Raw genomic sequence first — 144,179 nt, forward strand, 5'->3', positions numbered from 1 at the left:
TAATTATTGTTTAATCTTTATGCTTTTGGTTGTTTATATATTAAAACACAGAAAGCAACTTATTGTACGAGGTATGAATACAGGAGGTACTAGCCCTCTTTGATTTTAGGAGTTTATGCTTCATAAATCATGAAGGAAACGATGCCTCTATAGGATTAAACTGTGCAAAGAGAATGAGCTATTTGCCTCACAATGTGAAAGTGAAGACCATCTAAACTGGTGAAACCAATCAAAGTTCACAAACGCCCCCTTTGCATTATATTCATTTCTTTCAAGTCACTACATAGGCAAAAAGAAGATTGCTATCCATGCATGGTCTGTCGCTTGTACTTGAAAATAATATACTATTGCAGATGAACAATCAGATTTTTACCTCTCTATTGATAAACTAACAGCACTATATACATGATACCTAGATATTTCCCAAAGAATAAGTTCAGATAACAATGATGCATAACATCAGCCCCAAAAAATGCTATTACCGTATTGTTGGTAATATGTCTAGTTAAACTAACCTAAGAGGATCTCCACAAGAATAACCGGTAAATCAGAAATATGTACTGTTACAAGCACATATTCCAGAAGATAACCATTTAGCACATGTACAAATCTTATGCACAAGGAACCTGATGAACGAAGCATAACCTATTTCCTTTTTTTCTTTTTTAGCTTATTTTAATCATTACTTCTCTCACTTCTCAAAGGTCATCCTCAGTTTTCCTTACCATTCTAAATACGGCCAGATCTGCTTCCAAAAAATTTCTGATCTTTTATATAACAATACGATACAACAATCAATGAGTATGCGTCCAAACACAAAAGTTTCGCATACAGCTAGTCTTCCAATAATGTGTAAATCACGTAAGAAAGTTTCCTACTTGTGGTATAAGAGTTAAAAAGGTTCACTTGAATGCGTAATATCAAAATGTATTCAACCAACTACAAAAGGATTAAGTTAGACTGGATTCCCTCAAGGTTTGCCAGGTACTCTTTCTTGGACCCAAAAATGCAAACTCAACACCAAACATTCCATTTTTTCTTTCAACATAAGATGAAACAACAATTTATGTGCAAAAACTCAGTGAGTAGAGAGGAAAACAGCAATAAGAATGCAGCAGTTTTTGCTTCTTTCATTTTAGCTTAGATATATTCATGCCAAACAGTTCAAAAAACCAAACATGCTTGATTTATGTAACTTTGGATCAACAACATGTAACCCAAGCATCATTTTCCGAATAGCATCAGATCAAAAGACAAACCCGAATAGCAGGTAGTGAAACAAACCCGAATGGCAGAAATCTAGCCAATCTCAATGACATATATGATATTCAAATCAAATTTTCACAGTCATCAACCAGACTCAAATGCGTGAACTTGGGACAGGGAGAGGAAGAAATAAAACGCAGTTACATGATATGAACATCCACTTCTAACTCAACCACTTTCGGGAAAGCATATCAAAGCCCGGACATGTCACCAAAACAGAATCACCCAACAAACTCTCCACCCATTTTATTTTATTAGCAGCCGTGTAGCTCAGCTGAACCACACTCCAAGCAAACAACAAAAACTGGACACTTGAAGTTAATCAACCCCCAAAAATCCATCGGGAACACAGGCATTCAATCCAAAATTTGGTTATTCGGACAAACAAAAAACCAACCGAATGTTCATCATTTATTTTTTCACACGTAAAAATGCAGACCAGTTATCTTTCAATTAGAAAACTCAGTTGGGCATTTCATCGAACAGGTTAGGGGCATTAGAAACTTCACTACTTCCTTACTCAATTGAAGCTATAATTGGCCCCAAAATTTTCAGCAAACCCAAAATTTCAGTCCAATCAACATCCAGAAAAAGCCATGAACAATTGACATGAAATTTGAAACAAAAAACTAACAGCAAACATGGCATGTTCATCGGCAGACATGCTCCGAAAACTTTCAGAGTTTGTATTCGAATGAAAAAACTGAAATGTAAAGGAGAAGATTAACTTACAGTGATCTCTCACGGTGGAGGTTCGTGGATGACAGTGGCGGATTCCGACGGAATGTGGCGGCTCCGCCTGGTCTTTCTCCCTCTAGTTTTTCCTTCGCTTTCGTTTCTGCTCCAACCGACAACTTCCTCCCTCTCTCACTCCTTACCGCCGCCTCCCTTTCCTTATCCTCTGTTTTTCGGCTTTTTCCTCTGTTTTTCTGCTTCCCCAAACCTCAGACGAAGCTCCCTCTATCTCTGTTTCTTCCTTTCAGCCCCTAGCTCTCCCTTGCTTTCTTTTGGTTTCTTTTCCTATGTTTCATTTTTTCGCTTTCCTGTTCTCTCCTCTAGCCCTTTCTCTCTTTTGTCCGTTTTTCCTTAGCTCTATCCGCCGCCCCCTCCTCTTAGCTTACTCCTCTCTCCTCTGAAACCTTCCCTCTCTGATTTTTTGTTTTTCTATCTTTTCAGCTCGCCTTAGCTTTCCTTTTTCCTCCTTTTTGTTTCCTACCCTTAGCAGCCGTCCACCGCCACTCTCTCTGTTTTCCTCAACCTCCCGAAGCTTTCTTCCCCCTTTTTCTTTTCTGTTTCTTTCTTTCCCTTTGTTTTTCCTCTAGCCTCAGACCAAGCTCCCCTCTCTAATTGTTCTTTTTCCTCTCGCCCGTTGTTCCCTTCAGCTCCCTCTAGTTCCTCCTGTCTTTCTTTTCCTCTTCTCAGCCGAAGGCTTTTTCCCCCATTTTTCTTGCTCTCTCTGTCATCAGACCGCCCCCCAACCTTCATCAGATCTCCCTTGAAGCTCTTTCAATCTCTCGGCTCTCTCTCACTCAAGTCTTAGCCGCCGCCAGGAGTTTTCTTGCTCTCCCCGTTGTTGTTTTTGTTTCCTCCCTTCTTCCCGTGAAATCAATTTTCCAACCAATTTCTTCTGGCTCTCCATCAATCTCTCGAAGCCAGAAAAATGGGTTCCCCTTCTTCCTCTATCCCACGAAGCCCTCTCTGCCTTTTCTTTAGCTTTTTCCATTTTTTTTTCTTTCCCCCAACCGTAGCTCTCTATCCCACGAAGCCAGAAAGTTTGTGTTGCTCAAGTGTTCCGTTGCTTTAACTCAGACCAAGTGTTCCGTTGCTTTTGTTTTCGGAATGTGTTCCGCTGCTTTGGTCTTTGCTTTGCTTTGGATATTGTTTTTGTTGCGCGGCACTTTCACTATGATTTGATCAAAATTTTGACTTCACTCATTTTCCCTCCATTTGATACCAAAAATCATGTTTTTTTCTGGATTTGTAATATGGTTTGAACCATAGATTTTAATGTTATAGTATTATTCTTTATTTTTTAGCAAAAAATAAAAATTTTCATCAACATAGGTGGCAAAATTTGTTAATTTCATATAATTGAAAATATACTTTTATAATTTGCTAATGTTTTATACTAATTTCTTACAATTGCAGCACTAAAGAACATCATGTAATTGAAAATAATTAAACTCAAATTATCTGGTTATAACATAGTTTCAATAAAAATAATCATTTTCCCAACATTTGAGACCAATCATCATGCTTTTTTTTATTTTTAATTTGGTTTGAAGCATAGATTTTATTGCTATAGTATTATTCTTTATTTTTTAGTACAAAAACACAAATTTTCATCAATATAGGTGGCAAAATTTGTTAATTACATATAAGTGAAAATATACTTTATAATTTGCAAATATTTTAGCCCTGCAATTTTTTATAATTGCAGCACTAAAGTACATCATTAATTGAAAATAACGAAAGTCAAATTCTATGGTTATAACAGACTTTCATTAAAAATAATCAAATGCTATTAATAAGACATTATTGTTAAATCAAAATCAAAGAAAATTTAGTGATGACATAATGTTATCACTAATTTATTCAAGATTATAATGACAAGAAAAGTCGTCACTAATTAAATTGCTAGTTTTTAATATTGTCAATTGCTAGTTTTTAATACTTTTGTGAAAATATTGATAATGGTTGAGAAAATTTTGTTACATTACTGCAAGTGATAAATGTACTTTTGGGCCTGTTTGGCACCTTAGTTTTTTACCAAGTTTTTTAGCTACTTGTTTTTTAACAACTTTTGCTACAGGAATCCCAAAAACCTTTTTAAAGTTTTTTACCTACACACTTCAAAAATATATACACAAAAAATTTCTCAAAAACTTTTCTTCCTCCCTCACCCAACCCACCACACCAGACACCGCCTCCACCACCTCTTCCGGCGCCGGTCACCTATTTCGACGCCGCCGGTAACCTCAAAAAAAAATTTTGAATTTTTGAGTCCCTCACCCTCAAAAATTTATTATATATATTATATATTTATAATATTATATATTTATATATTTATTTAAACATATTATAAATATTTTATTTTATTTAAAATATATTTTTATATATTTATATAAATATTATATACCATATAAATTAATATTAATATAAATATGTAATTATACATTTATATAAATATTATATATTATACATTTAATATATATAATACATATTATATATATTACACACTTATGTATATTTATATACAATTATATTATGTATTATGTATAATATAATACATTTATACATAATATTAACACACAATATTAATTATACATTTATACATAATACTAATACATTTATACATTTATATTAATTATATTAATACATTTATACATAATATTATATATTTATATATTTATAATATATTAATTTATATATTTATATAATATTCATTTATAATAATATACAATTATTACATTTGTAAATATATTTATATTATGTATTATATATAATATAATACATTTATATATTTTTATATAACTATATAAATATATTTATTTATAAATGCATAAATATATATAAATATTTAAACAATAAAATTATAAATTATAAACAATATTAATTATACATTTATACATAATATTAATACATTTATACATTTATATTAATTATATGAATACAGTTATACATAATCATCATATATATTTATAAATTATAATTTATACATTTATATAATATTCATTTATAATATATACATTTATATTAATTATATATTTATACATTTATAAATATATGTATATTATGTATTATATATAATATAATACATTTTTATATTTTTATATAAATATATTTATTTATAAATGTATTATAAATGGATAAATGCATATAAATATTTAAACAATAAAAATTATAAATTATAAACAATATTAATTATACATTTATACATAATATTAATACATTTATACATTTATATTAATTATATTAATACATTTATACATAATCATCATATACATTTATAAATTATAATTTATACATTTATATAATATTCATTTATAATTTATTCATTTATATTAATTATACATTTATACATTTATAAATATATGTATATTACGTATTATATATAATATAATACATTTATATTTTTTTATATAAATATATAATTATATTTTTTTCTAAATATTTATAAATGTATTATACATGCATAAATGTTTAAAAATATAAAAATTATAAATTATAAAATACTCAAAAATATGTTTTAAAAATACATCTAAAAATAATCCAAAAAACATCTACAGTAACATTTCAAAAACTTCTACAAAAAAGTTTTTTACCTTACAAAAACTTCTATAAAAGTTTTTCAAAAACTTCTACAGTGCACTACAGTAAAGTTTTAGACAAACTCCCAAAAAACTCAGGTTCCAAACAGGCCCTTTGTTCTTTTTCAAACATTTATTTTAATGTTTAATTTTGTTTAAAACTATTGTACTAGTATAGATTTGCAAGACAAAACTTAAGTTCTCAATAGTTAAAAAATTCATTACAGAGAAAACACAAAGTAGTAGTTGCAAAATGTGTATAAATTACAGATATTTTAATGTGTATAAATTACAGTTTATTTTAACGTTTACTTTTGTTTGAAACTATTTTACTAGTATAGATTTGCAAGACATAGATTTATGGGTAATTTCTTTTTTTTTTTTTTGCTTTCACATATTTAATTTATGTTAAATATAAAACCTACCAGTTTCCCTTTCATAAAAATATTAGTGCAACACTTTTTGAATTTTACTTACAAACATTTATGTATTTAACATAAATTAAATGATTTAGAGTGAAATGCCCATAAAGAGCAGAATATTTGTTCATGTAATGGAGGAAACCCACAAAGAGTTGGTACTTTATGGGCCATTTCTTTTTTTTTTAAAAAAAAATTTAATTTATGTTGAAAAGATAACCTGCCAGTTTTCATTTTATAAGAAATCAGTGTAACACTTTTTGAATTTTACTTACAAATATTTATAAATTTATCTTAAATTATATGTTTGAGAGTAAAATGCCCATAAAAAGTTGGTACTTTGAATAGATAATGCTTATTTGCCTATAAACTACACTCCCTGAAGGCTATTTTGTTAATTACTTTGTAGTACTTTGTTATTCCTTTGCTAATACTACTTGGCATGTAGTACAAAGGATAAATCTGGCATAAATTTCTTATTCCATTGATAAAAAGACCTGCTTGCCTTATAACTATTGTAATGAAAGATATATCTTTAGAGTTCATAACAAATTATTACTTAAATTTGAGAAAATTATAAAATATTTATGCGTAGTTTATCAAGATACCATTCGCAATTTCCTAATAAAAAAATAGGGGCTAAATTGTAAAAGCTAGGGTGCCATAATAGAAATAATAAAATTTGTGTATTACATATGGGGGTTAAATTGCAAAAGTTAGAGTGCCATAGTAGAATTACTGAAATTGGTGAATTACATATGGGGCTAAATTACAAAAGTTAGGGAGTAATAATAGAATTAAAGAAATCGGTGTACTACATATGGGGCTAAATTGTAAAAGCTAAGGTATCATAATGGAATCAATGGAATTTTTTACAACATTTGGGGCTAAATTACAAAAGTTAGGGTGGCACAGTAGAATTAATGAAAGTGACTTAGAAATAAGTACTTTAAACAGTGACGATTAATTCTTGTCACTAAATCCGAATCGGTAGAGTGACAGTGACGATATTAGAAGTTGTCACTATATAGATCATTTTAGTGACAACTTTTTCAAGGTCGTCACTGAAGACTTAGTTGCTTTGAGCAATTATGACAACTCTCCTTGTCGTCACTAAACAACCACATTTTGTGACGACTTTTGTCGTCACTAAAAAATGTTGTCACTAATGACCATATTTCTTGCAGTGTAGTTTGTGACGAAAATAACGGGTCGTCACTAAACATTTAGTTGCTTTGATGCAATTGTGACAACTTTAGGTGTCGCGACTAAAGAAGCTCCTTTTGTGACAACTTATTGTCATCACTACAAAATGTTGTCACTAATAACCTTTTTTTTAGTGATCAGTGACGACAACAAAAACTCGTCCGTAAATAGGCCAAGCAATAGTGATGATGCTCTTAATGTCGTCACTATTGTGTGTTCTAAACACTCCCGCGCTCTTGCTAAATTTTAGCGGGAATTTACTAGTGACGACTTTTCTAAGTCGTCACAAATGAGTTGGCTCCCATTAGAGGTTTGTGACGAGTTAGAAAGTCGTCAATAAAGGATCCACTTTTGTGACAACTTTTTTTCGTTACAGAGAAAAGTTGTCACTGATGACCAATTTTCTTGTAGTGAAAGTAAGGAATAAATCTCCTAAGCTAAGTCTACTTCCTTTTTCTTCTAATTATTTCCTTGTCTTATACGGCCATGTGAAGACTAAAGGAAAGAGCCCCACTTTGACTCCACTTTGCTCTTCATCCGCCCCAATCAAGCTAGGAAATCTCCTTGTGCTCTTGTTGACTTCTACTCGGACTTGGAAACTTCCACGCTCGAATCCCAAACCTTCTGAACTTGAATGTGCCACCACCAAATTAGCTAGAAATTGTCCCTTTTAATCATGTTTTGGTTATTTTCCTACAATTAGTACCATTAACCAAATATAAGTAGTATCTATCAATTAAAATACTATTTGGCTAAAATCAAGGGAAAAATAATTATTAATTTAGCAATAAATCATGACCTATCAATTTCTCCCACACCTAAACCATGCTTGTCCTCAAGCATGAGAACAACAAATCAAACAAATAAAATCAAACAATGGCTATTGTTCAAATCTTCTATTGCCAAGATGCAATTAAAACACATGTCAAGTATTAGTGGCAATTTTCAAGAAATATTTCTCTAACTAGTTTTCAAGATCAAGAACTCTTTCAATTCATGACTAACTAATCTAAGAATATAAAATATTCAACCAGCATCCATAAGCAAATGGTTCGACTAGTAAGCAAAATCTCAACATTAAAATTCATGGATTAGCAGGCTAGCAATTCATTCAAATACTTCCCATTTTTCACTTTTAGCATATATTTTTTCTTTTCTAGAATATCCCCACTTATTTGATTTTTTTTTTCTTCAGGGGGAATGCTTAGTTTTTAGCCATTCAAGCATTTTGACGTGAACTCCGACATTGGCCAAATGAAGGAGCCCGGTTACTCAGCCATCATCGCTTAAAAGCCACATACTCATAGCTATCGTCGCTTTTTGACGCGAAAGTCGACACTTGTGGTGAAGACTCCCGGTTACTAGGCAACGATACTAGCGGAGTATAGCCTAATACTATGCATAAATAAGCACCAAAAATAAAATTAAATACCACACAAACCCGCTTCATTTCTTAAACATGAAGAACTAAGATTAATAGCTGAACCAATTTGCACAAAAAATGCTAGACAAATATTTACAATACTTAGAAAAGTTAACCAAAAAGTGCAAAAGTCACAAAATCTCAAATATTCATCAAAGAGATACCCTTAAACTCAACCATGTCATACTCAACACCTTAAAGTGTAAAATCTTAGCAATAGAAAAATTTGAGACATCTAACCATCGTTTATCAGGAATAATCACAAATAAGCACAAAGAAGGCAAAAATTGGACAAAATTCGACAAAGTCAAACAAAAATTCCAACAAAAATGCCTACACTTGCACTTTTTCAATAAAATGCCAATATACTATCCTCCCCCACACCTAAATCTTGCATTGCCCTCAATGTAAGCAAAGAAAGAGCAAAACAGAGATATTAGGGCAATGACACTTCCCTTAAAACGGAGGAGGGCAGAACTGAACTACGGCTGGAGAGGGAAAGGCGGGCGGAGACCCACGTGATAGAGATGCTGTGCTAAATTCTGGGCCATCCCGCCCATTTGACGCTCCATCCGCTCCATACGAGTGTCCATGTGCTGCATCTGGAGCCGAAGGGCTGCAAGCTGGCTATCGGCGGAGAAAGACGGTGGAGGTGCCGCAGAGGACATTCGGGGTCCTCCCGGTCCAATCGAGGGGGCAGATCCACTCGAGGGGACTGTGGGGAGTGGGGTAGAGGTGGAAGGTTTGCTCTTGCCTTTGTTCTTGGGTTTGGTCATTGGATATCAGTGGACAAGACAAAGGCAAAGTAATGGTGTTCAAAGTATGTCAACAAACAACCAACAAGGCAAATGACCCCCAGTCACAGCTCCCAATCACAAACAAGTGCAGAAACGGATAATAAACTCACCCCGAAAACTAATTAAACCCGTGAACGACAAAATTTTTCCCAAATACTACCAATTCAACCCAAAAATCAATTAATTAGATAAACATAGCAAAATTCCCCCCAAAACTAATTAAATAGGCAACTAGAGTAAAAATTTTTCCCAAATATCACTGGTTGGGCACAACGTTAACCAAATAATCAACAATCAATCCACATATATGTCACAGCACCCAAACAATCACAAATTTTCTGTCCTCAGCTAGCAAATAAAAAATTTGGCCTCAGCTAAGAAATTAAAATCTGGCATCAGCTAATAAAAGCTAGTAATCTGGCCTCAGCTACTTAGTGACAGAAAAATAAAGAAAGAATTCACCGGAGGTTTGAATGGCCGTGGGTGAAATGGAGGGCAGGGGAGGACCTAACACCGCGCGTGCGTCGCAAGCGTCCTGGCAAGCACGCGGAGGTCGCGCGCTGTGGGCGCTGCTGCGGCTGAGTTGCTGCTCGATCTGCCTGGGGATGAACTGGAGCTGGAGATTGAGCGAAAGGGGCAGGCTGCCTGAAAGGGAGGCGCACGGGTGACACACGCACTGGGTAGTACGCTGGCGTGGCTGTCGCAAGCTGCTGGGCTCGCTGGGCTGCGCTGGATTGCGCTGGAGCGCAGGCGTGCCAAGTAGAGCGGTCGCGCGCTGCGTGCGGGCTGGGCGGCGCACAAGGAACTTGCGCAGAGGGCGCGCTGAAGCAGGTGTGTGCTGGCGGAGGATCTGAGCTGGAGGGCGGCGGCGTCGAACAGCAAGGAGTGGCGTGCGGCGTGGTGAGGAGCGGCGGCGGATGAAGCAAAAGAGGGGAAAGAAGAAAAGAAAGAAAAGAAGGAAGAAAGAAAGAGTAGGGCTTTTTTTTTTTTTTTTTTTACTCAAGGAACCTTTGGCTTAGGCGTGGGCACGCCTAACTGCCCCTAGTCTTTTGACCATCCGTTGAAATTTTTTTTATCTTTTAGCATGACCACCTAGCGTGGGCACGCCTAACTTCTACCGAGTGTTCTGACCGTCGCCTTCCAACTCGTTTTTTCCTACGTGACCACTTAGCGTAGGCACGTCTAGCTGCCAATTTCCTGCTACAAAAGCAACAAATCACTAAATGCAACTAACACTTAACAAAAATTCCAAAAAGCATAAGAAAACTAAAATAAAGAGTCTTGGGTTGCCTCCCAAGTAGCGCCTTTCTTTAATGTCTTTGGCTAGACATTGCCATGTTTATTCATGGGGAATAAAATCTTGTGGCTTGTTTCAGTACTTCATCTTCTATGTAATCCTGATAGCCCTCGTAAATAGAGTAGTTCTTGAGCACACGAGCTACAGTCTTCCATGGACTAGTAGATGACGCCAAACAACCAAGTAATGACCTTAAGTCTTCACTCACTCCCCCATCAAGAGCACTTATTGGTTCGAAATATTTTGCCATCATGACTCTTAACTTATTCCTGGCATGAAATTCAAAATCGTCTGGTATAATAAAATCAATCTCACTAACAGGAATTAAAGAATAAGAGTCAGGAAGATATTGATCAAGGAATGGAGGAGATATCACCGCATTTGGAGATTGTTCACTGGATTCATTCACTTGAACCATTTGATGTTGGGGTCTCAATTCTTGTGCTTCAACTTTCTTTTCAACTGCATCTTTAGATTCTTCTTCTTGAGACTCTTGCAGTACCATGTCATTCGTCAGGATAATTGCACTCTCATCTTCCTCATGGTCGATAATAGTTTGTGAGGGCAATTCTTCACTCATTCGAGAAGCCAATGGCGTTATCCTAAATGTCAATTGATCCATTTGATCTGCTAGGTTACGCCTGCTCACTTGCGTCTCCTGATGAAAATCTATTATCTCCTGTTGAAGCTGATGTATCTCCTGTTGAATTTGATGTGTGTTAGTAGCTATTAATTCAACTATTTCTTCAAGAGACATACCTGACATAGATGATGATTCTTGAGACTCATATTGCTGAAAATTTATTGGCCCTGTTGTATAATTATAACTGGAGTTATCCTACCATCCTTGATCATACCCGTTTGGATTAGGGTTATACCACGTTTGAGACCATGGTGAAAAATCTCCATAATTATTGAGTGGGACACTCAGATTATCTTGATATTCGGGGCACATACCGGTCGAATGATCCCTGGCATAACAAATTTCACAGGTTGCAGCAGCCATTCTTTCTCTAATAGAGTTTAATGCCTCTAAATATGCAAACTTAGAAAAAAAAAATCAGTCTCATTGCCTTCCTCGGAAACAAAATCCAGTAAATCACCAAAATATGGAGTGTTAGAAGCCATAAACTATATAATAAAAAAAATAAGAGAAAAATAAATAAATTAAAATAAAAATAAGATGAACTCAAAAAGAAATAAATTAATCTGGCACCAGTCCCCGGCAACGGCGCCAAAAATTGACAGGTGCCCAACCTGTGCAATAATAAATACCTACTCGAGAAAAATACTGATTTTGTATATAGCGGTGAGTAGAGTCGAATCCACAGGGACTGGGGATAATTCGTTTCTTCTAGAGTCCAGAGTATGGGGGTTCTTGGATTAAATGCTAACTAAATAAATTAACTGCAGAAAATAATTGATTAAGAGAAATAATTAAAAGAAACTCTAGCCAGGGGTACACTCCAGAAATGGTTCATGCACTGATCATCGATTCACAGATAATTCCACATTTATTAATAGATTGGTTATAGTTGTCATACACGCGATAAACAACCAACCCTTCCTTAATTTATCGATAGTCAAAGTACGACCGTTAACTATTTCCCTAACCCAAAAACAATCATAGGTACGACCGTAGGATTTAATTTCTAGATTGCATTAAAAATTAGAAAGGCCCAATCCTAACTAACAAACACGCTAAGAGGGTTTGTTTAGATTAGATCGTATGTTTCCCTGACATAAACCCAATTACGCCAGTTGCTACTGGGATAGAGGTAACGAACAATTACGGATTCAATTACCCCTATTTAGCAAAATAGCCTATATGAATAATTAATTATTGCGCACTAATCAATCATACATAAGAGCTATAACAATTAAAAGCAGGAATCATATAAATACCAATAAATGAGAAAGCGATTAAAATAAATTAGATCTCACAGTAATTATTGAACCAAATCTTCAGTTGTCCCCTTGACTAGCAGTAGGAGGTTAGTCCTCCATTAATGGAGAACAACCCCCGCGGAAAAGCTATTTGAAGCTTACAATTGTTGCCTCCCAAATTCGTTCAAGGAAGAAAAGTAAAAATCGGCCCTCAAAGAAAAAGTCCCCTCAATGTTTTTAAAGCTACGGGCAACCTGCTAAAAGTAAGGAATAAATCTCCTAAGCTAAGTCTACTTCCTTTTTCTTCTAATTATTTCCTTGTCTTATACGGCCATGTGAAGACTAAAGGAAAGAGCCCCACTTTGACTCCACTTTGCTCTTCATCCGCCCCAATCAAGCTAGGAAATCTCCTTGTGCTCTTGTTGACTTCTACTCGGACTTGGAAACTTCCACGCTCAAATCCCAAACCTTCTGAACTTGAATGTGCCACCACCAAATTAGCTAGAAATTGTCCCTTTTAATCATGTTTTGGTTATTTTCCTACAATTAGCACCATTAACCAAATATAAGTAGTATCTATCAATTAAAATACTATTTGGCTAAAATCAAGGGAAAAATAATTATTAATTTAGCAATAAATCATGACCTATCAGTGATCTCCCGCCACACTGGACAGTTGCGCGCCATCCATATTGTGACGACTTATTCCGTATTGTCACTGTTGACAGGTGAACTCACGATCAAGTATGACGACATTAAAGGTCGTCACTAAAGTTTTCAATTGTGACAACTTTCTCTCTTGTCATAGAGAATGTTGTCACAAAAGGCCAAATTTCTTGTAGTGTGTGTAGTTACACCAAGAAGGAGACTAGACTAACCCATATACTCATGTATGAATTGGTCAAGAAAAGGAAACTGATGTCAGCTGCCTTTGGATCCTTGTTTCTGAGTTGATTTCATTGTTTATTTTGCTAACAGGTTCTTGTCAGACTATTAGAAGAAACTATTGCAACGTTATTCCTGTGAATCCCGTACCCGGCCTATAAAATGCGAGTTCTACTTGTAATTCCCAACCAAAAAGAAAAAAAAAATCCTAGAATTTCAAACAAAAAAATGGATTTGGCTAGAAATCTTGGTGATCATACTGGTGAACTTTTTCAAGCACAAGCTCACATATGGAACCATATATTCAACTTCATAAATTCTATGTCCGTCAAATGTGCAACTCAATTAGGCATTCCAGACGTTATTCACAAACATGGCCAGCCGATGACCCTTGATCAATTGATCGATGCTCTTCCCATCAAGAATGCAAAAGCCCCTTTCGTTTATCGTCTCATGCAGATTTTGATCCACTCAGGCTTCTTCATTGAAGCAAAGATTCCTGGAAATGAGAATGATAATCAAAAGGGTTATCTGCTCACTTCTGCTTCTGAACTCCTTTTAAAGAGTAACCCTTTCAGCATGACGCCGTTTTTACTAGCCATGCTCGATCCCACCTTGACTGATCCATGGCAAAATCTCAGCCAGTGGTTTCAGAACAGTGATGAAACCCCATTTTATACTTGCCATGGGAGGTCAATTTATGCTTTTGCAAGTTATGAGCCGTGGCTTAATCAATTCTTTAACGAAGCAATGGCTAGTGATACCCGGCTCGTTAGTAGTGTGGTGACCAAAGATTGTAAGCATGTTTTTGAGAGTTTGAATTCATTGGTGGATGTTGGAGGTGGAACTGGAACCTTTGCTAAGGCAATTGCTGATGCTTTCCCTCGCCTGAAATGCGCTGTGCTTGATCTCCCTCATGTTGTTGATGGCTTGGAGAGTAGTAAGAACTTGGCCTATGTTGGAGGTAACATGTTTGAAGCCATTCCTCCTGCGGATGCTGTTTTAATGAAGGTATGAAATCGATGTTGCACGTTTTCTAGTTGACAATTTTCTTTTATAGAAGTTTTATTTAGGTTTTCATCCTAACTGCCTGAGATCATAGGATTAAAATTCACCAATTATGGGAAGTGTCAACTTCAAAAGTAAGATTGAGCAGAAGAAATTGAGGCTATGCTTAATCTAAGAACTGCATCATGAATTGGGAAAGAAAAAAAGAACAAAGTTTTAAACGTCAAATTGATTGCCTGTGTTTGGTACTATAAGAGAATAGTTTTGTTTTTCCTTTTTGACGCAAAAAGCTTTAGATGGGGTGTAGTGTTTCTAACAAAAATTTTCTTTCATTGTGATATAATTTGCAATCAAGCAGTGGATATTGATTGATTGGAGCGATGATGAGTGTGTACAAATACTAAAAAAATGTAAAGAAGCAATTCCTAGCAAGGAAAAAGGAGGCAAAGTGATAATTGTTGACATGTTCTGCAAAAGTCTGCAGAAAGGGGATGATGATCATGAGACGATTGAGACCCAACTGTTCTTTGATATGGAAGTGATGGTTCTACTCAAAGGAAGGCAAAGAAATGAGAAAGATTGGGCGAAACTTTTCACGGAGGCAGGCTTCAGTGACTATAAGATAACTGCAGTATTGGGATTGAGATCTATCATTGAGGTTTATTATTATTAATTAATATGCTTTTTGAAAATGTTGTTTGTGCTAAAGAGCGATGAATCTTTAGTCAGGATGTTCAGAATAAGTTTTATGGCTTTGGAGTGTTTGTTTTACTCATTTATTGGCAATAGACAAATTGCCAAAGTCCAGTCTTGAAGCTGAACGTGGGCGGCTGATCAACTTGGTTCGTGCTTGTATCTTGAACCAGATTTACTCGCGATGTTCACCGGATTTTCTGGCAATTGGGTATTGAATGAGAAGAGAAAAATTACAGCCGCTTGTATAAATAAATGCCATTTCCTCAGTTGAAGGGCACCAAAGCTCAAGTGAAAGACAGGAAATGAACGAGTTCAATTTTTGAGTGAGTGTTTGAGCAGCTATTCTCAAGAGTGAGGCTCAATTATTAGTGTCCAATATAAATTTATTTTGTGTGTTGTTATTAAATATATTTTGAGTGTAATAAAATTGTTCATTTGCCTCCTTTATATAAAGGATTTAATCCATTGATTTGGTATTAAATCCAACACTGGAATGTGTCCAAATCCCAGCCTGGAATACACAGCAAGCACATTATGTATAAATGGTGTGGAGTTGAGGTAGCTAAGGACAATAACTGTTTCCAACATTGTTGAAGTTGAAGTAGATGCATCGCTTCCGCTTTAAATTCAGCCATTACAGCTGAATGTAAGTTGAAGAAAGAACGGATAAACATGAGGGACAAAAACTTTCTAAGTTGTAAAACACTTTCTAAACAAAATGTAAATTACTTATTCAATTTCGAAACAATGACATTGTATCTAATTAATATTCGTGTAGATCCATATATGTTTGTAATTTCAAAGTTATGTGACTTGCTTTTGGCTGCACGTTATCAAAATTTGCCATGTTGAGAAAATCTTTCCCATACATCATATGGGATGGTGGCACCTGACAACCGTCCCAGCCCATTCTCCACAAATACACCTTTCTGGATCTTGCAAATATATTAGTCAACAAAAAGAGTGCGCAGAAGAACTAAATTGAATTGTTATAGCCACTCATGGCACCAGTTACTAATCATCATGCCTATTCATTGGTATGGGCCTTATATGCTCTTTAACTATAAGATTGGATGCCTACCTGTTATACCCAAAGAGGAAAACAAAATCGACAGCGAAAAGATGGACTTGGGTAGAAATGGTGATGCTAATAAGCTACTTCAAGCTCAAGCTCACATATGGAATCACATATTCAACTTCATAAACTCCATTTCCCTCAAATGTGCAATTCAACTCGGCATACCAGACATTAATCACAAGCATGTTAAGCCAATGAGTCTGGATGAACTCACCAATGCTCTTCCAATTGGCAATGGAAAAGCCCCCTTTGTGTATCGTCTGATGAGGATTCTAATCCACTCAGGCTTCTTCATCGAGGCAAAAGTTACCCACTCAGGTTATATGCTCACTACTTCTTCTAAACTTTTATTAAAAGATGAGCCTTTTAGCGTGACACCATGCTTGATCCTACCTTGATGGATCCATGGTACCACCTTAGCCAGTGGTTGCAAAACAACAGTGATGTGAATCCCTTCAAGACTTGTCACGGCAAGGTAGTGTGGGAGCTTGCAGGCCAGGATCTGAGGCTTAATAATTTTTTTAAAGAAGGAATGGCTAGCGATTCTAGGCTAGTTGGCAGTATTCTGATCAGGGATTGCAAGGATGTTCTTTCAATGTTGAATTCTTTGGTGGATGTTGGAGGTGGAACTGGAACTTTGGCTACGGATGATGTTACAATGAAGGTAAGATCACCTTTCCAAGAAGATGCAACAGATCCATATTCACCTTTTTGTTGTTAAAAGGCAGCTTAGTATTGATTCTAAACACATCTATATATGCTGCTGATTCATTACAACCATGTCTTTTTGATGTGGTATTCTTGACTAATTTGAATTCTTTGTGATATGAATGTTAATTTAAACAGTGGATATTGCACGATTGGAATGATGAGGAATGTGTACAAATGCTTAGGAAATGCAAAGAAGCAATTCCTAGCAAGGAAAATGGAGGGAAGGTGATAATCATAGACATGGTACTGAATGACCAGCAAAAGGGAGCTGATGATCATGAGGCAATTGAAAGTCAACTTTTCTTTGATATGCTGATGATGGTGCTTGTCACGGGGAAACAAAGAAATGAGAGAGAGTGGGCAAAACTCTTTTCTGAGGCAGGATTCAATGACTATAAGATAACTCTAGTACTAGGCAGGATTCATTGAGGTTTATTATTAGGAGTAGTGGATAATTTTTTTGGACTATTTTTGTTAGACATATGTAAGAAGTCAACATGTTTATCTTTTCTTCTTTTACGATTGTAATCTTTTGTGGCATTTTCTTTTCATTTTCAATAAATCAATATTTTTTTGGGAGGTGAAAATAGCCATGCGAGAATTTTCTGCAGAGCTATTCTGTCGGGCAGACCTGTAAGTTACATGCTCAACACTTTCCAAGCACAATCTTGAGTATTTATTTCTTTTCATGGCCCGTCGCAGGGAGAGAATTTGAGGAATCATTCGCTAACCCCAAGAGACAGACTACAGGGCAGATAACTTAGCCCAAAAAGGAGACCCAACATGTAGCCCATTGTGCGTAGGGATGCAATTGAGCTTAATCAAGTCGAACACTCCAGTATTTAAATTTATTTGATTATTTTAATGATTTTAAAATTTTGTTTAAGTTTGATTTGTTTATTTGTCTTATCGAACTTGAACGAGTTTGACGGGTTGTCGATACCTGTACAATAATAAAAATAAACTTAATTGTCAATTAAAATAATCAAAACCCGATTCTAAGTACTAGAGTAGGGACTCTAGGTGTGCAATGAGTTACTTGATTCACCCTGTTCTCGAAGAGTTTGCTTAATCCGATATACCCGACGGGATGACTTTTACACAAATAATTATTAATTTGTAAACAGGGCAAGTAGGGTCGTATCCTCAGGGACTGGGGATATTTATCTCTTTTGAAATCCAAAATAACACGAGGGGGTGTTTTTGTATAAAAGATGACAATTAAAACAATTCAACTAAAAATGAAATAGCCAACTAAAAATTAAATGACAATTCACTAAAATCAAAGTAATAATAATTAAAGGTCTAACCAAGAAATAACTTTAGCAATGGTTCACCTAATTGATCATCGATGCAAAGACAATTTCAATTATTTACTAATAAATAGGTTATAACTGCCAAACAAGTGATGACAGTCAACCCCTCCTTGCGATATCGGTGATTAAGGTACGCCTGTTAATCACTGCTCTAATTGAGAAATAACCTTAGGTACGCCCGTAAGATTTAATTTTTCAATTGCCTTACGTATTAGAGAGGCCCTATTCTAAACAAATAACGCACTACCAGGGTTATTTTAGATTAGTCCGCATATTCTTCTGACACAAATTTAATCATGCCAGTTGTCACTATTTCGAGACAATTAAACAATTACGGATTAATATTTCAATTGACAATAAATTATTAAATCAACTTATTATCCGGATCCAAGACAATCAATTAATTAAATAACCATAAGCATTGCAATCAGGGAATATACAAATACCAATAAATAAGAGAAAAAGATAAAATTAAATCGATCTCACAATTTTTAGACGAATTAAAACATCCGTTGTTCCTTAACTAGACAAAGGGGTTTAACTCATTGTTGATGAGAAAAATCCATACAAAACTGAAGCAATAGTCTCTGCCATTGTCTCGGTAATTGGGAGAATTCAATTCGTTTCAAATAATGAAAGGAAACGAAAACTACATAGAATGGTTAAATCTTCTTATTGTTCCTGACAAGCGAGGAGACAAGCTACTAAAAGACGAAGAAGAAAAGTAAAAAGCTAATCTCCAAGTTTGTCCCCCAATTGTCTGCTATATCTTCTATCTAATTTGTACCTTGCGGCTGCCTCTACTCCCAAAAGCCTAGAGTCCTAATCAAACTTTGACTTCCACTTCTTCTTTTTCTCTATTCAGCCGCCCCACACAACACAAAATAAGGAAACTTACTTAGTTATGGCTCAAATAACCAAATAACCAACTAACGGAATAGTTACGGCTCCTATGTTGCACATCCAAACACGAGCAGGTGTCACACGTCTTTTCTGAACTTTCTCGATATGTTAAGGTCTAAGTTGACGTGGCCATGTCGAGTGTGTTTGGATAGTGGGTTATTTGAGATATTTTTACTGTATCACTTTTTATGATGTGATGTATGTGAGATAAAAAGATAATTGGAAAGATAAAAAACTGTATTAAAAATTATAATGGTGATATAAGCAAATATATTTGGGAAAATAACTCACTATCCAAACACATTCAGTATTTGTAGTGTGAAATTTGCACCTATTTACCTAACAGGTGCCGAACCTGTACAATAATAATAAATAAAACCTAACTACCACCTGAAGCAGTCAATAATCAATTCTAGTACTGGAGCAGGGACTCTACGTGTGCAATGGATTACTTGACTCACCCGGTTCCCGAAGAGTTTGCTTAATCCGATATACTTGAATTAATTATTTAACTGAATTCACTAACTAGTAGACAGTGGTAAATAGGGTCGTCTCCTCAGGGACTAGCAAGAAATTTGTTTCTTTTCAAGTCAAGATTAATGGAGGGTTTTGGGATTAAATGCTAACTAAATAAATTAAATGCAAAAAATAATTAATTGACAGAAATAATTGGGAGAATTCTAGCCAAGGATACACTTCAGAAATGGTTCATGCACTGATCATCGATACATAGGTAATTCCATATTTATTAATAGATCAGTTATAGTTGTCATATACGCGATAAACAACCAACCCTTCCTTAATTTATCGATAGCCAAGTTATAACTGTTAACTATTTCCCTAACCCAAAAACAACCCTAGGTACAACTGTAGGATTTAATTTCTAGATTGCATTAATAATTAGAAAAGCCCAATCCTAACTAACAAACACGCTACGAGGGTTTGTTTAAGTTAGATCGTATGTTTCCCTGACATAAACCCAATTACGCCAGTTGCTACTGAGATAGGGATGACGAACAATTACGGATTCAATTACCCTTAACCAGCAAAATAGCCTATATGAATAATTAATTATTACGCACTAATCAATCATTCACACGAGCTATAGCAATTAAAAGTAGGAAACATATAAATACCAATAAATGAAGGAAACAATTAAAAGCGGTTTAGATCTCACAGTAATTGCCGAACCAATTCGTCAGTTGTACCATTGACTAAAAGTAGGAGGTTAGTCCTCCATTAATGGAGAACAACCATGCGAAAAGCAATCTGAAGCTCACAAAATTGTTCCTAGTTTTTCTATCCTTTTCTTCCTCTCAAAAGTTGGCTAAAAAGAAAAGTACAAAGACCTAAGTGCCTGCGAATTTGTTGCTGGCCCCAACTCTTAATCACGCGAGATCCAGCCTTGTTCCCTCTTATTTGCTTTCTTAAAACACATTCAACTTCCTTCCTCACAATCCGTAGTGATTGATTCCAAAGAAATCTCCTACCATAGGAAAACTACTTCCTAAAAGATAGCAAAACAAAGTGCTTAAAAGTCTCCTAAACCAACGCAATTACTAATTAGAAACTTGGCAGATAATATCATCTTCCAGTTATGATGACGACTCCCACTTGAATTAGGATACTGCCTTGCATAGAATCCCGCACACTCCGAACTTGATTGATGTCTTCTCATGCGTCCACACTTACTTGGAGGAAAATCTTCTAAAATCTGCTATTTCTGCACTTTCCTCCTCCAATTGGATAGACATCCCCTAAACATACAATTCAAACAAAATATGTCTATTAATGCAATATCCAATCCAATAAGAAAAGGAAATTATAACAAAATTAATGCTAAATTAGCATTCTATCATTACCACATTTTGCTCCAACTCCCTGCAATAAGTACAAATGCCACAAATGAGTGGAATCTGACAATTAATCTTCATTTAGTTAAGTAATAAGGGAAATTAATTATAAAATAAATGATAAAATTGTAACCTATCAATTCCCCCCACACCTAAACCATGCTTGTTCTCAAGCATGAGAATAGCAAACAAACACCAATATTTGACAATGACTATTGCTCAATCTATCTTATTGTCAAGATACAAAGAAAAATAAATATCAAGTATCATGGTCAAGATCCAATAAACATCACCCCGGTTAGCTTCTAAACCACAAACTCCTCCAATTTAAGGCAAACTAATCTAAAAAAAAGGAATGGTTGCTCAACATTTATCAACAAATGGTTCAATTATTAACCAAAATCTCAACATTAAATCCACAAACCGGCAAGCTGATTTTTATAACACACTAACACAACTTTCACTTTTTTTATCACGTTTTTCTATTTTCTCTTCTTTTTTTCTTTTTTTTCATAGTAATAAAAGACTTAGCCTCTAGCCATTAGAGCCTTTTGACGCGAACTCCAACATTTGCTAGATGGAGGAGCCCAATTACTCAGTTCCGATCGCTATGCAACCACGCATTCATAGCAATTACTATCTTTTGACGCGAGAATCGATACTTTAGGTGAATATCCCCGATTACTCAGTAGTAACAACTAGCGGAGTACGGTCAACTCTTATTTACAACCAGATAACACAATAACTCAAAATATCATAAAGAAAATAGCAGCAGCTAGCCTCCTTTTTCAAACATAGAGAACTAAAGTTAATAACTAGATCAATTCACATGAAAATGCCAACAATCATTCCCAATGCCTAGAAAAGTTAACCAAAAATTAGAAGAGCCACACAATCACCGATATTCACCAAAGAGATGTTCTTGGATTCAACCACATTAATTAGATACACTTTTATTACTGAATATTGGCAATAGCAGAATTAGAGTCAACAATCCAAAATCAAACCTTGGTATTCACATAAGAGCTTATCACTAAAAAGAAAGAAAATAAACGAAAGATAGACAAATAATAAACTAAAAATAAAGGAAAAATATCTAAAAACTAAAAATTACAAATACTAGCATCACATCTATCCAATCCCCCACACTTAAATCCGACATTATCCCCAATGGAGAGTAGAAAGCAAGTAAAGCGAAGAGGATAACGAAACTTCCCTGTCGAATGGCTAAGGGATAGGAGGGAATGGTGGAGTGAAACCGATGTGATGGAAGTACGCGGCCAAATTTTGAGACATCTCAACTCAATTCAACCAACAAATGTAAAACTCTCCACTGTAGACAGGGGCCAAACAATATCTCCGGGAGAGAATGATGGCGGTGAAAAGAAGGAGACACAGGTGGTGGCATGCGGCACGCGACGGCAGCTGCAGAGTGGTTTGGTTGCTGCGGCAAAGAGAGAGGGAGAGAGATGCACGGCGAGGGAGAGGCGGAGGTGTCGGCTTGGGCTTCGGCCGCTGTGGATCTTTGGCGGTGCGCGTTGGAAGATAAGAGAGAGATGGCGGCGTGTGGCAGATGTGGAGCGAGAAAAGAGAGAAAAGGGGAAATGCACGACTTGGCTGGAGGAGGAGTGAGCAATCGTGGTGAAGTGGCCGTGGTGGTGTGCTCGCGAAAGGGCCATGCAAGTGGGTGCGACGGCGTGAGGATGGCGATTGGCGAGAGAGTTGTGGCCAATGCAGAACCAGGGAAGAAGAAGGAAAGAAAAGAGAAAGAAAGAAAAAGAAAGGAGAGGAAGAAAGAAAAAAAAGAAAGAAAAGGAAGAAAAAGAAAGAAATAGTTTTTGATTTTTTTTATAAAGTTAAAAAGTTGTAATTTGAAAATCAGAAGCTATGGTTAAACGGAAAATTTTTCTTTTTCTTTTTTTTTGAATTAATTTTTTTGAATTTTTGAATTTTTAAAATTTTTTGTTTGTATTATCATTAACAAAATTTATTTTTGAAATTCAAAATTAGAGATTAAAAGGAAATCAAAATTTTCCTTGAGGTTTGAGTACTTACATTTCCCGCAAACATGATGCGGGCACGTCAAGAAAGCAAGAACCCTTCTGACGAAAAGCTCTCCAGGTGACTCGACGAGAGCGCGTCATGAGGATGGAAACCCTTCTGATGTAGAGCTCTCCATGTGACTCGACGCGAGCACGTCATGAGGGTAAAAACCCTTTTGACCATCAAGAAGTTACGCCTTGCCACGCGCCCAATTGACACGGGCGCGTCAAATCAGAGAGATACCTATGAATCATTAAAAAACGAAAATTGAACCCAAAAATCTATCAAACTCAAGGAAAACATATTTAAGCTATCAAACAAAACTGAACAAACAACTAAAAGAAATTGGGTTGCCTCCCAATGAGCGCCTTTCTTTAACATCTTTAGCTAGACGTTAAACAACGCTCTTCAATCTGGATGTAATTCAATTTTCCTTGTAATCGGTGGCTCTCCTCCGAGATCCAAATAGCCATTGAATGCAGTCTTCTTTCTTAATTTTCTATTCCTTTTCACCTCATAAATTGCTTTCATCCCCTGATACTTGTTCGTAGTAACTTTGGATTTATCCCTACAAGCAAACTCAGAAAATTCTTGTACAGAATGATTAATAGCATGAATAGCAAACACAGAGTGAGAGTTAATAGGATATTTCATTATATCAAAAATATTAAAGTGGACTATTTCTCCATCAAATTTCATTGTGAGAGTACCGTTACTAATATCAATCTTAGTTTGGGCAGTACTTAAGAATGGCCTTCCTAATATAATGGGTGATGGATTTGGGGCACTTCCATCATCCATGTAAAGCACATAAAAATCAGCAGGAAAAATTAATTCATCTACTTGCACTAAAACATCCTCAACTACCCCATCCGGATAAGCAAATGTATAATCAACCAATTGAATTATTATCTCTATTTCTTTCAAATGTCCTAAATTTAGGGAATCATAGATTGATTTAGGTATCACATTAATAGAAGCCCTTAAATCTAGCATGCCATTTTTTATATTAGAATGTCCAATCTTATAGGGGTAAGTAAACATACCTGGATCTCCGCATTTAGTTGGTAGTTTCTTTTGTAAAATCGCTGAAACGTTCCCACCTACCACAATATGCTCATCCCCTCTCAACTTCTTCTTGTTAACGCACAAGCTTTTCAAGAATTTAGCGTATTTTGGCACTTGCTTGATTGTGTCCAACAAAAGGATATTGATTACCACCTTGCGAAAACCTCTAGAATTTCCTTTTCTTTATCTTGCTTCTTTGGTTTCTCTAACCTGCTCGGAAAAGACGATGAGTTAGTTCCAATTCTAATTATAGAATCAGGAATTACCTTTGGACTCGCATTTCTCATTCCTTCATCCTCAAGCTCTTTTTCAATTCGATCTTCATTTTTATCTTTCGAAATCACAAGTTCAGGTCCCTGAATTTCCTTTCTGCTCCTTAAGGTCATTGCATTTACATTCTTCAAGTTCGATTCAGGTTGAGATGGCAATTTTTCGTAAACTTGGAATTCCAGGCGGTTGATTGCCACTACCATCTGACTCATCTGATTTTGCATTGCTTGCAGCTGGCTCATTTGATTCCTTATGTTCTGCAGGTCAGAATCTGTCTTTTGTTGATCCGCACTTTCTTCTTAGATCATTAGGCACATCTCTGTAGAATGACTCATAGTAGTGCAAATCCCACACACTTTGGCCCGTGATGCATTTCCTACAGCCAGTTGCCTAACAAAAGATGTTAACTCAATCAACTGCTGTTGGATAGAAGATGTCTTTACCTCATTCACCTTGCGTGTTGGGATATCCTCCCTCGTACCAAACTGCTACGAATTCTCAGTCATTCCTTCAATTAACTCCCACGCTTCTCGAGGAGTCTTGTTCACCAGTGCCCCTCCACTTGCAGTATCTATTATACTCATGTCTCTAAAGAGTACCCCTCGTAAAAATATTATATAAGCAATTGCTCACTTATTTGGTGCTGAGGGCACTTGATGCATAACTTCTTGAATCGCTCCCAGTAATCATAAAGCGATTCTCTTGGATGCTACTTGATGCCGCATATTTTCTATCTTAGAGTTGCAGCTCGAGACACAGGAAAATATTTGTCTAAGAATTTTTTCTTCAACTGGTTTCACGTGGTGATGCTATCTGGCAGTAGGTAGTACAGCCAGTCTTTTGCAGAGTCTTTCAAGGAGAAAGGGAATGCCCTCATTTTTATCTACTCTTCTGTGATCCCCGGGGGTTTCATGCTATTGCAAACGACATCAAACTCTTGCAAGTGCTTGTAAGGCTCTTCACCTAGTAAACCATGGAAAGATGGCAAGAAATGAATTAGACCAGATTTTAACTCAAATGGAGTGTTATCATCTAAATTTGGGAAAGTAATGCACAAAGGCTGCTGAGTTAAATCAGGAGCAGCCAACTCTCTTAATATTCGTACATTTGTCATGGTGACTTCCTTTTGGTCCGAATCACTCGAGTGATCACCACGCAAATTTGTCGACTCCGCCTCTGGATTAAGTCCCCGAGATGCAGCACTGGATTGCTCCTCTCTGAGCTGTTTAGTTTCTTTCCTAGTTCGGTGTGCAGTCTTCTCTACTTCAAGGTCGAAAATCAATTCGCCTGTACGAGAAGAACGAGGCATGCACTAGAAAAAATACCTGGAAATTAAAATAAAAATAACACTTAAAAAGAAACAAATAATTAACGTCAGTCCCTTGCAATGGCATCAAAAATTAACAGGTTGTCGATGCCTGTACAATAATAAAAAATAAACCTAATTGCCAATTAAAATAACCAAAACCCGATTCTAAGTACCGGAGCATGGACTCTAAGTGTGCAATGGGTTACTTGATTCACCCTATTCCCAAAGAGTTTACTTGATCCGATATACTCGAATGGGATGACTTTTACACAAATAATTATTAATTTGTAAACAGGGCAAGTAAGGTCTATCCTCAGGGACTGGGGATATTTGTCTCTTTTGAAATCCAAAGTAACATGGGGGGTGTTTTATATAAAGAATGACAATTAAAACAATTCAACTAAAAATTAAATAGCCAACTAAAAATTAAATGACAATTCACTAAAATCAGAGTAATAATAATTAAAGGTCTAGCCAAGAAATAATTTCAGCAATGGTTCATCTAATTGATCATCGATGCAAAGGCAATTTCAATTATTTACTCATAAATAGGTTATAACTGCCAAACAAGCGATGACAGCCAACCCTTCCTTACTGTGTCGGTGATTAAGGTACGCCCGTTAATCACTGCTCTAATTGAGAAATAACCTTAGGTACGCCCATAAGATTTAATTCTCCAATTGCCTTACTATTAGAGAGTCACTATTCTAACCAAATAACGCACACCAGGGTTATTTTAGATTAGCTCGCGTATTTCCATGACACAAACCTAATCATGCTAGTTGTCACTATTTCGAGACAATTAAACAATTACTAATTTAATACCCCAATTGACAATAAATTATTAAATCAACTCATTATCCGGATCCAAGACAATCAATTAATTAAATAATCATAAGCACTGTAATCAGGGAATATGCAAATACCAATAAATAAGTGAAAAAGATAAAATTAAATCGATTTCACAATTTTTAGGTGAACCAAAGCATCTGTTGTTCCTTAACTAGACAAAGGGGTTTAGCTCATTGTTGATGAGAAAAACCCATACAAAACTGAAGCAATAGTCGCTGTCATTGTCTCGGTAATTGGGAGAATTCAATTCACTTCAAATAATGAAAGGAAACGAAAACTGCATAGAATGGTTAAATCTTCTAGTTGTTCCTGACATGCGAGGAGACAAGCTACTAAAAGGCGAAGAAGAAAAGTAAAAAGCTAATCTCCAAGTTTGTCCTTCAATTGTCTGCTATATCTTCTATCTAATTCGTACTTTGCGGCTGCCTCTACTCCCAAGAGTAGGGATGGCAACGGGGCGGGGGATCCCTCCCCCATCCCCTGCACCACTACCTATAAATTCCCCCTACCCCTACCCCATCCCCCGTCCCCCGCTCCCCCCACCCCGTTCCAGCCCCGCCCCGTTTCTCCCGCGGGTGCCCCCGTGGATGTAATAAAAATTTATTATATAATTTTGTTATAGTTAAATTTTAGCAAATAATCAAGTACTAAAATATCAATATATCATCAAATTATTATTCATTGTAATTTTACAATTGAAACTTATAAAAATAATCAAACAAAAATTATTTGAATACAATCCAACATGATGAAATAAATATAACTAAAGTAGTCAAGTTTTCACTTTTATCACATATACAATCACTAATTTATTATTGTGCTTGTACTTTTTTTAATAAAAAAATGTTATTGTATTAAGTGTAATTAAGGATTTAGTAAAAATGTATTAGTAAATTTAGTATAACCAATTAATAATTTGTATTAGTACACATATATAATTATTAGTATAATTAATAATATCAATTATATTATATATACTAATAGACATTATATAATACATATAACTAATAATATCATTATCATAAGTTTGTAACTAATTAAATTATATATTATATATATAGTTATATACATATATATTTTATATATTTATTTTTTTAAAGCGGGTGGCGGGGCGGGGGTACACTCCCCTGTCCCCCGCCCCGTTTCTAAGCGGGGGGTGGGGGTGGGGGGGAAATTCCCCTCGCTTCTACTTCTTCTTTTTCTCTATTCAGCCGCCCCACACAACACAAAATAAGGAAACTTACTTAGTGCCTGTTTGATAACATAAAAAGGTGCTGAAACTGAATTCATTCAGACATTCAGATGTTGTGGGTGTTTGATAAATAAAAATTCACCTGCTGAACTTATTAAGTGGTGCTGAATTTGTATGTATTTTTTTCAACACAAGAATCTTAGTTGAATGCTTAATTTGATAAGAATCAAGAGATTTACTTCAACTACTTTATCTTATCTACCAAATATATCCCTGTTTGTTAATTATATTCAAAATCCTTATCTAATTAAACAACCTAATATTCCCTATTCAAAATCCTTATCTAATTAAACAAAACAACCTGATATTCTCTATTCAAAATTTTTTTTAACAATAGTATTTTTTTTGCAGTAATTTTCATCCACAAACATTTATATTTTGATATATATATTTTTTGTGCAGATAAATATTATTTATGTGATGCAACTTATCCACACACATGTGGCTTTATGACACCATATTGAAATATTAGATATTGGTTGTCTGATTTTCGAAATGCTTCTCGTCCAAGATCAAAAGAAGAACGTTTTAACTAAATACATGCAAGATTGAGAAATGTAATTGAACGTGCTTTTGAAGTATTAAAAGCTCGTTTTCCCATTCTCAAAACGATGAAACCATACCCTTTTCTCACGCAAAGAAACATTGTCATTGTATGCATTGCTCTTCACAATCATTGTCATTTTTATACCTAACAATTTTAAGTTAATTAAATCATAGGTTCTTTCCTTTTTGGATTAAAAGATAGAAGGACAAAATTGTACAATTTAACTTATTAAGCATTAAGTTATGAATATTTATCAAACAGTATAAATAGATTCAGTATTAAGATTCAGACATTCATATATCTCTCTTCAGTGCTTAAAATTCAACAAATTAATTATTTCAGTATTCAGAATTTAGATTCAGTGTTATCAAACGGAGCCTTAGTAAGTTTCCTTCCTCTGCTAAAACTCAAATAACCAACTAACGGAATAGTTACGGCTCCCATGTTGCTCTTCCAAACACGAGTAGGTGTCACATGTCTTTCCTGAACTTTCTCGACATGTTAAGGGCTGAGTTGACGTGGCCATGTCAAGCAGTATTTGTAGTGTGAAATTTGCACCTATTTACCACATTTTGCTCCAACTCCCTGCAATAAGTACAAATGCCACAAATGAGTAGAATCTGACAATTAATCCGCATTTAGTGAAGTAATAAGGGAAATTAATTATAAAATAAATGATAAAATTGCAACCTATTAGAGTTTTTATCGAATTTGAATGCTATCAAATATAAAATGATATTCAAGTTTGGTTTGACTAGTTGTCGAACCAAACTCGAATGAACTCTTAAACTCAATTCAAATATCATATAGATTAGTTCATCTTTCAACCCTAATCATGCCGTTTCAATTTCTGAATTTTCCTCATCAAAACCTTATTCTTTTTTCTTTTTTGATTCTTTTATACAACTTATCAAAATATAACTATGCAGTAATTTCTTTTCACCTTCACACGAGGCAAGAATTTCAAGAGTAAGGTATTATAAATTCTATATGTATGTTCAATTGCCAAAATGAAAAAGCTTTTACACAACTCAATAATGAAATCACAGCACGTCTCACCTTTTTGTTACTTTTTCCTTTCACTTTTTTTTTCAAATAAGCAAAGAAATAGCACATAAACAAAACTATTTACACAACCCAATTAATTCAGAAATTGGAAGGGGGGAAAATCAATAGAGTAGTTGGACAAATACCCAAAATTGTAGGTGCAACCAAATAGGTTGATGTTCAAGATTCTACCGATTGAAAATGTAGAACAGTACTTTCAAAATCGCCACCATTGATGTTCAAAATTGTGTTTTATTTCATGAAAATTACATCCAAAAAAGTATAACACCATTTCTTTCCCAAAATATCTTCCTCAAAATGCAATTCAAACAACCTCTTAATTTTCTTCAAAAGAAAGCTGTTAGACCTCAAGCAAACATCACTCGCGCTAGTATCACCTAACCAGATTTGCAGCTTCCCTTCATCCAATATGAAAACATCACGTGTAGGAGCTCATATCAAAATCAAACTCTTTAACATATATTCGAGGTAAATTTTCACTTTAAAAAGAGACGGGCAATCGTTTCTTATTCTCACTATATTTATATTTTTTGCTTTTAACACCTGGAGACTTGATGATGTACGAGTGGTTTTCTAAATTCACGGGCCAAAGTTGAAGATTTCTAAATTCAGTTTTTATTTCATAGATAGATATACATGACCAGGATTGAAACTCATGGCTTGTTCGTATTATTCCTTGTTGCTAACCGTCAAATGTGCTTACATGTCGGCTATACTCAGTTCCACTTCGCGTAGTGTACATGGAAACTGAAGATGAATAAAATAGGGCGTCACTAACCATTGACTAGTGAAGCTTTGAAAAAAAAAACAGAAATAAAGAAAAAGAGAGCTCTTTCTGTTAATGAATTAATTTCTGAAGACCATACCACACTTTTTTTCCTAAAACCATAGTTATTAAATCCGGTTCGGCCCAATATTGAATCGGTAAAATCGGTGGATAGGCCATGGAACCAAGCCGATTTAGCAATTGGATCGGAGTTGCAGATAATTCGTTTTGAACCATTTGACTCGAACGGTCGAACCTGCGGCCCGTTAAACCTAACGGGTTTTGAAAATTTTTCTAAAATTACCTTTTTACTCAATTTTTTAATTTGACCAGCCATACCAACATTGGCATTGTCGTCCTTTTGATAATTAGATGAGAAAAATTGAAAAGGAATTTAAAAGTTTGAGTTTCTTTCTTTCTTTGATACTTAGATTTATCATTAATATTTGTGTATAATATCAGTATGAATTCATGAACTAAGAAACACGTATGGGTATGACTTGTGTGTATGAACTATGAAATATGAATAGGTTATGATTTCTTAACATTTAAGAATTTCTATACTCATATTATAATTTATATGTTTATTAATTTTATTATATATTTTTTTATTATATAATGTGATCCGACAGTTCAACCAGTGATCCACCAGTTGAACCACTGACCCGCCAACCCAGTCCTCCAGTCAGGATGATGCCCATGTTGATTTTAATAACTATGCCTCAAACCACTTGTTAGTGTCTCCACGTCCCAGATTGCAAAATCTGCATGCCTATTTACCCAACTCGAAAAATTCAAATTTATTGCATTTGGGCCCAAATTAATCAATAATTTATTTTTACCCCAAACGGAAAAACTTATGCTAATATTTGCAACAACATTTTTTCAAGAGAAAAAGCCCTCAAGCACACATAAGAAAACCTATACCATACACAGGAGATACAAATAAAATCAACTTGGAAAACATTCAAAATACAATCCCCAGCCAAAGCTATCTGCCACAAATCAGTATCTTAGCACTTCATTAGGCAAATCCTATCTCATTTTGCGTTCTAACTACTAGATTGTCTTAGTACAGCCGTATAAAGTTGAATCTTTCAAACCACCTGTTAGAATTCTAGATTTTTTCTTTTTGTTTAGAATTCTAGAAGTTGTTTTTCATGTTATCCCTATATAATCTAGTGATCACAACAAAAATTACTTGAGTAATACAATATCATCTTTTGCATACAGCTTATAGGCTTTAGCCTTCTACTATTTTATGTGAGAGGCCACATTAAACAAAATTTCCTTGACGAGTCAAAATTAGAGAATCGACCTTTTGTGAGCCCATTCAAAATGAAAAAGCATCCCGACACTTATTTAAGATTTTCTAATAAAAAATTTCCAGACCACCATTGTAGTGAACAAGGAAGACGATAACATTTTTTTGGATTACCTTTTCTGTAAATGCTTGTAACATGGAAGAGGTCTGCCATCAAGAATACGGCAAAACAATTGCTAGCCGGTCGATCCTCGAAAAGCTAGTCAAGCCCCCATAACCATTTGTTTCAACTTTTATGTCACCATCAATGGTGGCAGCTTCAATTTACTCTCAGTCTTGCTCGTGGTTCATTCGTTTTGAATTTTCTCAGTTACTAACTCATAATTGCAATTGCATCAGAAATTAGATATTTTAATCGAATTGCTTGGGAGTATTTATTTGGTTTGGTGAAGTTTGACACCTCTAGATCTGCCAAACCTATTTAGATACTTTGAAATCGTGGAAACCAATCAAATATAGCCTCATAGGAGGCACAAGAGGAATCTACTGCCATAATTTAGTAGCAGATATGCACTGCTACCCATAATTTACTGGCATATAAATGCAGTCCTGCTTGACCATTTATTGTTTAATTAGGCTACTGAATTAATGCCATTGAATTTGAATAAAAATTGACAGGTTGTCGAAGCTTGTGCAATAATAAAACCTGCTTAAACTAAAAGTAATTTCAGTAGATAGTGGTGAGCAGGGTCGAATCCACAGGGATTGGGAGTAATTGTTTCTTTTCAAATTCACAGTGACAAGGGGGTGTTTTTATGCAGAAGGTGACAATAAAAGAAGTTCAAATAAAATCTAAGAAACTACTAAAAATTAAACAACAAATTACTAAAATCAAATGAATGATAATTAAGGATCTAGCCAAGGAATAACTTCAGCAATGGTTCACCTAGTTGATCATTGAAGCAAAGGCAATTCCAATTATTCATCAATAAATATGTTATAACTACCAAACAAGCGATGGCAGTCAACCCCTCCTTACTGTGTCGGTGATCAAGGTACGCCCGTTAATCACTGCTCTAATTGAAAAATAATTCTAGGTACGCCCATAGAATTTAATTCCCCAATTGCCTTACGTATTAGAGGAGCCCTATTCTAACCAAATAACGCACTACCAGGGTTATTTCAGATTAGCCCGCATATCCCGCTGACACAAACCCAATCATGCCAGTTGTCATTATTTCAAGACAATTAAACAATTACGGATTTAACACCCTAATTGACAATAGATTACCCAATCAACTAATTATCCGGATCCAAGATAATCAATTAATTGAACAATCATAATCACTGTAATCAGAGAATATGCAGCTACCAATAAATAAAAAGAAGAGATAAAATTAAATCGACCTCACAATTTTAGGTGACTCAAAGCATCCGTTGTCCCTTGACTAGACAAGGGAAATTAGTTCATTGTTGCTAAACAAAGCCCACAAGAAATTGTAAGGAGAGCCGCGGCCATTGTCACGGATATTTGGAGAATTCAATTCGCAAGAACTAAAGGGAAAGAAAAGTCAAAGCTGTCCTCTTTGCTCCTGCCATGCGTACCAAGACCCAAAGGAAAAGTCACCAGTAAAGCTATTCCTATTTGCTCCTGACATGCACAGGGAAGTCCTAATCAAAAGCTTCAAAAGGAAAATCGCAAGCTAAGCTCCTCAGCAATCTTCATACGTAAGAAAGAAACTAGCTAACAAGAACTAAGAAGAAAAGTCAACAACTGCGGCTAAGCTACAAGACGGAAAGCTCTCCAATGTGCGGCGGCTCCCCTTCCGGAGAGGAAGAAGAAGACTTCCCCTGCGTTCCTTTTTCTTCTTTTTTATACCGTCTTCCGCCCTCATCAGCAATTACCAAAATGGGTACAAATTTTCCTTTGCCAACTATGCCACTCGGATAAGCTCTGTGACTTGGACTCTTTTTCTGTCAAATTGGCATTTGTTATCATATTTTCATTCTACTCCCTGAAATAAATGCAAAACACTAAAAGTGAGTAGAATTTAACAATTAATTCACCTTGGGTCAGGTAATAGGGGAAATTAATAATAAAATAAATGATAAAATTGCAACCTATCAATTCCCCCCACACCTAAACCATGCTTGTCCTCAAGCATAAGAACAGCAAACAAACACCCATATTTGATAACGGCTATTGCTCTATCTACCATATTGCCAAGATATCAAGAAAAATATATATCAAGCATCAGTGATCAAGATCCAAGAAACATCACTCCGGTTTGCTTAATCCGATATACCTGAATTAATTATTTAACTGAATTCCCTAACTAGTAGACAGTGATAAGCAGGGTCGTCTCCTCAGGGACTAGCAAGATATTTTGTTTCTTTTCAAATCAAGATTAATGGGGGGTTTTGGTATCAAAAGCCAACAAATTAAATGCAGAAAATGATTAATTAGAAGAAATAACTAAGAGAAACTCTAGCCAAGGGTATACTTCAGAAATGGTTCATGCACTGATCATTGATGCAAAAATAATCCCAGCATTTATTAATAGATTGGTTATAGTTGTCATGCACGCGATAAACAACCAACCCTTCCTTAATTTGTCGATAGCTAAGGTACGACCGTTAGCTATTTCTCTAACCCGAAAACAACCCTAGGTACGACCGTAGGATTTAATTTTTAGATTGCATTATTAATTAGAAATACCCAATCCTAACTAACAAACATGCTACGAGGGTTTATTCAAGCCAGATCAAATATTCCCCTGACACAAATTCAATTATGCCAGTTGCTAGTGGGATAGAGATAACGAACAATTACGGATTCAATTACCCCTATATAGCAAAATAGCCTATGTGAATAATTAATTACTGCGCACTAACCAATCATACACAAGGCTATAGCGATTAAAAGCAAGGAATATGTAAATATCAATAAATGAAGAGAACAATTAACAATGGTTTAGATCTCACAGTATTAGTTGAACCAATTCATCAGTTGCCCCCTTGTCTAGAATTAGGGGTTTAGTTCCCCATGATTTGATGACAGGCCGCGCGTGTGGAGTTTGTGAAAGTTTTCAGATCTATTTTTCCCCTGCTTCGGTCGACACCGAGAGGAAACACCAGGAGATTTCTTATTGCTGCCAATTTTCCTCTAAAGCATACGTCGGATAGTCTCCCAATTTTTGGTCAAAATTGAGTAAAGAGAAAACCCACAAAGTCCACAACGGCGGCTGCACTTTGCTTTCTTTCTTTCCTCACAAAAGAGACATACGAGAGATTTTGTTTCAATTGCTTGATTTCATGGGTCAAGGCTAATCAAAATTGACAAGCATCCCAAAGTCAACAAAAGTGGCTATTGCCTGCTGCCTCTCTCTCTACAAAGCTGCGGCTCTCTAATTTCATTTTAGAGCCAAAGAGAAAAAACTCTCTCCTAATCTAAGCCGCGCGAGAGATAAATACAATCCCCCACAATAGCCGAAAAATTGTTACTTGTTTAAAATTGCAGCCAGACTCCCTAGAAATATATTAAAATAAAATCTATTACAATTAGATTTCTTCAGCTTCTCAAACGGGCCCCACGTTCGATGAATCTTCTAAAAGTTGAATTTAAGCACTTTTCAGCAACCATTCCTGCAATTAGCACCAAAGCAAAATATCAGTAGAATCCACCCAATTAACGAAAATATTTAGTCAATTAATTGTGCAATAATGCCCAAAATACCCACTAAAATGCAACCTATCAATCTCCCCCACACCTGAACTATGCTTGCCCTCAAGCATAATTAACTCAGAAGTACAATCAAGATGCTAAGCAAATCACAGCAGTTCATACCAAGAATGGCATTCCAAGATCCCCAATAACCTTATCGAAATCAGAATATACCAAATCAACAATTCTCGCAGTTTAAAATGCACTCATTCACTCCAAAGTGTTTATGAAATGTATATAAGATGGCTCTCAAAACAACACAATAGAATGACACTACCATAAGCTTGCTCATATATCATATCTCCACCACTTACTCATGAATTTAAATGCAGCAATCAAGGGACTTGCAAGGTTGTAATGGGGCTAGGGTGAGAAGGTAGGATAAAAAGGAGTCAAGAGTGTGTAAAAGTATAAAGGAAGTGCTCAGAAATTCATTACACAGATTCTTGCACATTGGGAACTTCAAGGCATCTCAACCATTACACAAGTGAAGCAAATTAGCACTTGCCGCAACCTTCGACTTTTCTCTTCTCCTCCTTTCATTCATCTACTTCCCTTTTGTCTTTTTTTTTTTCCAATAACTCCCAACCAGCACCATAGAAATCAATTTTACTTGTTGATTTCATGCACTTTGTCTTCTTTTCACATTTCCCTTTCTCTCTTTTTTTTTCTTTTTTTCTTTCTCTCTTTTTTTTTCCGATACATAAATGGGTGTAATGCCCCTCGAATAGTACTCCAAAAATCTGTATAATGAAATCAAAACACTTCTTCACACGAGGTTTAAAAAGAAAGTTTAAAGAGGTTTCCCGACTAAGAGCTGTGGTCTCAAGCAAAGAATAGGGGTTAAGGCTCAACTTTGCTCCCTAATAGTAGTAAATAATCCAAAGGCTGGTTTTGAGAAAGTCCTAAAATGGCTCATTCCTAGGTGCCCTATCATTTCAATGCATTAAACTCATTTAAATGTGGTCTTGACATGCATAACCGAGCAAGTTCTAGAATGACAAATCATGTGCACTAACCACTCAAAAAACGAAAAATTAGGCTCAAAAATCGCACGAGTAGTCAAATTTATGCCAAGTTCAGCATATTCATCAATCAATTCGTCATCGAGGAAAATAGAACACCCCATGGCATGAACTTGCTACGTACACTCATATCTCAATTGCATTCATCACAGTTTAAAGAAAGGAACTACTAAGGCAAGGGAAAAATTTAATCAGACAACTAAAAACACAACCAAAGCATAGTTAACCCTCTCCCATACCTAAACCTTACAGTGCCCTCAATGTAAGCAAAGTAAGACCAAATCAGAGGTATTGGGGCAACGACACTTCCCTTAAAACGGAGGAGGGCAGAAATGAATCACGGCTGCGGAGGAAAAGGCGGGCGGAAGCCCACGTGATGGAGATACTGTGCTAAATTCTGAGCCACCCCGCCCATTTGCCGCTCCATCCGATCCATACGAGTGTTCATGTGCTGCATCTGGAACCGGAAGGCCGCTAGCTGGCTATCGACGGAGGAAGATGGCGGAGGTGTCGAAGAGGATGGTCCGGGGGCATCCGTAGACGGACCACCAGCCTCCGTCGCAGTGGATTTGGAAGCTTTGCGCTTCGGAGGAACGGAGATTGGTCCCGGGGGGGCAAACTGGAAAGCGCCATTCACCTGTCGCACAAGACCCATTTTCTCCAAACAAACCAAATCAAGGGGCTCCATAATACAAGCAGGATGTAAGTTATGATTATTCAAATCCAAAACCCCAAGATTTACAGCTAACTGAGTGATAAAGAAGCCTAAGATTAATGGCTTATTTTTCTTACTTAGCACAGTTCGGGGGTGGAGGGCAAACCAGCTACCCAAATTGACCCTAGTCCGAGTGACCATTCACCAAACGAAAAAGAACTCGAGCTTGGTCAGAGTACCTGAGCTATCCTTCCTACCTGAGAAACTATAGGCCATGAATCTATGTAAATAACGATAGGCGGCGCTCTTAAGATAAGAAGTCTTAGACTGACTGGGGTCATAGACTTGTCGGTCAACCGACAAACCGCTCCAATAATCAAGGTAATGAGAGAAAAATGGCTCCGAGTATTCGCACACACTACGCATATATTCCTCACTCTGGGAGTAGGGAATATCAATAAACCCAAGAGCCAAATTAAACTCAGTGATAGATTAGTTGAACTCTCTACCAATTAATCGAAACCTCACTATCCCAGGAGTGGTAACGGAGAATTTATCAGGAATATTAAATTCAAAAGTAGCATAGAATTCCCATGTGAGTTCAGTAAAAGCAGGTAGATTGATAGAAGCATAGCGGGTCCAACCTACATTAGTCAAGTGCTGCGTGACCTCATCCCTCAGGTTTAGCAAATCAAGTGTAGGGCCATGGATGTATTTACAAGGAATTATCTTCCTTGTGCAAGCCGAAGCATACCGCTCCTTGTCGGCAGCCCGGGTGAAGGTCAAATTACCACCAAAATGGGCCGGAGAGGAGATATGAACCTCCCTATTCCGTCCAAGGCGGATACGGGGCCCTCCAGGCCCAGTCGATGGGGCAGGTCCCTCTAAGGGGACCGTAGGCTGAAGGGTGGAAGTGGAAGTGGAAGGCTTGTTCTTGCATTTAGTTTTTGGTTTGGTCATTTGGTCTATTGGATAGGGCAGAGGCAAGGCAAATGTGCACAAAAGAGGTCAACAGGCAGCTGATTCAGTAAAAGGGTGCCAATCACAGCTTCCAATCACAGACAAGTGCACAACCAAACAATAAAATTACCCCAAAAGCTAACTAATCCTGTGAATCAGGAAAATACTTTCCAACGCTACCAAATCACCCCAAAATTCACTTAATTAAACAAACGCAGCAACATTCCCCCAAAAACTAATTAAACAGGCAACCAGGGTAAAAATTCCCCCCAACTGTCACTGATTGAGCACAAAATTTGACAATTAATTAGCAATCGCCCACGGATATAGCGCAGCACCCAAAATCAAGCACAAAATATCTGTCCTCAGCTAGCAACTAAAAAGAATCTGGCCTCAGCTACGAAAAAAAGATTCTGTCCTCAGCTAATAAAATTAAGTAATCTGGTCTCAGCTACTTAATGACAGAAAGATAAAGGAAGAAATCACCGGAGGTTTTGACTGGCAGTGGGTGAAGTAGAGAGCCGGGGTGACAACAGAGGGAAAGGAAAGCGCGTGGCGGGCACGCGCGTTGGAGATGGCGGCTGCTGCTGCGAGTTGCGCCAAGAGGACGCGCACCGGCTTCCCTGCGCGCTGCTACTGCTGGGCCTGGAGCTGGATTCACCTGTCGCGCGCCTGAGCTGCGCTGGGCTTGGTTGCGCCTAGAGCAGGGTGTGCGCTGTACGCGGGAGCTGTTGGGCTGCGCGCGCGCGGTGTGCGCACGGACTGCGCGCAAAAGCTGCGCGCCCGGCTGCTGGAGCTCGCGCGCGCCTGGCGTCAGCGTGCAGCTGCGCGGCTAGAGTGGCAAGCGGGCTGGTGGAGATCGAGCGGCGGCAGCGAGGTGAGGTGCAGTGGCGGCGGGCAGCGAGGAGCGGCGGCGTGCGACGCGGTGTGGAGCGGCACCGGGCAGCAGACAACAAATGAGAAGCGGCGGCCAGGGGAGCAAGGAAGAAGAAGAAAGAAAAGAAAGAAGAAGAAGAAAGAAAAGAAAGAAGAAGGAGAAAGAAAAAGAAAAGAAAGGAGAAGGAGAAAAAGATTAGGGCTCCGGATCTTTGAAAATTTTCCTTTCTTTTTTTTTTCGTTCAAGGGCAATTTGGTCTTTTCAACTTTTTTTTTTTTTTGGTTTTTTAGCCTGACCACCTGGCGTGGGCACGTCTAACTGCCTTAGAGTCCGCAGAATCTCGCCTTCCAACCCTTTTTCTCAGACGTGATCACCTGGCGTGGGCACGCCTAAATGCCAATTTCCTGTCACCAAACACCAAACTATTAATTGCTACCACACCTAACTAAAACTTTAAAAATGCATGAAAACTGAAACAAATAGTCTTGGGTTGCCTCCCAAGTAGCGCCTCTCTTTACTGTCTTTGGCTAGACATGGCCAAAACCCTCAAGCATGATAAAGTGGATCTTGGAGGTGTTTAACTTCTACTTCTTCAACATAGAAATCCCCATAATAAGGTTTGAGACGATGGCTATTCACCACGAACTTTTTCTCCGTTTTTAAACTTTGGATCTCCACTGCACCATAATGAAACACATTAGAGACGACAAATGGACCAATCCAACGGGAACGCAACTTACTGGGAAAAAGTTTAAGCCTCGAGTGATACAAGAGGACTTTTGTCCCCACTACAAAAGATTTTTTTCTGAAAACCTGTTGATCATGAAACATTTTACTCTTTTCTTTATAGATCGTGGCATTCTCATACGCTTCATTTCTTATCTCCTCTAACTCTTGTAGCTGCAATTTCCTTTGGACCCCTGCTTCGTCTAATCCCATGTTACACTGTTTCACTGCCCAAAACGCCTTGTGTTCGAACTCCACGGGAAGATGGCAAGCCTTACCGAAGACAAGTCTATACGGAGATATCCCAATCGGCGTCTTATACGCGGTTCTGTACACCCATAGCGCGTCTTCTAACTTTAAACTCCAATCCTTCCTATCCGGACGCACCATCTTCTCCAAGATCGACTTGATTTCTCTGTTTGACACTTCGGCCTGACCGTTTGCCTGCGGGTGATACGGTGTGGATACCTTATGGAGTACACCGTATTTTCGAAACAAGGCCGTGATAGTCTTATTGCAGAAATGTGTCCCTTTATCACTAACCACAGCTCTTGGCATTCCAAAATGGACAAAGATATTAGATTTTAAGAACTCTACAACCACTCTAGAATCATTAGTACGGGTGGCTTTAGCTTCCACCCATTTAGAGACATAATCTACAGCAAGTAAAATGTATAGGAAACCAAAAGATGAGGGAAAAGGACCCATAAAATCTATCCCCCAAACATCAAAAATTTCAACAAACAACATGGGGGTTTGGAGCATTTGGTCCCTACGAAAAATATTCTCCACCCTTTGACACCTATCACAGGATTTGTAAAATAAATACGAATTTTTAAAAAGGGTGGGCCAGTAAAAGCCACTCTCTAACACTTTGCGAGCTGTTCGCTTGGGCCCAAAATGCCCTCCACATGCAAACGAATGACAGAAATTTAAAATGGAGTGAAATTCACCTGCACTTACACACCTCCTGAGCACTTGATTCGAACATTGTCTCCAAAGGTACGGGTCGTCCCAAATGTAATATTTAGCATCACTCTTCAACTTGTCTCTCTTAGCCTTTGGGCACCCTGCAGGCAGTTGATTAGTCACTAAGAAATTTACTAAATCGGCATACCAGGGTACAGACGAGTTAATAGCAAGTAGTTGTTCCTCTGGAAATGCCTCCCTCAATGGTGACTCCTCCCTATGAGCAAACAAGCGGCTCAAGTGATCAGCGACTAAGTTTTCTGCCCCACTCTTATCTTTAATCTCCAAGTTGAACTCTTGAAGGAGCAGGATCCATCTGATAAGATTTGGTTTAGCATCCTTTTTTGTCATCAAATATCTCAAGGCTGCATGATCAGAAAAAACTATTATTTTCGCACCTAACAAATAAGGCCTAAATTTTTCTAATGCAAAAACCACAGCTAGCAGTTCTTTCTCTGTTGTAGAGTAGTTGAGTTGAGCTCCATTCAACGCCTTTGATGCATAATAGATTGCATGTGCAGCTCTGCCTATCCGTTGCCCCAGCACCGCTCCCATTGCATAATCACTCGCATCACACATTATCTCAAATGGGAGGCTCCAGTCTGGAGGTTGGATAACAGGTGGTGATGTCAATGACTCCCGCAGCCTGTCAAATGCCACCTTGCACTCTTCGGTGAAGTCATATGCTACATCTTTTTGCAACAGTTTGAACAGGGGCGCTCCAATTTTTGAGAAGTCTTTTATGAATCTCCTGTAGAACCCTGCATGATCCAAAAAGGAGCGCACCTCCCGCACACTTGCGGGGTAAGGTAAAACAGAAATAATATCGACTTTTGCCTTGTCTACCTCTATACCTCTGGCCGACACTACATGCCCTAAAACAATGCCATGATCTACCATGAAATGACACTTTTCCTAATTTAACACTAAATTTGTCTCAATGCACCTCTTCAAAATTAAAGCTAGATTATCCAGACATTCATCAAAACTATCTCCATACATACTAAAATCATCCATAAACACCTCAATAATCTTTTCTACATATTCAGAGAATATACTTACCATACACCTCTGAAAAGTTGTTGGGGCATTGCAGAGGCCGAAAGGCATCCTCCGATATGCAAATGTACCGAAGGGGCAGGTGAAGGTAGTTTTCTCCTGATCCTCTGGTGCTATTGCGATCTGAAAATAACCAGAGAAACCATTAAGAAAACAGTAATAGACACGGCCAGCTAACCTTTCTATCATCTGATCAATAAAAAGTAGAGGGAAGTGGTCCTTCTTTGTCACAGAATTCAGACGCCGATAGTCAATGCACTGGCGCCATCCTGTGGGTTTTCTCACCGGGACCATCTCACCCTCTTGGTTCTCTTCAACTGTTACTCCCGCCTTTTTCGGGACTACTTGCATTGGGCTCACCCAGGGACTATCTAAGATGGCGAAAATGATCCCCACTTCTAGGAGTTTAAGTATCTCCTTCTTCACCACTTCCATCATCAGTGGGTTCAATCTCCGTTGCGCCTGCCTCATTGGTTTTGCATCCTCCTCAAGCCGGATCCGATGCATGCATAAAGAGGGACTAATTCCCTTGATATCTGCTACACTCCACCCAATTGCCTCCTTATGATCCCGAAGAAGATGAATTAGTCTGTCTTCTTGTCCTGGTGACAGGTGTGCAGATATGATGACTGGCAGTGTCTCATTGTCCCCGAGGAAAGCATACTTCAAATGCTTTGGGAGAGACTTGAGCTCCGACTCAGGCGCCTGCACAATAGAAGGCAACAATTTTGCCTGAGTTTCTGGTACAAAAACAGAAGTAAACTCATACCTTGGAGAAATTGGTGGGAGCGAATGCAGTGCTCCAACAGTCCGGTATAACTCATCACTCAATTCTACATCAGGAGTTGCTCCCAACTCAAGATGTTTGGCTAATGCCACTGCCAGTGCATCAACCCCATCCAATTCAAATATTTCCTGTACAAGGGGCTCGACAACACTTAAAGCATAAACAGAGTTAGTCTCATCTGGGTACTTCATCGCTTCAAAAATATTAAAATTTACAATTTTCCCATCAAACTCCATCGATAAAGTACCCTCATTTACATCTATTTTTGTCCTAGCCGTACTTAAAAATAGCCTACCTAACAAAATAGGAAACGAATTTAGTGCTCTTTCATCCCCCATGTCTAGGACATAGAAATCTGCAGGAAAAACTAACTCATTGACCTGTACCAAAACATCTTCAACTAACCCTTCTGGGTAAGCATTGGTACGGTCTGCAAGTTGGATTATAATGTCTGTGCCTTTTAACGGGCCAAGATTTAGAGAAGCATAAATTGTTTTAGGCATAACATTAATTAACGCCTCCAAATCCAACATTGCTTTCCTAATTGGAGTACCTCCTATCTTGCAGGGAATGGTGAACATACCTGGGTCTCCACATTTTGGTGGGAGTTTTCTCTGGAGTATAGCTGACACGTTTTCTCCCACCGCCACTCGTTCATCTCCCCTTAGCTTCCTCTTGTGGGTGCACAAGTCCTTAAAAAATTTAGCATACTTCGGTATCTGCTTGATTGCATCCAACAGGGGAATGTTGATCTCCACTTTCCGAAACACATCCAAGAGCTCTTTTTCCTTCTCTACCTTCTTTGTCTTTTCCAACCTGCAAGGAAAAGGGGGTAAGTTAGAGCTAATAGTGAGTGGAGAGGTGGAAGTTACCTTAGGATCCTCACGAACACGTCCTTCCTCCTCAATTTCCTTTTCTATCTCCTCCTCGCTTTTGCTTTTTGAATTTTTCACTTTAGACCCTTCCAGCTCCTTGCCACTCCTCAGCGTCATGGTACTTATATTCTTGGGATTCACCTCGGGTTGCGATGGCAGTTTCCCATAAACGTGGGACTCCAAACGGTTAATAGCGGTTGCCAGTTGGCTTATCCGAGCTTCTTGGTTCTTCTTGTCCGCTTTGATCTCCTGATGAAGCTGAGTAGTAGTTGTGGCCAGGCTTTTGACTAGGTCCTCCAAGGAGCTTCCTGAATTGGAGGATGAGGGTTGAGATTTTGGTTGCCAAGGTTGGTGGAATCCTGGTGGACGATTCGGGAATGAACCTTGTTGCCTGTTCCAATAACTGAGATTGGAATGGTCTCTCCAATCGGGGTTGTATGTGTTGGAATACGGGTCATATTGCCTATGGGACGCGGGCACGCCTCCGGCCATATTTACCTGTTCCGCCCCGTCCTCTTGCAGAATGGGGCACGAATCCGTGCAGTGGTCCATGCTAGTACAGATTCCACACACCATCGCTCGTGGTGTGTCTCTCATGGCCAATTGCCAGACAGCAGACGTCAACTCTGACAGTTGCTACTGGATGGATGACGTCTCTGTCTCATTGATTCTACGGGTAGGATTGCTCTCACGGAAGCCGAACTGCTGAGAGTTTTCTGCCATGGTTTCAATAAGGTCCCACGCTTCCCTGGGTGTCTTGTTCGCCAGGGCTCCTCCACTTGCAGCGTCAATAATACTCCTGTCAGTTGACTGGAGTCCCTCATAGAAGTACTGGATCAACAGTTGTTCACTAATCTGATGTTGTGGGCATCTAGCGCACAACTTGTTGAACCTTTCCAAAAAATCGTACAATGACTCCCCGGAGTACTGCTTGATGCTGCAAATCTCCTTCCTCAAACTTGCAGCTCGGGACGCGGGGAAAAATTTCTCCAGGAATTTCTTTTTCAATTGTGCCCACGTGGTGATACTACCTGTCTGCAGGTAGTATAACCAATCCTTCGCTGCATCCCTGAAAGAGAAGGGGAAGGCTCTCAGTCTTATTCGCTCCTCAGTGACCCCAGGAGGTTTCATGCTAGAGCAAACTACTTCGAATTCCTTGACATGTTTGTGGGATTTTTTGCCAGAGAGACCATGGAACGAAGGCAGGAGCTGAATCAACCCCGATTTCAGCTCGAAAGAGGTATTTTCAGCCAGAGTTGGGAACGTGATGCACAAGGGCTGATGAATCAGGTCTGGGGTAGCCAGCTCCCTTAATGTCTGGGTGTTGGTCATGCTAAATTCGTTTTCTACTGACTCGTTTGCAAAAGATAAGTGCCCCTTCTTTTCGTCTCTTGGTTTCTTGTCTTCGCCTACGCGCTGCCTTCTCAACCTCAGGATCGTATATCAATTCACCTGTGTGAGAGAAACGGGGCATAAACTAGCAAAACTACCAAGAAAAATAAAATAACAAAAACTAAATAAAAAACTGAATTCGAAAAGAAACAAATAATTCCGATGCCAGTCCCCGGCAACGGTGCCAAAAATTGACAGGTGTCGAACCTGTGCAATAATAATAAATAAATCCTAACTACCACCTGAAACAGTCAGTAATCAATTCGAGTACTGGAGCAGGGACTCTAGATATGCAATGGGTTACTTGATTCACCCTGTTCCCGAAGAGTTTGCTTAATCCGATATACCTGAATTAATTATTTAACTGAATTCCCTAACTAGTAGACAGTGATAAGCAGGGTCGTCTCCTCAGGGACTAGCAAGATATTTTGTTTCTTTTCAAATCAAGATTAATGGGGGGTTTTGGTATCAAAAGCCAACTAAACAAATTAAATGCAGAAAATGATTAATTAGAAGAAATAACTAAGAGAAACTCTAGCCAAGGGTATACTTCAGAAATGGTTCATGCACTGATCATTGATGCAAAAATAATCCCAGCATTTATTAATAGATTGGTTATAGTTGTCATGCACGCGATAAACAACCAACCCTTCCTTAATTTGTCGATAGCTAAGGTACGACCGTTAGCTATTTCTCTAACCCGAAAACAACCCTAGGTACGACCGTAGGATTTAATTTTTAGATTGCATTATTAATTAGAAAGGCCCAATCCTAACTAACAAACACGCTACGAGGGTTTATTCAAGCCAGATCAAATATTCCCCTAACACAAATCCAATTATGCCAGTTGCTACTGGCATAGAGATAACGAACAATTACAGATTCAATTACCCCTATATAGCAAAATAGCCTATGTGAATAATTAATTACTGCGCACTAACCAATCATACACAAGGCTATAGAGATTAAAAGCAAGGAATATGTAAATATCAATAAATGAAGAGAACAATTAACAATGGTTTAGATCTCACAGTATTAATTGAACCAATTCATCAGTTGCCCCCTTGTCTAGAATTAGGGGTTTAGTTCCCCATGATTTGATGACAGGCCGCGCGTGTGGAGTTTGTGAAAGTTTTCAGATCTATTTTTCCCCTGCTTCGGTCGACACCGAGAGGAAACACCAGGAGATTTCTTATTGCTGCCAATTTTCCTCTAAAGCATACGTCGGATAGTCTCCCAATTTTTGGTGAAAATTGAGTAAAGAGAAAACCCACAAAGTCCACAACGGCGGCTGCACTTTGCTTTCTTTCTTTCCTCACAAAAGAGACATACGAGAGATTTTGTTTCAATTGCTTGATTTCATGGGTCAAGGCTAATCAAAATTGACAAGCATCCCAAAGTCAACAAAAGTGGCTATTGCCTGCTGCCTCTCTCTCTACAAAGCTGCGGCTCTCTAATCTCATTTTAGAGCCAAAGAGAAAAAACTCTCTCCTAACCTAAGCCGCGCGAGAGATAAATACAATCCCCCACAATAGCCGAAAAATTGTTACTTGTTTAAAATTGCAGCCAGACTCCCTAGAAATATATTAAAATAAAATCTATTACAATTAGGTTTCTTCAGCTTCTCAAACGGGCCCCACGTCCGATGAATCTTCTAAAAGTTGAATTTAAGCACTTTTCAGCAACCATTCCTGCAATTAGCACCAAAGCAAAATATCAGTAGAATCCACCCAATTAACGAAAATATTTAGTCAATTAATTGTGCAATAATGCCCAAAATACCCACTAAAATGCAACCTATCAATCTCCCCCACACCTGAACTATGCTTGCCCTCAAGCATAATTAACTCAGAAGTACAATCAAGATGTTAAGCAAATCACAGCAGTTCATACCAAGAATGGCATTCCAAGATCCCCAATAACCTTATCGAAATCAGAATATACCAAATCAACAATTCTCGCAGTTTAAAGTGCACTCATTCACTCCAAAGTGTTTATGAAATGTATATAAGATGGCTCTCAAAACAACACAATAGAATGACACTACCATAAGCTTGCTCATATATCATATCTCCACCACTTACTCATGAATTTAAATGCAGCAATCAAAGGACTTGCAAGGTTGTAATGGGGCTAGGGTGAGAAGGTAGGATAAAAAGGAGTCAAGAGGGTGTAAAAGTATAAAGGAAGTGCTCAGAAATTCATTACACAGATTCTTGCACATTGGGAACTTCAAGGCATCTCAAACATTACACAAGTGAAGCAAATTAGCACTTGCCGCAACTTTCGACTTTTCTCTTCTCCTCATTTCATTCATCTACTTCCCTTTTGTCTTTTTTTTTTTCCAATAACTCCCAACCAGCACCATAGAAATCAATTTTACTTGTTGATTTCCTGCACTTTGTCTTCTTTTCACATTTCCCTTTCTCTCTTTTTTTTTTCTTTTTTTCTTTCTCTCTTTTTTTTTTCCGATACATAAATGGGTGTAATGCCCCTCGAATAGTACTCCAAAAGTCTGTATAATGAAATCAAAGCACTTTTTCACACAAGGTTCAAAAAGAAAGTCTAAAGAGGTTTTCCGGCTAAGAGCTGGGGTCTCAAGCAAAGAATAGGGGTTAAGGCTTAACTTGGCTCCCTAATGGTAGTAAATAATCCAAAGGCTGGTTTTGAGAAAGTCCTAAAATGGCTCATTCCTAGGTGCCCTATCATTTCAATGCATTAAACTCATTTAAATGTGGTCTTGACATGCATAACCGAGCAAGTTCTAGAATGACAAACCATGTGCACTAACCACTCAAAAAATGAAAAATTAGGCTAAAAAATCGCACGAGTGGTCAAATTTATGCCAAGTTCAGCATATTTATCAATCAATTCGTCATCGAGGAAAATAGAACACCCCATGGCATGAACTTGCTACGTACACTCATATCTCAATTGCATTCATCACAGTTTAAAGAAAGGAACTACTAAGGCAAGGGAAAAATTTAATCAGACAACTAAAAACACAACCAAAGCATAGTTAACCCTAGATTGATAGGTTGCATTTTAGTGGGTATTTTGGGCATTATTGCACAATTAATTGACTAAATATTTTCGTTAATTGGGTGGATTCTACTGATATTTTGCTTTGGTGCTAATTGCAGGAATGGTTGCTGAAAAGTGCTTAAATTCAACTTTTAGAAGATTCATCGGACGTGGGGCCCGTTTGAGAAGCTGAAGAAACCTAATTGTAATAGATTTTATTTTAATATATTTCTAGGGAGTCTGGCTGCAATTTTAAACAAGTAACAATTTTTCGGCTATTGTGGGGGATTGTATTTATCTCTCGCGCGGCTTAGGTTAGGAGAGAGTTTTTTCTCTTTGGCTCTAAAATGAGATTAGAGAGCCGCAGCTTTGTAGAGAGAGAGGCAGCAGGCAATAGCCACTTTTGTTGACTTTGGGATGCTTGTCAATTTTGATTAGCCTTGACCCATGAAATCAAGCAATTGAAACAAAATCTCTCGTATGTCTCTTTTGTGAGGAAAGAAAGAAAGCAAAGTGCAGCCGCCGTTGTGGACTTTGTGGGTTTTCTCTTTACTCAATTTTGACCAAAAATTGGGAGACTATCCGACGTATGCTTTAGAGGAAAATTGGCAGCAATAAGAAATCTCCTGGTGTTTCCTCTCGGTGTCGACCGAAGCAGGGGAAAAATAGATCTGAAAACTTTCACAAACTCCACACGCGCGGCCTGTCATCAAATCATGGGGAACTAAACCCCTAATTCTAGACAAGGGGGCAGCTGATGAATTGGTTCAACTAATACTGTGAGATCTAAACCATTGTTAATTGTTCTCTTCATTTATTGATATTTACATATTCCTTGCTTTTAATCGCTATAGCCTTGTGTATGATTGGTTAGTGCGCAGTAATTAATTATTCACATAGGCTATTTTGCTATATAGGGGTAATTGAATCCGTAATTGTTCGTTATCTCTATCCCAGTAGCAACTGGCATAATTGGATTTGTGTCAGGGGAATATTTGATCTGGCTTGAATAAACCCTCGTAGCGTGTTTGTTAGTTAGGATTGGGCCTTTCTAATTAATAATGCAATCTAAAAATTAAATCCTACGGTCGTACCTAGGGTTGTTTTCGGGTTAGAGAAATAGCTAACGGTCGTACCTTAGCTATCGACAAATTAAGGAAGGGTTGGTTGTTTATCGCGTGCATGACAACTATAACCAATCTATTAATAAATGCTGGGATTATTTTTGCATCAATGATCAGTGCATGAACCATTTCTGAAGTATACCCTTGGCTAGGGTTTCTCTTAGTTATTTCTTCTAATTAATCATTTTCTGCATTTTATTTGTTTAGTTGGCTTTTGATACCAAAACCCCCCCATTAATCTTGATTTGAAAAGAAACAAAATATCTTGCTAGTCCCTGAGGAGACGACCCTGCTTATCACTGTCTACTAGTTAGGGAATTCAGTTAAATAATTAATTCAGGTATATCGGATTAAGCAAACTCCCCGGCAACGGCGCCAAAAATTGACAGGTGCCGAACCTGTGCAATAATAATAAATAAATCCTAACTACCACCTGAAACAGTCAGTAATCAATTCGAGTACTGGAGCAGGGACTATAGGTGTGCAATGGATGCGCCAAAAATTGACAGGTGCCGAACCTGTGCAATAATACTAAATAAATCCTAACTACCACCTGAAACAGTCAGTAATCAATTCGAGTACTGGAGCAGGGACTCTAGGTGTGCAATGGGTTACTTGATTCACCCTGTTCCCGAAGAGTTTGCTTAATCCGATATACCTGAATTAATTATTTAACTGAATTCCCTAACTAGTAGACAGTGATAAGCAGGGTCGTCTCCTCAAGGACTAGCAAGATATTTTGTTTCTTTTCAAATCAAGATTAATGGGGGGTTTTGGTATCAAAAGCCAACTAAACAAATTAAATGCAGAAAATGATTAATTAGAAGAAATAACTAAGAGAAACTCTAGCCAAGGGTATACTTCAGAAATGGTTCATGCACTGATCATTGATGCAAAAATAATCCCAGCATTTATTAATAGATTGGTTATAGTTGTCATGCACGCGATAAACAACCAACCCTTCCTTAATTTGTCGATAGCTAAGGTACGACCGTTAGCTATTTCTCTAACCCGAAAACAACCCTAGGTACGACCGTAGGATTTAATTTTTAGATTGCATTATTAATTAGAAATGCCCAATCCTAACTAACAAACATGCTATGAGGGTTTATTCAAGCCAGATCAAATATTCCCCTGACACAAATCCAATTATGCCAGTTGCTACTGGGATAGAGATAACGAACAATTACGGATTCAATTACCCCTATATGGCAAAATAGCCTATGTGAATAATTAATTACTGCGCACTAACCAATCATACACAAGGCTATAGCGATTAAAAGCAAGGAATATGTAAATATCAATAAATGAAGAGAACAATTAACAATGGTTTAGATCTCACAGTATTAGTTGAACCAATTCATCAGTTGCCCCCTTGTCTAGAATTAGGGGTTTAGTTCCCCATGATTTGATGACAGGCCGCGCGTGTGGAGTTTGTGAAAGTTTTCAGATCTATTTTTCCCCTGCTTCGGTCAACACCGAGAGGAAACACCAGGAGATTTCTTATTGCTGCCAATTTTCCTCTAAAGCATACGTCGGATAGTCTCCCAAATTTTGGTCAAAATTGAGTAAAGAGAAAACCCACAAAGTCCACAACGGCGGCTGCACTTTGCTTTCTTTCTTTCCTCACAAAAGAGACATACAAGAGATTTTGTTTCAATTGCTTGATTTCATGGGTCAAGGCTAATCAAAATTGACAAGCATCCCAAAGTCAACAAAAGTGGCTATTGCCTGCTGCCTCTCTCTCTACAAAGCTGCGGCTCTCTAATCTCATTTTAGAGCCAAAGAGAAAAAACTCTCTCCTAACCTAAGCCGCGCGAGAGATAAATACAATCCCCCACAATAGCCGAAAAATTGTTACTTGTTTAAAATTGCAGCCAGACTCCCTAGAAATATATTAAAATAAAATCTATTACAATTAGGTTTCTTTAGCTTCTCAAACGGGCCCCACGTCCGATGAATCTTCTAAAAGTTGAATTTAAGCACTTTTCAGCAACCATTCCTGCAATTAGCACCAAAGCAAAATATCAGTAGAATCCACCCAATTAACGAAAATATTTAGTCAATTAATTGTGCAATAATACCTAAAATACCCACTAAAATGCAACCTATCACATGTGTTAGAAAATGTCTGCCTGTGTTGAATTTCCAAAATAAAGAACTTTTAAATTAAGAATTGTGTTATCTTGTGGCCATTAAGACTTGTAAATCATACCAAACTCACCGTATAAATATACATCCTAACAATTACTACTATACCTTATTTTTATAAAATTTCTTTATTTAACTTTACATTTCTAAGATATTTACATGTGAACTTCATCTTAACAACAAGTGCTTAATGGACACTTATTAGATAGGACCCTAAATTAAAGACTACTTCATTTACTTTAGCATCATGCCGTGCTCAATTACCCCATATTTTACAGGTTGAAAGTGAGTACTAATTTGATATTGATTAACAATAATGGCGAGTACTAATTTTCGAATCCATCAGAGTTGTCAGTCTCTCATAGCAGGATGAAAACAAGTCTTAACGTTTCAATTAAAAAATCGATCCCTATATTTAGGACAAGATATAAAGTTTCTTAAGCATTGCAATACATCAGATCGTTGTGAAAATTAAGAGAATTTGCTCAAGAATGACGCATCGACGTAAACTTTAACTCAACCATGACTCAAAAGTTGTGACTATTTAAATTTCTTTTTCTTCACCTTCCAAACAAGAAGCACCACCTGCAGCGTGCATTATGTGATTTTCTCAAGTGATAATACGAGTCGACACAAAGAACAATTAATTAACAAGCGCTGATTATACACTTTAATTTAAGCACGTCTCCAGAAACAATGAATTATGTGTAGTCACACCAAGAAGGAGACTGAGTAACCCATATACTCATATATGAATTGGTCAATGATGGGTTACAATTTTATAATTTATTTTATTATTAATTTTTCCTATTACCTGGTCTGATGAGAATTAATTATTAGATTCTATTTATTTTTCGTAATTTGCATTTATTTCAGGGAGTAGAACGAAAATATGATAACAAGCGCCAATTTTACGATCATCGGGAAAGAATTAAAAAAGAAGGCACTCAAGGGCATTTTTGGAACAAAGGAGGTGCAGCCCTTTTTGGTAATTTGGCCGAAGAAAGAAAAAAGGGAAGTCTTCGGTTTTCTTGATAGCAGCGGACGCCGCACAAGAGTAGGAGGAACCAGATATTAGATAGTTTTTCTTTTGACTTTTCTGGAGTAGCTTTTCTTTCTTCAGATAGTAGGACCTCTAGTCTAGTTTAGTTTTGGACTTTTTCTATTTCATCTTCTTGTGGTTTCTCTTATGCGTATGTAAAGACCAAGTGGAAACATTGATTACTACGAATTCCTTCCTGTAGCTTGTCTTTCTTCTTGATTACTACGAATTGAATTTCCCCGATTTCAAGGGACAATGGCCGCGGTTTCCTTTACAATTTCCTGTGGGTTTTGTTCATCAAATATGAACTAAATCCCCTCCTCTAGTCAAGGAACAACGGATGGTTTGGGTCGTCTAAAATTGTGAAATCGATTTAATTTTATCTCTTTCTTTTATTTATTGGTATTCGCATATTCCCTGGTTTCAATGTTTGTGATTATTCAATTAATTGATTGTCTTGGATCCTGATAATTAGTTAACTTGATAATCTATTGTCAATTGGGATGTTAAATCCGTAATTGTTTAATTGTCTCAAAATAGTGACAACTGACATGATTAGATTTGTGTCAGGGAGATACGCGAGCTAACCTAAAATAACCCAGGTAGTGCATTATTTTGTTAGAATAGGGCCCCTCTAATACGTAAGGCAATTGGGGAATTAAATCTTACGGGCGTATCTAAAATTATTTTTCAATTAGAACAGTGATTAACGGACGTACCTTAGTCACCGATACAGTAAGGAGGGGTTGACTGTCATCGCTTGTTTGGGAGTTGTAACCTATTTATTAGTAAATATTTGGAATTGCCTTTGTTTCGATGATCAATTAGGTGAACCATTACTAAAGTTATTTCCTGGCTAGCTCGTTAGTTATCATTCATTTGACTTTAGTAAATTGTTATTTAATTTTTAGTAGTTTCTTGAATTTTATTTGCATTTATTTGATTGTCACCTTCTACGTAAAAACACCCCCTGATTACTGTGAATTTGAAAAGAAACAGTTACACCCAGTCTCTGTGGATTCGATCCTGCTTACCACTACTACAAAAATTAACTTTAGTTGAGCAGGTTTTTATTATTGCACAGGCCCGACACCTGTCAGTCAAGAAAAGGAAACTGATGTCAGCTGCCTTTGGATCCTTTTTTCTGAGTTGATTTCATTGTTTATTTTTCTAACAGGTTCTTGTCAGACTCTTAGAAGAAATTATTGCAACATTATTCCTGTGAATCCCATAATCCGCCTATAAAATGCGAGTTCTACTTGTAATTCCCACCACCAAAAAGCGCTTCAAACAAAAAATGGATTTGGCTAGAAATATTGGTGATCATACTGATGAGCTTTTTCAAGCACAAGCTCACATATGGAACCATATGTTCAACTTCATAAATTCTATGTCCCTCAAATGTGCAATTCAATTAGGCATTCCAGACGTTATTCACAAACATGGCCAGCCGATGACCCTTGATCAATTGATTGATGCTCTTCCCATCAAGAATGCAAAAGCCCCTTTCGTTTATCGTCTCATGCAGATTTTGATCCACTCAGGCTTCTTCATTGAAGCAGAGATTCCTGGAAATGAGAATGATAATCAAAAGGGTTATCTGCTTACTTCTGCTGCTGAACTCCTTTTAAAGAGTAACCCTTTTAGCATGACGCCGCTTTTACTGGTCACGCTCGATCCCACCTTGACTGATCCATGGCACCATCTCAGCCAGTGGTTTCAGAACAGTGATGAAACCCCATTTTATACTTGCCATGGGAGGTCACTTTACGATCTTGCAAGCCATGAGCCACGGCTTAATCAATTCTTTAACGAAGCAATGGCTAGTGATACCCGGCTGGTTAGTAGCGTGGTGACCAAAGATTGTAAGCATGTTTTTGAGGGTTTGAATTCATTGGTAGATGTTGGAGGTGGAACTGGAACCTTTTCTAAGGCAATTGCTGATGCTTTCCCTCACCTGAAATGCACTGTGCTTGATCTTCCTCATGTTGTTGATGGCTTGGAGAGTAGTAAGAACTTGGCCTATGTTGGAGGTAACATGTTTGAAGCCATTCCTCCTGCAGATGCTGTTTTAATGAAGGTATGAAATCGATGTTGCACGTTTTCTAGTTGACAAATTTTTTTATAGTAGTGTTATTTAGATTTTTTTCCTTATTGCCTGAGATCATAAGATTAAAATTCACCAATTATAAGAAGTGTCAACTTCAAAAGTAAGATTGAGTAGTAGAAATTGAGGTTATGCTTAATCTAAGAACTGCATCATGAAGAGGGGACAAAAAAGAACAAAGTTTTAAACGTCAAATTGATTGCGTGTGTTTGGTACTATAAGAGAATAGTTTTGTTTTTGCTTTTTGACGCAAAAAGCTTTAGATGGGGTGCAATGTTTCTAACAAAAATTTTCTTTCATTGTGATATAATTTGCAATCAAGCAGTGGATATTGATTGATTGGAGCGATGATGAGTGTGTGCAAATACTAAAAAAATGTAAAGAAGCAATTCCTAGCAAGGAAAAAGGGGGCAAAGTGATAATTGTTGAAATGTTCTGCAAAAGCCAGCAGAAAGGGTATGATGATCATGAGGCGATTGAGACCCAACTATTGTTTCATATGCTGATGATGGTTCTATTCAAAGGAAGGCAAAGAAATGAGAAAGATTGGGCGAAACTTTTCACGGAGGCAGGCTTCAGTGACTATAAGATAACTGCAGTATTGGGATTGAGATCTATCATTGAGGTTTATTATTATTAATTAATATGCTTTTTGAAAATGTTGTTTGTGCTAAAGAGCGATTAATCTTTAGTCAGGGTGTTCAGAATAAGTTTTATGGCTTTGGAGTGTTTGTTTTACTCATTTATTGGCAATAGACAAATTGCCAAAGTCCAGTCTTGAAGCTGAACGTGGGCGGCTGATCAATTTGGTTCGTGCTTGTATCTTGAACCAGATTTACTTGCAAAGTTCACCGGATTTTCTGGCAATTGGGCATTGAATGAGAAGAGAAAAATTACAGCCGCTTGTAGGATCCTTACTAGTATAAATAAATGCCATTTCCTCAGTTGAAGGGCACCAAAGCTCAAGTGAAAGATAGGAAATGAACGAGTTCAATTGTGGAGTGAGTGTTTGAGCAGATATCTCAAGAGTGAGCCTCTGATAAATTAGACCAAATATTCTCAACAGTGAGGCTCAATTATTAGTGTCTAATATAAATGTATTTTGTCTGTTGTTATTCTATATATTTTGAGTGTAATAAAATTGCTTGTTTAGCTCCTTTATATAAAGGATTTAATTCATTGATTTGGTATTAAACCCCACCACAATCCAACATTGGAATGCGTCCAAATCCCAGCCTGGAATGCACAGCAAGCACATTATGTATAAATGGTGTGGAGTTGAGGTAGCTAAGCACATTATGCATCACATCCACTTTAAATTCAGCGATTACAGCTGAATGTAAGTTGAAGAAAGAACGGATAATTAAACACGAGGGACAAAAAACTGAAAAAGATTTTCAGTTCTTAACTTGCCTAAGTTGTACAACACTTTCTAAACAAAATGTAACTCAATGTAACTTACATATTCAATTTTGAAACAATGACATTGTATCTAATTAATATTCGTGTAGATCCATATATGTTTGTAATTTCAAAGTTATGTGACTTGCTTTTGGCTGCACAATATCAAAATTTGCCTTGTTGAGAAAATCTTTCCCATACATCATTTGGGACCGTGGCACCTGACAACCGTCGCAGCCCATTCTCCATAAATACACCTTTCTGGATCTTGCAAATATATTGGTCAACAAAAAGAGTGCGCAGAAGAACTAAATTGAATTGTTATAGCCACTCATGGCCCCAGTTACTAATCATCATGCCAATCCATTTGTGTGGGTCTTATATGCTCTTTAACCATAAGATTGGACGCCTGCCTGTTATACCCAAAAGGGAAAACAAAATCGACAGCGAAAAAGATGGATTTGGGTAGAAATGGTCATGCTAATGAGCTACTTCAAGCTCAAGCTCACATATGGAATCACATATTCAACTTCATAAACTCCATGTCCCTCAAATGTGCAATTCAACTTGGCATACCAGACATTATTCACAAGCAGGGTAAGCCAATGACCCTGGATGAACTCCAATGCTCTTCCAATTGGCAATGCAAAAGCCCCACTTTGTCTGTCGCCTGATGAGGATTCTAATCCGGTCAGGCTTCTTCATCGAGGCAAAAATTAGTCAGCACGATGAAGAGGAAGGTTATATGCTCACTACTTTATCTAAACCTTTATTAAAAGATGAGCCTTGTAGCGTGACACCATGCTTGATCCTACCTTGATGGATCCATGGTACCACCTTAGCCAGTGGTTGCAAAACAACAGTGATGTGAATCCCTTCAAGACTTGTCACATCAGAAGCTTAATAATTTTTTTAATGAAGGAATGGCTAGCGATTCTAGGCTAGTTGGCAGTATTCTGATCAGGGATTGGAAGGATGTTTTTTCAGGGTTGAATTCTTTGGTGGATGTTGGAGGTGGAACTGGAACTTTGGCTAAGGAAATTGCTGATGCTTTTCTTGACTTGCACTGTATTGTTCCCGATCTTCCTCATGTGGTTGATGGCTTGGTAACAAGAGTTTAGCCTTTGTTGGAGGAGATATTCCTCCTGCAGATGATGTTATAATGAAGGTAAGATCACCTTTCCAAGAAGATGCAAGAGATCCATATTCGCCTTTTTGTTGTTAAAAGGCCTGTCTTAGTATTGATTCTAAACACATCTATGTATGCTGCTGATTCATTACAACCATGTCTTTATTACAGTAAAGCATTGGATCAGTCATGGAAGTTTATTCATGAATGTTAATAGAGCATTAGCAAAACTTTTTTTTTTTTTGTTTTTTTTGGGGGGGGGGGGGGGTGGGGAGGGAGGCTTTTGTACCTGCAATCAAAAGAGACAGGCTACATGGCCCATAACATAGCCCAAAACTGGAACAGAAATATAGCCCATTGTTCCGTTCCAATTTCTGAATTTTCCTCATCAAAACCTTATTCTTTTTTCTTTATTGATTGTTTTCTACAACTTATGGAAATAACTATGCCGTAATTTCTTTTCACCTTCAAACGAAGAGACAAGAATTTCAAGAGTAAGGTATTACAAAGTCTATATGTATGTTCAATTGTCAAAATGAAAATGTTTTTACACAACCCAATAATGAAATTACAGCACATCTGACATATTCGTTCCTTTTTTCTTTCACTTTTTTTTTTTTTTCAATTGAGCATTTTGATATGGATTTCTCTATTATCTCATAGCATTAATGCATTTGTTGTTGTTGAGCTGAATTTTATTTAAGTACGTGCTCAAAAATTCTAATCATAAAATTTGGTTAGAAAACCACTAAGGTGCAAAGAAACTAATAATAGTTAAGACCACAACATCTGGTAGATAAAATTGATAATATGAAATAGTAAGGTCGTTCCATGTTAACTACATAACATAGTTTAGTTATATCTAAAAAGTTTTGACAAACATATGAAAAAATCCATGTCGCTTTCATATCTTATTAATACCACTTAAGCAATAGCAAAATTAATTGAAAATTTTTTTAAAAAAAGTAAGGGATTAGATGGTAATCAGTAGATTAGGTAGGTGAGATGGGAGATTGTAGCCAATTTGAATGCAACTACCAGTTCACAGAACCTAGAATAAGATATTTTGGCTGATTAAATCCTTGGATTAGGGTCTATACCTCAAATGGTTAGCAACTTACCAATTTGTATTAGACTTCCAGATCTCATTCAGTTTGTGTTCAACTAACTTGTTTTTATGTACTATTTTTAAATGAAATACAGGTCAAATTGGACACACACTCATTTTTGGTGAGTTCTGATCAAATTAATAGAGTCAAGTGATGTTTATAATTTGAAGTGATTTTCATCATATCATTTTCAAAATATAGTTTCTTTGAGCTACTGATGGGCTTTTGAAATAAGTACAAGTTTAATTCCGAAATATACCTTTTTTGACTGCAAGTATACAGGTCAAATTAGTGGTTTATGGCAAATATCGGGTCAATCCCATGAGAAAGATTGGACAAATACCGGCACTACTAAAACTTCTCTATTATTTAGACGATCAATGAATTAAAAGAGATAAAACTATGTTAAAACTTATGCAAGATAAAAACAAATGAAAGCTCCTTAGATTATGGTATTCCTAACCATTCATGCAAATGCTATTTTTGGATCATTGATTACTACTATCTTGGCTAGTTATGGCGTAATTTTTTTATGCATGTGAAATCTATTCTCGTAATGAATCAACTATACTTATAACTAATCCATGCCTACTCTCGTGGTTATTAAATTAGCTACAAGTTCATTTCTTCTATGAAATTACATGAAATGAATCACTAAAGCCACATAGACGCACTTCTACTCTCGTGAGTGTACTCCCTAGGTTTAGCACTTTTTGAACTAGTGTTAAATCTCAATTTTCATTGAAGAAACAACACATTTAGCAATCATAATTAATTGTACCAAGTTAATCATGATTTAAAGAGCTAAAGTGCTAAATAACTTGCTCAAAATAATCGCATCAAATAACCAAATAATAAACACTAACAATCAAAGAAAGTTTAACCAAACCCAAGGCATTAACTTTAGATACTAGTGAACATAAACTTTAATGTATACCAGATGCCCTGGTTATTTCGACTATTGGAATTAATGATGCATACATGCAAAATTACAAACCTTATTGGACAGTGATTCCATGAAATCTTTAGGTGAAACTAGAAATCAGGTAATTGATAGTTGGAATTGTAGACTTTTTATACATAATATGTTTTCTTTTTATCTTTTTTTTTTAGAAAAATATAGTAATTGGGAAATCAATATCCGATTGCTGACATCTTCACAATTTTCAAAGTCCGATCACCTTTGCATGAGCTCATTGTCCATATTTACATTTTTTACTTTAATTTCCATTTATTTTTAATTTTTTTTATTGATTTGTTGTTTTTTCTTTTTTTTTCATATTCTGTTTTGGGTTTTTCTCCCTTTTTTTTATTTTGGTATATTGTGTTATGTTACTTGATGATGATGATGATTCAGTAAAGTTCAAAATTTTCTATTTGAATTGGATATATATTTTTTATTTTTCTAATGACGATTATACATATTGTCAATGTTTGGTGTTATTCATTTGGATACCTCAAATTTTAATAGATAAATTCAAAGAATTAATTTTTTTTGTTATAACAATTTTAGGTCCCATTTTAAGATAGAAAAGAATTATTTCTTTTTTTTGTGACAATTTTATGTCCCATTTAACCATATAAGAGAGGAAATTTTTAATGAAAATAAAATTGGGATGTTAAATTTAGACAAAAACATAATAAGAGTGAAGTCTGATGATTCTCTTAGTGAAGGATGTCTGTACAAGATAGGTATTTTGGAGATATTAGTCTATGTCTGCTTATCTGTGTGAGATCAATGGAGGCTGTTTTGTTAATATTATTCTTGTTTTGTGCGGCAGCAATATACACGGTAAAAAAAATTATAGGTTCATTTTCCACCTTAGATTGTTAGTTATAATGCTCATGCAATTAGCTACTAGATTAGTACTATCGATGATCTATCTGCCTACAAATGGCCATATGATATGGATTTCTCTATTATCTCAGTGCATTTATGCATTCATTGTTATTAAACTGAATTTTATATTAGTACTTGCTCAAAAATTATAAAGATAAAATTCAGTTAGAATACCACTAAGGAGCAAAGAAGCTAATAATAGTTAAATCCTCAACATCTAGCATATAAAATTGATAACAAGAAATTTGTAACTTCATTCCAAGTTAATTGACAGGTTGTCGAAGCCTGTGCAATAACAAAAACCTGTTCAATTAAAGTAAATTTCTGTAGATAGCGGTGAGCAGGGTCGAATCCACAGGGACTGGGAGTAATTGTTTCTTTTCAAATTCACAGTGACAAGGGAGGTATTTTTATATCAGGGGTGACAATCTAATCAATTCAACTAAAAGTAAAATAATAAAAATAAAATAGCCAACTAGAAATTAAATAACAATTTACTAAAATCTAATGAGTAATAATTAAGGATCTAGCCAAGAAATAACTTCAGCAATGGTGCACCCAATTGATCATCGAAACAAAGGCAATTTCAATTATTTATCAATAAATAGGTTATAACTACCAAACAAGCGATGACAGTCAACCCCTCCTTATTGTGTCGGTGATTAAGGTACGCCCGTTAATCACTGCTCTAATTGAAAAATAATCCTAAGTACGCCCGTAAGATTTAATTTTCCAATTGCCTTACATATTAGAGAAGTACTATTCTAACCAAATAACGCACTACCAGGGTTATTTTAGATTAGCCCGCATATTCCCCTGACACAAATCTAATCATGCCAGTTGTCACTATTTTGAGGTAATTAAACAATTACGGGTTTAACACCTCAATTGACAATAGATTATTAAATTAACTAATTATCCGGATCCAAGACAATCAATTAATTAAACAACCATAAGCACTGCAACCAGGGAATATGCAAATACCAATAAATAAAAGAAAAAGATTAAAATTAAATTGATCTCACAATTTTAGGCGACCCAAAGCATCCGTTGTTTCTTAGCTAGAAAAGGAGAGTTAATTCATCTCTATGGAGAAAATCCCATGCGACAATTTAGCAGTAATTGTCGAGGACATTCTTCTTTATATGATGAAGAAATCCGAATAATTAAGAATAAGAGGAAAAGTACAAAGTGGAAGGGGATGCTAATGTCTTCTCCGTAGCCTCTAGCCAGAGGCTTACGGGAATAATCCCAAGTGAAGTCACGGCTGCCCCCAACTCAATCTGTTGCTTTATTTGTTTCTATCTTGCGGCCGGCCCTACTCCCAAAAGCACTAGAGTCCTAATCAAACTTTGGCTTTCTTTTTTCCCGCTGAGCTGCCATCCCAAAAGTAAGGAAACTTACTTACTATGCCAAACTGCTCTCGTTAATTCAAATCAAATGACCAGCTAATAGAGTATTTACGGCTCCCATATTGCACTTTCAATTGGTGGTTGATATCACACGTCTTTCTCGTACCTTCTGGACTTGTGAAGATTTGAGTTGACACAACCCCGCCAGACAGCACTTGGAATGCGAGATTTTCACTCATTTTATTATATTTTGCTCCAAGTCCCTATGATAAGTACAAATGCCAAAAATGAGTAGAATCGGACAATTAATCCATATTGGATCAGGTAATAGGGGAAATTAATAATAAAATAAATGATAAAATTACACCCTATTTGATAATGGAACAGCAATTGAACAAACACCAATATTTGATAATGGCTATTGCTCTACCTACCATATTGCCAAGATATCAAGAAAAATATATATCAAGCATCAGTGATCAAGATCCAAGAAACATCACTTCGGTTAGCTTCTAAACCGCAAACTCCTCTAATTTCAGGTTAACTAATCTAAGAAGAAGGAATGACGCACAACATTTGTCAGCAAATGGTCCAACTATTAACCAACATCTCAACATTAAATCCATAATTCGTCAAGCTGACTCATATCACACACTAACACAACCTTTATTTTTTCACATTTTTCTACTTTTCTTTTTTTTTTATTATTATTTTTTTGCTTTTCCCAATAATAACAAAAGACTTAGTCGCTAGCCATTGAAGCCTTTTGACGCGAACTCCAATATTTTTAGATGAAAGAACCCGGTTACTCAGCTCCTATCGCCACGTGACCACACACTCATAGCAAATACTACTTTTTAACACGAGTATCGACACTTTTGGTGAAGATCCCCAGTTACTCGGTAGTAAATACTAGCGGAGTACAGTCAACTCTTATTCACAGCCAAATAACACCAAAAATTCAAAATAACACAAAAATCAAGAGAAAATTTGCAGCCGCTAGCCTCATTTTCAAATATGGAGAACTAAGGTTAATAACCGGACCAATTCACATGAAAATGCCAATAGTCATTCCTTATGCCTAGGAAAGTTAACCAAAAATTATAAAAATCACACAGTCGTCGATATTCACCACAGAGATGTTCTTGAATTCAATCACATTAACTTGATACCCTTTTATTGCTAAAACTTGGCAATAGCAGAATTAGAGACAACAATCCAACATCAAACTTTGGTATTCATTAAAAAAAAAAAAAAAAGTAAACGAAGACTAGACAAATAACAAACTAAAAATAAAAGAATAACATCTGGAAATTAAAAACTAGAAAAAACTAGCACGGCTGTCCCCCCCCCCCCCCCACACCTAGATCTGACATTGTCCTCAATGGAGGAATTAAAGCAATTAAAGTGAAGAGGACAACGAAACTTCCCTCTCAAGTGGCTACAGGGTAGGCGGGGACGATGGAGGGAAACCGATGTGGTGGAAGTACGCGCCCAAATTCTGAGTCATCATAACTCAATTCAACCAGCAAATGCAAAACTCTGTCCACCCAAAATCTCAACAAAGTCCAATTGGACAGTGAGTATCTCAACTCAAAATCGACAATTCTAGCAATAGTAGATCCAAATTTTGACAAGAACAAAACAGGCCAGCTACCACAACCAGTGCCACTGGTGGACGCACAAGTAGGAAACAATTAAAATAGTCAACCCAATCAACCAGAAAAATTCCAATGCGTCACAGAGAGCAAACAGAGGATCAATAGTGCAACGAATATAGCAAACAAATGAATCTCAGCAAGCGCCCAGCCAAAGTAGCAATTGAAACCACCGCCCACCAATTCAAATGTACTCTACCAATTGCTATCAAGCAATTCAAGGAAAATCCACCCAACCACTAGATGCGAACATTCCCATAAAGCATAACTGCTCACAGTAATAAGCATATGACCTCCGAGACCAGCATAATTACAAACTCGTAGCTATTAGGCAGGCAACCAACCAAATAAAAGTAACAAATCCAGGTCCAATTACTCCAACCAGTACCACTGGTGGACTCCTCGGGAAAAGAAAAACAACTCAACGTCTTACCCAAATAAATGAAGACCCCAAACACCACCAAATACTTCAGAGGAGTTGGGAAACGAGTTACAAATACCTCCATAGATCGATAGTTGAAGAAGGTGGAGCTGGTGGTAGCTAACAAAGGGGAACAGAGGCGCAACATGAGAGAGAGGAATGGCCGCTGCCTGTGGTGGCGGCGGACCATGGATGGTGGATGGCGCGTGTGGAGAACGAGGGACGACGTGCGAGCAGCGGGCGGCCATGGACAGTGACGTGCGGTTGCTGACGATTGTGCACGGAGCCTGGGCTTCGTGAGCTGGCAGGGGTGGCGTGACGCGAGGTGGGGGTTGCTAGAGTTGTGAGGGAGAGAGATGCGGCGAGGGGAGTGAGAGAGATGGAAGCGGTTAGGGGTGGCAATTTTCGACACGACCTGAAAACACGACACGAACCTAATACGAAATTAATGGGTTTGGATTGAGATTTCGGGAATTCGGGTCAGAATCGAGTTGAACCCGATGAACCCGAAAAGAAAACAGGTCGATTTCGGGTCAATCCGTGGTGACCTGATATGATCCGATATGACCCGTTTACGAATTAAAAATAATTTAATAAACAAAAAAATAATTTTATCTAACTAAATTAAGTTATTCTTTTTTTCAAAGGCATTAATTACTTAATCCTAAATGAATTTATTTAATTTGTGTGAAGTTGAAATTATTATATTTGGACAAATAATATATTATATTATTTTTACTTTTATACTGTTTTAATTTATTTTATATTTTGTTTGGGATAAAACACTTTTACGGTGTTTAATTTATTTTAGATTTGGTTTGGAATTATTTATTTAAATTTTTATTACTTGATTATGTAATTAGTTTTGTGAGAAATTAATTTTATTAGAAATTACAGTGATAAATTAATAAATTAAAATTAAATTTCGGGTCATTTCGGGTCGACCCGCCAACCCGTCAACCTGAAATTTTCGGGTTCGGGTCAATATACCTGACCCGTCACGGGTTGGCGGGTCGGATTCGGGTCAATAGATTTTCTGATGGGTCGGATCAGACCCCGACCCACCAACCTGATTTGGACCCGAATTGCCACCCCTAGAAGCGGTGGTGGCAGTGGAGTGGCGGAGGTATGCGAGCGACGACGGCATACGCAGAGGCGACGGCATGAAGCTTCGTGGGTTTCGGCCAAAAGAACGAAGAAACAAAGTAGAAGAAAGAAAGAAAAGAGAAAGAAGAAGAAGAAGAAGAAGAAAGAAAGGAAAGGAAAGGAAAGAAAGGGAAAAAAAAAGAAAAAGAAAGAGAAAATGTTTTTTTTTTGTTAAAAAAAATTGTGCTTTGAAAATCTAAGTTACGGTGAAAAAATTATTTTTTTTAAATAAAAAAAAATTATTTTTTTAATTATTTATTTTATTATTATTTTTTTGAATTTTTTTTCATTGGCAAATTTTATTTTCGAAATTCAAAAGCAGAGATTAACCGAAAATCAACAATCGTTCTTGAGTTTTTTTTTTTAATACTTACCTTTCCCGCGAATGTGACGTGGGCACGTGACGAAGGCACGGACTCTGGAGCTCTCCAGGTTACTTGACGCGGGCACGTCATGAGGATAAGAACCCTTTCTGACGATTCTGACCATGAGCTCTCCCTACGTCATGAAGCGGGCGCGTCATGACAGAAGGACGCCTACAAATCATCAAAAAATCCACAAATCAGTCAAATCCAAGGAAAAACATATTTAAACTAACAAACAAAAATGAACAAACAACTAAAAGGAATTGGGTTGCCTCCCAATGAGCACCTTTCTTTAATGTCTTTGGCTAGACATTATCATGTTTTGTTCATGGAGGATAAAATCTTGTGACTCGTTTCAATGTTTCATCCTTTATATAGTCCTGATAACCCTCGTAAATAGAGTAATTCTTGAGCACACGAGATACGGTCTTCCATGGACTAGTTGATGGCGCCAAATAATCAAGCAGTGATCTCCATTCTTCATCCACTCCTCTATTAAGAGCATTCAACGGTTCAAGATATTTGACCATAGCTACTCTTAAGTCATTTCTGCAATGAGACTCAAACACTTCCGGTAAAACAAAATCAAACTTATTAACAGAAGTTATAGAGTAAGAGTCAGGGGAATATAGATTAAGGGATGGAGTGGGTGTCATCGCATTTAGTAATTGCTCACTAGATTCGTTCACTAGGGTAATTTGATGTTGGAGTCTCATGTCTTCCACTTCAACTTCCTTTTCAACTACATCTTTGGATCCTCCTTCTTGAGACTCTTGCAGTTCCACATCACTTGTCAGGATAATTGCACTCTCACCTTCCTTAGAGTCATTGATGGTCTATGAGGGCAATTCTGACATGAATGACGATTGTTGAGACTCTTGCTGTTGAAAACTCATTGGCCCCTTTTCATAATTAACGTTAGAGTTATCCCACCATCCTTGATCATGTTCATACCACGTTTGAGATCGAGATGAAGAATCTCCAAATTTTTTTTTGAGATAGTCACTCAGGTAGTCTTGATATTCGGGGCACATACCGGTTGAATGATCCCTGGCATAACAAATTTCACAGGTTGCAGCAGCCATTCTTTCTCTAAGAGAGTTTAGTGCCTCTGAATATGCAAATTTAGAAAGAAAAAAAAAACAAGCCTTATCGCCTTTCCTGGAAACAAAATCCAGTCTATCACCAAAATACGGAGTGTTAGAAGCCATAAACTATATAAAAAAAATAAGAGAAAAATAAATAAAATAAAATAAAATAAAAACAAGATGAACTTAAAAAGAAACAAATTAATCTGGCACCAGTCCCCGGCAACGCCGCCAAAAATTGACAGGTTGTCGAAGCCTGTGCAATAATAAAAACCTGCTCAATTAAAGTAAATTTCTGTAGATAGCGGTGAGTAGGGTCGAATCCACAAGGACTAGGAGTAATTGTTTCTTTTCAAATTCACAGTGACAAGGGAGGTATTTTTATATCAGGGGTGACAATCTAAGCAATTCAACTAAAAGTAAAATAATAAAAATAAAATAGTCAACTAGAAATTAAATAACAATTTACTAAAATCTAATGAGTAATAATTAAGGATCTAGCCAAGAAATAACTTCAGCAATGGTGCACCTAATTGATCATCGAAACAAAAGCAATTTCAATTATTTATCAATAAATAGGTTATAACTACCAAACAAGCGATGACAGTCAACCCCTCCTTATTGTGTCGGTGATTAAGGTATGCCCGTTAATCATTGCTCTAATTGAAAAATAATCCTAGGTACGCTCGTAAGATTTAATTTCCCAATTGCCTTACGTATTAGAGAAGCCCTATTCTAACCAAATAACGCACTACCAAGGTTATTTTAGATTAGCCCGCGTATTCCCCTGACACAAATCTAATAATGTCAGTTGTCACTATTTTGAGGTAATTAAACAATTACGGGTTTAACACCTCAATTGACAATAGATTATTAAATTAACTAATTATCCGGATCCAAGACAATCAATTAATTAAACAACCATAAGCACTGCAACCAGGGAATATGCAAATACCAATAAATAAAAGAAAAAGATTAAAATTAAATCGATCTCACAATTTTAGGCGACCCAAAGCATCCGTTGTTTCTTAGCTAGAAAAGGAGAGTTAATTCATCTCTATGGAGAAAATCCCATGCGACAATTCAGCAGTAATTGTCGAGGACATTCTTCTCTATATGATGAAGAAATCCGAATAATTAAGAATAAGAGGAAAAGTACAAAGTGGAAGGGGATGCTAATGTCTTCTCCGTAGCCTCTAGCCAGAGGCTTACGGGAATAATCCCAAGTGAAGTCACGGCTGCCCCCAACTCAATCTGTTGCTTTATTTGTTTCTATCTTGCAGCCGGCCCTACTCCCAAAAGCACTAGAGTCCTAATCAAACTTTGGCTTTCTTCTTTCCCGCTGAGCTGCCATCCCAAAAGTAAGGAAACTTACTAATTCTATGCCAAACTGCTCTCGTTAATTCAAATCAAATGACCAACTAATAGAGTATTTACGGCTCCCATATTGACTTTCAATTGGTGGTTGATATCACACGTCTTTCTCGTACCTTCTGGACTTGTGAAGATTTGAGTTGACACAACCCCGCCAGACAGCACTTGGAATGCGAGATTTTCACTCATTTTATTATATTTTGCTCCAAGTCCCTATGATAAGTACAAATGTCAAAAATGAGTAGAATCGGACAATTAATCTATATTGGATCAGGTAATAGGGGAAATTAATAATAAAATAAATGATAAAATTATACCCTATCATTAATTGCATAACATAGTTTAATTATATCTAAAATGTTCTGATGAACATATGAAAAAAAATCATGTCGTATTCAAATCTTACTAATACAACTTAAGCAGTGGCAAAATTACTCGAAAATTAAAAAGATGTAAGAAATTAGGTGGTAATCAGCAGATCAGGTAGGCGAAATGGAAGACTGTAGCCATTTTGGATGCTGCTATCAGTTCACATACCATAAAACAACACATTTAGGTTGGTTAACATCCTTGGATTAGGGTCTATATCTCAAATGGTTAATAACTTACTAGTTTTTATTAGACTTTAAGATCTCATTCTGAGTTTTAACAAGAATTACACTTATTTTCTGGTTTTATTGTATGTTTGGGTACAACAATCAAGTTTTGCAGTTACATCTGACAAGACCAAGCTAACTTCAAGAAAAGTTATAAACTTATAGAGGATCTAATTTACGATGTGTCATAGGAAATGCCAACGGATGGGTTGGACTAACCTATCTTTGCATACGGTCGGAGTAAAGGATGATTGGATGGACACTGAAGATTATAGCTTTTATTGCAACTGTAGCTTTTGCATTCGTTGTTAAAGCTAATGTTGTCCTGTTATTTGGTGCATCCTTCTTGTTTCTGCAATCTCTAATGTTGTCCTGTTTGTTGGAGGTAAAGTTGCTGAGAGTCCACAAATGACACGCGAGTTCTAACAAACAGCTGAAGAAACTTCTGGACATTATCCTTCGCTGTGCATGTTCCCTTGCTCCAAATCATGGTATTGACCCCAGAAGCTTGATTTGATTAATCCTACTTGTGAGAAGGGAACACAATGGCAAAGCCTACAGCTCTAATTTACTGACACCATGAAGTAATGTCTCAAGTTAAATCAGCTTGGCCACTCAATTTTCAGTTTTCTTCCCAAAGTTCGACTAGAAAAACTATAGTTATTAAACCCGGTCCGAAAGGGAGCTGACGAAAGAGGTGGGTGAATGAGTTACTGGTTCAACCAATGAGTGAATGGTTCAACCGGTGAGTCACTAAATATATTTAAATATTATATTTCATAATTTTTGATATAGTTAAAACTATAATAAATTATGTCATAGTAAATGCTGAATTTGCCTAATTTATTATAGAATCATTAATTCTTATAAAAATTAATAAAACCTAAATTCAATTAGTAATCTATCAAAGTTCAAGTATAAAATTTTATTTAAGTGTAATTATCGGGTTTATTTATGAATTTTAGGTGCAAAAGATTATTAGACATGAATTGTGTGTAAAAAATTATTATGATAGTTATTAAACGATATTAGAATGAATTGTGTGATATGTTATGTTTTATATTCGTTTCATAATTTATAGAGTTTGGGGAGTAATAAAATTTATTAAAAGATTCCAAATAAATTTTATTTTTAAAAAATAAAATAAGGATAAAAGTCTAATAGATAATATAAAAAAGACTAAACAATCAACAAATGAGTTGTTGCTATAGTGGTAATTGCATTTGCATATATACAAGAAGTTTGGGTTCAAATCTTCACATCTAAAAATTTTTAACATGTAAACTGGGTTCCCTATAAAACCGAATGGTTCATCGGATTGACCGATTAAACCGTCGATCCGTTAAAAAGTCAACGGTTCACTTGTAGGAATGTTTGAATCAAAAAATTTGGCCTGGTTCAATGACCAGTTCACAGACTTGACGAGTCGAACCACCAGATCAAATTGTGTTTAATAACTATGAGAAAAACTCCAAGTCTATTACAAACTACATGTGCTCGACATACATAAATAATCTAACAAGAAACTAATTCTGGAATTGGGCTTAGACATGCTTCCTGAGGTTGTAGAGCTTAGCCCGAGATTTAACTGATTCAGCCTTCAGTTAAAACTTAAAACAAAATACAGTTCAGTTCCCGATTTGATAAGTTTGCTGAATCGGAAATGTACAAGAGATGTCAATGGAAGCCCTCGCTTGCGGCAATGTTTGTTTTTCTTGGTTTTTTGCCCTTTTTTTTTCTGCTAGTAATTACTTCTCGTTCTTTTTCACTCCCTCATTTTCAGTAAACTTTGATCAATTTAATTGATTCCTAACCCCTATTGCGTATATGCTTGTACCAAGTATGTCTTTCCTAATAATTATTCTTTTGTATTAATATTTTTTCCGATGTTTTTTTCCTTTGAAGGTAAATGCACTAGTGACTAAGTAGCTTACAAGAGAAGTACAAGATATAAGGTGCCTTGCTTCCATCTAGAAAAACATGCAACCTATCTAGTTTACAAGTCTGCTACTACGATTATGCTTGCATCTCCTTTCTACTGATGCAGCGCCAGCACTATTTGGATACATATGAGAAGTTGGATTTTCCTTCCCCTCTACTAATTCTTTGATTAATCTCACCAGCAAGCATTTCAATCCATAAACCATGAAAATTCATATGCCTTCTTGGAAAATCTAGTCTCAACCTCCTCCTTAATAAGAGCTTCTGCATAGAACTTATAACGCCAGTGCGGTACAACCTGGGGAGGACCATTACTGCTATACCTATTAATTTCGCCAAACCATCAACAGTTGGCTTGAATGTACTAAGAGGAGGTGAAGGCCACCAGATCACAATTTCTCTATGATGGAGCAAATTGAGAACATGACAATGGCACACCATTGATGAAAATAAACCGTTCGTCTACCATGGAGCCGCGCTTGGTCAATGGTAAATGAACAGATAGCATAAATCAGGCAGCCTAACATAGTAAAAGGAAGGTTGATATTCGCCTGGTCTTATATGCACATTTAATAGCATCCCAGCAAATTCTGCTGGAAATGACACGCACCACCTCCCCACTTTGCTGTCAATGCATCATAGTACAGTCGCCATCAGTCAATGTCAAACTAGATCCTGCACTACTAGAAGAGGGAAAAAATCGCAAATGTGTAAATCATGATGCTGGAAGACAAGAAATGGTCATTTGTTTCCTCAGCCCAAAAGAATTGACATTTTGACATCTGCACAATTCCAGAAGACATAGTTCGTGATACCTACGAAAACAACATGTTACACTTTTCAGATGCGAGTCTTTTAGCCGATGAAACTTGTTTTCTCAGACAGAAGAATCTAAGTTGGCCAAGTAGTCAGGGACTTCCCCCGCTATTTGGTTGAGGGTTCAAATTTTGGACTCAACAATTGGGAGTGGGAAGGGTGGGAGGTTAAAAAAAATGGTTTGGCCTGGAAAAATAACATTATCTTACTTTTTACCACTAGCATTGCAGTTGCCTTGACGTGTATTATGGTCTGCAGTCTGCACTCACTAAAGAAAGGGTCGAAACCGAAAAACCGAAAAAACAAAATAATGATAATCATAATAAGATTATAAGAATTAGAAACTTCATTTTGTTTATTCTTTGTTTTATAAGAGAACCTCCTCAGTTGAATTCTATTTTACCTCCGTCCTTAGCTAACATGGAGCTGAGAAAAGCGCTGAAATCAGCTCAAATGAAGTGAATATTCGTTCGGAAAAATGGAATAACTGATTGTTGATTCGCTAAAAGAGGAAAAGTGTAAGTTTTAAGTTCTACAAAAGATGTCAGTATCAGTATCAAATGAGGAAGATGAACTGAGGTGACTGTGTTTCACAAGACGGATACTACTGTACCACTTACACCTGTTATGCCTTTCACAAGTTATTTGGTTGGAGAGATGAGATTCAGTCAGCAATTCCTTCTCCCCATGAAATATTGGTAATCCAGCTTTTCATGTTTTTGTCATAAAAGTATTTTCGTATTTCAAACAGAGAAAGAAAAGCACAGGCAACATATTAGAACACACATCCTAATGTGTGTGAATGACATATGAAAAAACTTCACATAATGCTCACTTGATACCAAAGCCACAGGAAACATAAGATAAATCAGCACATCTTATAAAAAGCACTAGTGTGAATTGTGGCTCGGAAATTGAAACTCAAAAGAAAAAAAGGGATAAGGGAAGTCTTTTGCAACCCACAAATCTCACCTAAGTCGAGTACATCCAAGTTGGAGGACTCTTTCATTTTACAGCTAGAATGAAAATGGTCACTCTTAGTTGCTATTTTCCAACAATCAGTTTTGCTCTTGCATGTCCCGCCTCAATTCGGAATTGCTCTCCCAATCCAAAATGAGCCATCAGTATCCAGACAAAAGTAATGAGCTCACCACCTTTACTGAGCTGCTGAGCATGAGCATTTGCTCGGCAGTGACTGGCAGCATAGGACAACAGTTCCACCCACACTTTACTCATTATCTCCCACCTTTTCTTATCATTCAACTTTTTCAAATCCTTTGCAAGCCTACAGGCATCGAACAATATTGATTTGCTTCTATCTCCCTTCACCTCAATGGCTTTAACAAGAGCATTTACATTAAGTAGCTTTTCGCATGCATTTCTTTTTCGATTTGCTGAACTTGATTCTCTTCCAGTTAATCCATTCTGGGCTATGCAGCAGGTGATCAATTTTCAGCAAATTCCCAAGCCTGTGGTTCTTATAATTAGTTCTGATTTCCACCTGCAGAAGAACTTCTTAGCTTCTTCACATGTGTCCCGAAATTGAATTTGTCCAATGCCAGAAACTGCAGACATCAAATTAGGCCTCATAACCAAAAGATACAACATATAATCAGATATAAGCTTACAATAATTGCGATTGGAATTGCCATCATCAGGACTCGTGCAATAGCATAGCTCAGTGGCAATATGCCACAGCAACAGGCTCTCATCGTATTCAACTTCGTCACCTACACTTGATGAAATGATGGGATATGGGTAGTGATTGGTGTAATCCAACAGTGCCAAATCACCTCTTGCTGAGTATATCTCTTTAGCAACATTTGTGGTTTTTGCTTTGGTAGCTTTAACCTTGAGCTCAATAAAGATGAAATCCTTTAAGTCCTCTGGAATGACAATGTCCTCCTTGTAGTACATTTCATCAAGAACATCCTTGATTCCAACGGTTTCAGCTGCAATATCTAACCATCTCCAACGCTGATTCACACAAAAGTTTATCAAGTTACATTGCCAAAGGGTATTAGACCACCTTTTGGAACATGACAGCTTTTCACGGACTGCATATACAGTTGTTTTGACTGTGAGATTCTTAAGCTTGACTATGGTCCAGTCTGAGAAAATGAGCTTAGTAAAGGCTACAAAATCCAAGAGAACAGCACCCGAAAGCAAAATGTAGGTAGTAGCAACATCAAAATGGTTAATATCGGGTTTATGATGTGATGCAAATCTCTCAAAAGAAAGCACTATAAGTATAGAGCAGATCAATCGAAGACAATAACCTTTTTTACTGTGTACCACAGCCATCTTAGTGTAGAGAATATCATATATGAAATTGAGCTCCACCTCCATTACTCTGAAAGCATCAAATGCAGACCTTTGGAAGAACAATTTTCTGCTCTTACTGCGCTCATGAAAGCTAAACATATGGTCAACAATCAGGCCCCTAAAAGTGGTAAACAATTCATACCCATTTTGCACAATATCTATATCACTGATGTCTTCAGGACTCAAATTCTCTTCTTCTGGATTTGCAGAAGTCTGAGTGCCTCTGTCATGTTCCTTCACTATCTCTATCTCAACTGGAACTTGAGCAGCTTCCTTAGATGAGTACTCCTCCATAAGCTGCATAGTTTGGTCCAGCATCTGGCAGTGGAAGCATAGAATCCTTAATATTACCCAAACAAGCTAAATATAAAGCCCGTGTTCGCTCAGCATATTTAATAGTTCCAGCAAAAATCAAGAGTATTGTGGGGACATAGAATACGTTACGTAGGGATTGTGAAAAAACATAAGCAACAGCAGAAAACTGAATGATAAGCCCAAGCAGATGCCTAATCCACAGCTCATTGTCTTCAAGCGAGATGGCGGTAATATTATCAGGGGCACCAAGATGTGGCAATAGAAATGGAGCCCAAAATGCTGCAAGGTCTTGATTTACTGCAAATTTCTCAGGACAATTATTACTTTGACCGTTGGAGATGAGTCCAACAGCAAAAGCTGCAAACCAATCAGCAAGCAGATAAAATAACCAGGTGGTAGCAGTCACTATCATGTTTCCTGTTCTTTTACGTGATGCCGCACAGCATATTAACACCATTGGAAAAAAAGACTGATGAGAACAGCAGCACGAAGATTCCACTCATCCCATAGCCTCTTTACTCTGTCTGGAATGGGGAAGGCCATGCAACTTTTTGGTTCTTTCCTCTCCTTTCCTCTCTTTATTCACAATAGCAATCCAGCTGTAAAGAAGAGAAACTGGACAGGAAGCAAGGACAAATTCCAGCATCAAAGACATAGACGATGGCACAAGATGGATTAGGCTTTCGTCATATACAAAATTTCTCAAGAACAACAGGTGAAAAAAGGTGAAAATCTGTATAAGAACCCCATTTGAGACTTCTAACAGAAACATGGATGCATTGTCTTTAAAATGAGGGTATCAAATGGAGCGCCAGGCACACAACATAATTGATTGACCTAAAGACCTTATTACACCGTAAATTGTGTCAATACAAACCAAAAGTTTTCCTACACATCCACAATGAGATTTCTAGCAGTATTTTTCTTCAAGCATTTCTGGACTTTAGTTGTCTGTTATCATCCAAAACCTTCAATCATGTAGAAGCATCTGTAAATACTTCAAAACGGACTAACTCCATTATGAAGGTCTGGGGTAAACGGAAGTGGTTAACATCCAAATTCAGGATCCTCTAAAGGATTGTCGAGTTTTAGAGGCTTCTATAAGCTAGTGTGAGCTCAAAATAGGTCTATCAAAATGTGCATGGCAACCTTGCATTCGTGGTTTGCACGATTTTACCATTTTATAGCGCAAAAATCAAATTCATCATCTGATTCAACTCTCAGGCATTTGAGCATCCATTTTCAAATATATATATATATATATATATATATATATATATATATATCATCTGACAATTCAGCAACACCAAGGTTTAAAGGTATATGTGTAATTTTTTCTGCTGTCTAGTTGGTATCCTCAAGAAAGAAAGGGGGAGGACGGGGGGGGGGGGGGGGGAACTTGCATATGAAAGTACAAAAATTGCACTCTATACTTCTGAACAAGCAGTGAGTCAATGTCAAATGCTAGCAACAATCAGAAGAATTAGGAAACATGACTGACATAGGATTGAACATCATTACCTGATTGACTTTTACTCTCTTTGGTTCTTCTTCTGCAGTTCTACTTCTTGTGTGCCTTCAGTTTGTCATTTAGGTTATAAGAAAAAGTATAGTGGTCAGTAAGAGTAATCCGATTGAATTTTGTACCTCAAATCAAATCATATTTTCACTACACTAAAGTATGAGTTGCCTAACGTAATTTCGAGCAATTTTTGGAATATAATGATTTTATTAGTGGCGACAATACACATTTGGTTGATAATAATAAATAAATGATTTTAAAAGGAAAATGGATGTAGGAGAAAGAGGATAGATAGTTAAATGAAAAAAACTATAGTTTGAATTATTGATTGATAATAGATGAGAGGGCTTTAATATTTGATAGAATTTTTCAATGAGTTGACAAATAATGAAGGGCATTGTTGTCTTTTTATTATATCAAGGGAGGTTTCTGTAATTATGTAAATTTCAAGGGTGCCGAGTGAAATTATTAAAAATCTTAGGGGAGGTTTCTAAAATTATCCCTTATTTATTTAGAGCTAACAATGGCATGTGCATCACTGGACTCTTCAAACTTTCTTTTGATCGAAGTAAAATAGTCTAGTCAAATATAAATTAAGTTATTAAAATGGGCTAAAGGGCCTTGTGGGTTAATTTTGGGGTTAATCACACTTGTCTCTGTTAAGGTTTGACCAAACTATGAATCAAATCTTGAGGTTTAACTAAATTACATTTGCCTCCCTTGTCAATAATACTATCAAGAGCCAATAAATAGAACAAATAAAATGACAAATTTACCCTCTACTGACAACAATAAATAAAATTCACAAAAAAAAGAAAAAGTTGCAAAAATAAAATTGAGAGAGTTTAATGGAGAAAACATAAAGATAATTGAACAAAATAAATCTTTATCCCAATACCTTAACTTTAAAAATCGATAGATAAATGAAAATACAACTATGGAAATTGCAGAAAATAATAAAAAGGAAGTTCAAATACTAAAGAAAAATTAATCAGAAACTTAACATACAAAGAAAAATTAGTCTGACTTGAAACTCATTGCATAAAAAACAAGTAAACTCGTTATTAGATACGGGAAAGAATAAAAAAAAATTAACAAAGAAAAAGATTTCTTGCTGTCCATAGATCTCATCGTACTCCTTGAAACCTTAATTGCTCCTGTTCTTATCTTCAAGTTATCACTCATCTCTAACACACTCCCAATTTCAAACTATTGCAAATTCATTCATCTTTTAACGCCATAACCTACGTTCTCTATGCTCTCCCTTTAAAACCCACAAAAAATAGACATATAATTGCCGTATACGAAACCAAATCGTGGCAACCCAATTCTTTGTACACATTCAATAGAAGCAAAGCTGGCAAAATAGAAACAAGAAGTCGGCAAAATTTGATACCGGGAAAGCCACAAAAATCACATGCAAAACCATATCCCATCTTAGCCACGAGTAGACCTGGTAATTATGCTCAAAACCTATTTTAGCCGGTCTATCCATAGAGCATAGACCTTTTACCCATTTCACGTAACAAAAAACTTCAATAATAATAAAGGTCAAAATTTGGATAGATTCAATTTTTGAAAACACAATAATCAAGATTAAAAATAATAAATTTCGCCAACGACATTTGGTCTCATGTCCTCGGCATCACAGCCCTACATGTCACAATGTGGTGAACATCATTCGCGATCAACGGCGGTTGATTAATTAAGTTTATGGAGATTTGCGCAATGATTGATGAGCTTGTGATGTTGCCACCTAATACAATCTCTCGGTCTATTCGTGAGCAATGCACAGAATCTCTTCTCCACTACCTCATAAACAGGGTTCATCATTCAAATCTCACGTCAAGAGGACAATCATTTGGACTAAAGATTTGGTTTTGGTAGTTAAATTGCAAGATCTATATTTGGATAGGTATTGCAATTCGTGTTTTTTTATTTTTCTTTCTTTTTCCTACTTTTGATTGAATCTAAGGCTGACAATTTGTGAAGAAATAGTGTTTTAATAGAAGAAGAAGAAGAAGAAGGAGTATTTTTGATAAGCAGCTAGTGAGTGTGTGCCCATTTAAATCCACTCTACACGAACAACGAAGTATTGTGCAACTAACAATTTTGCAACTCTGTTGGTTTCAATCCCTGAGGAAGAGAAGAGTTAAAGACTTAAATGGGAATAAGCTTGTGAGAAGTTTAGGACATTCACTGACTTTTTCGTTTAATATCAAGCAGTCAACGTTTGTTAAGCTTTTATGTATTCGAAGGGTTCTTCAGTAGTTTGGTCTCAGGGTTTAGTTTGTAGTTTGGCCATACCTCAGGGAGGTAAATATAATTAACCCTTAATTTTAATATCCATTGATGAAAGAAAAATAGTTTCATAAAAAACACTAAACTTATTAAAGCAGGCAAATGGTCATTGTGGTTAATTTTATAACTTGGCAATCAGCTGAAGATCCGGTTACCAGATTGTCAATGTATTCGGCTCTATTTGTTAGATGGGAAAGTCATACAAGAAAATGTGTCGTTCTATAAGCGAAGTGAGATAATTGTACTCTCCAAGGGCCATGTTCCGCATACCGTCTGTTTAGAAATTCAAGTAGCTTTCATCACATTGGATGATGACGGATTTTTTCAAATATTGATGGAATCGGTCATGGCAATCACATGTTTGTTGAATTAAATTTCTTTAAAAAGAAGCAAAATAACTAGTAATCTTGAACAATAAGAATAACTTACATGATAGAACGTTAGTAACTAATTATTAAAGAATATATATGAAAAACTAAGTATTATGACTTGTTGATTAAAGGTAATAGGATTAGAATATGAAAATGGATTCTAGATCGATGAATTGAATGCTTCGAAACCTTAGTTAATTAATTAGGACATAAGCGATTAGTCCTTATTATTGTTATTCAAAGTTAGCTACTATTTTGAAATTTAATTTAATGGACACATGATTAAACATGACTACATTTTGTTAGTATTTGAGAAAAATTCTTCAAATGTTCTAAATCTGCTTTAAATTGGATACACTGGGTACCAGATTTGTTCTTATCAAAACTCTAAGGACTAAGACTATACATATACTAAACACTAACGACCAAAATATATAAACATAATATGCACGACATTCTAATCTCATATAGTTTTATATTTTATCATATAACCCTTATGCTTTATATGGAAAGAAAGAACAAAAATTTGCCTAAAAAAAATGATTCTAGAATATGAAATATTTTTTTGTGTAGTAAACATGCTTATATACAATGTTTTAGATTTCAAAGACACTGATATGAAGAACTTAATTTCAGGTGCAAAATGTTATTTTAACTTGCAGATTTCCTGTCTGAAGTTGAAGCTGAGGAGTCAATTAAAAAGTACACCAAGCCCTCTAGAAAACTCCTTCAGGACGAAATGCCTATTGAAATATTTGGGTGGGATTAAGGATGGCCATGGAGAAAAAATTCATGTGCCCATACCCATTAACGCTGTTTTGAGAACATTTGTTGTTCTGGTTGTGTGTGTGGGAGATATAGTTTACGGTGTAATGGCACCTGCTGAACACAGATCCACTGCAATTGCTGGATTTCTTGTCCAGCAAAGTCCTCTTGCTATTGAAGCTGCTTGTAAAACCTGATGTTGTCATGATCTATTTTTTGTATTGTGTAAATCTCTTATTGTGGATACAACATTTCTCCTCTAGATTTTTTCATTGTCAGCAACAGGTTGTTTCATTCTTAAAGTAACTTTAAGACAAAGTTGTCTTTTTCTTTTCTGTATTATTTTCTAAAATTCTTAAGTAATTTCACTATCAACAAGCACACAACAAAGCAGTAGCTGCCCTAACATTTGGACCCACTCTACCAGTGTCTCCCCGCGCGTGCGCAAACACATACACACACACATATATCCTTATACTATATAAGATTGAGTTTTGGTCAAATAATAGGTTTAATTTCAACCGCATAGGTGGGAATTTTCTAGGAATGTGAAATGTTATGTATTAGTTTAAAAGCTTTAGATACAACTTAAGGAAGCATGTACTTGGGTATGTTTACTGAAATGACCCCATTTTAATACATTTAAAGTTATCATTGATGAGCCATCTGGGTATTGATAGAATGTGTAATTAGTGTGCAACCGTTTTTGCATTTTGTACAACTCATATATGCTTGTGTGTTGGTGTAATTACCGGAATATCCCTTAGCTACCAATAATTTTCCTTTTCACCGCAGATAACCGTTTGAGATGTTGCTTTGTCTGAAACGTTTGAATGGCAATTGGATTTAGGAAATGAGCCAACGATTTCTCTATCAATGGTAGGAACCCATTTCTCTATTATTTATAATCTGCATTTATGAGCCACAAACGTTGGTCAGTTTATCCCCTTTCAGCTTCAGGAGTTAAGTTTTCCCTTTTTGCCTTTGTCTATAATAATTTGCCACATCGTTTTCTCTTCCATCCAAGCTCAACTCTGAAATTTTTCTATTATTTTGTCATTAATTACACCCAATTCAATTGCCAAACGGTTGGTATGTTAATGCATAAACGGTTGATTATCAGTTTCTCCCTGTTCGCATTCTAGGATTGGGATAATTCTACCTGACTTCATACTAATCAGCTCAGAATGCTCTTCAGTCCCAGCTACTCCTGGTGGTTCAGAGTGAGGTTAGATTTCAACCCCACCCCAATTTTTCAGTTTCTCCCTTAATTTTGTCGATGTGTTCTTAGTACCTACAATTAGCTACTCTTATCGCGTTGCCTAACCCCAATTGGTCTGGATTGGTTATAATCTTATAGGTTTGGAGCAACAGCAAGTAATAAGGTTAGCTTTCTGTGTTGCTCTGTCTTTCTGCATTATCAACGACTTTCAATTTGACACAGTTTTATTATAAAGTTGTATGAATTGATTGATTATATCATTTATCTTTTCATGCTAAATTTTATTTCTTCTCACAATGTATTATTGTTTGTTCAACAAAAAAACCTCCTTCCCCACAGGCACAAAACACCCACGCGATGCACGGGCATTCCCCCCTAGTGTGTATATATATATATATATGAGCTTTTTTTGAGGTATAAGAGTTTTTAACATGAAACGATATTTTCTTATCATAAATTAAACAAAGAGAATAAGAAGAAAAACTGCTGATCTTATTGTGAGTCACCCACAAAAGTTTTTACTCCCAGAATGTTTAAGTGATATTTTTTAGTACTTTTCAAGAGCTCTTGAGGTTAGGTTCCCCCCCCCCCTCTCTCTCTCTCTCTCAAGAGTCTTGTATCTTTAATTTTAATTAGTTAATAAAATAAAATTTATTTAAAAATAAAATGAAATGTTTTTGGGAGATGTATAACTTTAGATCAAAGACATACGTGAGTACTCCATTTTGAACCCCCATTAAGCCATTATCAAAAAGTAGTAGTAAAGTATTACGAGTTGGAAAAATATAGTTTTGGTACTTTGCAGTTTTAGTTTTTAAAATTTTGTTAAAAACAAATCTGATTCTCAATGTTTAGCATATGTGTAGTTTTAGTCAGTAAAATTTTAGCAATAGTAAATCCGGTCCCCAATATTACAAATTGGAAGCATTATTTAGGACAATTGATGGATTTTTTTCAAATATTGACGGAATCAGTCATGACAATCACATGTTTGTTGAATTAAATTTCTTAAAAAAGAAGCAAAATAACTAGTAATCTTGAACAATAAGAATAACTTACATGATAGAACGTTAGTGACTAATTATTAAAGAATATTTATGAAAAACTAAGTATTATGATTTGTTGATTAAAGGTAATAGGATTAGAATATGAAAATGGATTCTAGATCGATGAATTGAATGCTTCGAAACCTTAGTTAATTAATTTGGACACAAGCAATTAGTCCTTATTATTGTTATTTAAAGTTAGCCACTATTTTGATTCTTTATTTTGAAATTTAATTTAATGGACACATGATTAGACATGACTACATTCTGTTAGTATTTGAGAAAAATTCTTCAAATGTTCTAAATCTGCTTTAAATTGGATACACTGGGTACCAGATTTGTTCTTATCAAAACTTTAAGGACTAAGACTATACATATACTAAACACTAACGACCAAATTTACTTTTGCTAAAATTTTAAAGACTAAAACTGTACAGATTTTAAACATTAAAACTGCATTTTCCTCAAAACTCGACTTCAAGAACATAATATAAAAAGCATTCTGGTTTTACTTTTTTTTTTTAAAAAAAAACTGTATAAAGCAGCGATAAACGAAATAGGAAGGCCATATGTTTCACAAAGGTGTCCTTCGAAAAAATACAATTTTCGTTTTCAACTGTAGTTTTCATATTGTATGTTAGGCAGACAAACCAAGAAGTAAATGGACAAGTAGAGAATAAGACATCAAAGTTTGTAACATGGGGCATTTTGGAGCCCCACTGCCTCGTGTTTTTCGTCCCATCGCAATAATGACTTCTCGAGTCTTTTCTACTCGCGAGGAGAAATTATCATGCTTATCGATCTTCACATGCTTCGCGAGGAGTAAAAGTTTTCTTGCCGAAGTAATTTTGCTCCAAAGGTCAACAAACGCGGTCCCTTTCAAATTGACTTGCCATTCCAAATCAATTTCTAACTTGTGATTAGATTCATGCAAAAAATTTATCAAAATATAGAAAATATTGGACCAAAAAAATTGAGTTGATTTAGAACTAAAAAAGAGTATTTTATAAATTTCTCCAACTATAGATTTCTTTATAATTTTGAAAAAACAACTTTACCTTCTTTTTCTTAACCTCTTTTGACAAACTATTACTAAAACTTATTTCAAAAATATTATCCAAATCACTCCTTTTGAGATAGTATTCCATTTTTGCTACTCAATCAGATCTTCTTTTCATCAGTACTAAGAGTGTACAAAATTTAAGCCTTTTACCATTACTAAATTCCTTGTTTATCATGGCAACTCAAAAAATAATGTACGTACCTTCACAAATAATTTTTTCCTCCCCTACTTGAATTTCTTGGCCTTCTTGATTTATGGCTCAATTATTGACGGAATCTTTTTCTCTAATCACTGCTTAACACAAATAATTTTGACAGGATTTTTTAGACCCCTGTCCAACTAAGATCAATTTTTCTTTAATTGTCAACAAATGATCGAGGATCCCAAGACTAACCTTTTCTTTAGTGGTCCAATTCTCCGATGCGTGAGTATTCTATCACAAAATGGATTGGAATGAATTTGTTAGCATAAAAAATATGTATCAAAAGACATTGTAATTTTTCAAAGAAAAACAAGAATGATTAAGATAGAGGGGATAGACTTGCCCAAACATATTCGTTCGGGCGAAGGGCCTATAGAAACAGTTTAGGGGTAAACTATAACTAGATATATAGTTTATGGGGTTTTTTTTTTTTTTTGCATTTAATCCATTTTATTAGACAAAATACACGACATCTGCAAGGAATTCCAAACTGTAAGGAGTTTTAACTCAAAATCCATTACCATGAAATGTCCAAACAGCATTGGATTTCCTGCTGAAAATCCATTTACCATAATTTATTCAATAGCAGGAGATAACATATGTTACACTAGAACCACGCTTCCATTTATTTATGTTACGGCAAGAACAATTTGCTAATTGTTCCCTTAGATGCTGGCAGCATTTTAGCTTGGAGCTTTAGCATGATTCAGCAGCTACCACGACACAAATCCCCAGGCCATGTACAGACACGGTCAGCCGGGACAACAGCCCTCTAGATTACCCGCGCAGGATTCGAAGATCCCTGTGCCGGTAACTTTTCCAGCCCCAAGCATTTTTATAATCTGTCCTCCAATTAGCAGCATTTTTCTTGATGCAATTTTGACAGCATTGGTAGTTTCTGTAGCTTCAACTTTCCCCAACACCACGCCGGCAGAAGAAATTTTAAAAAAACTCTTAGCGGTAAATTAGCTAGTAATGGACTAACTGAGTTGTACTAGTAATTAATACTCTAATTGAATTTGAAGACAAACTAGTAATTCAATCGGGTTAAATGCCACATCGGGGCTGGGAGGGGATTTGGGTGGGTTTATAAGTCTCCTGAGGAACCTCAAGAGTTGCCGGCTTTTGAGGTTTACTCAAGGTTTAGGTTCGTAAAGTCACAAAAGTCTTACGAAAGGTTTTGACAAAAAAGACAATCGCCTGGACCGGGGTTAGTGGGGTTTTTTTAGGTCTTAGTAGCAGCTGCCCCCCTTAGGTGGTTATCCCACATCGGGGCTGGGAGGGGATTTGAGTGGGTTTATAAGTCTCCTGAGGAACGTCAAGAGTTGTCAGCTTTTGAGGTTTACTCGAGATTTAGGTTTGTAAAGTCACAAAAGTCTTACGAAAGGCTTTGACAAAAAAAAAATCGGGTTAAATGCATTAAACCCCATGAACTTTCACCTTAGTTGCACTTTGCCCCCTAAACTTCTTTAATGGGCATTTTGTGCCCCTCTCCCTCCCCACCCTCCCGATTTGTTGGACAAAAGCGTCCTTGTTATATTTATTTACTTTCTCATGATGCTATTTCTTTCCTTTCATATTAGCTGAAATGAGATAATTTGAATACTGCATGAATATGCTTAAAAAAACAGAGAGAGACTATGTGTTAGTTATGATTGCATGCAAGTGATAAAACAAAATAAGTATGAGAGACTAACTAGATGCAAGGAGAACAACAAGAAGGAAGAAAGACTGATTAAAAGCCATTTGCTGTAAGATACTGAGTGCGTAAACTTTTGCACATACATGTGTATATATAGTGCTGAATGAAAAGATAGATCCAAGCCCCGGGACCTCTGGGGTGGTCTAATAAGTTTTGAGTTAAAATTACAGGTTTAAAATAGTTAATTCAAAATTATTAGTAATCCAATAGACCAGAGCTCATATTGATTTTTTTTTATTCTTCCAACTTCTAACGTGGGATATCTCATTCACCTCACCTTTAGGAACTTTGCGAGTCACGCGTGGATTGCTTTGATACCATTTATAGTGTCTCGGGTCTACCGAGTTGACCTAATAACTTTTTAAATTGAAATCATAGGTTCAAAATAGTTAACCGAAAATTTTTTGATTGAAATACCCTTCTCTCATACAATTAATTGTCAAAATCAACATTTAAAGAGGGATAGTTGGAGTTTAATATCAGTTTACACGTTTAAAAAATATATTGCACCTTTAATCATTGAGCTAAGAATCATCGTATGAAGACTAACTTGGAAGAACAAATTTGATCAACAAATTGAGGTGAACTTTGAGTCCAAAAGTTAAGAGAAAGGCGAGATAGATTTTTTTTTTTTTTAAAAGTTACCTTTTCCGGAGAGATCTCATGTGCTGTTAAGCCCGGGCATTTTGGTATAGCTGAAAATTGCCAAGCATAGATTATCCTGTACAAATAGTCCCAACAAACATCTTGATGTTTTTCACAAGTTACCAGAATTTTTAAATTATAGCTTAGTAATTTGATTCTGAAAATTGTAATACCTAACAATTGTTACATTCAATCTTATTTAGATGAGTCAGGCTTCTCTGTTCAGAACTGGTTTTCCAACTCGAGTGTGTGATTGAGGATCTCTTACTTTACACTGCCTTTTTCCAGATGACATACAATTCTTTCGTAAGAAATTCTGATTGTTCTATCCATACTGATTAAGCTATTCTTGATGAATTTACACTGGTTTGTGGTGTAACCATAGCCTGGAGAAGTCTAGATTCTCTTCTGGAAGGACAAGAAGGACACTTAACTTAACAAAACATTGAACCAGGCCGATCACATGGTGGGGCATTAGGGGTCTTATCAATTTGTTGAAATTGTTATCTTGAAGAGAAAAAGGGAAAATGAAATAAAATTGCTTAGTTACTATTACCTTATTCATCGCGATCACTGTAAATTCTGCTCATTTTGCAATGATCTCACACCTCATATTACAAGTTTTTCTTAAGTATCAAAAGGTAGCCAAATAAGTCAATGGTTGACCTGCCATTCCAAATCAAGTTTTAACATGTGATTAGATTCATACAAAAAATTTGTTAAAGTATAGAAAATAGTCGACCAAAACAATCGAGGTGATTGAGAACTAAAAAAGAGTATTTTATAAAATTCGCCTATTATAGATTTCTTTATAATTTTGAAAAGCAACTTTACCTTCTTTTTCTTAACCTCTTTTGACAAACTATTACTAAAATTTATTTCAAAAATATTATCCAAATCACACCTTTTGAGATAGTATTCCATTTTTGCTACTCAATCAGATCTTTTTTCATCAGTACTAAGAGTACGTGTACAAAATTTAAGCTTTACCATTAATAAATTCCTTCTTTGTCATGGCAACTCAAAAAATAAAATGTACGTACCTTCACAAATAATTTTTTCCTCCCCTACTTGAATTTCTTGGCCTTCTTGATTTATGGCTTAATTATTGACGGAATCTTTTTCGCTAATCACTGCTTAACACAAATAATTTTGACAGGATTTTTTAGACCCCTGTCCAACTATGGTCAATTTTTCTTTAATTGTCAACAAATGATCCAGATAGTGGTCCAATTCTCTGATATTTGAGTATTCTATCACAAAATGGACAGGAACTACTCTAGGATCAATTTTGCTTGAATCAAGGGTTTTAATATTATTTGTTAGCACAAAGAATCATGTAGCAGAAGACATTATAATTTTTTAACGAAAAGCAAGAATGCTTAAGATAGAAGGGATAGATTTGTCCAAATATATCAAGAGGGGGGAGAGGGAGGGAGCGAAGTGCCTTTAACAACAATTTAGGGGGGAAATTGTAACCGAATATATAGTTCATGAAGGCATTTTGCATTTCACCATTTTATGAGACAAAATACACGGACATATGCAAAAAAATTCTAAACTGCAAGGAGTTTTAACTCAAAATTCATTACCATGAAAAGTCCATACACCAATGGATTTCCTACTGAAAATCCATTTATCATAATTTATTCAATAGCAGGAGATAACATATTTTACACTAGAACCACGCTTCCATTTATTTATGTTACAGCAAGAACAATTTGCTAATTGTTCATTTAGATGCTAGCAGCATTTTAGCTTGGAGCTTCAGCATGATTCAGCAGTCACCACGACACAAGTCCCCAGGCCACAAACAGACACAGCCAGGACAACAGCCATATGGATCGTCCTTGCAGGATTCCAAAAGACCTATACAGGTATCTTTTCTAACCCCAAGCATTTTTATAATCTGTCCTCCAATTGGCAGCATTTTTCTTGATGCAGTTTTGACGGCATTGGTGGTTTCTGTAGCTTCTGCAGCTTCAACTTTTCCTAACACCACACCTGCAAAAGAAATTGGGGAAAAAAAATCTTAGTAGTACATTTAGCTAGTATTGGACAAAAAATGCTCTTATTATATGTGTGTATGCGCGCGTGCGGGTGTATGATACTATTTCCTTCCTTTCATATTACTTGAAACGAAATAATTTGAACACTACATGAAATATGCTAAAAAAAAATAGAAAGACAAAGAAAGACTATTGTGTTAGTTATGATTGTACATACACACACTTTTGCATGATACTATTTCATTGCTTTCATATTACCTGAAACGAAATAATTTGATTACTATATGAAATATGCTAAAAGGGGGGGGGAGGGGGGGAAGAGAGAGAGGAACTATTGTGTTAATTATGATTGTACGTAAATGATAAAATAATATCAGTATGAGAGACTAACTAGATGCAAGGAGCACAAGAACAAGGAAGAAAGACTGATTAAAAGCCATTTGCTGTGAGATTCTAAGTGCATAAACTTTTGCACATATATGTGTATGTATAGTGGTGAATGAAAGGATAGTTGTATCACCCCGGGTCCATTGGACTGTCCCAATAAGTTTTTGATTTAAAAATATAGGTTTAAAATGATTAAATCAAAATTATTAGTAATCCAACGTGCCAAAGCTCATATTTCATTTCAAATCAAAATTATAATAGTGGGATATCTCACTCCTCTAATTTTATAGAACTCCTAATAACTTTTTGAGTTGAAGTCTCGGTTCAAAATAGTTAACTCAAAATTATAAATAATTCAACAAATTGGAACTTATATTACTTTTCTTTCTTCTTTTGACTTCCGATGTGGGATATCTCAATAGAGGGCACCAATTTCACTTGCATGATCACAAAAATCATGTTCCGGATAAGATTTCCAGATAAGATGGTTGACTATAAGGGTACGTGCAGGACCACGGGTAGGCGGCAATGATTTCACTTGTATGGCCACAAAAAACACGTTCCAAATAAGATTTCTGGATGAAAGGGTAGTTCGTGGTGGACAACGGTTCCGGGCGGTTTTGCCCATTTTTAACTGTACGTAATTTTTTTTGTACATCGCATAGCTTTATAGTAAATTTTTGTGAATTTCACACATACATTAAAAATCAAGTTACAACTTGTGATCTCAACCACACAAATTGCATTAAGCTTTGTTTATGTTACTTTTAATTCTTAATCTCTAATAAGATGTTGAAACAATCAATCTTTGGACAAGTTGCCTAGCCAATTTGGAAGAGTTGCAACTCATTGAAATGGAGTTGAGGTAGGTTGCAGATGGTTGTGACAAAGGTTAATTGAAATTTGTCAAATTTAATGCGTTTTTAGTTGATCTCATTGTGTTATTTGTCTTTCATTTTTTTTACATATATATTTTTCTCAATAAGCTCATCTTGATAGGGCGTTGTTTGCTGACTTTGTTAAGTTTATTCACAGAAATTATTGCTACGTGATTTATTTTAGCCTCGTGACCTGCGTTATAAATTCCAATTTCTTCTACGCTTGCAATCGAAACCATTCTAGAGTGATAAAAAAATTTTAAAAAAAAATTGCTAATGAAACCATATATTCAACTTCATAAACTCTCTTTTCCTCACATGTGTAATTTATCTTCGTAAGCAGATATTAACATGGCCTGCCGATTCACTCCTATTCCAATCAAGAATATATGTTCTAATTTTATTACAGTTTCACTCTTGACATATCTGCTCAAAGATTCACTTAATAATTGAGTTCATTTATTTCCTATCTTTCTCCCAGGCTCTGCTGCACTCTAATGAATTGTTATTCATAATATTAAGGTGCTCGACATGCACCAATTTTCCTCATTAATTAAATGCTAGAATCCTGAAAATCCAATAAAATCTCAACCATGACTCAAAAGTTGTCACTATTTAAATTTCGTCTTCCAAACAAGAAAGCACCACCAGCAGTGTGAATTGTGCGATTTTCTCAAGTGATAATACACATGGAAAAAAAAGAACAATTAATTAATTTGTGCTGATTATACACTTTAATTTAAGCAAGTCTCTAGAAACACTGAATTATTGCACCAAGTAGGAGCCTAGAGTAACCTATATACTCATATATGAATTGGTCAAGAAAAGGGGACTGATATAATTGCCCACAAGCTATTCCTTGTCGACAACAATCAGCTGCCTTTGGATCCTTGTTTCTGAGTTGATTTCATTGTTTATTCATTTTTCTAACCGGTTGTTGTCATATTATTAGAAGAAACTATTGCAACGTTATTGCAGTGAATCCCATACCCGGCCTATAAAATGCGAGTTCTACTTGTAATTCCCAACCAAAAAGCGCAAAAAAAATCCTAGAATTTCAAACAAAAAAATGGATTTGGCTAGAAATATTGGTGATCATACTGGTGAGCTTTTTCAAGCACAAGCTCACATATGGAACCATATGTTCAACTTCATAAATTCTATGTCCCTCAAATGTGCAATTCAATTAGGCATTCCAGACGTTATTCACAAACATGGCCAGCCGATGACCCTTGATCAATTGATTGATGCTCTTCCCATCAAGAATGCAAAAGCCCCTTTCGTTTATCTTCTCATGCAGATTTTGATCCACTCAGGCTTCTTCATTGAAGCAAAGATTCCTGGAAATGAGAATGATAATCAAAAGGGTTATCTGCTTACTTCTGCTGCTGAACTCCTTTTAAAGAGTAACCCTTTTAGCATGACGCCGCTTTTACTGTTCACGCTCGATCCCACCTTGACTGATCCATGGCACCATCTCAGCCAGTGGTTTCAGAACAGTGATGAAACCCCATTTTATACTTGCCATGGGAGGTCACTTTACGATCTTGCAAGCCATGAGCCACGGCTTAATCAATTCTTTAACGAAGCAATGGCTAGTGATACCCGGCTGGTTAGTAGCGTGGTGACCAAAGATTGTAAGCATGTTTTTGAGGGTTTGAATTCATTGGTAGATGTTGGAGGTGGAACTGGAACCTTTGCTAAGGCAATTGCTGATGCTTTCCCTCACCTGAAATGCACTGTGCTTGATCTTCCTCATGTTGTTGATGGCTTGGAGAGTAGTAAGAACTTGGCCTATGTTGGAGGTAACATGTTTGAAGCCATTCCTCCTGCAGATGCTGTTTTAATGAAGGTATGAAATCGATGTTGCACGTTTTCTAGTTGACAAATTTTTTTATAGTAGTGTTATTTAGATTTTTTTCCTTATTGCCTGAGATCATAAGATTAAAATTCACCAATTATAAGAAGTGTCAACTTCAAAAGTAAGATTGAGTAGTAGAAATTGAGGTTATGCTTAATCTAAGAACTGCATCAAGAAGAGGGGAAAAAAAAGAACAAAGTTTTAAACGTCAAATTGATTGCGTGTGTTTGGTACTATAAGAGAATAGTTTTGTTTTTGCTTTTTGACGCAAAAAGCTTTAGATGGGGTGCAATGTTTCTAACAAAAATTTTCTTTCATTGTGATATAATTTGCAATCAAGCAGTGGATATTGATTGCTTGGAGCGATGATGAGTGTGTGCAAATACTAAAAAAATGTAAAGAAGCAATTCCTAGCAAGGAAAAAGGAGGCAAAGTGATAATTGTTGAAATGTTCTGCAAAAGCCAGCAGAAAGGGGATGATGATCATGAGGCGATTGAGACCCAACTGTTCTTTGATATGGAAGTGATGGTTCTAGGCAAAGGAAGGCAAAGAAATGAGAAAGATTGGGCGAAACTTTTCACGGAGGCAGGCTTCAGTGACTATAAGATAACTGCAGTATTGGGATTGAGATCTATCATTGAGGTTTATTATTATTAATTAATATGCTTTTTGAAAATGTTGTTTGTGCTAAAGAGCGATGAATCTTTAGTCAGGATGTTCAGAATAAGTTTTATGGCTTTGGAGTGTTTGTTTTACTCACTTATTGGCAATAGACAAATTGCCAAAGTCCAGTCTTGAAGCTGAACGTGGGCGGCTGATCAACTTGGTTCGTGCTTGTATCTTGAACCAGATTTACTCGCGAAGTTCACCGGATTTTCTGGCAATTGGGTATTGAATGAGAAGAGAAAAATTACAGCCGCTTGTATAAATAAATCCCATTTCCTCAGTTGAAGGGCACCAAAGCTCAAGTGAAAGATAGGAAATGAACGAGTTGAATTTTTGAGTGAGTGTTTGAGCAGCTATTCTCAAGAATGAGGCTCAATTATTAGTGTCCAATATAAATTTATTTTGTGTGTTGTTATTAAATATATTTTGAGTGTAATAAAATTGTTCGTTTGCCTCCTTTATATAAAGGATTTAATCCATTGATTTGGTATTAAACCCCACCACAATCCAACACTGGAATGTGTCCAAATCCCAGACTGGAATGCACAGCAAGCACATTATGTATAAATGGTGTGGAGTTGAGGTAGCTAAGGACAATAACTGTTTCCAACATTGTTGAAGTTGAAGTAGATGCATCGCTTCCACTTTAAATTCAGCCATTACAGCTGAATGTAAGTTGAAGAAAGAACGGATAAACATGAGGGACAAAAAACTGAAAAAGATTTTCAGTTCTTAACTTGCCTAAGTTGTACAACACTTTCTAAACAAAATGTAAATTACTTATTCAATTTCGAAACAATGACATTGTATCTAATTAATATTCGTGTAGATCCATATATGTTTGTAATTTCAAAGTTATGTGACTTGCTTTTGGCTGCACATTATCAAAATTTGCCTTGTTGAGAAAATCTTTCCCATACATCATTTGGGAGGGTGGCACCTGACAGCTGTCCCATACACCTTTCTGGATCTTGCAAATATATTAGTCAACAAAAAGAGTGCGCAGAAGAACTAAATTGAATTGTTATAGCCACTCATGGCCCCAGTTACTAATCATCATGCCTATCCATTCGTGTGGGTCTTATATGCCATTTTTGACAAAGCTATTCAATCAAGACTGCCATTTTTGACAGCCTTGTGCTGGATTTTTCACAGATATTGCAAGTTTCAATGCTAAGAAAAATAGACAAAACAAATTTGCCAAAATCCAGCTCTCCAAGAATGCCAACTTTGGACGAGCCGCTCTCTAAATCGAACCCATGTTATGTTAGCGCTTTACATGAAATGTAACAAAAATGAAAGACATAGTTAAACAAAGTTTCAGCTTATCTCTATTATTGTTCAAAAGAATGACACAAGTAGTTTCAATAGTCGATTTGACAATTAAGTTTTATCTGTGTAGATATATACATTTCTAAAGCTACTTTAAGCTTTTATATCAAACAATTATTTTGTTGTTAATGAAAATAACATCCTATTATATCCTCAAAAGTATTGCAAATAATTCAAAATAGACGAGTAACCATGTCTTCATCCAAAATTAATTACGAATATAATACTACATGGAGAGAATCCTAGTTTTGAGGGATTTCATTTTTTTTTTTTTTGCAATGTCAAATATTAGTTTAGTATCTAAGTACAAGTGGAGTGTTCATTGACAAGATAAATTAAGCGTAGCTGTTGCAAACTATTTTTAAAACATTTTTCTTATATAATAATGCTACCCAATCAGAAAAAAACTTTTGCACACACGTGTGTGTGTGTGTATATAGTACTGAATGAAACGGAAGATATAACGCCTTGGGTCCATTGGTGTGACCCATTAACTTTTTGAGTTAAAACTATGTATTCAAAATGATTAATCCAAATTTATTAGTACCCATTGGTGTGACCCATGATTTTACCCCTATATGTTTGGTACTTCATTGAGCGTAAACTCACCCCTTTCTGTTGCTTTTGTTTTCCTTACAAGGGACAAACTTGGAAATCACGGTTTTGAAAGAAAAGGATCAAGCCAGTATATATGTCATGTTGTTAAGCTCTTTTGGAAAACGAAGCCCTAATTGTATTGTATATAGTATGAATACCTCGGATTGCATTGCATGTTAATTTGTTCAAGACTCCAATGTAAATATATGTAGTTTCCGATTGTTCATTTTCCTTGGATCCTTTCGCGCGTACTATGTTGGGTTTGTGTGTATCGATTCCGTAGTCATGGCGAAAGTTGGGCAGGCGGTCCGCCGAACCCTTTGGTTCGCCTTAAGGTGAGGTGGGACTGTCACATTTCTTATATAATAATGCTACCCAATCAGAAAAAAACTTTTGCACACATGTGTGTGTGTGTATATATATATATATATATATAGTACTGAATGAAACGGAAGATATAACGCCTTGGGTCCATTGGGGTGACCCATTAACTTTTTGAGTTAAAACTATGCATTCAAAATGATTAATCCAAATTTATTAGTAATTGGATGGGGCGAAACTTATAATTCATTTAGTTCTTTTTCCGATTTCCAACGTGCGACATCTCACTCAATCCTCCCCTTTGAAACTTTACGTTCTTGCAAAATTTGATCATAACTATCCACTCAGTCATATGTGGATTCTAGAGAATTCCGATAAGAGACCGTACAAGAATTGGTTTGATACCTTTTATAACGCTCCGAGTCTACTAGATTGGCCGAATAATTTTTTGAACTGAAACTGTGTATTCAAAATTAATAATTCAACGGATCAAAACTTATATTTCATTTCTTTGTTCTTCTGATCTCCGATGTGGATTATCTCAGTACATTTACACTTGCATGAACACAAAAAACACGTTCCGGATAAGATTTTGGGATAAGATGGCTGAATGAAAGGATAGTTGGTGGTTGCGTGATTATGGGTAGGTGGCAATAATTTCACTTGCATGACCACAATGAACACAATTCCGAATGACATTTAGGATGACAGGGTTGGTGGTCCACAAACCATGCGATGTACTGTTAGACAACATCGTACCTGGTTTGTCTTGTCATCTTCAATAAATTTAAGGGTAAAATATACTTTACTCCCACATGATTTAATAATTTTTCACATAATTTTTCTAAAGTTTTAAAAGCTATATACAATGCCTTTGTGATTTAAATTAAAGTGTCAAATTGACAGCAATGATCTTATGTAATGGAACCCAAAAAATATAGAAAATACCCTTATTTAAAAACTAAAATAGTTGAAGTGACTAAAATATATAAACGTAATATGTATGACATTTCAACCCTTTATAGTTTTGTATTTTATCACATAACTCCCTTATGATTTAGTACTTTACCATATAATCCCATTTTGATTTTTAAAATATATGCATAACCCCCCGTTGGTAATTAATAATTTTCAACTTTATAAAGGAGTATTTTTGACATTTTAGTTGATTCTATTATGGAATACAAATTCTGCCATTTTGACACTCTTGTCCAAGTTATGAAAGAGTTATATATAACTTTTCAAACCTCAAGGGGGTTATGCGAAAAAGTGCCAAACCACAGGGGATAAAGTGTATTTTTACCCTAAATTTAATTATATGCTTATATAACTTGGAACATTAGGACCATTTATTCTACAGTATTGTCAATTTAAACCAAGCCAATGAGTCTTTTGGCTAAACATGCTTCCTCCTTGAGATTAATTACGGATGCCTATTTTATGTCATTCTCTCCGCTGTACAATTTTGAGCTTTGAAATTCCTCCAATTGATGGGTGGATTTCAAATCCAAATCCACTCAAATCCCTCATCCAAACAGATCCTAAGGAAATCTTCATCCTATGTAGATCAGTTGCACTTTGCTCTCTCATCAAACAAATTATGTTAAGACATGAATGATTCGGAATGCATTTTGGCTGGATTTGTAAGGGTAAACTCTGTGTTATTTTGTATTAAACAAAAGTTCTCATGGTTAATTATTTATTTGGAGCTAACAACAGCATGTTCCTCCCTTGTCAATAATACTGTCAAGAGCCAATAAATAGAACAAATAAAATGATAAATTTACCCTCTACTCACAACAATAATTAAAACTCACAAAAAAAAAAAAGTTGCAAAAATAAAATTTAAGAGAGTTTACTAGAGAGAACATAAAGATAATTGAACTAAATAAATCTTTATCCCAACGCCTAAACTTTAAAAATTGATAGATAAAGGAAAATATAAGAATGGAAATTGCAGAAAATAATAAAAAGGAAGTTCACATACAAAAGAAATGGATTTCCGACTGAAAATCCATTTACAATATTTTATTCAACAGCTGGAGATAACATACTACACTAGAACCATGCTTCCATTTATTTATGCAACGGCTAGAACAATTTGCTAATTGTTCATTTAGATGCTAGCAGCATTTTAGCTTGGAGCTTTAGCATGATTCAGCAGTTACCAACACAGGTACCCTCATGCGTAGGTTGATCGACGATGCACAGACAGGAACCACAACAGCCCCATGGATTATATCTGCAGGGTTTCCCGAGGGGTGAACATTCCCCTTCCTGACCATCATGAACCCCAACGCCAAGCATTTTTATAATCTGTCCTCCAATTGGCAGCATTTTTCTGGATGCAGTTTTGACAGCATTGGTGGTTTCTGTAGCTTCCCCAGCTTCATCTTGCCCCAGCACCACCACGCCTGCAGAAGAAATTAAAAACAAAAATCTTAGTAGGAAATTAGCTAGAAATGGATGGTAATTGGGTTCTACTAGTAATTAATACTCTAATTGAATTTAAAGACAAACTAACAATTCAACTACTAGTAATGCATTAAATCTCCATGAACTTTCACCTTAGTTGCATTTTACCCCCTAAACTTCTCTAATAGGCACTTTTCGTGCCACCCCTCCCCCCAAAAAAATTTTTGGACAAAAATGTCCTAGCAATAATTTTTTTAACTCTCTCATGATACTATTTCCTTCCTTCCATACTAGATGATACGAAGTAATTTGAATACTATGTGAGAGAGAGAGAAAGAGAGAGAGAGAGAGAGAGAGACTATTGTGATAGTTATGACTGTATGCAAATGATAAAACAAAATAAGTATAAGAGACTAACTAGATGCAAGGAGCACAAGAACAAGGACGAAAGAATGATTAAAAGCCATTTGGTGTGAGATCCTGAGTGCATAAACTTTTGCACACCTGCGTGTATATATATAGTGCTGAATGAAGCGGTAGACGTAACCCCTTGGGTCCACTGGTGTGACCCATAAACTTTTTGAGCTAAAATTATGCGTTCAAAATGATTAATCCAAATTTATTAGTAATTTGATGGGGTCGAACTTATATTTGATTTAGTTCTTCATTCTATTTTAAATGTCGAACATCTCATTGAATCCTTTTTCCATAGAAATTTTACGTTCTTGCAAAATTTGCTCATAACTATCCACTTAATCGTATGCAGATTTTAGAGAATCCCGCACAGAGATCACACGAAATTTGTTTTGATACCTCCAAATCTATTAGATTGGCCCAATAACTTTTTGAATTGAAACTATGTGTTAATTCAAAATTATTAATAATTCGGTGGACCGAAACTTATATTTCATTTCTTTCTTCTTCCGATATCCGACGTGGATTATCTCAGTAGATGGTCACTTGCATGGACACAAAAAACACGTTCCGGATAAGATTTTGGGATAAGATGGCTGAATGAAAGGGTGGTCATAACTTCACTCGATGATTGGGGGTAGGTGGCAATAATTTCCGTTGCATGACCCCCAAGAACACAATTCCGAATGAGATATGGGATGAAAGGCTGGTGGTTCATAAACTTTGCGATGTACTCTTTGATAACATCGTACCTGATTTGTCTTGTCATCTTTAACAACTTTTAAGGATAAAATACACTTTATCTCTAGTGCCTGAAATTGCTGCTATTTCACACAAAAAATTATTGAAAAAAAAAGACCTTTTCATTTACACGGCAATAGGCCCAAAAACCAGTCTCTCCAAAAAAAAAAAGGCACTTTATCCCATGTAGATCTGTTGCACTTTGCTATCTGATCAAACAAATTATGTTAAGACTTGAATGATTCGGAATACATTTTGGCTGGATTTGTAAGGGTAAACTTTGTGTTATTTTGTATTAAACAAAAGTTCTCATGGTTTAATTGGGTTAATTTCACATACCTCCCCTGAGTTTTGTACAATTGCAGAAAGCTCCCCTCAAGTTCTAAAAATTACACCAACCTCACCTATTTTCACTATTTAAGTAACATTTTAGGCGCAAAAGGCTATACTTTTTCTCAAAATTCCTATAATGCCCTTGAGTTATAATTCACAACAAAAATGTAAAGGAAAAAAATGGTTCACAATCTCTATTTCATTTATCTTTACTTGCTATCACTAATACATATCCATCAACATCCAAATCACCATTAAATAAACACTTACCTTTGTTCTAATGTTCCTCTTTTATCTAAAAATTTTTTATGTTGACCATTGTACCAACTATAAACACTACATCAGATACTCAAAAGTTATCCTATAATCTCATATCAATATAATATTTTACTTAATTAATACACAAAAATATTCATTAATATCCCTAAATTTTAATCCCATGGCTGCCACTTTTTAAATACAAAATAATCTAAACCATTACTACTAATATCAATATCCAATATACTCCATTGGCACAGAGTTTAAAATCAATCAAATTCTCTATATAGGAATAACATCAATAATTATAAATCAACAATAGAAACAAAATGCTGTTATAAATATATACCAAGAACATTTTGTTTTCATGGTAAGATATAAATATATACCAATGTAGTTATAAATATATACCAAGATATGTACATATTGGTGGTTTGGTATATATAATGATTTTATTAGTGGCAACAGTACACATTTAGTTGATAATAATAAATAAATGATTTTAAAAGGAAAATGGATGTAGGAGAAAGAGGATAGATAGTTAAATGAGAAAAACTATAGTTTGAATTATTGATTGATAATAGATGAGAGAGCTTTAATATTTGATAGAGTTTTTCAATGAGTTGACAATTAATGAAGGGCATTGTTGTCTTTTTATTACATCAAGGGAGGTTTCTGTAATTATGTAAATTTCACGGGGGCCAAGTGAAATTATTAAAAATCTCAGGGGAGGTTTCTAAAATTATCCCTTATTTATTTAGGGCTAACAATGGCATGTGCATCGCTGGACTCTTCAAACTTTCTTTTGATCGAAGTAAAATAGTCTAGTCAAATATAAATTAAGTTATTAAAATGGGCTAAAGGGCCTTGTGGGTTAATTTTGGGGTTAATTACATTTGTCTCCGTTAAGGTTTGACCAAACTATGAATCAAATCTTGAGGTTTAACTAAATTACATTTGCCTCCGTTGTCAATAATACAATCAAGAGCCAATAAATAGAACAAATAAAATGACAAATTTACCCTCTACTGACAACAATAAATAAAATTCACAAAAAAAAAAGAAAAAGTTGCAAAAATAAAAATTGAGAGAGTTTAATGGAGAAAACATAAAGATAATTGAACAAAATAAATCTTTATCCCAATACCTAAGCTTTAAAAATTGATAGATAAATGAAAATATAACTATGGAAATTGCAGAAAATAATAAAAAGGAAGTTCAAATACAAAATGTTTGATGATGATAAAGTAAACAGGTGAAACCCAATTATGTTAAAAAACAATTACAATGTAAATAAAAATTAGTTGCTTAATTTAAAAAAATAATTTAATTTAATGTGAAAATTTTTTATCCCACCTTATGTTTCCTCCGCCTCTGATGATAACAAATTCAAAAAGGACAAACTTGGCTCTTATTGTTATTCCAGTATAGCATCTATAGTTTCACTAATTTATTTAACCACCCAACCCAATTTATATTAGTATTTACTCTTAATTCCTTCAGATGATAATAGGCTTTGCCGGTCATCTTCTCTCAACTGGGCCCCAAAAACATGGATTGAGATGCTTGTGCTGAGCTGCCCTTCTAGCACTCTTTCTGCCTACGGTGGGCAGGTTAACCTACTTTCCACCGTAGAAGCAACCTCATATTGTATGTGGTACCAACAAGTAAATGGACAAGTAGAGAATAAGACATCAAAGTTTGTAACATGGGGCATTTTGGAGCCCCACTGCCTCGTGTTTTTCGTCCCATCGCAAAAATGACTTCTCGAGTCTTTTCTACTCGCGAGGAGAAATTATCATGCTTATCGATCTTCACATGCTTCGCGAGGAGTAAAAGTTTTCTTGCCGAAGTAATTTTGCTCCAAAGGTCAACAAACGCGGTCCCTTTCAAATTGACTTGCCATTCCAAATCAATTTTTAACTTGTGATTAGATTCATACAAAAAATTTATCAAAATATAGAAAATATTGGACCAAAAAAATTGAGTTGATTGAGAACTAAAAAAGAGTATTTTATAAATTTCTCCAACTATAGATTTCTTTATAATTTTGAAAAAACAACTTTACCTTCTTTTTCTTAACCTCTTTTGACAAACTATTACTAAAATTTATTTCAAAAATATTATCCAAATCACACCTTTTGAGATAGTATTCCATTTTTGCTACTCATTCAGATCTTCTTTTCATCAGTACTAAGAGTGTACAAAATTTAAGCCTTTTACCATTACTAAATTCCTTGTTTATCATGGCAACTCAAAAAATAATGTACGTAGCTTCACAAATAATTTTTTCCTCCCCTACTTGAATTTCTTGGCCTTCTTGATTTATGGCTCAATTATTGACGGAATCTTTTTCTCTAATCACTGCTTAACACAAATAATTTTGACAGGATTTTTTAGACCCCTGTCCAACTATGGTCAATTTTTCTTTAATTGTCAACAAATGATCGAGGATCCCAAGACTAACCTTTTCTTTAGTGGTCCAATTCTCCGATGCGTGAGTATTCTATCTCAAAATGGATTGGAATGAATTTGTTAGCATAAAAAATATGTATCAAAAGACATTGTAATTTTTCAAAGAAAAACAAGAATAATTAAGATAGAGGGGATCGATTTGCCCAAACATATTCGCTTGGGGGGAGTGCCTATAGAAACACTTTAGGAGTAAACTATAACTAGATATATAGTTTGTAGGGTTTTTTTTTTTGCATTTAATCCATTTTATTAGACAAAATACCTCAAGGGGTTATGCGAAAAAGTGCCAAACCACAAGGGGTAAAGTGTATTTTTACCCTAAATTTAATTATATGCTCATATAACTTGGAACATTAGGACCATTTAAACCAAGCCAATGAGTCTTTTGGCTAAACATGCTTCGTCCTTGAGATAAATTAGGAATGCATATTTTATGTCATTCTCTCCACTGTACAATTTTGAGCTTTGAAATTCCTCCAATTGATGGGTGGATTTCAAATCCAAATCCACTCAAATCCCTCATCCAAACAGATCCTAAGGAAATCTTCATCCTATGTAGATCAGTTGCACTATGCTCTCTGATCAAACAAATTATGTTAAGACATGAATGATTCGGAATACATTTTGGCTGGATTTGGAAGGGTAAACTCTGTGTTTATTTTGTATTAAACAAAAGTTCTCATGGTTAATTATTTATTTGGAGCTAACAACGGAATGTTCCTCCCTTGTCAATAATACTGTCAAGAGCCAATAAATAGAACAAATAAAATGATAAATTTACCCTCTACTCACAACAATAAATAAAATTCAACAAAAAGAAGAAAAAGTTGCAAAAATAAAAATCGAGAGAGTTTAATAGAGAGAACATAAAGATAATTGAACAAAATAAATCTTTATCCCAAAGCCTAAACTTTAAAAATTGATAGATAAAAGAAAATATAAGAATGGAAATTGCAGAAAATAACCAAAAGGAAGTTCACGTACAAAAGAAATGGATTTCCGACTGAAAATCCATTTACAATATTTTATTCAACAGCTGGAGATAACATACTACATTAGAAACATGCTTCCATTTATTTATGTAACGGCTAGAACAATTTGCTAATTGTTCCCTTAGATGCTAGCAGCATTTTAGCTTGGAGCTTTAGCTTGGTTCAGCAGTTACCAACACACCTATCCGTAAGCTGCCAGATGCAGATACAGCCAGGACAACAGCCCCATGGATTGCCTGCGCAGGGTTCCCCGAGGGGTGAACATTCCCCTTCCTGACCATCATGAACTCCAACGCCAAGCATTTTTATAATCTGTCCTCCAATTGGCAGCATTTTTCTGGATGCAGTTTTGACAGCATTGGTGGTTTCTGTAGCTTTCCCAGCTTCATCTTGCCCCAGCACCACTACGCCTGCAAAAGAAATTTTTTAAAAAAATCTTAGAAGGAAATTAGCTAGTAATGGATGGTAATTGAGTTCTACTAGTAATTAATACTCTAATTGAATGTAAAGACAAACTAACAATTCAATTGGGTTAAATGCATTAAATCTCCATGAACTTTCACCTTAGTTGCATTTTACCCCCTGAACTTCTCTAATAGGCACTTTTCGTGCCACCCACCCCCCAAAAAAATGTCCTTGCAATAATTTTTTTACTCTCTCATGATACTATTCCCTTCCTTTCATATTAGATGATACGAATAATTTGAATACTATATGAAATATGCTTAGAGAGAGAGAGAGAGAGAGAGACTATTGTGTTAATTATGACTGTATGCAAATGATAAAACAAAATAAGTATAAGAGACTGACTAGATGCAAGGAGCACAAGAACAAGGACGAAAGAATGACTAAAAGCCATTTGGTGTGAGATCCTGAGTGCATAAACTTTTGCACACCTGCGTATATATATAGTGCTGAATGAAATGGTAGATGTAACCCCTTGGGTCCACTGGTGTGACCCATTAACTTTTTGAGTTAAAATTATGTGGTCAAAATGATTAATTCAAATTTATTAGTAATTTGATGGGTCGAACTTATATTTGATTTAGTTCTTCTTCCGATTTTAAATGTGGGACATCTCATTCAATCCTTCCTCTTAGAAATTTTATGTACTTGCAAAATTTGATCATAACTATCCACTTAATCGTGCGCAGATTTTAGAGAATCCCACACAGAGATCAAATGAGATTTGTTTTGATACCTCCAAATCTACTAGATTGGTCCAATAACTTTTTAAATTGAAACTATGTGTTAATTCAAAATTATTAATAATTCATTGGACCGAAACTTAAATTTCATTTCTTTCTTCTTCCGATATCCGATGTGGATTATCTCATGCAGACATTCACTTGCATGAACACAAAAAACACGTTCCGGATAAGATTTTGGGGTAAGATGGCTGAATGAAAGGGTCGTTGGTGGTAATAGCTTCACTCGATGATTGGGGGTAGGTGGCAATAATATCAGTTGCATGACCCCAAAGAACACAATTCCGAATGAGATATGGGATGAAAGGCTGGTGGTTCATAAACTTTGCGATGTACTCCTAGATAACATCGTACCTGATTTGTCTTGTCATCTTTAATAACTTTAAGGATAAAATACACTTTACTCCCATGTGATTTAATAATTTTTCTAAAGTTTTAAAAGTTATATTTAATTCTTTATAGTTTGAACTAAGTGTCAAATTGACTGAAATAATCATTTGTAACGAAATCCAATAAAATATAGAAAATACTCTTGTTTAAAAACTAAAATAGTTGAAATAACTAAAATATATAAACGTAATATGTATGACATTTTAACCCTCGATAGTTTTATATTTTACCACATAGCTCCCTTATAATTTAGTACTTACCATATAATCTCGTTATGATTTTCAAAACATAACCCCCTATTGGTAATTAATAATTTCAAGTTTACAAAGGAGTGTTTTTGACATTTCAGTTGACTCCATTATAAAATACAAATTCTGTTATTTTGATACTTTAATCCAAATTATGAAAGGGTTATATAGCTTTACAAACCTCAAGGAGTTTATGTGGAAAAGTACGAAACCACAGGAATAAAGTATATTTTACCCTAAATTGAATTATATGGTCATATAACCTGAAACATTAGGACTATTTATTCTACGGTATTGTCAATATAAACCAAGCCAATGAGTCTTTTGGCCAAACATGCTTCCTCCTTGAGATAAATTAGGGATGCATATTTTATGTCATTCTCTCCACTATATAATTTTGAGCTTTGAAATTTCTCCAATTGATGGGTGGGTTTCAAATCCAAATCCACTCAAATCCCTCATCCAAACAGATCCTAAGAAAATCTTTCCTACTTCACCCATCGTTTTGTTATGGCATTTTTGCAGGTCAAATGATTGTACAAATATGGTCATACCTCAGGGAGGTAAATATAATTAACCCTTAATTTTAATATCCATTGATGAAAGAAAAATAGTTTCATAAAAAAGACTAAACTTATTAAAGCAGGCAAATGGTCATTGTGGTTAATTTTATAACTTGGCAATCAGCTGAAGATCCGGTTACCAGATTGTCAATCTATTCGGCTCTATTTGTTGGATGGGAAAGTCATACAAGAAAATGTGTCGTTCCATAAGCGAAGTGAGATAATTGTACTCTCCAAGGGCCGTGTTCCGCATACCGTCTGTTTAGAAATTCAAGTAGCTTTCATCACATTGGATGATGACAAACTGGATTGTTTTCATATTTGTGCATGTATATTTAAAGTAGTATTAAAAAACCTGTTGACATTTTTTTTGTTTTATGAGATGCTAATTTAGAAAGCTTGAAGGGGACACCACACCAGATTTAGCTATTAATCCCTGTAGCTTTGGTTTTTGTACACTGACTCAAATTTTGAGACTTAAAAAACGAACAAAAATAGAAAAATTAAAGTAAGACATTAAGATTGTGTTAGAGGAAATACTAAAAGAGTAAATTTTATATACACGGACAGCGAATACTAGTTGATGTTTCTTTAATTTTATTTTATGCTAATTTAGAAGGATAGGAAGGGACACCACACCAGCTTTAGCAAATAATCCCTATAGCAGGTCCAGTAGTATTCTGGACTCCAAATGCACCGCGCCAAAACCCCTACTTTGCCTGATCTAGCAAGCAGTGATTTTAATGGTAGTGACTCTATGGTAATGGAAGACCAAAATGTCTTCAATTACCACTCCAGAGAAAATTGGACACTTTTGTCTTGATTATTCGCCAAGCCACAAAATCAAAGAAAAGGTATTCCTAACTTTCTCTGCACAACTCTCTCTCTCTCTCTCTCTCTCTCTCTCTCTCTCTCTCTCGACAGTTTCCTCAGACCCATCCTCACCGCCCTGCACTTGTAGGCTCTACGCCAACATAGGTTAATTATACTGGAGCCAAGCTAGAGATGGTTGAGTTTTCTTGTTCTCCTTCTTGTTTTTCTTTTTCCTTCTGATTTCGCTGGTTATTGACTGGATTCTATATGAGATGGTTGAGGGTTTCGGGATTTTTGGTTGATTTTCTGTCGTTCTGGTGGGATGCTGGGGATTCATGGTGAATTGGAATTTTTGAGTAGCAATTGGCAGTGGGTTTTCCGATTTATACAAACTTGAACAAAACTTAGTTTGTTGAATTTCAATTGACATTTTGCTCATTTTGATGGAGACGATTTGTAGTATTTGAGATAAATTTGTGATGTTTTGGGGACTAGTATGGGTTCTAATGTCATAGGCTGTGGTTGCTGGCTGGTGCTTGGTGATGGTTTGGCTCCAGGGATCAGCCTATCCCATTCCGAAGCAAGAAAAAAAAATGAAGAAAAAATGGAAATCCATTACAGTAATAAAAAGAAGGGTAAAAGACATTTTACTCTCCTGTAATTTAGCAATTTTTCATATAACTCACCTATAATTTCAAAAATTATATATATAACTCCCTTATAATTTAAACTAAAGTGTCAAACTGACCCATGAAAATATCGAAATTATTCTTATTTAAAAATTAAAATAGTTGAAATGATCAAAATATATAAATATAATATACATGACATTTTAATCTCATATAGTTTTATGTTTTAACATATGACCCCTTATGTTTTACATATGACCCTACACCAGCTGACAAAATAGTTGCTGATATCAACAAAGCAGTACAAATGACTGTTTGCAGGATTAGACTCTCTAGCATGTAGTAGCAGTAGTCATGGTTTTCATTTTCTTTACATGATTAATGAATTATATAGTGTTGTTACACTTGTGATGTGCATGTATATGGAGACTTCTGACTCTCCTTTGTAAAGCTTTCCTGCATATCAAAAAAGACCAAACATTTGCCTTAAAAAAATGATTCTAGAATATTAAATATTTGTTTGTGCAGTAAACATGCTTATATACAATGTTTTAGATTTCATAGACACTGATATGAAGAACTTAATTTCAAGTGCAAAATGTTATTTTAACTTGCAGATTTCCTGTCTGAAGTTGAAGCCGAGGAGTCAATTAAAAAGTACACCAAGCCCTCTAGAAAACTCCGTCAGGACGAAATGCTTATTAAAATATTTGGGATTAAGGATGGCCATGGAGAAAATTCATGTACCCATACCCATGAACGCTGTTTTGAGAACATTTGTTGTTCTGGTTGCGTGTGTGGGAGATATAGTTTACGGAACACAGATCCAGTGCAATTGCTGGATTTCTTGTCCAGCAAAGTCCTCCGGCTGTTGAAGCTGCTTGTCAAACCTGATGTTGTCATGATCTATATTTTGTGTTGTGTAAATCTCTTATTGTGGATACAACATTTCTCGGCTAATTACTCAGAATATAGACCAAAAAAAGATTAATTGCACATGTATGGCTCTAACAGGATTTTGGTACGAATCTATAGGTGTCGGGCTGACACAGCCCGGAACCCAAAAGCGAGTCAATTTTTTTTTGGCTCTGACATGCTGCCTCAGCCTGGCAGCGATTTTTTTTTTTTTTAAAGGTTGTAGGCTACCGGGCCTTGTCAGCCCGGTAGCCGACAATTCATAGCCCGGTAGCCGACAATATATGAAAAAGCTGGCTGCCGGGCTGAGAGAGAGCCCGGCAGCAAGTCAAATTTTTTAAAAAAAAAAAAGCTCCAAAGCAATGCATCAGCTAGCTTGTCAGATATCCACTTTGAAAATAATAATTTTGTTGATTAGTAAACCAAATTTAGATTAAGTTAGCTCTGACTAGCTAGTGGGTGATGAAGGAAAAGTTAAGCGATATGAGTCGGGAGATATAAAAACATGAACAATCTAAACTGTAACATGATGATCTTCAGGCTTGTTAAAAAAAAAAAAAACATTTTTTTTCTTCCAAAAGTAACTTGCTACAGCTTCTAACCTCGTTGGCCCTTAAATATTACTGTGGTTGCTTCTTTAATTAGCCAGTATATAAGTAGATAGCGAGGTACTGTACTTAAGTAGATAGCCAGTATATGTCATTGAGTCGATTGAATAATATTTTTTTCTTTTTTGGCATTTCAACTAGTTATCAATTAAGTTTCAATTTAAATAAAGATTTTATAATTATTTAAATTATTCAATAAAATTATCAATTTAAGATGAACATAAATATAAATACATTAAATTGTATTATTAATATTTGATTTAATATGAAGGAAATACAAGAAGAAATGGCAAGGAATTTTTGAAAAATTCATGTGAGTTTTTTATATTGGTAATCACTTTTATTTGTTATTATAATCACAATACCTTATCATAACCGATTGAAACTCATATCCTAATACTATTTACAACTAAAGTTACAATACGCTCAAATTAAAATTTTCTTTTTTCACTAAATTTTCTTTTATATATGATGTATGTGTTATCATTTATTGATAATTAATATAACGAAAGGATACTCTTTAGGCTAATATGTTTTGACAATGTGGATTACTTTTAAGGATTTTAATGAGAATTAGACCACATTTTTTATGGATTCAATCAAATTCACATTTTATTTCATTTGAAATATAATTATTTAAAACATAAGAGACGAAAAAATACGAAGTCAAACTTTTGACTAATTCTAATTATTTAAAACTTATGCCACTTGGCGTTCTAAATCTCTTTAGTCTTTTAAGTTAATTAAATTATGTTTCATGAATCGAACAACAAAAATAGATGAAAACAGATTTGTTAAATCAATAATTACTTCTATAAGATGTTAAACTAAACAAAGGCCGTTTTAAACGAAAAATCTCATTCTTTTTACAATAAGATGCAGTTCTCAAATTGTTGAAAAATTATTTGTTAAAATTGTTATGTAATTTTTAATGTACTATATAATTTTATAAATATAAATTTATTGCGCAATATAAAAACAAGATAGGCAAAAAAATGAAGAGAAGGAAAAATGCATAACTTCACATGGTCAAATTGTGAATACAGCCAATAGCAATAAGCATTATTTTAATAAAATATTAAATTAGCGCTAAGGCTTGGATGGCAGGATGCTCAACATTAGCTGCCAGCCATTTTTTTTTTGTCCATACGCCCTCCGACTGCTTTGGAGCTTTTTTTTTTTTTTAATTTGACTGGCTGCCGGGCTTTTTCAGATGTTGTCGGCTACCGGGCCTTGTCAGCCCGGTAGCCTACAACCTTTAAAAAAAAAAAAAAATTATTCGCTGCCGGGCTGAGGCAGCATGTCAGAGCCAAAAAAAAAAAAAATTGACTTGCTTTTGGGTACCGGGCTATGTCAGCCCGGCACCCATAGATTCGTACTAAAACCCTATCAGAGCCATACATGTGCGATTAATCTTTTTTTGGTCTATATTCTGAGTAATTAGCCACATTTCTCCTCTAGATTTTTTCATTGTCAGCAACAGGTTGTTTCATTCTTAAAGTAACTTTAAGACAAAGTTGTCTTTTTCTTTTCTGTATTATTTTCTAAAATTCTTAAGTAATTTCACTATCAACAAGCACACAACAAAGCAGTAGCTGCCCTAACATTTGGACCCACTCTACCACTGTCTTCTTGCGTGCGCGCGCGCCCGCCCACCCACACACACACACACACACATATATATATATATGATTTTTTTTTGAGGTATAAGAGTTTTTAACCTGAAACGATATTTTCTTACCATAAATTAAACAAAGAGAATAAGAAGAAAAACTGCTGATCTTATGCTGAGTCACCCACAAAAGTTTTTACACCCAGAATGTTTAAGTGATATTTTTGAGTACTTTTCAAGAGCTCTTGAGGTTAGGTTTCCCCCCCCCCCCTCTCTCTCTCTCTCTCAAGATTCTTGTATCTTTAATTTTAATTAGTTAATAAAATAAAATTTATTTAAAAAATAAAAATGAAATGTTTTCGGGAGACGTATAACTTTAGATGAGAGACATACAAATTGGAAGCATTATGTAGGACATTTGACGGATTTTTTCAAATATTGATGGAATCGGTCATGACAATCACATGTTTGTTGAATTAAATTTCTTAAAAAAGAAGCAAAATAACTAGTAATCTTGAACAATAAGAATAACTTACATGATAGAATGTTAGTAACTAATTATTAAAGAATATATATGAAAAACTAAGTATTATGATTTGTTGATTAAAGGTAATAGGGTTAGAATATGAAAATGGATTCTAGATCGATGAATTGAATGCTTCGAAACCTTAGTTAATTAATTTGGACATAAGCAATTAGTCCTTATTATTGTTATTCAAAGTTAGCCACTATGTTGATTCTTTATTTTGAAATTTAATTTAATGGACACATGATTAAACATGACTACATTTTGTTAGTATTTGAGAAAAATTCTTCAAATGTTCTAAATCTGCTTTAAATTGGATACACTGGGTACCAGATTTGTTCTTATCAAAACTCTAAGGACTAAGACTATACATTTACTAAACACTAACGACCAAATTTACTTTTGCTAAAATTTTAAAGACTAAAACTGTACAGATATTAAACATTAAAACTGCATTTTCCTCAAAACTCGACTTCAAGAACATAATATAAAAAGTATTCTGGTTTTACTTTTTTTTTTAAAAAAAAATAAGAAACTGTATAAAGCAGCGATAAACGAAATAGGAAGGCCATATGTTTCACGAAGGTGTCCTTCGAAAAAATGCAATTTTCGTTTTCAACTGTAGTTTTCATATTGTATGTGGTACCATGTTAAGCAGATAAACCAAAAAGTAAATGGACAAGTAGAGAATAAGACATCAAAGTTTGTAACATGCTTAGCGTTTTTCGTCCCATCGCAATAATGACTTCACGAGTCTTTTCTACTCGCGTGGAGAAATTATCATGTTGATCTTCACATGCTTCGCGAGGAGTAAAAGTTTTCTTGTCAAAGTAATTATGCTCCAAGGGTCAACAAACGCAGTCCCTTTCAAATTGACTTGCCATTCCAAATCAATTTTTAACTTGTGATTAGATTCATACACAAAATATAGAAAATATTGGACCAAAAAAATTGAGTTGATTGAGAACTAAAAAAGAGTTTTTTATAAATTTCTCCAACTATAGATTTCTTTGTAATTTTGAAAAAACAACTTTACCTTCTTTTTCTGAACCTCTGGGGTGGTCTAATAAGTTTTGAGTTAAAATTACAGGTTTAAAATAGTTAATTCAAAATTATTAGTAATCTAACAGGCCGGAGCTCATATTTAATTTTTTTTATTCTTCCAACTTCTAACGTCGGATATCTCATTCACCTCACCTTTAAGAACTTTGCAAGTCACGCGTGGATTGCTTTGATACCATTTATAGTGTCTCGGGTCTATCGAGTTGACCTAATAACTTTTTAAACTGAAATTATAGGTTCAAAATAGTTAACCGAAAATTTTTTGATTGAAAAACCCTTCTCTCACACAATTGTTTGTCAAAAACAACATTTAAAGAGGGATAGTTGGAGTTTAATATCAGTTTTACACGTTTAAAAAAAATATATTGTACCTTTAATCATTGAGCTAAGAATCATCGTACTAGTATGAAGACTAACTTGGAAGAACAAATTTGATCAACAAATTGAAGATGAACTTTGAGTCCAAAAGTTAAGAGAAAAGGCGAGATAGTTATTTTTTTTTTTTAAACGTTACCTTTTCCGGAGAGATCTCATGTTGTTAAGCCCGGGCATCTTGATTTTTTTCACAAGTTATCGGAACTTTTAAATTATAGCTTAATAATTTGATTCTGAAAATTGTAATACATAATAATTGTTACATTCAATCTTATTTAAATGAGTCAGGATTCTCTGTTCAGAACTGGTTTTCCAACTCGACTGTGTGATTGAGGATCTCTTACTTTACACTGCCTTTTTGCAGATGACATACAATTCTTTCCTAAGAAATTCTGATTGTTCTATCCATACTGATTAAGCTATTCTTGATGAATTTACACTGGTTTGTGGTGTAACCATAGCCTGGAGAAGTCTAGATTCTCTTCTGGAAGGACAAGAAGGACACTTAACTTAACAAAACATTGAACCAGGCCGATCACATGGTGGGGCATTAGGGGTCTTATCAATTTGTTGAAATTGTTATCTTGAAGAGAAAAAGGGAAAATGAAATAAAATTGCTTAGTTACTATTACCTTATTCATCGCGATCACTGTAAATTCTGCTCATTTTGCAATGATCTCACACCTCATATTACAAGTTTTTCTTAAGTATCAAAAGGTAGCCAAATAAGTCAATGGTTGACCTGCCATTCCAAATCAAGTTTTAACATGTGATTAGATTCATACAAAAAATTTGTTAAAGTATAGAAAATAGTCGACCAAAACAATCGAGGTGATTGAGAACTAAAAAAGAGTATTTTATAAAATTCGCCTATTATAGATTTCTTTATAATTTTGAAAAGCAACTTTACCTTCTTTTTCTTAACCTCTTTTGACAAACTATTACTAAAATTTATTTCAAAAATATTATCCAAATCACACCTTTTGAGATAGTATTCCATTTTTGCTACTCAATCAGATCTTTTTTCATCAGTACTAAGAGTACGTGTACAAAATTTAAGCTTTACCATTAATAAATTCCTTCTTTGTCATGGCAACTCAAAAAATAAAATGTACGTACCTTCACAAATAATTTTTTCCTCCCCTACTTGAATTTCTTGGCCTTCTTGATTTATGGCTTAATTATTGACGGAATCTTTTTCGCTAATCACTGCTTAACACAAATAATTTTGACAGGATTTTTTAGACCCCTGTCCAACTATGGTCAATTTTTCTTTAATTGTCAACAAATGATCCAGATAGTGGTCCAATTCTCTGATATTTGAGTATTCTATCACAAAATGGACAGGAACTACTCTAGGATCAATTTTGCTTGAATCAAGGGTTTTAATATTATTTGTTAGCACAAAGAATCATGTAGCAGAAGACATTATAATTTTTTAACGAAAAGCAAGAATGCTTAAGATAGAAGGGATAGATTTGTCCAAATATATCAAGAGGGGGGAGAGGGAGGGAGCGAAGTGCCTTTAACAACAATTTAGGGGGGAAATTGTAACCGAATATATAGTTCATGAAGGCATTTTGCATTTCACCATTTTATGAGACAAAATACACGGACATATGCAAAAAAATTCTAAACTGCAAGGAGTTTTAACTCAAAATTCATTACCATGAAAAGTCCATACACCAATGGATTTCCTACTGAAAATCCATTTATCATAATTTATTCAATAGCAGGAGATAACATATTTTACACTAGAACCACGCTTCCATTTATTTATGTTACAGCAAGAACAATTTGCTAATTGTTCATTTAGATGCTAGCAGCATTTTAGCTTGGAGCTTCAGCATGATTCAGCAGTCACCACGACACAAGTCCCCAGGCCACAAACAGACACAGCCAGGACAACAGCCATATGGATCGTCCTTGCAGGATTCCAAAAGACCTATACAGGTATCTTTTCTAACCCCAAGCATTTTTATAATCTGTCCTCCAATTGGCAGCATTTTTCTTGATGCAGTTTTGACGGCATTGGTGGTTTCTGTAGCTTCTGCAGCTTCAACTTTTCCTAACACCACACCTGCAAAAGAAATTGGGGAAAAAAAATCTTAGTAGTACATTTAGCTAGTATTGGACAAAAAATGCTCTTATTATATGTGTGTATGCGCGCGTGCGGGTGTATGATACTATTTCCTTCCTTTCATATTACTTGAAACGAAATAATTTGAACACTACATGAAATATGCTAAAAAAAAATAGAAAGACAAAGAAAGACTATTGTGTTAGTTATGATTGTACATACACACACTTTTGCATGATACTATTTCATTGCTTTCATATTACCTGAAACGAAATAATTTGATTACTATATGAAATATGCTAAAAGGGGGGGGGAGGGGGGGAAGAGAGAGAGGAACTATTGTGTTAATTATGATTGTACGTAAATGATAAAATAATATCAGTATGAGAGACTAACTAGATGCAAGGAGCACAAGAACAAGGAAGAAAGACTGATTAAAAGCCATTTGCTGTGAGATTCTAAGTGCATAAACTTTTGCACATATATGTGTATGTATAGTGGTGAATGAAAGGATAGTTGTATCACCCCGGGTCCATTGGACTGTCCCAATAAGTTTTTGATTTAAAAATATAGGTTTAAAATGATTAAATCAAAATTATTAGTAATCCAACGTGCCAAAGCTCATATTTCATTTCAAATCAAAATTATAATAGTGGGATATCTCACTCCTCTAATTTTATAGAACTCCTAATAACTTTTTGAGTTGAAGTCTCGGTTCAAAATAGTTAACTCAAAATTATAAATAATTCAACAAATTGGAACTTATATTACTTTTCTTTCTTCTTTTGACTTCCGATGTGGGATATCTCAATAGAGGGCACCAATTTCACTTGCATGATCACAAAAATCATGTTCCGGATAAGATTTCCAGATAAGATGGTTGACTATAAGGGTACGTGCAGGACCACGGGTAGGCGGCAATGATTTCACTTGTATGGCCACAAAAAACACGTTCCAAATAAGATTTCTGGATGAAAGGGTAGTTCGTGGTGGACAACGGTTCCGGGCGGTTTTGCCCATTTTTAACTGTACGTAATTTTTTTTGTACATCGCATAGCTTTATAGTAAATTTTTGTGAATTTCACACATACATTAAAAATCAAGTTACAACTTGTGATCTCAACCACACAAATTGCATTAAGCTTTGTTTATGTTACTTTTAATTCTTAATCTCTAATAAGATGTTGAAACAATCAATCTTTGGACAAGTTGCCTAGCCAATTTGGAAGAGTTGCAACTCATTGAAATGGAGTTGAGGTAGGTTGCAGATGGTTGTGACAAAGGTTAATTGAAATTTGTCAAATTTAATGCGTTTTTAGTTGATCTCATTGTGTTATTTGTCTTTCATTTTTTTTACATATATATTTTTCTCAATAAGCTCATCTTGATAGGGCGTTGTTTGCTGACTTTGTTAAGTTTATTCACAGAAATTATTGCTACGTGATTTATTTTAGCCTCGTGACCTGCGTTATAAATTCCAATTTCTTCTACGCTTGCAATCGAAACCATTCTAGAGTGATAAAAAAATTTTAAAAAAAAATTGCTAATGAAACCATATATTCAACTTCATAAACTCTCTTTTCCTCACATGTGTAATTTATCTTCGTAAGCAGATATTAACATGGCCTGCCGATTCACTCCTATTCCAATCAAGAATATATGTTCTAATTTTATTACAGTTTCACTCTTGACATATCTGCTCAAAGATTCACTTAATAATTGAGTTCATTTATTTCCTATCTTTCTCCCAGGCTCTGCTGCACTCTAATGAATTGTTATTCATAATATTAAGGTGCTCGACATGCACCAATTTTCCTCATTAATTAAATGCTAGAATCCTGAAAATCCAATAAAATCTCAACCATGACTCAAAAGTTGTCACTATTTAAATTTCGTCTTCCAAACAAGAAAGCACCACCAGCAGTGTGAATTGTGCGATTTTCTCAAGTGATAATACACATGGAAAAAAAAGAACAATTAATTAATTTGTGCTGATTATACACTTTAATTTAAGCAAGTCTCTAGAAACACTGAATTATTGCACCAAGTAGGAGCCTAGAGTAACCTATATACTCATATATGAATTGGTCAAGAAAAGGGGACTGATATAATTGCCCACAAGCTATTCCTTGTCGACAACAATCAGCTGCCTTTGGATCCTTGTTTCTGAGTTGATTTCATTGTTTATTCATTTTTCTAACCGGTTGTTGTCATATTATTAGAAGAAACTATTGCAACGTTATTGCAGTGAATCCCATACCCGGCCTATAAAATGCGAGTTCTACTTGTAATTCCCAACCAAAAAGCGAAAAAAAAATCCTAGAATTTCAAACAAAAAAATGGATTTGGCTAGAAATATTGGTGATCATACTGGTGAGCTTTTTCAAGCACAAGCTCACATATGGAACCATATGTTCAACTTCATAAATTCTATGTCCCTCAAATGTGCAATTCAATTAGGCATTCCAGACGTTATTCACAAACATGGCCAGCCGATGACCCTTGATCAATTGATTGATGCTCTTCCCATCAAGAATGCAAAAGCCCCTTTCGTTTATCTTCTCATGCAGATTTTGATCCACTCAGGCTTCTTCATTGAAGCAAAGATTCCTGGAAATGAGAATGATAATCAAAAGGGTTATCTGCTTACTTCTGCTGCTGAACTCCTTTTAAAGAGTAACCCTTTTAGCATGACGCCGCTTTTACTGTTCACGCTCGATCCCACCTTGACTGATCCATGGCACCATCTCAGCCAGTGGTTTCAGAACAGTGATGAAACCCCATTTTATACTTGCCATGGGAGGTCACTTTACGATCTTGCAAGCCATGAGCCACGGCTTAATCAATTCTTTAACGAAGCAATGGCTAGTGATACCCGGCTGGTTAGTAGCGTGGTGACCAAAGATTGTAAGCATGTTTTTGAGGGTTTGAATTCATTGGTAGATGTTGGAGGTGAACTGGAACCTTTTCTAAGGCAATTGCTGATGCTTTCCCTCACCTGAAATGCACTGTGCTTGATCTTCCTCATGTTGTTGATGGCTTGGAGAGTAGTAAGAACTTGGCCTATGTTGGAGGTAACATGTTTGAAGCCATTCCTCCTGCAGATGCTGTTTTAATGAAGGTATGAAATCGATGTTGCACGTTTTCTAGTTGACAAATTTTTTTATAGTAGTGTTATTTAGATTTTTTTCCTTATTGCCTGAGATCATAAGATTAAAATTCACCAATTATAAGAAGTGTCAACTTCAAAAGTAAGATTGAGTAGTAGAAATTGAGGTTATGCTTAATCTAAGAACTGCATCATGAAGAGGGGAAAAAAAAGAACAAAGTTTTAAACGTCAAATTGATTGCGTGTGTTTGGTACTATAAGAGAATAGTTTTGTTTTTGCTTTTTGACGCAAAAAGCTTTAGATGGGGTGCAATGTTTCTAACAAAAATTTTCTTTCATTGTGATATAATTTGCAATCAAGCAGTGGATATTGATTGATTGGAGCGATGATGAGTGTGTGCAAATACTAAAAAAATGTAAAGAAGCAATTCCTAGCAAGGAAAAAGGAGGCAAAGTGATAATTGTTGAAATGTTCTGCAAAAGCCAGCAGAAAGGGGATGATGATCATGAGGCGATTGAGACTCAACTGTTCTATGATATGGAAGTGATGGCTCTAGGCAAAGGAAGGCAAATAAATGAGAAAGATTGGGCGAAACTTTTCTCTGAGGCAGGCTTCTGTGACTATAAGATAACTGCAGTATTGGGCTTGAGATCTATCATTGAGGTTTATTATTAATTAATTAATATGTCTTGTGAAAATGTTGTTTGTGCTAAAAAGTGATGAACCTTTAGTTAGGGTGTTCAGAATAAATTTTATGGCTTTGGAGTGTTTGTTTTACTCATTTATTGGCAATAGACAAATTGCCAAAGTCCAGTCTTGAAGCTGAACGTGGGCGGCTGATCAACTTGGTTCGTGCTTGTATCTTGAACCAGATTTACTCGCGAAGTTCACCGGATTTTCTGGCAATTGGGTATTGAATGAGAAGAGAAAAATTACAGCCGCTTGTATAAATAAATCCCATTTCCTCAGTTGAAGGGCACCAAAGCTCAAGTGAAAGATAGGAAATGAACGAGTTGAATTTTTGAGTGAGTGTTTGAGCAGCTATTCTCAAGAATGAGGCTCAATTATTAGTGTCCAATATAAATTTATTTTGTGTGTTGTTATTAAATATATTTTGAGTGTAATAAAATTGTTCGTTTGCCTCCTTTATATAAAGGATTTAATCCATTGATTTGGTATTAAACCCCACCACAATCCAACACTGGAATGTGTCCAAATCCCAGCCTGGAATGCACAGCAAGCACATTATGTATAAATGGTGTGGAGTTGAGGTAGCTAAGGACAATAACTGTTTCCAACATTGTTGAAGTTGAAGTAGATGCATCGCTTCCACTTTAAATTCAGCCATTACAGCTGAATGTAAGATTTTCAGTTCTTAACTTGCCTAAGTTGTACAACACTTTCTAAACAAAATGTAAATTACTTATTCAATTTCGAAACAATGACATTGTATCTAATTAATATTCGTGTAGATCCATATATGTTTGTAATTTCAAAGTTATGTGACTTGCTTTTGGCTGCACATTATCAAAATTTGCCTTGTTGAGAAAATCTTTCCCATACATCATTTGGGAGGGTGGCACCTGACAGCTGTCCCATACACCTTTCTGGATCTTGCAAATATATTAGTCAACAAAAAGAGTGCGCAGAAGAACTAAATTGAATTGTTATAGCCACTCATGGCCCCAGTTACTAATCATCATGCCTATCCATTCGTGTGGGTCTTATATGCTCTTTAACCATAAGATTGGATGCCTACCTGTTATACCCAAAAAGGAAAACAAAATCAACAGCGAAAAAGTTGGATTTGGGCAGAAATAGTAATGCTAATGAGCTACTTCAAGTTCAAGCTCACATATGGAATCACATATTCAACTTCATAAACTCCATTTCCCTCAAATGTACAATTCAACTCGGCATACCAGACATTATTCACAAGCATGGTAAGCCCATGACCCTGGATGAACTCACCAATGCTCTTCCAATTGGCAATGCAAAAGCCCCCTTTGTCTATCGCCTGATGAGGATTCTAATGCGGTCAGGCTTCTTCATCGAGGCAAAAATTAGTCAGCACGATGATGAGGAAGGTTATATGCTCACTACTTCATCTAAACTTTTATTAAAAGATGAGCCTTTTAGCTTGACGCCATGCTTGATCCTACCTTGATGGATCCATGGTACCACCTTAGCCACTGGTTGCAAAACAACAGTGATGTGAATCCCTTCAAGACTTGTCACATCAGAAGCTTAATAATTTTTTTAACGAAGGAATGGCTTGCGATTCTCAGCTAGTTGGCAGTATTCTGATCAGGGATTGCTAGGATGTTTTTTCAGGGTTGAATTCTTTGGTGGATGTTGGAGGTGGTACTGGAACTTTGGCTAAGGAAATTGCTGATGCTTTTCTTGACTTGAACTGTATTGTTACCGATCTTCCTCATGTGGTTGATGGCTTGGTAGCGAATAACAAGAGTTTAGCCTTTGTTGGAGGAGATATGTTTGTAGCTATTCCTCCTGCAGATGATGTTATAATGAAGGTAAGATAACCTTTCCAAGAAGATGGAAGAGATCCATATTCGCCTTTTTGTTGTTAAAAGGCCAGTCTTAGTATTGATTCTAAACACATCTATGTATGCTGCTGATTCATTACAACCAAGTCTTTATTACAGTAAACCATTGGATCAGTCATGGAAGTTTATTCACAAATAGAGCATTATTCACAAATGAGGAATGTGTACAAATACTTGGGAAATGCAAAGAAGCAATTCCTAGCAAGGAAAATGGAGGGAAACTCAACTTTTCTGTGATACGCTGATGATGGTCCTTGTCACAGGGAAACAATGAAATGAGAAGGCAGGCTTCATGCATTGACTAGAAGACAACTCTAGTGCTGGGCTTGAGATCCCTTATTGAGGTTTATTATTAGGACTTGTGGATAGTTTTTTTTTTTTTTTGGTTAGACATGTGTATGAAGTCAAGATGTGTATCTTATGTGATTTTGCGTACAAAGATAAAAAAACATTGCAATCGAAAAAGACAGGCTACATGCCCATAACATAGCCCAAAACTGGAACAGAAATATAGCCCATTGTGCCGTTCCAATTTCTGAATTTTACTCATCAAAACCTTATTCTTTTGTCTTTTTTGATTGTTTTCTACAACTTATGGAAATAACTATGCAGTAATTTCTTTTCACCTTCAAACGAAGAGACAAGAATTTCAAGAGTAAGGTATTACGAAGTCTATATGTATGTTCAATTGTCAAAATGAAATGTTTTTACATAACCCAATAATGAAATTACAGCACATCTGACCTTTTCGTTCCTTTTTTCTTTCACTTTTTTTTTTCAATTGAGCATCTTGATATGGATTTCTCTATTATCTCATAGCATTAATGCATTTGTTGTTGTTGAGCTGAATTTTATGTTAGTACGTGCTCAAAAATTCTAAACATAAAATTTGGTTAGAAAACCACTAAGGTACAAAGAAACTAATAATAGTTAAGACCTCAACATCTGGTTGATAAAATTGATAATATGAAATAGTAAGTTCGTTCCATGTTAAATTACATAACATAGTTTAGTTATATCTAAAAAGTTTTGACAAACATATGAAAAAATCCATGTCACTTTCATATCTTACTAATACCACTTAAGCAATAGCAAAATTAATTGAAAATTAAAAAAAAGGTAAGGGATTAGATGGTAATTAGTAGATTAGATAGGTGAGATGGGAGATTGTAGCCAATTTGAATGTAACTACCAGTTCAAAGAGCGTAGAATAAGATATTTAGGCTGATTAAATCCTTGGATTAGGGTCTATACCTCAAATGGTTAGCAACTTACCAATTTGTATTAGACTTCAAGATCTCATCAGTTTGTGATCAACTAACTTGTTTTTATGTACTATTTTTAAATGAAATACAGGTCAAATTGAACACACACTCATTTTTGGTGAGTTCTGATCAAATTAATAGAGTCACGTGATGTTTATAATTTGAAGTGATTTCATCATATTATTTTCAAAATATAGTTTCTTTGAGCTACGGCTAGAAAACGTGCCCAAAAAACTTAATTGTAATGGTGGCTAATTGATGTCGTATTACCATTCATGACTTGCATACTTTTGGCAATTAGAAATGTACTACATGAATGGCCAAATCTATGTATGGTTTCAATCAATTTTGTTTTGACAAGATACTTTCGTGCACGTGTATATGGTTGTTCATGAAACTATCTAGCCAATTCCAATATTATATAGTGTCCGTGCTAAATCTCTTTGTCAATAAGTTTAATTAAAATTATAAACATATACTATTACCCCTTCTTTCTTTTTGAATGATTAGATTGCTATCATAAATAAAAGTGTTTTGAATGATTTATCGATATATGTTTCTTGATCTTTTGATTTGTCTAATCACTACTATATAAAAAGTACCATGAGTCTACTTTGGAGTGCGAGTGTAAGCAGTATTTTGATCTTAGTTTCTGTTATTCCAATTATGCCCTTTTAAATTTGTTATTAAGGCTTCATTTAATCTTAATTGTGGATTAAAGTTTAATTATTGCACCAAAGGTAAGACAAAGGGTCATAAGTGACTAGAAATTCTGTTATTTCAATTATGCCTTTTTAAATTTGTTGTTAAGGCTTCATATAATCTTAATTATGGGTTAAAGTTTAATTATTGTGCCCAAGGTAAGACAAAGGGTCACAAGTGACTAAAACTCCAAAACTAAAAACGTCATATTTCATAGAGAAGACGTCATCTATTGCATATTCTCGGGATATGAAACCACTGCCCAAAAAAAAAAAAAAAAGCATCCAGGATATAGTTGTAAGTGGTAGTGTATAAAAAGTACCATGAGTCTACTTTAGGCTTAGTTTGGGAGTTTACGAAGGAAGACAAAAGAAAAGAAAAGATAGCTTAGGAAAGAAAGGAAGAGAAGGGAAAAGATGCATATTCCGTTTGGGAGTTTAATGAAAGAAAAGAAAAGAAATATCTTTCTCTTATTTGAGAGTTGGGGAGATATAGAAAGAAAGGATTTTATGAGAATACAACTTTACATATTTACCCTTTCAATTTGTAAATCAAAGTCCAAAAATTAGTTTTCTTGTTCCCATAAATAGAATATTTGAACAAGACAAATTTCTAAAACAATTGCATCTGCATTCCCACAAGGTGAATAATAAAACAAATTTCTTGCTAGACTTCGATTCTCTTGCATGCATGTAAATCGCCTCAAGTCCTTGTAGTATCTTTTAGGTATTCTTGACATATGATTTTTGATATTGGCTGGAAATGCCTAGTAGGTTATCTATTTAACATAAATTAAATATTTTTAAAAAAAGAAATATCCCATAAAGTACTAGCTCTTATGGCTTTTCTCTATTACATGAGCCAAGTACCAGGTTTTTATGGATATTTTATTCTGAATCATTTAATTTATGTTAAATACATAAATATTTGCAAATAAAATTCAAAAGCCGTTACACAAATATCTTTACGAAAGGAAAACTAGCATGTTTTGTATTTAATATAAATGAAGTATTTGAAAGTAAAAAAAATTTGTCCATAACATACCAGTTCTTTACGAGTTTCTTTCATTATATGAATAAAATACTAGCTATTTATGAGCATTTTACTTTGAATCATTTAATTTATATTAAATAAATAAATTTAATTAAGCCAAGTTCAAAAAGTGTTACACTAATATTATTACGAAATGAAAACTACTAGGTTTTATATTTAACATAAATTAAATACATGAAAGTAAAAAAATAAAAAGAAATTACCCATAACATATCAGCTCTTTATGGGTTTCTTCTATGACACGAAATACCTTTTGTTTGGTGAATTATGGGTGAAAAACGGAAGAAAGCCAAGTTTTCGCTGGAAGTATTGAAAGTACAGGACACATGACCGAGAAAGCTTCGCAGTGCTTTTATAGAAATCAATTTTAGGATATATTGGGAATAATAAATTTTTGTATCAGCTTTTAAAGGACAAACTTGACATATTAAAAATGTCTTTTGGAGCCCAACAAGTTTCCGTCCTTTTCTTCCCACTTTTGGGCGGAAACATTTTCAACAATTGGAGGGGGACTTTTATCCATTCATTTCACTTCTCTTCTGTCTTGTTAAACTCCCAAATGAAAGAAATGACCGTTCTTTCTCTCTGAATACTTTCTTTTTTGTCCTTTTCTCCCTATCCAAATGAAGCCTTAGAGTGTGAGTGTAAGCTGTATTTTGATCTTAATTTCTGTTATTCCAATTATGCTCTTTTAAATTTGTTGTTAAGGCTTCATTTAATCTTAATTGTGGGTTAAAGTTTAATTATTGTACCTAGGTAAGACAAAGGGTCACAAGTGACTAGAAATTTTGTTATTCCAATTATGCCCTTTTAAATTTGTTGTTAAGGTTTCATATAATCTTAATTGTGGGTTAAAATTTAATTATTGCACCCAAGGTAAGACAAAGGATCACAAGTGACTAGAACTCCAAAACTAAAAACGTCATATTTAATAGAGAAAATATCATCCATTGCATATTCTCAGGACATGAAACCACTTTTCAAAAAAAAAAAAAATAGCATCCAGGATATAGTTGTAAGTGGTAGTGCACCAATAACAACCCTCAAAACAAGAAAAACTGAAAAAAACTGAAAACTATTCATAAAATGACATAAAGTGAATAGCAAATGAACCAAGAAGATGAGAATAACGTTCCAATAAGATTAACCATTGGAGGAGATTTTTTAGATTTTGATTCTTTCAATAATTCACACATTATTTTCAGGGAGATGCACTTGCAAATTGATGACTGCTGGAACCATCTCATTAAGATTGAATTCAAAAATTCTCCAGATAGCTTCCTGAGCTGAAACCCGTCTTGCATCTTGAAAGGGTTGAATTTCATCTACCATAGTCTCACCATCAGGGTGTGCTATGTACTGCTCCTGACCTAATCCGTGTTACACCTTTCCAGTTTTCAAAATTATGGCTTGCAATCATACAACCCCTACAATCATAATGAAAGTTAAAAACTGAACAGTCAGGTTACAGAAAATCTAAAACTGATATAACACTATGAATCATTAGCACCAACTAAAATACCACTACAAATCATTTACACCAATAATTAACAGCTAAAAAGCAAAAACTGAAAACCCCTACCAAAACTTAAAATATAATCTTAAAATCATATGAAGATAAACAACGAATTAATCACAGAAACTGAAAAAATTAATTCATATGACATAGAAGACAACATTACATTTATATAAATATCGCATCTTTACTAAGTTCTACACCCAATTTCCAACACCCTTAGACATAGAAAAGAGAGAAAAGAAACAGAAGAAGAGCAAAAGAAGTATTATAGGTACCTGCAGTACACATACCTTTCTCAAACTTGGTGAAAACCTCTTCACATTCCCTCCAATACAACCAAGCAATACAAATTCATCGATCAGCATACACAAATAGTATAGTTCGATTTTGCCAAAAAAAATATATAGAGAGAGAATTGGGCAGGAGAGGGAGGAGGTGGAAAGGAAAGCAGAAATTGTCCGATTTTAAATGTAGATGTTAGGAAAACATTGCCACATCTGCGATATGCTATTCTTGTTTCCTTTTCTTCTTTTGTTTTTTTTTTATTACCATTAATTTACTTTCTCAAATACCCTTTTACGTATTATATTTATACTTAAAACCTTTACTATACTTGTATTTTCACATTTCATTTTACTAATCTACCAGTTTCGAGTTTTTTGCCCTCATATTTTTAGGTATGATGGCAATACAAGAGAATTGTTTCATCGGTTCACTGAAGCCAAAAGAAAAGATGTGGAATATTCGAGTTTTACTATTATGAAAATTTAATATTGAGCATTATGTTGAAAAACAAAAATTTGGAACTTTGTAGAAATTGATTTTTGTTGATGATGAGGTGAGAAGATATATATTTTTATGTTCATCTCTTAATTTATATTTATATTTTGTAATTTATTCCCATTTCCAGGACCAAGTTACTATTATTTCTTTTTTTTTTCTTTTGTATTAGGTTTTCAAATTTTAAAATTAACTGATTGGCTAGAAAAAGATTTTTTAAAAAGTGAACATGTCAAAGCTTACTCCTATTTTTTAAAAAAATTACAAAAAAAACTCTAATATTCTGTCTATTTACTATGGCGATCAAATCACCACTATATTTATTCCTTTTTCTACTTCTTCTTCAACTTTGCAAAATTTAATTTTGGTCCATGATGAAGTGAGAAAATATATACTTTCATGTTCATCTGTTAATTTTTATTTATATTTTGCAATTTATTACCATTTCTTATTTACATTTTAATAAATTTACAGGGAACAAAATTCAAGTTATCATGTTTGATGATATCATGGCAAGATTTGGAAATAATTTTCAATACAATAAATTGTACTTACTTTCAAATGGAAGTGTGAATAAAACAAATACTTCGTATGCAAATGTCAACAATGAGATTGAATTGGTCCTACGAAATTACACTCACATCAAAGAAGACCATTCTCATGTACCAACAAGGAACATTATTTATGCACCTAACGAGTTTGAAGAGGCAAAAAAACTAAACTTTATATCAACAAACGAATAGGTAACATTTTCTTCCAAAATCAATCAAATTTCTTCTGCAAAACTTCTAACAATTTTCTACACTATTAGGCTGAATCGTTGTACTTATTTACATTCAAAATAAACTTATTTTCTATAGATGTCATTGGAGTGAGTTGTTAAAAGTGTGGCTCAAATATTGGTGCTTCCAAAAAGACAAGGTGGATACACTTAAAAGAGAGAAATCTTGATAATAAACAAAAAGTAAGATTACTTTTTAGCTTGCTTTCTTACTATATAAATGTTTGAAGCTCCAAGTATAAAAAAAACATACGTCCAGCATCACTTTTTTCTTTATATGTAGAGTGTTCATAATTCGGCCACCTAATACTTTTCCTATTTCACAACTTCGCAATCATTACTTCATGCCTAACATTTTTATATTAAAATATAAAAATTATCCTCACACTGTAGGTTTGCCACTATGAAAATCATCTTATGGGGAGATATGGCAATTAATGAAGGTCAATTTCTATAACAAGTTACATCTCAAAAACCAGCAATTGCAGCAATACAATTTGAATACCAAGGTAAAAATATCAATAGTAAAAATAAAATAATATTATAATTACAACTTGACATTTTAAAATATTCTAGGAGAGTTTCAACTGTCAACAACATTGATGTCAACTCTATAAGTCAATCCAAATTGCAAAGAAGTTTTGAAACTTCAAAAGTGGTATGAATACAATTTTTTTAAACTCTTTTTTGTATACAAATTGAATGCCATGAATTACAATACTGAAAATTTATATAGGATTATTACAAAAAAAAAAAGTGAAAATATTGAAGCTACAATCTTGAAGAACAAGATGGACTTGGCCGAGCACATTCAACTCAAAAATATTATTCATCAACAACATGCATTGAAAGAGTAAATTTATCGCCTCATAAATCTTCAATGTAGAAAATTCCTTGAAAAAAAAGCCAAACATCATAAAAACAATAACAAATAACTGTTTTTTGCAGCATGTTTTCTACACTTCCAACGCAATTGTTAACGATATAGAGAACAAAGCCGAACTATACTATAATGCTTGTAAAGGATGCAACAACAAAATTATCAACTTTGAAGAAGATGCAGAATGCCCTAAATGCAATTATCCAACAAAAGATTTTACACCAAGGTAAGTCACTCGATTAAATACATGACATGAAAGCTAGACTTTAAAAGGCAAACTTGAAAAACACAATTAACAACTTAATATCATTTCCAAAATAGGTACAATATAAGGATGGAAGTCATCGATGGACAAGATGTAGCAACAATAATATTATTTGAGGACTTGGCAACTAATTTTATTGGATGCCCAATACAAGAATATATAGATAGCACTACATCTTTCAAGGTAATATCCTAAAAATTATTAAAATAATAAACACATCAACTCTTATTAGTTAAGCATTCAATTTAAACCTATCTGATTTACAAATACTGAAAACCCAACAGGACAAGGAGAAATCAAAGTTGTATAAGAAAATGATTGCTGCAAAGCATAAGGAGTTCAAATTCCTCGTCAAGCTTAATAGGATCGGGCACTCCTCTCATGGACATCTATCAATGGTGGCAATAGCATTCGAGCAACTATCAAATACAAACAAACAAGAAGATGCTACTCCATCTATTGCATCTGAACAACATGCTCGACAAAGCATAATAAAAGACAAAAATTCAAAGGTGATTGAAATTAACGATGATGTTCCACTACAGTCCTGCAAAACCAAAAAAGGGGGAGCAAGAAGTAATGCATCCAAGCTCAAAACTCCAGTCGAGAAAGATTAAAACACTAATGATTACTGTTTCACGTTTAATATCTTCTCTTTTTCTTCATCTTTCATTCAATAAAATTGCTTTGCATTGCTTACTTTACAAAATTTTGTAACATGCAATTCCCACCCTTGCTTCTATTCCCAACTCTACATTACAAAGGTAAACTCATTATAAAAACAAAACAAAATAATATAACTACATATCATCCAACCACGTGCAACGCACGTACGGTATCACTAGTATGTCCAAAATTATAGAAGTGTTAGCGCGAGCGTAAAATTGAGTATCATGGATACAATATTCCTATATAACGAGGTTTACAATTTGAACTTTATTAGCCTCTTCTTCCTTGTCTTTCTCTTTTTCTTTTGTATCCAATTGACAGCATTGAGTGGTCTTTTGTTCGAATACTAATGTTGACACTAATCAACAATATTTGACAGTTGATTGCTAATCTCCCGTTGAAATACAAATACTAGTTAATATTTATCATCAATACACGATAGTTTTATATCCATTATTATTTCATTGGTATCGGGGAAATTTTATCAAAGAAGAAGAAACTGTAGTTGAATTTGTTCATAATTCTTGCTCCTGTGTTCAGTAAGGAGTCTCTTAATTTATAAGTAATATTTTAATTTGTATCTTTATATGTTTTTCAAGAAGTTAATTCCAAAGGACAATTGCTATTACTAATGTATACCAGATACCCTGGTTATTTCGACTATTCGAATTAATGATGCATACATGCAAAATTACAAACCTTATTGGACAGTGATTCCATGAAATCTTTAAGTGAAACTAGAAATCAGGTAATTGATAGTTGGAATTGTAGACTTTTTATACATAATATGTTTTCTTTTTATCTTTTTTTAGAAAAAATATTGTAATTGGGAAATCAATGTCCGATTGTTGACGTCTTCACAATTTTCAAAGTCTGATCACCTTTGCATGAGCTCATTTTCCATATTTACATTTTTTACTTTAATTTCCATTTATTTTTAGTTTTTTATTGATTAGTTGTTTTTTCTTTTATTTTTCATATTCTGTTTTGGGTTTTTCTCCTTTTTTTTAATTCTGGTATATTGTGTTATGTTACTTGATGATGATGATGATTCAGTAAAGTTCAAAATTTTCTATTTGAATTGGATATATATTTTTTAATTTTCTAATGATGATTATACATATTGTCAATCTTTGGTGTTATTCAATTGGATACCTCAAATTTTAATAGATAAATTCAAAAGAATTAATTTTTTTTGTTATAACAATTTTAGGTCCCATTTTAAGATAGAAAAGAATTATTTCTTTTTTTTTTGTGACGATTTTATGTCCCATTTAACCATATAAGAGAGGAAATTTTTAATGAAAATAAATTTGGGATGTTAAATTTAGACAAAAACATAATAAGAGTGAAGTCTGATGATTCTCTTAGTGAAGGATGTCTGTACAAGATAGGTATTTTGGAGATATTAGTCTGTGTCTGCTTATCTGTGTGAGATCAATGGAGGCTGTTTTGTTAATATTATTCTTGTTTTGTGCGGCAGCAATATACACGGTAAAAAAAATTATAGGTTCATTTTCCACCTTAGAGTGTTAGTTATAATGCTCATGCAATTAGCTACTAGATTAGTACTATCAATGATCTATCTGCCTACAAATGGCCATATGATATGGATTTCTCTATTATCTCACTGCATTTATGCATTCATTGTTATTAAACTGAATTTTATATTAGTACTTGCTCAAAAATTATAAAGCTAAAATTCAGTTAGAATACCACTAAGGAGCAAAGAAGCTAATAATAGTTAAATCCTCAACATCTGGCATATAAAATTGATAACAAGAAATTTGTAACTTCATTCCAAGTTAATTGCATAACATAGTTTAATTATATCTAAAATGTTCTGATGAACATATGAAAAAAAATCATGTCGTATTCAAATCTTACTAATACAACTTAAGCAGTGGCAAAATTACTCGAAAATTAAAAAGATGTAAGAAATTAGGTGGTAATCAGCAGATCAGGTAGGCAAAATGGAAGACTGTAGCCATTTTTGGATGCAGCTATCAGTTCACACACCATAAAACAACACATTTAGGTTGGTTAACATCCTTGGATTAGGGTCTATATCTCAAATGGTTAATAACTTACTAGTTTTTATTAGACTTTAAGATCTCATTCTGAGTTTTAACAAGAATTACACTTATTTTCTGGTTTTATTGTATGTTTGGGTACAACAATCAAGTTTTGCAGTTACATCTGACAAGACCAAGCTAACTTCAAGAAAAGTTATAAAATTATAGAGGATCTAATTTACGATGTGTCATAGGAAATGCCAACGGATGGGTTGGACTAACCTATCTTTGCATACGGTCGGAGTAAAGGATGATTGGATGGACACTGAAGATTATAGCTTTTATTGCAACTGTAGCTTTTGCATTCGTTGTTAAAGCTAATGTTGTCCTGTTATTTGGTGCATCCTTGTTGTTTCTGCAATCTCTAATGCTGTCCTGTTTGTTGGAGGTAAAGTTGCTGAGAGTCCACAAATGACACGCGAGTTCTAACAAACAGCTGAAGAAACTTCTGGACATTATCCTTCGCTGTGCATGTTCCCTTGTTCCAAATCATGGTATTGACCAGAAGCTTGATTTGATTAATCCTACTTGTGAGAAGGGAACACAATGGCAAAGCCTACAGCTCTAATTTACTGACACCATGAAGTAATGTCTCAAGTTAAACCAGCTTGGCCACTCAATTTTCAGTTTTCTTCCCAAAGTTCGACTAGAAAAACTATAGTTATTGAACCCGGTCCGAAAGGGAGCTGACGAAAGATGTGGGTGAATGAGTTACTGGTTCAACCAGTGAGTGAGTGGTTTAACCGGTGAGTCACTAAATATATTTAAATATTATATTTCATAATTTTTGATATAGTTAAAACTATAATAAATTATGTCATAGTAAATGCTGAATTTGCCTAATTTATTATAGAATCATTAATTCTTATAAAAATTAATAAAACCTAAATTCAATTAGTAATCTATCAAAGTTCAAGTATAAAATTTTATTTAAGTGTAATTATCGGGTTTATTTATGAATTTTAGGTGCAAAAGATTATTAGACATGAATTGTGTGTAAAAAATTATTATGATAGTTATTAAACGATATTAGAATGAATTGTGTGATATGTTATGTTTTATATTCGTTTCATAATTTATAGAGTTTGGGGAGTAATAAAATTTATTAAAAGATTCCAAATAAATTTTATTTTTAAAAAATAAAATAAGGATAAAAGTCTAATAGATAATATAAAAAAGACTAAACAATCAACAAATGAGTTGTTGCTGTAGTGGTAATTGCATTTGCATATATACAAGAAGTTTGGGTTCAAATCTTCACATCTAAAAATTTTTAACATGTAAACTGGGTTCCCTATAAAATCGAATGGTTCATCGGATTGACCGATTAAACCGTCGATCCGTTAAAAAGTCAACTGTTCACTTGTAGGAATGTTTGAATAAAAAAATTTGGCCTGGTTCAATGACCAGTTCACAGACTTGACGAGTCGAACCACCAGATCAAATTGTGTTTAATAACTATGAGAAAAACTCCAAGTCTATTGCAAACTACATGTGCTCGACATACATAAATAATCTAACAAGAAACTAATTCTGGAATTGGGCTTAGACATGCTTCCTGAGGTTGTAGAGCTTAGCCCGAGATTTAACTGATTCAGCCTTCAGTTAAAACTTAAAACAAAATACAGTTCAGTTCCCGATTTGATAAGTTTGCTGAATCGGAAATGTACAAGAGATGTCAATGGAAGCCCTCGCTTGCGGCAATGTTTGTTTTTCTTGGTTTTTTGCCCTTTTTTTTTTCTGCTAGTAATTAATTCTCGTTCTTTTTCACTCCCTCATTTTCAGTAAACTTTGATCAATTTAATTGATTCCTAACCCCTATTGCGTATATGCTTGTACCAAGTATGTCTTTCCTAATAATTATTCTTTTGTATTAATATTTTTTCCGATGTTTTTTTCCTTTGAAGGTAAATGCACTAGTGACTAAGTAGCTTACAAGAGAAGTACAAGATATAAGGTGCCTTGCTTCCATTTTGAAAAACATGCAACCTATCTAGTTTACAAGTCTCCTACTACGATTATGCTTGCATCTCCTTTCTACTGATGCAGCGCCAGCACTATTTGGATACATATGAGAAGTTGGATTTTCCTTCCCCTCTACTAATTCTTTGATTAATCTCACCAGCAAGCATTTCAATCCATAAACCATGAAAATTCATATGCCTTCTTGGAAAATCTAGTCTCAACCTCCTCCTTAATAAGAGCTTCTGCATAGAACTTATAACGCCAGTGCGGTACAACCTGGGAAGGACCATTACTGCTATACCTATTAATTTCGCCAAACCATCAACAGTTGGCTTGAATGTACTAAGAGGAGGTGAAGGCCACCAGATCACAATTTCTCTATGATGGAGCAAATTGAGAACATGACAATGGCACACCATTGATGAAAATAAACCGTTCGTCTACCATGGAGCCGCGCTTGGTCAATGGTAAATGAACAGATAGCATAAATCAGGCAGCCTAACATAGTAAAAGGAAGGTTGATATTCGCCTGGTCTTATATGCACATTTAATAGCATCCCAGCAAATTCTGCTGGAAATGACACGCACCACCTCCCCACTTTGCTGTCAATGCATCATAGTACAATCGCCATCAGTCAATGTCAAACTAGATCCTGCACTACTAGAAGAGGGAAAAAATCGCAAATGTGTAAATCATGATGCTGGAAGACAAGAAATGGTCATTTGTTTCTTCAGCCCAAAAGAATTGACATTTTGACATCTGCACAATTCCAGAAGACATAGTTCGTGATACCTATGAAAACAACATGTTACACTTTTCAGATGCGAGTCTTTTAGCCGATGAAACTTGTTTTCTCAGACAGAAGAATCTAAGTTGGCCAAGTAGTCAGGGACTTCCCCCGCTATTTGGTTGAGGGTTCAAATTTTGGACTCAACAATTGGGAGTGGGAAGGGTGGGAGGTTAAAAAAAATGGTTTGGCCTGGAAAAATAACATTATCTTACTTTTTACCACTAGCATTGCAGTTGCCTTGACGTGTATTATGGTCTGCAGTCTGCACTCACTAAAGAAAGGGTCGAAACCGAAAAACCGAAAAAACAAAATAATGATAATCAAAATAAAATTATAAGAATTAGAAACTTCATTTTGTTTATTCTTTGTTTTATAAGAGAACCTCCTCAGTTGAATTCTATTTTACCTCCGTCCTTAGCTAACATGGAGCTGAGAAAAGCGCTGAAATCAGCTCAAATGATGTGAATATTCGTTCGGAAAAATGGAATAACTGATTGTTGATTCGCTAAAAGAGGAAAAGTGTAAGTTTTAAGTTCTACAAAAGATGTCAGTATCAGTATCAAATGAGGAAGATGAACTGAGGTGACTGTGTTTCACAAGACGGATACTACTGTACTACTTACACCTGTTATGCCTTTCACAAGTTATTTGGTTGGAGAGATGAGATTCAGTCAGCAATTCCTTCTCCCCATGAAATATTGGTAATCCAGCTTTTCATGTTTTTGTCATAAAAGTATTTTCGTATTTCAAAGAGAGAAAGAAAAGCACAGGCAACATATTGGAACACACATCCTAATGTGTTTGAATGACATACGAAAAAACTTCACATAATGCTCACTTGATACCAAAGCCACAGGAAACATAAGATAAATCAGCACATCTTATAAAAAGCACTAGTGTGAATTGTAGCTCGGAAATTGAAACTCAAAAGAAAAAAAGGGATAAGGGAAGTCTTTTGCAACGCACAAATCTCACCTAAGTCAAGGAGTACATCCAAGTTGGAGGACTCTTTCATTTTACAGCTAGAATGAAAATGGTCACTCTTAGTTGCTATTTTCCGACAATCAGTTTTGCTCTTGCATGTCCCGCCTCAATTCGGAATTGCTCTCCCAATCCAAAATGAGCCATCAGTATCCAGACAAAGGTAATGAGCTCACCACCTTTACTGAGCTGCTGAGCATGAGCATTTGCTCGGCAGTGACTGGCAGCATAGGACAACAGTTTCACCCAGGTGGTCAGCCTGTGCAATAATAAAATTAAACCTAATTGCCAGTTAAAATGACCAAACCCAATTCCAAGTACTGGAGCAGGGACTCTAGGTGTGCAATGGGTTACTTGATTCACCCTGTTCCCGAAGAGTTTGCTTGATCCGATATACCCGAATGGATTGGTTATTTCTTTTCACAAATAATTATGAATGCGTAGACAGGGCAAGTAGGGTCGTATCCACAGGGACTGGGTATATTCGTTTCTTAAGAAATCCAAAGCAACACAGGGGGTGATTTTGTAGGAATGCCGACAATCAAATGAATTCGAATAAGAAAATAAAAATAAATAACTAATTAGAAATTAAACCACAATTCACTGAACTTAGATTAACAATAATTAAAAGCCTAAATCAATTAACACAGGAAAACAATTAAAAATAAAATAATGTAGGCAACTAAAAGTCAAATGGCAATTCACTAAAATCAAGGTAATATTAATTCAGGATCTAGCCAAGGAATAACTTCAGCAATGGTTCACCTAATTGATCATCGATACTAAGCCAATTCCAATTATTTCCCAATAAATAGGTTATAACTGCCAAACAAGCGATGACAGTCAACCCCTCCTTACTGTGTCGGTGATCAAGGTACGCTCGTTAATCACTTCTCTAATTGGAAAACAATCTCAGGTACGCCCGTAAGATTTAATTTTCCAATTGCCTTACGTATTAGAGGAGCCCTATTCTAACCAAATAACACACTACCAGGGTTATTTTAGATTAGCCCACGTATCCTCCTGACACGAATCTAATCGTGCCAGTTGCCACTATTTTGAGATAATTAAACAATTATGAATTTAATACCCCAATTGACAATAGATTACCCAATCAATTAATTATCCGGATCCAAGACAACCAATTAATTAAATAACCATAAGCTTAGCAATCAAAGAATATGCGAATACCAATAAATAAAAGGAAAAGATTAAATTAAATAGATCTCACAATTTTTAGGCGAACTAGAGCCTTCGTTGCTTCTTGACTAGAAAGGAGGAAATTAGTTCATATTTGATGAACTAAGTCCACGGGAAATTGAAGATAAAGTTGCAGCCATTGTCATTGATTTTTGAGAATTCAATCCGTTCCAATCAGGAGGAGATAGCAAAGTTACACGAAGTGATCCTCTGTCTCACTACGGATGACATACGAGGAAAGAAAGAAAAGCTCTAAGGTTTAACATGAAGAAAGGTCAAAAGCTACGAATTGCTAATGCTTGCTATGAGTCACCAGGAGCAAAAAGCATTCTAAGGGAAAAGTCAACAATATAAAGCCAAGCTAGTCCTCTTTTTTCCATCCGTGAGAGAGAGCTAAAGAAGAAATCATCTTGGGAAAGTCAAAATCATTTTCTCCTAAGCTACAGCCGAGAAAGCTCAGAAAAAGCTAGCTGCTAAACTTCCTTCTTTTTTTCTCTTTTAATTGCGGCGCACCTCAGCAGAACCAAGCCCTCCCAGGTGTCCTTCCCTCGCGGAATTTACCAAAATGGGCGTGATATCTTCATTTCCAAAAATATCCTTTGGACAAGCTCTATCATCTGCATCCCTTTTCTATCAAATTGGTACCTGTTATCATATTTTCGTTCTACTCCTTGAAATAAATGCAATTTACGAAAAGTGAGTAGAATCTATTAATTAATCCATATCCGGTCAGATAATAGGGGAAATTAATAATAAAATAAGTAATAGAATTGCTACCTATCAATTCCCCCCACACCTAAATCATGCTTGCCCTCAAGCATAAGAAAAGGGTACAGACACCAAAATTTGATGACGGTCATTGCTCTATCTACCAAATTGCCAAGATATCCAGAAAAATCATATATCGAGCATTAGTGATTAAAATCCAAGAAGCATCCCCCCCGGTTAGCCCCTAAACTGCAAATTCCTTCAATTTCCAGGTTATCTACTCTAAGAAAAGGGAATGGCACACAACATTTATCAGCTAATGGTCCAAATATTCACACAAGTCTCCATATTAAGTCCATAAACCGGCAAGCCTTCCCATTATTTATTCTCTCTTTTTTTCGTTTTTTTTTCGTTTCCTGTGTTTTTCTCTTTTTTGTTTTTCTTTTCAAAGCAATAATAATTAACACAAAAAGACTTAGTCTTTAGCCGTCGGGACCTTTTGACGCGAACTCCAACAGTTTTAGATGAAGGAGCCCGGTTACTCAGCTCCTACCGCTACACGACCACGTACTCATAGAAAGCACCACCTTTTGACGCGAGAATCGACACTTTTAGGTGCAGATTCCCGGTTACTCAGTAGTAACTTAATAGCGGAGTACAGTCAAGCTTATTCACAGCCAAACAATGCACAAACGCAAAATAACAACACTAATAACCACGCATAGGAGCAGCTTGCCTCATTATTGCCAAACATGGAGAATTGGAGTCAATATTGGACCAGTTCACATTAAAATGCCAACAGTCATTTTCTATGCCTAGAGAAATTAACAAAGAAATCGAAAGAGCCAAGCAGTCCGACACCAAGGAGATATCTTGGATCCAACCACATTAACCCGATACATTTGTATTTTAAAAACTCGGCACAAGTAGAATTAGAGTCAATAAACCAACATCCATTTTTTCCTTTTTCTTTTTTTTTCTTTTTTTTTTCTTTTTCAGGAAAGATAAGCATCAAGAAAAGAGAAAGAAAATAAGGAACTAGAAATAAAACTAAAAACTACTAAAAACTAAAAATACTAACTATTAAAAACTAAAAATACTAGCACCCCGTTAGACCCCCCCCACACCTATAGGACACATTATCCTCAATGTGTCAAATAAAAAAAATAAAAGTGAGAGACAAAACAACCAAACTTCCCTGAACGCGGGTCATAGTGGAGGGCGAGGTGGAAACGGAGGTGCAAAGCCTGTATGAAGCAGAAACTGCGCCAAATTCTGTGCCATGCCGGCGACATTGGCATCAACGTTGACCATGCGAGCCTCCAAAGCCTGAACCTGGAAAATTAAGAAGAGAGGAAGAAATGAGTTGAAATCGCGTTTCTGAAGCCTTTATTGGGACACAGAAAACGCGATTTAAAACGCGTCTTCAACTCGCGTTTTCTAAGTCGCGTTTCCTTCACAAATCTTGCAGGAATGAAAACGCGACTGAAAACGCGCATTCAACTCGCGTTTTCTAAGTCTTGGTACAATACACACTAAAATCGCCATCACGGTGGCTTTCGGACGATTCTGATCGTGAGCTTCCTGCACGTCATCACGCGGGCGCGTCAAGAGGGAATGTCACCTACAAATCAGCAAAAACGAAAACTAAAACCCAAAATCAGTCGAATTCACGGCAAACATATTTAAACTATCACACGAAATCAAACAAACAATTAAAAGAAACAATTGGGTTGCCTCCCAATGAGCGCCTTTCTTTAATGTCTTTGGCTAGACATGGTAAAGTGTCACTGATTAGGACACGGTGGCGCATCTAGACTTATTGTCTCCACCTCTCCACTCGAAAGTCCTTCGTAATAACGCTTGAGAGGGTGTCCATTCACCACAAATTTGTTGTTTGTTTTAGCACTCTGGACTTCAACTGCACCATAGGAGAAAACGTGAGTCACAATGAAAGGTCCAATCCAACGGGAACGTAGCTTACCTGGGAATAGCTTGAGCCTGGATTGGTACAAGAGGACCTTCTGACCAACCTCAAAAGTTTTTCTAGAAATTTGTTGATCATGAAATGTCCGGCTTTTCTCCTTATAAATTAAAGCGTTTTCATATGCTTCGTTCCGGATCTCCTCCAATTCTTGCAAATCCAACTTCCGTTGAGCACCGGCCTCCTCTAAATTCATATTGCATTGCTTTATCGCCCAAAAAGCCTTGTGCTCGAACTCTACTGGAAGGTGACATGGCTTCCCAAATACCAACCTGTACGGTGACATCCCTATAGGAGTTTTATACGCCGTCCGATAGGCCCAGAGTGCGTCCTCCAACCTTTGGCTCCAGTCTTTCCTATCAGGGCGCACCATTTTCTCTAAAATGGACTTAATCTCCCGATTCGACACCTCTGCTTGACCATTGGTCTGAGGGTGGTATGACGTTGAGACCCGTGGAGTACACCATACTTGCGAAACAACGCAGCTATGGTTCTGTTGCAGAAGTGCGTTCCCCTTATCACTGACAATAGCTCTTGGCATTCCAAATCGCACAAAAATATTAGACTTGATAAAATCTGCAACTACTTTCGAGTCATTAGTTCGAGTGGCCTTAGCCTCCACCCATTTAGATACATAATCAACTGCCAGCAAAATATATAAAAAACCAAATGAAGTAGGAAAAGGCCCCATGAAATCTATACCCCAGACATCAAAAATTTCAACAAAAATCAACGGGACTTGGGGCATTTGATCTCTACGGGCTATATTACCTATCATTTGACAGCGATCACATGACTTACAAAACACATAGGCATCCTTAAACAATGAAAGCCAATAAAATCCACTTTCTAAAACCTTATGAGCAGTTCTCTTGGGTCCAAAATGACCTCCACAGGCAAAAGTATGACAAAAAGCTAAAATCGATTGAAATTCCATTTCACTTACACATCTTCCGCATCACTTGATCTGCACACCTCTTCCATAGGTACGGGTCGTCCCAGATAAAATACTTGGCGTCGCTCTTCAATTTATCCCTCTTCGATTTTGGCCAACCTGCAGGAAAATTACCAGTTACCAAATAATTGACCAGATCGGCATACCGAGGCAACTGAGAATTTAACGAAAATAAGTGCTCTTCAGGGAATGCATCCCTCAATCGTTCATTATCCTCTCCAACGTGGTATACGACTCAGATGGTCAGCTACTAAATTCTCTGAGCCCCTTTTATCCCTTATTTCCAGGTCAAATTCCTGTAGTAGCAATATCCACCTGATGAGCCTCGGCTTTGCATCTTTCTTGGTCATCAGGTACCTTAATGCTGCATGATCAGAAAATACAATCACTTTAGCACCTAACAGATATGACCTGAATTTTTCTAGAGCAAAAATAACTGCAAGAAGCTCCTTCTCAGTGGTGGAGTAATTCAACTGGACTCCATTCAATACTCGGGATGCATAATAGATGACGTGAACTGCCTTCCCTACTCTTTGCCCCAATACAGCCCCTACGGCATGATCATTGGCATCGCACATGATCTCAAATGGCAGACTCCAGTCAGGGGGCTGGATGATTGGGGGTGAGGTCAACAATTCTTTCAACTTGTTGAAGGCTTCCTCACATCTGTCATTAAATTCGAAGGTCACATCCTTTTGTAGGAGTTGGAACAACGGGGCTCCAATTTTTGAAAAATCCTTGATGAACTTTCGATAAAAACCTGCATGTCCAAGAAAAGAACGCACCTCCCGCACACTCGTGGGGTAAGGTAATGCATAAATAATGTCTATTTTAGCCTTGTCAACTTCTATGCCCTTAGACGATACAATATGACCCAGAACTATCCCGTGCTCAACCATAAAATGACATTTTTCCCAATTAAGCACAAGATTAGTTTCTATACACCTTATCAGGATCAATTTCAGGGTATCTAAACACGTATCAAAACTATCACCATACACACTGAAATCGTCCATGAAAACTTCAATAATTTTCTCCACATATTCAGAAAAAATACTTACCATACACCTCTGAAATGTTGCAGGTGCATTGCATAACCCGAATGGCATTCGTCTGTAGGCAAAGGTCCCGAACGGGCACGTGAAAGTTGTCTTCTCTTGATCCTCTGGGGGCAATTGCTATCTGAAAGTATCCTGAAAATCCATCCAAAAAGCAATAATAAGCTCTACAAGCTAAACGTTCAACCATTTGGTCAATGAAAGGGAGAGGGAAATGGTCCTTTTTGGTGACGGCGTTTAGCCTACGATAGTCTATACACTGCCTCCATCTAGTGGGTTTGCGCACTGGCACGAGCTCACCCGTTTGGTTAGCCTCTACCGTCACTTCTGATTTCTTTGGGACCACCTGGACCGGACTCACCCAAGGGCTATCAGATATTGCAAAGATGATCCCCACATTTAGCAATTTTAAAATCTCTTTCTTTACAACTTCCATCATGAGGGGGTTGAGCCTCCTTTGAGCCTGTCGAACAGGTTTAGCATCCTCCTCCAATCTAATCCGGTGCATACAGATGGCCGGGCTGATCCCCTTAATGTCTGCGATTGTCCAACCTATCGCCTCCTTATGCTCTCTAAGGACCCGAATCAGTTTCTCCTCCTGGGTTTTTGATAGTGCCGATGAGATAATCACCGGGAGTGTCTCATTATCACCCAGATATGCATATTTCAGGTGCTCTGGTAGAGGTTTCAACTCCAGTACAGGTGCCTGCACCACAGATGGCAACACCCTCTGGTGAGGTTCGGGAGTAAAAATAGGTAAGACTTCATACCTTTTCGTGGTGGTCTGCAATGAGTGTAATGTACCTATTGTGCATTTTAGATCCTCACTCCACTCCACCTCAGGAGTTGTCTCCAACTCAAGGTGCTTGGTTAAAGCCACCTCCAACTTATCCCTGCCATCAGTTTCAAACACTTCCTGCACTACAGGGTCAATAGCACTCACAGAGAAAACTGAGCTAAAGTTGGAGTTTGAGGGATATTTCATAGTATCAAAGATATTAAAATGCACAGTTTCCCCATCAAATTCCATGGATAAGGTACCCTTATTAACATCAATTTTTGTTTATGCTGTGCTCATAAAGAGTCTACCTAACAACAAAGGTGAGGGATCGGAGGAGTGATCATCATCCATATCAAGTACATAAAAATCAGCTGGAAACACCAAATCATTAACTTTCACCAACACATCTTCAACCAACCCATCAGGATATGCATTAGTTCGGTCAGCTAATTGAATGATTATTACAGTTTCTTTTAATGGACCTAATTTCAGAGAAGCATAGATAGATTTAGGCATGACATTAATTGATGCTCCCAAATCCAACATGGCCCTTCTAATCACAGTATTACCTATCCTACAGGGGATAGTAAACATACCTGGGTCCCCGCACTTGGGTGGAAGCTTCCTCTGCAGGACCGCAGACACATTTTCCCCAACAATAACCCGTTCATCTCCCCTCAACCGCCTTCGGTTGACACACAAGTCCCTTAGGAACTTGGCATATTTTGGTACTTGTTTGATTGCGTCTAAGAGGGGGATATTTATCTCAACCTTGCGAAAAACCTCCAAGATCTCCTTCTCCTTATCCTGTTTCTTCGATTTTTCCAACCTGCTAGGAAAAGGAGGCGGGTTAGTTTTAGCTGTAATTATTGGGTCAGGAAATACCTTTAGATCTGCACCATTTCTGTCCTCCCTTTCAAGCTCATTTTCGATTTTTTTCTCATCCTTATCCTTAGGGATCACAGGTTCAAACCCCTGAATTTCTTTCCCGCTCCTTAGGGTCATTGCGCTCACGTTCTTCGGATTTAATTCGGGTTGAGATGGCAATTTACCCTGGTTCTGGGAATCCAAACGGTTGATTGTTGTGGCCATTTGACTTATCTGATTCCTTATATCCTGCATTTCGGAGTCCGTCCTTTGCTGATTTTGCATAATGGTTGCCTCCGTCCTTTGCTGATTTTGCGCCATGGTTGTCATCATTTGTTTCATCATCTCCTCCAAAGATGGACCAGAGCTTGGGGGCGGAGGTGGTCGGGGTTGGTATTGCTGCTGGTACCCTGGTGGCTTATTTGGCACAAAGTTAGACTGCCTGTTCGGTGTAAAGTTGGGTTGCCTATTCCCTCCATAACTGAGGTTGGGATGATCTCTCCATCCTGGGTTGTAGGTGCTTGAGTAAGGGTCGTACTGCTTCCTTGGCGCGGGCGCGTGGTCAGCCATGTTCACCTGTTCTGCAGTTTCTTCCTGAATCATTGGGCACATGTCTACAGAGTGACCTATACCAGTGCAAATCCCGCATACCCTGGCTTGTGATGCATTTCTCACAGCCAGTTGCCTAACAAACGCGGTTAACTCAGTTAGCTGCTGCTGCATGGAGGGTGTCTCTACCTCATTCACCCTGCGTATTGGAACATCCTCTCTCGTACCGAATTGTTGTGAATTTTCTGCAATCCCCTCTATTAGCTCCCGTGCTTCCTGAGGGGTTTTGTTCACCAGCGCCCCTCCACTTGCAGCATCAATTATGCTCCTGTCTCTGAAAAGGAACCCCTCATAAAAATACTGTATGATCAACTGCTTACTTATTTGGTGTTGGGGGCACCTGTGCAACAAGTTCTTGAACCGTTCCCAATACTCATAGAGTGACTCCCCTGGATGCTGCTTGATCCCACAAATTTCTTTCCTCAAACTTGCAGCCCTGGAAGTAGGAAAATATTTATCCAAAAATTTTTTCTTCAATTGGTCCCACGTGGTGATGCTACCTGGTGACAGGTAGTACAGTCAGTCCTTCGCAGAATCTTTCAAGGAGAAGGGGAATGCCCTCATTTTTATCTGCTCTTCTGTGATACCCGGGGGCTTCATACTGTTGCACACGACATCAAATTCCTGCAGATGCTTATACAGCTCTTCACCTGGTAAACCATGAAAAGAGGGTAAAAGCTGAATCAGACCAGATTTTAGTTCAAATGGAATGTTATCATTTAAGGTGGGGAAGGTAATGCATAGAGGCTGCTGATTTAAATTAGGGGCAGCCAACTCGCTCAATGTTCGTGCATTAGCCATGGTTCCTTCTTCCTGGTCAGAGTCACTTGAAGTGTCACCAAACGAATCTGTTGGTTCAACTTCTGACTCGAGTCTCTGAGATGTAGCACTGGAGTGCTCTTCTCTGAGCTGTCTGGTTTCCTTTCTCGTTCTACGCGCGGTCTTCTCTACCTCATGGTCAAAAATCAAATCACCTGTACGAGAAGATCGAGGCATACACTAGAAGAAAACCAGAAAATTAGGACACAAAATGAATTTAAAAAGAAACAAATAATAACGCCAGTCCCCGGCAACGGCGCCAAAAATTGACAGGTCGTCAGCCTGTGCAATAATAAAATTAAACATAATTGCCAGTTAAAATGACCAAACCCAATTCCAAGTACTGGAGCAGGGACTCTAGGTGTGCAATGGGTTACTTGATTCACCCTGTTCCCGAAGAGTTTGCTTGATCCGAAATACCCGAATGGATTGGTTATTTCTTTTCACAAATAATTATGAATGCGTAGACAGGGCAAGTAGGGTCGTATCCACAGGGAATGGGTATATTCGTTTCATAAGAAATCCAAAGCAACACAGGGGGTGATTTTATAGGAATGCCGACAATCAAATGAATTCGAATAAGAAAATAAAAATAAATAACTAATTAGAAATTAAACCACAATTCACTGAACTTAGATTAACAATAATTAAAAGCCTAAATCAATTAACACAGGAAAACAATTAAAAATAAAATAACGTAGGCAACTAAAAGTCAAATGGCAATTCACTAAAATCAAGGTAATATTAATTCAGGATCTAGCCAAGGAATAATTTCAGCAATGGTTTACCTAATTGATCATCGATACTAAGCCAATTCCAATTATTTCCCAATAAATAGGTTATAACTGCCAAACAAGCGATGACAGTCAACCCCTCTTTACTGTGTCGGTGATCAAGGTACGCCCGTTAATCACTTCTCTAATTGGAAAACAATCTCAGGTACGCTCGTAAGATTTAATTTTCCAATTGCCTTACGTATTAGAGGAGCCCTATTCTAACCAAATAACGCACTACCAGGGTTATTTTAGATTAGCCCACGTATCTTCCTGACACGAATCTAATCGTACCAGTTGCCACTATTTTGAGGTAATTAAACAATTACGGATTTAATACCCCAATTGACAATAGATTACCCAATCAATTAATTATCCGGATCCAAGACAACTAATTAATTAAATAACCATAAGCTTAGCAATTAAGGAATAGGCGAATACCAATAAATAAAAGGAAAAGATTAAATTAAATAGATCTCACAATTTTTAGGCGAACCAGAGCCTTCGTTGCTCCTTGACTAGAAAGGAGGAAATTAGTTCATATTTGATGAACTAAGTCCGCGGGAAATTGAAGATAAAGCTGCGGCCATTGTCATTGATTTTTGAGAATTCAATCCGTTCCAATCAGGAGGAGATAGCAAAGTTACACGAAGTGATCCTCTGTCTCACTACGGATGACATATGAGGAAAGAAAGAAAAGCTCTAAGCGTTTAACATGAAGAAAGGTCAAAAGCTACGAATTGCTAATGCCTGCTATGAGTCACCAAGAGCAAAAAGCATTCTAAGGGAAAAGTCAACAATCTAAAGCCAAGCTAGTCCTCCTTTTTCCATCCGTGAGAGAGAGCTAAAGAAGAAATCATCTTGGGAAAGTCAAAAACATTTTCTCCTAAGCTACAGCCGAGAAAGCTCAGAAAAAGCTAGCTGCTAAACTTCCTTCTTTTTTTCTCTTTTAATTGCGGCGCACCTCAGCAGAACCAAGCCCTCCCAGGTGTCCTTCCCTCGCGGAATTTACCAAAATAGGCGTGATATCTTCATTTCCAAAAATACCTTTTGGACAAGCTCTATCATCTGCATCCCTTTTCTATCAAATTGGTACCGGTTATCATATTTTCGTTCTACTCCCTGAAATAAATGCAATTTACGAAAAGTGAGTAGAATCTATTAATTAATCCACATCCGATCAGATAATAGGAGAAATTAATAATAAAATAAGTAATAAAATTGCTACCTATCACACACTTTACTCATTATCTCCCACCTTTTCTTATCATTCAACTTTTTCAAATCCTTTGCAAGCCTACAGGCATCGAACAATATTGATTTGCTTCTATCTCCCTTCACCTCAATGGCTTTAACAAGAGCATTTACATTAAGTAGCTTTTCGCATGCATTTCTTTTTCGATTTGCTGAACTTGATTCTCTTCCAGTTAATCCATTCTGGGCTATGCAGCAGGTGATTAATTTTCTGCAAATTCCCAAGCCTGGGGTTCTTATAATTAGTTCTGATTTCCACCTGCTGAAGAACATCTTAGCTTCTTCACATGTGTCCCGAAATTGAATTTGTCCAATGCCAGAAACTGCAGACATCAAATTAGGCCTCATAACCAAAAGATACAACATATAATCAGATATAAGCTTACAATAATTGCGATTGGAATTGCCATCATCAGGACTCGTGCAATAGCATAGCTCAGTGGCAATATGCCACAGCAACAGGCTCTCATCGTATTCAACTTCGTCACCTACACTTGATGAAATGATGGGATATGGGTAGTGATTGGTGTAATCCAACAGTACCAAATCACCTCTTGCTGAGTATATCTCTTTAGCAACATTTGTGGTTTTTGCTTTGGTAGCTTTAACCTTGAGCTCAATAAAGATGAAATCCTTTAAGTCCTCTGGAATGACAATGTCCTCCTTGTAGTACATTTCATCAAGAACATCCTTGATTCCAACGGTTTCAGCTGCAATATCTAACCATCTCCAACGCTGATTCACACAAAAGTTTATCAAGTTACATTGCCAAAGGGTATTAGACCACCTTTTGGAACATGACAGCTTTTCACGGACTGCATATACAGTTGTTTTGACTGTGAGATTCTTAAGCTTGACTATGGTCCAGTCTGAGAAAATGAGCTTAGTAAAGGCTACAAAATTCAAGAGAACAGCACCCGAATGCAAAATGTAGGTAGTAGCAACATCAAAATGGTTAATATCGGGTTTATGATGTGATGCAAATCTCTCAAAAGAAAGCACTATAAGTATAGAGCAGATCAATCGAAGACGATAACCTTTTTTACTGTGTACCACAGCCATCTTAGTGTAGAGAGTATCATATATGAAATTGAGCTCCACCTCCATTACTCTGAAAGCATCAAATGCAGACCTTTGGAAGAAAAATTTTCTGCTCTTACTGCGCTCATGAAAGCTAAACATATGGTCAACAATCAGGCCCCTAAAAGTGGTAAACAATTCATACCCATTTTGCACAATATCTATATCACTGATGTCTTCAGGACTCAAATTCTCTTCTTCTGGATTTGCAGAAGTCTGAGTGCCTCTGTCATGTTCCTTCACTATCTCTATCTCAACTGGAACTTGAGCAGCTTCCTTAGATGAGTACTCCTCCATAAGCTGCATAGTTTGGTCCAGCATCTGGCAGTGGAAGCATAGAATCCTTAATATTACCCAAACAAGCTAAATATAAAGCCCGTGTTCGCTCAGCATATTTAATAGTTCCAGCAAAAATCAAGAGTATTGTGGGGACATAGAATACGTTACGCAGGGATTGTGAAAAAACATAAGCAACAGCAGAAAACTGAATGATAAGCCCAAGCAGATGCCTAATCCACAGCTCATTGTCTTTAAGCGAGATGGCGGTAATATTATCAGGGCCACCAAGATGTGGCAATAGAAATGGAGCCCAAAATGCTGCAAGGTCTTGATTTACTGCAAATTTCTCAGGACAATTATTACTTTGACCGTTGGAGATGAGTCCAACAGCAAAAGCTGCAAACCAATCAGCAAGCAGATAAAATAACCAGATGGTAGCAGTCACTATCATGTTTCCTGTTCTTTTACGTGATGCCGCACAGCATATTAACACCACTTGGAAAAAAAGACTGATGAGAACAGCAGCACGAAGATTCCACTCATCCCATAGCCTCTTTACTCTGTCTGGAATGGGGAAGGCCATGCAACTTTTTTGTTCCTTCCTCTCCTTTCCTCTCTTTATTCACAATAGCAATCCAGCTGTAAAGAAGAGAAACTGGACAGGAAGCAAGGACAAATTCCAGCATCAAAGACATAGACGATGGCACAAGATGGATTAGGCTTTCGTCATATACAAAATTTCTCAAGAACAACAGGTGAAAAAAGGTGAAAATCTGTATAAGAACCCCATTTGAGACTTCTAACAGAAACATGGATGCATTGTCTTTAAAATGAGGGTATCAAATGGAGCGCCAGGCACACAACATAAATGATTGACCTAAAGACCTTATTACACCGTAAATTGTGTCAATACAAACCAAAAGTTTTCCTACACATCCACAATGAGATTTCTAGCAGTATTTTTCTTCAAGCCTTTCTGGATTTTAGTTGTCTGTTATCATCCAAAACCTTCAATCATGTAGAAGCATCTGTAAATACTTCAAAACGGACTAACTCCATTATGAAGGTCTGGGGTAAACGGAAGTGGTTAACATCCAAATTCAGGATCCTCTAAAGGATTGTCGAGTTTTAGAGGCTTCTATAAGCTAGTGTCAGCTCAAAATAGGTCTATCAAAATGTGCATGGCAACCTTGCATTCGTGGTTTGCACGATTTTACCATTTTATAGCGGAAAAATCAAATTCATCATCTGATTCAACTCTCAGGCATTTGAGCATCCATTTTCAAATATATATATCATCTGACAATTCAGCAACACCAAGGTTTAAAGGTATATGTGTAATTTTTTCTGCTGTCTAGTTGGTATCCTCAAGAAAGAAAGGGGGAGGAGGGGGGGGGGGGAACTTGCATATGAAAGTACAAAAATTGCACTCTATACTTCTGAACAAGCAGTGAGTCAATGTCAAATGCTAGCAACAATCAGAAGAATTAGGAAACATGACTGACATAGGATTGAACATCATTACCTGATTGACTTTTACTCTCTTTGGTTCTTCTTCTGCAGTTCTACTTCTTGTGTGCCTTCAGTTTGTCATTTAGGTTATAAGAAAAAGTATAGTGGTCTGTAAGAGTAATCCGATTGAATTTTGCGGTAAGAGTGGTTTGTCCTTTTGAATTTTGTACCTCAAATCATATCATATTTTCACTACACTAAAGTATGAGTTGCCTAACGTAATTTCGAGCAACTTCAGTTGCATTTTCATGAAAGCAGTTATGCTGTAAATTTCAACAAATCCAGTGGCGTTTCATTAGTTGTCGTCTGGGTTTGACCTCCTGCTTCAAATCAAACCCTAGTAGCCTTTCCCTTATCACTGTATCGCCGCTGCCGTTTCCTTCTCTCTCCAATATCTACGGCCATAGGCCTGAGAAAAAAAAAGCCTTTTTCACTCACCACCATCCGAAGCGCCAAACAAATGTATAGGATTGGAAGAGGAG

The 144,179-nt window shown here is 35.8% G+C and overlaps 5 protein-coding genes, 4 long non-coding RNA genes, 2 other non-coding genes and 4 pseudogenes across 11 annotated transcripts; 9 read left to right on the top strand and 6 right to left on the bottom strand.

Moving 5' to 3' along the window:
• Positions 1-13,718: 13,718 nt before the first annotated feature.
• LOC140037722 (trans-resveratrol di-O-methyltransferase-like) lies at positions 13,719-15,675 on the top strand. The gene is made up of 2 exons (XM_072082727.1): positions 13,719-14,501; positions 14,857-15,675. The coding sequence occupies exons 1-2, from the start codon at positions 13,719-13,721 to the stop codon at positions 15,169-15,171; spliced, it is 1,098 nt and encodes a 365-aa protein (XP_071938828.1). The 3' UTR covers positions 15,172-15,675.
• Positions 15,676-16,316: 641 nt separating this feature from the next.
• On the top strand, positions 16,317-17,412 carry LOC140037970 (probable O-methyltransferase 3; annotated as a pseudogene).
• A 7,659-nt stretch (positions 17,413-25,071) lies between these two features.
• Positions 25,072-25,178, top strand: LOC140038194 (small nucleolar RNA R71). The gene has a single exon (XR_011841989.1). It is a non-coding gene; the product is annotated as a small nucleolar RNA R71 (small nucleolar RNA).
• A 27,997-nt stretch (positions 25,179-53,175) lies between these two features.
• On the top strand, positions 53,176-54,972 carry LOC140037723 (trans-resveratrol di-O-methyltransferase-like). The gene is made up of 2 exons (XM_072082728.1): positions 53,176-53,964; positions 54,317-54,972. The coding sequence occupies exons 1-2, from the start codon at positions 53,182-53,184 to the stop codon at positions 54,629-54,631; spliced, it is 1,098 nt and encodes a 365-aa protein (XP_071938829.1). The 5' UTR covers positions 53,176-53,181; the 3' UTR covers positions 54,632-54,972.
• Positions 54,973-55,847: 875 nt separating this feature from the next.
• LOC140037971 (trans-resveratrol di-O-methyltransferase-like) lies at positions 55,848-56,671 on the top strand (annotated as a pseudogene).
• A 14,600-nt stretch (positions 56,672-71,271) lies between these two features.
• LOC113735951 (uncharacterized) lies at positions 71,272-73,522 on the bottom strand. The gene is made up of 4 exons (XM_072083160.1): positions 73,387-73,522; positions 72,992-73,224; positions 71,757-72,870; positions 71,272-71,657 (listed from the first exon to the last, which is right to left on the bottom strand). Exons 1-4 carry the CDS (start codon positions 73,520-73,522, stop codon positions 71,272-71,274), a joined length of 1,869 nt encoding a protein of 622 aa, XP_071939261.1.
• An 11,752-nt stretch (positions 73,523-85,274) lies between these two features.
• On the bottom strand, positions 85,275-86,187 carry LOC140038141 (uncharacterized). Its single transcript, XR_011841964.1, has 2 exons — positions 86,107-86,187; positions 85,275-85,710 (listed from the first exon to the last, which is right to left on the bottom strand). It is a non-coding gene; the product is annotated as an uncharacterized lncRNA (long non-coding RNA).
• A 1,813-nt stretch (positions 86,188-88,000) lies between these two features.
• Positions 88,001-90,003, top strand: LOC140037724 (trans-resveratrol di-O-methyltransferase-like). Its single transcript, XM_072082730.1, has 2 exons — positions 88,001-88,832; positions 89,185-90,003. Exons 1-2 carry the CDS (start codon positions 88,050-88,052, stop codon positions 89,497-89,499), a joined length of 1,098 nt encoding a protein of 365 aa, XP_071938831.1. The 5' UTR covers positions 88,001-88,049; the 3' UTR covers positions 89,500-90,003.
• Positions 90,004-93,742: 3,739 nt separating this feature from the next.
• Positions 93,743-94,662, bottom strand: LOC140037725 (uncharacterized). The gene is made up of 2 exons (XR_011841724.1): positions 94,592-94,662; positions 93,743-94,172 (listed from the first exon to the last, which is right to left on the bottom strand). It is a non-coding gene; the product is annotated as an uncharacterized lncRNA (long non-coding RNA).
• A 4,713-nt stretch (positions 94,663-99,375) lies between these two features.
• On the bottom strand, positions 99,376-100,264 carry LOC140038142 (uncharacterized). Its single transcript, XR_011841965.1, has 2 exons — positions 100,197-100,264; positions 99,376-99,796 (listed from the first exon to the last, which is right to left on the bottom strand). It is a non-coding gene; the product is annotated as an uncharacterized lncRNA (long non-coding RNA).
• A 9,715-nt stretch (positions 100,265-109,979) lies between these two features.
• Positions 109,980-110,892, bottom strand: LOC140038143 (uncharacterized). Its single transcript, XR_011841966.1, has 2 exons — positions 110,812-110,892; positions 109,980-110,415 (listed from the first exon to the last, which is right to left on the bottom strand). It is a non-coding gene; the product is annotated as an uncharacterized lncRNA (long non-coding RNA).
• A 1,688-nt stretch (positions 110,893-112,580) lies between these two features.
• LOC113735068 (trans-resveratrol di-O-methyltransferase-like) lies at positions 112,581-114,708 on the top strand (annotated as a pseudogene).
• A 23-nt stretch (positions 114,709-114,731) lies between these two features.
• LOC140037972 (trans-resveratrol di-O-methyltransferase-like) lies at positions 114,732-116,518 on the top strand (annotated as a pseudogene).
• Positions 116,519-129,887: 13,369 nt separating this feature from the next.
• LOC140037973 (uncharacterized) lies at positions 129,888-136,753 on the bottom strand. Its single transcript, XM_072083161.1, has 7 exons — positions 136,085-136,753; positions 134,898-135,357; positions 134,686-134,764; positions 133,711-134,243; positions 133,559-133,647; positions 132,991-133,061; positions 129,888-130,077 (listed from the first exon to the last, which is right to left on the bottom strand). Exons 1-7 carry the CDS (start codon positions 136,751-136,753, stop codon positions 129,888-129,890), a joined length of 2,091 nt encoding a protein of 696 aa, XP_071939262.1.
• Positions 136,754-138,302: 1,549 nt separating this feature from the next.
• On the top strand, positions 138,303-138,409 carry LOC113736157 (small nucleolar RNA R71). The gene has a single exon (XR_003459647.1). It is a non-coding gene; the product is annotated as a small nucleolar RNA R71 (small nucleolar RNA).
• Positions 138,410-144,179: the final 5,770 nt, after the last annotated feature.

This window comes from Coffea arabica, chromosome 3c (assembly GCF_036785885.1).
Source record: "Coffea arabica cultivar ET-39 chromosome 3c, Coffea Arabica ET-39 HiFi, whole genome shotgun sequence".
NCBI lineage: Eukaryota > Viridiplantae > Streptophyta > Magnoliopsida > Gentianales > Rubiaceae > Coffea > Coffea arabica.

Excerpts from the sequence above, each read along its gene's own strand:
- LOC140037722 (XM_072082727.1), top strand. The coding sequence starts at position 13,719 with ATGGATTTGGCTAGAAATCTTGGTGATCATACTGGTGAACTTTTTCAA. Across the intron at positions 14,502-14,856 it reads CGGATGCTGTTTTAATGAAG|TGGATATTGATTGATTGGAG; the intron begins GTATGAAATCGA and ends GCAATCAAGCAG.
- LOC113735951 (XM_072083160.1), bottom strand. The coding sequence starts at position 73,522 with ATGTCTTTGATGCTGGAATTTGTCCTTGCTTCCTGTCCAGTTTCTCTT. Across the intron at positions 73,225-73,386 it reads CCTTCCCCATTCCAGACAGA|CTTTTGCTGTTGGACTCATC; the intron begins GTAAAGAGGCTA and ends ATTGGTTTGCAG. Across the intron at positions 71,658-71,756 it reads AATTCAATTTCGGGACACAT|CCCAGAATGGATTAACTGGA; the intron begins GTGAAGAAGCTA and ends CCTGCTGCATAG.
- LOC140037723 (XM_072082728.1), top strand. The coding sequence starts at position 53,182 with ATGGATTTGGCTAGAAATATTGGTGATCATACTGATGAGCTTTTTCAA. Across the intron at positions 53,965-54,316 it reads CAGATGCTGTTTTAATGAAG|TGGATATTGATTGATTGGAG; the intron begins GTATGAAATCGA and ends GCAATCAAGCAG.
- LOC140037724 (XM_072082730.1), top strand. The coding sequence starts at position 88,050 with ATGGATTTGGCTAGAAATATTGGTGATCATACTGGTGAGCTTTTTCAA. Across the intron at positions 88,833-89,184 it reads CAGATGCTGTTTTAATGAAG|TGGATATTGATTGCTTGGAG; the intron begins GTATGAAATCGA and ends GCAATCAAGCAG.
- LOC140037973 (XM_072083161.1), bottom strand. The coding sequence starts at position 136,753 with ATGGAATTTGATGGGGAAACTGTGCATTTTAATATCTTTGATACTATG. Across the intron at positions 134,765-134,897 it reads AGTAGCTGACCATCTGAGTC|GTTGGCCAAAATCGAAGAGG; the intron begins GTATACCACGTT and ends ATTTTCCTGCAG. Across the intron at positions 134,244-134,685 it reads GACCCGTACCTATGGAAGAG|AGCTATTGTCAGTGATAAGG; the intron begins GTGTGCAGATCA and ends TGGAATGCCAAG.